The sequence below is a fragment of the Carassius auratus genome, chromosome 46 (genome assembly GCF_003368295.1).
Source record: "Carassius auratus strain Wakin chromosome 46, ASM336829v1, whole genome shotgun sequence".
Classification (NCBI taxonomy): Eukaryota; Metazoa; Chordata; class Actinopteri; order Cypriniformes; family Cyprinidae; genus Carassius; species Carassius auratus.
Genome location: NC_039288.1, coordinates 3726569 through 3870747, shown reverse-complemented (window position 1 = coordinate 3870747; position 144179 = coordinate 3726569). Strand labels below are relative to the sequence as shown.

At 38.9% G+C, this 144179-nt stretch overlaps 2 protein-coding genes across 9 annotated transcripts; both read left to right on the top strand.

Moving 5' to 3' along the window:
* Positions 1–42736: 42736 nt before the first annotated feature.
* Positions 42737–69346, top strand: LOC113063880 (cytoplasmic polyadenylation element-binding protein 4-like). Of its 7 annotated transcripts, XR_003278751.1 has the most exons (13): positions 42737–43166; positions 43823–44989; positions 53528–53618; positions 58473–58523; positions 59412–59435; positions 61854–62024; positions 62152–62241; positions 62931–63049; positions 63237–63351; positions 63618–63799; positions 65383–65615; positions 67718–67871; positions 67953–69346. XR_003278751.1 is itself a non-coding variant. In XM_026234285.1 (12 exons), the coding sequence occupies exons 2-11, from the start codon at positions 43877–43879 to the stop codon at positions 65608–65610; spliced, it is 2184 nt and encodes a 727-aa protein (XP_026090070.1). In that variant the 5' UTR covers positions 42737–43166; positions 43823–43876; the 3' UTR covers positions 65611–65615; positions 67718–69346. The 7 variants fall into 7 exon arrangements, 4 of the variants coding, with proteins under 4 accessions (XP_026090070.1, XP_026090069.1, XP_026090071.1 ...); XR_003278749.1 differs by having other exon boundaries at positions 65383–67595; positions 67718–69346; XR_003278750.1 differs by having other exon boundaries at positions 65383–67871.
* A 7663-nt stretch (positions 69347–77009) lies between these two features.
* On the top strand, positions 77010–120613 carry LOC113063879 (neuronal vesicle trafficking-associated protein 2-like). Of its 2 annotated transcripts, none has more exons than XM_026234282.1 (5): positions 77010–77308; positions 77743–77901; positions 80856–80975; positions 116576–116686; positions 119463–120613. In XM_026234282.1, the coding sequence occupies exons 2-5, from the start codon at positions 77773–77775 to the stop codon at positions 119652–119654; spliced, it is 552 nt and encodes a 183-aa protein (XP_026090067.1). In that variant the 5' UTR covers positions 77010–77308; positions 77743–77772; the 3' UTR covers positions 119655–120613. The 2 variants fall into 2 exon arrangements, with proteins under 2 accessions (XP_026090067.1, XP_026090068.1); XM_026234283.1 differs by lacking the exon at positions 77010–77308 and adding an exon at positions 77537–77603.
* The last annotated feature ends 23566 nt before the right edge of the window (positions 120614–144179 follow it).

The following is a 144179-nucleotide window of genomic DNA, read 5'->3' as shown; positions in this document are numbered from 1 at the left end:
AGCACACAGTTTATTAATACTCTGCTGAGAATTAGTAGACATGTAGGTGCAACATTACTTATTGTTAAAAGAACGGGGATTATAGATAGGGAATTCTTATCAAGAGTTGGGACCATCAAAATAAAGGAAGATCAGTTAAATCAAAGGGTCCCAATTCTTGATTGGGAAGATTGGGAATGCTTCTTTGGTGTGAAAGGTCTTTTCCATTTGCTATAAATAGACCTTCTTATATTAAAAACAATGAAGCCCTGCTCATATTTAAAAAGTAACGCGAAAGTTACTTAAAAGTAACATCATGCATTACTTTCCATAAAAAGTAACTAAGTAATGTAATTAGTTACTTTTTAAGGGAGTTACGCAATGTTGTAATGCATTACTTTTAAAAGTAACTTTCCCCAACCCTGGAAATTTCACTTTGAAAATGTTGTGAAATGTGGAATAAGCAACATAATATCATTTTGCAGAGATTTGCAATAATTTTCTCCTATTCAGATAATATATATATATATATATATAAACAAGTACACAGGATCTTGTAGACTACAGTTTGCAACTAGACGGATGTACTGTTACTTCCTACAGTCAGAAATCTGGGTGTTAAATTAGACTGCAGCTTGTCTTTTGAAAACCATATTTCCCAAGTTACTAAAAACGTATTCTTCCATCTTAGAAACATTGCCAAGCTACGAAACATGTTATCTGTTTCTGATGCAGAAAAGCTAGTTCATGCATTTATGACCTCTAGACTGGACTATTGTAATGCACTTCTAGGTGGTTGTCCTGCTTTGTCAATAAACAAGCTACAGGTAGTCCAAAATGCAGCAGCTAGAGTCCTTACCAGGTCAAGAAAATATGATCATATTACCCCAGTTTTACAGTCTCTGCACTGGCTACATATTCCGTATCAGTTACAAATTATCATTACTTACCTATAAGGCCCTAAATGGTTTAGCTCCAGCGTACCTAACTAGCCTTCTACCACGCTACAACCCATCACGCTCCCTAAGGTCACAAAACGCTGGACTTTTGGTCGTTCCTAGGATAGCAAAGTCCACTAAAGGAGGTAGAGCTTTCTCACATTTGGCTCCCAAACTCTGGAATAGCCTTCCTGATAATGTTCGGGGTTCAGACACACTCTCTCTGTTTAAATCTAGATTAAAAACACATCTCTTTCACCAAGCCTTCAAATAATGCGTCTCATAATTTGTAACTGCAGTTGTATCTGATGAAAAGCGCATTATTATTCTTTAGCTTGGTTTAAACTAATTAATTTTACTTTGTTGGAACAGCAGCTACGCTAATTATGTCTCTATTTGTTTCTCTGTTTTACGATTTACACAAGCTCCAGTCTGGATCCAGATTACCTGAGAAGAGAAGATGCTGACCCTCAGAGGACCTCAGATGATGCAAACCCTGAAACAACATACAGAACTAACAAATATTGCTAAATGTGTGATTGCATCATATAATAATGTGTACATTTTTCTGAAAATTTCTGTCATATGAACATAAACTGACAGTCACCACTTGTAAGCTACTACTAAATAATGTAGAAACTGAATTTTCTGTAAAGTTGCTTTGCAATGATTTGTATCGTTAAAAAGCGCTATGAGAATAAACTTGAATAGATGTCATAACAGAAACATTATTACAGTGAATCTGGACTGAAAATGTGGCATTGTGGTAACACAATGTAACAAAAAGACTTATTTTTTTTTTATGGTTCTTCTGTAATTCTGTAATGCTAATTATTATCATACTATTTATTTTCACATAGCATAAATACTTTGGTATATATTTAGGTCAGGTAAATTTAGGAACTTTTGAAATATTTTTGTAAAACAATGTTTGTATTAATTTTTGGATATTTTTCAATTGCAAGGACGCAAGGCTTATGGAAGTTTATATAACATTCTGTAATTGCTATTGCTTTTGGAGCAAATGGGAATGCAAAAATCTGTTCGCTACTACAGAAGTTTACCCATCTATGATAATTAGCAGGAGAAACATTTTCATGTTAGAAGGCCATTTATCAGACAGCTATTCTTAAATGCCCTTGGACACAATGAGTTATTCATTTTTAATTTAAATTTGTGCTAAATGTTAATGTTGAGTACACTAGACTCCACAAAGCCCCAGTTATGATGGGATATTAAATAGGATGTTGCCATGGTCACAGAATCCCGCCATCTCATCATTCACTACTGTGGCACACCAACCAATCTGCCCAGGAGCAATACACTGTGGACGATGTTCAAACCAACCAGACCTTGAATCAATTTGTGTGCGATTTACATTCTCTGCATGACTTTGACGCGCTAGATTGAATTCCGTCAGGGCTCTCTCCGTGCCTCTTGGCGATGTTTTCCATTTAGTTTTCTTATAAAGACACCACACCACTCTGCGTGAGATGTAGACGTGAAAGATAATCGCTCTTCAGCATCTCGAAGCATGGCTCAAGAGTCAAGAGGCATGGCGTTCCTTTCAGATAGAAATCACTCATAGGAATAAAGTCAGATATATGGAAAGAAGTTGTTTCTGGAATTCTGATTTGGGAAATGTAAGACAAGCAAAAGATAAAATCATCCTGTAGAGAAATGAAAAACATTTGGCTTTATGTCATGCTTTATTGTCAGACAAGCATGATTTAAACCTCTGATAATTAAAAAGTGCTGTAAAAAAGCCCCAGAGCTGCAGCCTAACCAGGGGATCAAGGGTTGCAGTGATCATACTTTTGTAGGACTTTCTGGAAGTTGGCATCACCCAGCTTTGACAGCCTAGTGGACTGATTCTTCCTGTTCGGCTTGATGATTTTTAATCAACAAACTCTTTAGCCACTTGCTATCAAACTGCCTTTTTCAAGACAAGAAAAATCTTTAAAAAAATCGCAAGGGAGTATTGATTGATGTTTTTATGTTGTAGAATAAAACATCAAAATATTCTGAGCTTCTTTTACTAGCCATTTACCCAAAACCCATTTAAAAATCACACTAACTTCAGAACGATTAGCATTTTGGCTTACAAAAAAACATCACCCCTACAGTCACCCAAGCAGTATGTGAAAACTGATTAGGTTCACACTGCACACAATTCCAGCTTGCTTTAGGACTGACTGTCCACACTGGCATATTATAAGTGATGAGATCCGAGCCATTTGTTCAGACAGCATCATCAATATCTGATGTAACCTATCCTTTGCCATAGCAATAACATGACACCAAGGAACTTCCTTCTGATATAATTTTGAATGCTAGAATACTCCTGAAATCAATGACTGAGGGATCAATCAATGAAAGAGATCATGGGAAAAAAGTTTTTTTTTTTTTTTGTTTGTTTACTGATGACATTAAGGCAAGAACCCACTTGAGGCATTGTGATTCACTGATGTTACAATTTTATAATAATATTAAAAATATTTCTTCTTCTAGTTTACTAGTTTATTATTCTAACGACTGTAGGGTGTTTAATTATGTGTTTATCACTATAGGCAGAATTGCAGGCAATGGCTGCACCAAAACACCTTTGGCCGGAGTCATGATCCCAACCACTAGAGGGCGTCTTTTCCTCTCATGTCAATGAGCCTTTTGGTCATCTAAGGGGAACATCCGTCTCTCAGGCCAGAAAGCAGCTTTCTTTACATATTCAAAGACGCGATTAGGCCTTAAAGGTGAAGCGATAAAGTTTGTGTTGACTGTATTAAGCAATTACAATCTTACAAGAATACCACGCTTTTGACATAATCTGTTGTATATATATATATATATATATATATATATATATATATATATATATATATATATATATATATATATATATATATATATATATACACACTCCTGAACAAAATCTTAAGACCAGGGGATGCTTGCAAATTTTACACATTTCACACTAGTGGATCATAAACGGGTTGTAAGTGGTGCTTCAAAATGCCAAAAGAAGAAACAGGAGCAAGAGACAAAAAATAGAGAGTAGGCAATTTTTTGAAAACTGCATTTAAAGTCAAACAGGCTGTTCATCAGCTGATCAAAAGTTTAAGACCATAACCATAAAAAGGTCAAATATGCACAAAAATATGGCTTTCATGTCATTGTTCTTCAAGCAGTCATACTGTCAAGATCTCCTGATGGCAAAGGCAAAAAAGCTTTCTCTCTTTGAACGTGGCAGGATTGTTGAGCTGCACAAGCAAGGTCTCACACAACGCGCCATCGCTGCCGAGGTTGGACGCAGTAAGACAGTCATTTTACATTTCTTAAAAAATCCTGAGAGTTATGGGACAAAAAAAGTCAAGTGGTAGACCCAAAAAGATTTCACCTGCACTGAGCCGCAAAATCCAATGGGTTGTCCTTGAAGACACAGGTCGATCCTGGACCCAAATTAAGGCCCTTACTGATGCTGACTGCAGCCCAATAACGATAAGACGTCATCTGCTAGAGAAGGGCTTCAAGAACAAAAAACGTCTTCAAAGGCCACGTCTCCTCCCACGACACAAACTTGCCCGTTCGGAATTTGCAAGGGAGCACCAAACATGGGACATTGAAAGGAGAAAGAAAGTTTTATTTATTATATTTATTATTCCCTTCAATGGGAAAATGGAGCTTCAGGTTGTGCAGGGGCGTCAAACGGTGACTGGCTATGTGGATCTGTTGCAGAGGCATCCCTCTTGACCGAGGGCCCCCGTCTGTGTGGTAATGACTGGGTCTTTAAACAGGACAACACTGCAATTCACAACGCCAGCCTGACGAAGGACTTCTTCCAGGAGAATAACGTTGCTCTTTTGGACCATCCTGCATGTTCCCCTGATCTAAATCCCATTGAGAACATTTGGGGATGGATGGCAAGGGAAGTTTACAAAAACGGACGTCAGTTCCAGACCGTAGATGCCCTTCGTGAAACAAGAACGGTGGGGCTACTCTCTACTGAGTCCTTTTTTGACACTTTTAGTTCTGTTGTGAGTTTATTTCTGGGATATGGTCTTAAACTTTTGATCAGCTGATGAACAGCCTGTTTGACTTTAAATGCAGTTTTCAATAAATTGCCTACTCTCTATTTTTTGTCTCTTGATCCTGTTTCTTCTTTTGGCATTTTGAAGCAACACTTACAACCTGGTTATGATCCACTAGTGTGAAATGTGTAAAACTTGCGATGCATCCCATGGTCTTAAGATTTTGTTCAGGAGTGTGTATATATATATATATATATATATATATATATATATATATATATATATACAGTACAAACCAAAAGTTTGGACACACCTTAATTCTCATTCAAAGAGTTTTCTTTATTTTCATGACTATGAAAATTGCAGAGTCACACTGAAGGCATCAAGGGCTATTTGAGCAAGAAGGAGAGTGATGGGATGGTGCGCCAGATGACCTGGCCTCCTTAGTCACCGGACCTGAACCCAATCGAGATGGTTTAGGGGTGAGCTGGACCGCAGACAGAAGGCAAAAGGGCCAACAAGTGCTAAGCATCTCTCGGGGAACTCCTTCAAGACTGTTGAAGACCATTTCAGGTGACTACCTCTTGAAGAGAAGGCCAAGAGTGTGCAAAGCAGTAATCAAAGCAAAGATGGCTACTTTGAAGAACCAAGAATATGACATATTTTCAGTTGTTTCACACTTTTTTGTTATGTGTATAATTCCATATATAATTCCACATGTGTTAATTCATAGTTTCAATGCCTTCAGTGTGACTCTATAATTTTCATAGTCATGAAAATAAAGAAAACTCTTTGAATGAGAAGGTGTGTCTAAATATTTGGTCTGTACTGTATATATATATATATATATATATATATATATATATATATATATATATATATATATATATATATATATATATAAATGTTTGTAAACCTTTGCAAATTATGCAGTATGCACTCTAATATAAAATGCAAAGAAAATATAATAGCTAAACTGAACCAGATCATTAAAAATATCATTAATGATCTCTTTCTCCTTTCGTCTATTAAGGTTTTATTTTGTACCTTATTCATGGTAAGAGCAAAACGTGCAGTGTTTCAGATGGATGATTTTGGAAATATTCCTCATGCTGTTCATCTCTCTTCTATTCTACTCTCTCCCTCCTCCATTTCCCGTCTCACCTCCTTTATATTCTTCTTTCACCTCTTTTCATGTGGTGTTGTGCCCATCAATCATATCCACATATTTCTCACCTTCTCTGTTTAACCTAGTTGTCAAGTTCTTACTCAGTGAGTTTCACCAATCTACCATTTTCAACCCCTCCCACTGCAGCTACTTTCTTCCCTCAGCACGCGGTGTGTGTGTGTGTGTGTGCTCTTTCAGATGGGAGTCTTTCTCTGCTCTTGGGAAGCTCTATAAATAGCGGGATGCAGGGATAAGCAAGAACAGTGCTGCATTATGAAGCATTACATCGGCCATTACAAACATGAAATTAGAAAACTCGCTCTGCTGCAATGCAGGGGATAAACTTGGATGTATGAATGAAACATTTAGTGCGCCCTTTTATCCTATTTTGCATGATTATTTTTGCACACATTTATGTGTAACACAGCCCTCATTCTGACTGCTCAGGCGCAGCATTCTGTGGTTAAACATTTCTTTATAATGACCGCTAAAGTATATCGAAAGATTACTGAACTGTATTTTTGTCTTGTTTTCTAGTACAACTATCTAAACATACGTATATCAACAGCAAAATGAAATAAGATATTCAGTCTTGTTTCTTAAAAACAAAAGTTTTGCTTGAAACAAGAAAAATAATGTTGCTTTACCTTTTGAAATCATTTTTATTTTTCTTGTTTTAAGTATGAATTTTTGATCAAAAGGCATTTTTGATTCTCAAGTAAATGTATCTTGATTTACAAATGCTTAAATCATGATTTTGAGATTATTTATAGTATGTTTTACAATAAATATTTGAGTCTTTACTTTAAAATGTAATGTTTATTGCAATGTGTTATTTGTAATTTCTTTGTAATTATTTGAGAAATGTACTTGCAATTTCTGAGTCCATTTTTTCCATCATCCACAGCTAATCTGCATTCATTTACTCATGTCTTGATGGTGTATGTGAGCATGAATAGTGTTTCTCTGGCACAGAAGCATATGGAGTGTGTGTGTGTGTGTAAGTGGAGCTCTCTGCTGAGACGCAGAACTCTGCATCATGAATCTTTAAACACGGGCTGGAGGCTCAGCTTTCTCACGCCACACACCACTGAAAGAGAAACGAGAGAGAGATTTGACAGCATTTCTTCATCCTACACCCACACACCCTCTCTGTCTCTCTTCATGAGGGTATTCCCTGACTCCTCACGCCTCCCGCACTACGTCACGCTCCCTCCCTCTCTCCGCCAACATCATCAGAGCAATTATTCACTCTCGGGAACGGGAAGTGTGAGCGTCTGCCTCTCTCTTCTTCCTTCTCCTGCTCTTTTGCAATAACAGCCCTTCCCTTTTCTCTCTGATATATCTATTACAGAAAAGAAAGCTGCTAAATCAAAGGAGGTGAGCGAGAGAGCAAGAGACCAACAGAATGAGATAAAGAAGAAGGTGGCAGAGATTGGCACGATATTATCCTCTGGATCCTTGAGGAAAATCCGAATGTGTGTGAGAGATGATGAAAATAGATTGAAAGAGATATATATCCCTAGAAGAAAAAAGATGATGTGCACGATACAGAACTAGCAAACTACTCTACTATTTCTGCAGTACACTAGATGTCTAATATATTACAAATTGATTTATGTATTGAGAAATATTTGCTCCAAATAGTTTTTCAAAACAATGAGGCAGTATAGGCATTATTTTTCAAACATTTTTTTTTTTTTTTTTTTAATTTATTCTTTTTTTTTTATATTCAGGAGAAAAGGCATCTCATCTTTTGGCTGTCCATTAAAAACAAAACTGTTTAAAATGACATATAATGTGATATTAAAATTTTCTTTGCACACAAATATTCATCCATACCAAGTGGCCAAGCTAAGTGCATTGCACTGTGAGAAACAATATTTTAGAGAATACTCTGTTGTATAATGTGCACTTTATTATTTATAACAGATTCAATGCATACAGTATATCATACAGTAACATATAGTATGAGCAGCTGATTTGTATTTAGTGCTAATATCATTTTCAGTATTTGACCCTACTGTGAAAAGTAATTTTTACAGAAACTTGGGATGGGAATGTAAAAGAGTCATATATATTTCCTGGACTTAAATAAATAATTAACATGGTGAGGTCATGTGACCTCAGTGTAGCATAATATTATCTGAATCGTTTATCATTTCATAATGTATGGAGCTTCACACACACACATGCCATGCATAAAAGATTTGTGGCCTGGTGTAACTTAATTAAAATGATGGATTAGTACAACATGACCGTGATTTAGGTACAACGAGGGAATGAATTAAGTCACCAAATTAATGTAGTAATTTAAGAATCAATTCTAAATGTCATATTGCACTAACTCATTCTTACATAGTGTTAAATAGTAGCCATGATTAACTTAATAAAAACAAGGAAACAAATAAATACACCATGGCCACAATTTAACTAAAAGAAGGAAGGGAATTAATAAAACATGGAGATGCACACATCTTAATTTGTGACCACAAAATAAATAAATAAATAAAATATCATAGTTGATAAATGCAATAGCCCTTTAAGGGTGATGTTACATGGGAAGGTGGATGTGTATCCAGGGTGCACCAGAGTGCAGGGTTGCAGGAGTGTAAGCAAGAGGTAGAAGGAAATATAACGAGGAACACGTTCGGTTAAATCCAGTCTGCATTGTGTCAGTTATTGACAAATCTACAGTACCCAGCGCAGTGTGTTCTGTTATATACTGTCCGTTTTAGCATATGTAGAAGATAATCTCTTATGCAAACAGAAAATTTACTTGCTGCACACATATTATTATGCATGTTGCATAAAAAACAGTTCTATGGTCAACACAGGGAGAAAAAAGTGTCATTGTTGCGATATTTCTGTAAAATGATATTAAATTGCTTCTTGCAAGTTTTGTGACACTATCAGTAAAGTAAAATTTCCAGAGAGTGGCATGAAAACAGAGTTCAGTTTTACAACACTGAATGTTGTTAAATCAACCATAGATTTTTAGCTTGCAATTTTAGCTTGCTAGTCTTTGAGCTCCTTTATTGTGACTCCAACCTGAGCGCTCTGCAGAGCTGTACCAGGTGAGCTACTGAGCAAGTTTACCAAATCAGAAAAGTCATGCATATGGAACTAGTTATTGTTATACGAACATCGATGTGTTAGTTTACAAATCACACACAATGTTAAACTGTTTTGAGGTCATAACATAGTATTGTGCAAGGATCTGTGCAAAATAAGTATAGTATGTTTTTGGAGTTTTGCAAAAATGTCAGTAAAGACATTTTCCATTGAGTATGGTCATATGCTATTCCAAACATAATAGGTAGGATACTGTCTACTATGTGACAAAGCCTGTTCATTTAAATGCGCATTCTACATTCGGTGGAAAAGTGCTGCCTGGAAAAAATAAATAAATAAATACTTGCTCTCCATAAATTCTGCTCTCCATCACTCAACTTCATTGAATCATATTTTCATATTTGCCCTATTCCTGCCTATTTCTATATTTCTGCCTGCTGCCCTCTTGTTATTTCATTTTTCTTTCTCTCTTGACTTTTCCATATTTCTGTGTCACTGTCAACCAATAGCAGAGCAGGAATGTATGCTGGCATCTCTCAGCATGAGAAAATCAATGACAAGTCTTTATTTGTTTGTGAGTAATGTGTTTTTATTTGTGCGTGTGCTTGAAGGCTAGTATACCATCTGTGAATAGTCTCTGACTTATTATAAGTGTGTGCATGGAAAGAGTCACAGCTGGAGAGCGAATCGAAAGTGGCTGTAAGTGATTGTCATAATGTGGATGGGACAGAGACGGGTAGAAACAGAGGTTGCACTTATTTTGATAATCCACTTTAAGTATTCTACTACCGAAGTAACTCTGCAACTACATGTCAACTAGCAGTCAGAATATTGGTAGACTCTGCTTAATATAACATTTTATTTTGTCATTCAACAGATATTCTACTGAGTATAGTATGACATCTTTCTACTAACCTAACAGTCTACAGATGTTTTAATGAGAGTTAACTGACATGTATTTGTGCATTTTCTTAGTTAGTAGAATGTTTCAAGTGGACCATCTAAATAAAGTATTTATTTCAGAGTGGAGTGTTAAATTAGACATGCAATATTAGGTTATTGTGTGTAGAAAATAATGTGGTAAGCATCCTTGTGTGAATAGTGTCAACATGAATGTAGATTAAATTGTGTGTGTGTGTGTGTGCAAATCAAAAAAAAAAAAAAAAAAAACTCTTAAAAATTATTTGGACAAAAAAAAACCTTCAGATCTATAGATGATGCATGAATTTATAACAAAATAAATTAATTAATAATAACATGCATCATCTAAAAATAGCTTGCATGGATCTAATGTAGTAGACTGAAGAGAAATAAAAATTATGGGGCTTTTAAAATATATATCCAGAATAGTGCTACATTCTGTGCTATGTTCATTTGTCTGACAGTCAGATTACATCCGCTTAGCAACCACCACTACACCAATACCCTAGTAACCACACACAATATGCAAAAAAAAAAAAAAAAAACAATACCTTTGCCATCAGTGCAATGCCGTGCAAATACTTTTCAATCCAGAAATGTGAACATTGAGTCATCTTTTATTTTTTTCAAAATAAGTTAATTATAATTCTGATTCTTTTTCCCACTTTAAATATAATTTTATTAAACGGGTCATATGATGTGATTTCAAGTTTTCCTTTCCCTTTTGAGTGTTACAAGCTGTTTTGTGTTTGCAAGAAGTTTCATAGACTAAAGTCTCAAACCGAAAGAGATATTCTTTATAAAAGTTAAGACTCTGCCACACCCTCCTAAAGTGGCTCACTTAAACACACCCCCACATGTCTACATCACTGTGTGGGAAGATTTGCATAACACCACCTAAATTTTCACACAAAGAAAGAAGCTGTAACCTTTGATTCTCTCTGTTGCAGCTGGCGCCATGTTGTGGAGACTAAACTACTTTGTTTGGTCTTACAAAAGAGGCGAAAAATAGAAATCAGTAGTTAAATTGTATTTACAACAATGTTCCAGAACCCAAATATTTAGATGTGTGCAATGCATTTTATGGAGGACTGTTTCCTGATCCTTGGAGAGAAGACTGGCGCTTCTGAATCACAGCCTGTAAGTATGTTTTCATATGTAAAGGATTTGCCGCTGATGATTCAAAAGTGAGTTTTCAGCAGTGTAGAGTAGATGCGCCAATAAACGCTGAAAATGAAGTGGATTTGCGCATCTTCTCTATTAGAGAACCGGCTTTACTGACGAGATGCGCATAACGATCGGCCGATCGTGATCGGAGCACCCCTAAATAAAAACACAGTAGAAGTCATTATAATCAGTAATTATGTCCCCACTGGATGCAACAAATGGCTCGCTTATAATGGGTTTTATTGTTTTTGTCTTGTCGCGCTGGACTGGGACACGCATCACAGTATGAAAAGGGGCGTAACATTTCCATCATACGCTTGAGGCATTTGGCCAATCACAAAGCACTGGATAGCTGGCCAATCAGAGCACACCTCGCTTTTCAGACTGATGAGCTTTGTATTAATGATGCGTTTCAGAAATGCGGGTCATTGAGGAGAAATAATAATGTACAGCATTTGTGAAATAATGTGTTTTTTAACCTTAATAAACACATTTCATTACACCAAATACACAAAATAATGTTCTTTTTAGCAACATCTTATAACCCCTTTAAATCATTATTTGGCCTGTTTTACAAATTGCCCTATATAAGGTTTTCTTTTATTTTTGAGAACATAATTATAAATGTGTCCCTTACAGGTATGGCAGAACAAGCACACACACAGGAGTTCATTCTCTCAGTTCTCTGGGTCTTTACACTCTCCCACACTTAATAAATGAACCCAGGACTAATTAAGATCTAAACTACTGCTCACAGTAGTTCAGGGACTGTGTCCCTGAAGGGAGGTCTCTAATGTGGGGTGTGTGTGTCTGTGTGGATCTTGGCATGGGCATGTTTTCGGGGTGTTTCTGTAATATTTAATATGCTGTAAGGCTGCTAGTGTGTCTATGTTTATACTTCTATAGACAGCCTGTTTGAAGTGTTCTGTTTGTGAACTCCAAGCTGTGCTAGCAGACACAGATGATGTACAGAAGAAGTACTGTGCCGGTGGCATGGCACACTTATGATTTCAAATGGTAATATATTCCAATGACACATTCCCTCGAAATAAATGATTATCAAATTATTGTACCATACCCTTGTTGCAATATATTCTCTATTCTATTCTACTCTATTCTATTCTATTCTATTCTGTTCTGTTCTTTAAAATGTTTGATCAGTCAAATGCATGAATGCTTTTTTTGTTAGTGAGTTTCAATTCTGTTAATTATTTGTCAAGAATTTGACACTAAACACAACATTTTTGTTATTGCTGTTATTATAATTTATTAGGTTTTTTGTTTGTCCTAAACATTTTACCACCCACATATTTAAATGTGTATGTGTACACTGTAGTATTTCTATTCTATTAAATTAAATTTTCAGCTTTTTTGTGATTTATGGAAAAATTAGGCATATTTAAGTATTTGTTGTTTTATTACATGATTTTAGTGCATGTTCTATCTTATTCTATTCTAGTCTTTTCTATTCTAAGTAGTTTAAATTCAAAATAATTTTTTTAAATTATATTCTACTGTATTTGTTTTTTGTTTAAAATATTTTTACCATCCAAATTAATATACAATTATTATATTCTAACTTGTATATTTTTTTATCTCATTGAAATTATTTTCAGTAAGATGTTTGAGTTCAAAAAATAAAATTGAAATTCTTGTTTTTCCATTCTATTTTTAAAATAGGTCTTTTACCACAATTATTCAAAGACAACTGTTTTTTAAAAAGTTCAAATTTCCATAAGCTCTCACCACACTTATTCTCCCACTGGCTCATTTATGACGCTCCTATTATTGTCATGGGCTGTATGTGAGAGCTGGCACTTTATCTTTGCAGAAACATGCTTCTCTTCACCCTCTATCTCTCACTCTCACACACCCTCGCACTGTCTTAAAACACGGGGATGGTGATTAGAGCAATATCTGTAACTTTCCTCTAGCTATACATCACAATCTCATTCACACACACACACACACACACACACACAAACACTTTTCATTTCACACCACTCATTCAGTTGCTTCACTGTGAACATTGCTTTTTCTGTTGAAAGCATGTGGGCTAGTTTAATAGCATTGGCTATGGGCAAACTCCACAGTTATACAGTCATAGATGCACAACTGAATGAGGACGCTCCTAAAGCTGGTATTTTAGTTTCCAACTTCCAACTATATTGTTCTAAGGTTAAAGTGATTACTGTGTGCATTTGTTTGTTTGTGCATGTGTGTGTGTATGTGGGAGAGTGAAGATTTAAAGCAGTATCTATTCCTTAAAATGACAACACTCCAGAAACTAACCTTTTAAACACACAAACACCCACACATAACGTTCACAGTAAGTTCCTTATGATCCAGCCTGTCTTTGTATACGTTAAAAGACTCTTGCAAGTGCCATCTCTGCTGTTGTTACAGGAATGCTGCTGTTTATGGCAGCCACATGTACCCATCAGGCCATGAACTGGCTGGCTGAATTCACTACAGTAACAGCCAAGCTGTAGTATTTGTTACAGCTTCAGAAAAAGCACAGACTTCTCCACACACTTCTCTGCAGTCTGCAGCCTGATTAAAACATTTTTTAAACCTCATATAAACAAAATCAGAGATTCATGTCATGTTGACTTCAAGTTCATGTTGGAAGGATTGTATTTATGAGATGACCATGCATGAAAGCCACTGCAATGTTACATTAGCATCTGCAACATTTTCTTTGAGCTCAAATTTTTTTGAGTTATTGGATTTTCTATCAAAATATAATGGTGGAATCAAGTTACAAAAAAATACTCATAGCCAGTTTATGAGGCTACAACACTGAATAATAAAAATACTATAAAAACTAAATATCTTGGACGATTTGAGGGCATTAGCTTAGAGGCTAACTGATTTGCTAGTGTACTTTAGTGTAATTAAAAGTTTGACGAAATATACCACATTAACGCATTTAAAAATAAATGTTTTTTATTTTTCTGGAAACTGAGTAAAACTATTGATGACTAATGTTGTAGGCAAGGGCAAAAACTTGGAAAAACTGATAATAATAATAATAAAATGCTGCCTTGAACGAGCATGTCCTAGACATTAGCTAATTAAAAAAAAAAAGTACAAGCCTTTCAATATGTCCCATCCCAACTTCCTGTTTCAATAGGAAAAATCTCAACAAAGCAGGGGCCTTTACACATGGGGTCTTTAGCTCTGTGCTGAGAGCTTATTCAAAGACCTTTGTATAATAGATCTAAGTGTGCTTTGTTCTGAGAGCATTAGAAGCTGTGGCTGAAGGGAAGCTCTTAAAAGGCTAATTCGACTTCAGTGGGAGAATCACATGTATAAAAAACATATCAGTATCATTCAGACTGTTCACATTGTTACATGTCTGTATGGATTTTAAACTGGAAGGTGGGGGTGGATTCCAGAAGCATGCTTTCACTGAACCAATCAGGCAGCCAGATCTGTGCTGGAAAATGTCAAGAAAGAAGAATCAGCATTTTAAGGGCAGAAAGAGAGAGAGAGCCAGGTGGGAGCAAGTGGTAAAAAAAAATGGCCAAATGGTGGGTCTACTTCGGGCTGTCTGTAATTGATCACTTTGTACACTGCTCCAGTAATTATGAACCAATCAGAGCACTGTCACTGTCTATGAATAACCAATCAGGGCACTGTTTACATCTACAGTATGATGCATCAATTGGAGCACTCTACTACTCTACTCTATCGAAGCTCTTTACCTGACCAATCAGAATATTGCAGAGAAGATATTGAGTAAATTTAACATCACTAATATTAATAACTAAGAAACTATGACTGCAATGGTTCGAGGACACACACAGTTATAGCTCTTAATATAAAGCAACATGTGTTTTATGTAGTCTTTGACCCATCCTTGACATAACCGAAGACACTACTATTTTTTGAAAACAAAGGCAACGTAACAAAAACCTCCAAATTCCAACATTACACAATAGAGGACACTTCTTCATACTTTTATTTTTTATTTTTATTTTTTTTACTTAAATGCTACATTTTAACACTTACTCTCTTCATACATTCCGTATAAACGCAGGAAATATCAGATTTCCGTCTTTTTAGATTCTGTAAAACTTGCTAATTTTCTTATATTTTGGTTAAAGCGGAAGAGGATTTAAATGGAATGAGTAATAGATGTAGTTCAATCAGGACACTCTCCATATCTGTAGCTGACCAGTCAATACACTGCACCTGTCTGTTATGAACCAATCAGAGCACTGTTACTGTCTATATCCAACCAATCAAAGCACTGTTATCTTCTAGAATGGATCAACAGGAGGACTCTCTATGACCAATCAGATCATTGGTATGGTTTAGAACTGATCAATCACGAACATTGTTACCATCTATATCTAACAAATAAGAGCACTGTTAAACTCTTAAACTGAGCAATCAGGGCACTGTTGCTATCTATAATGGACCAATCAGAGAATTGTTTCTGCCTACAACTATTCAATCAAAGCTCTGCCTCACCCCAGCACACTATTTACTTGTTGCCAGCTCTGGGAAAGGTGGTTTTAATCATTTGAATGACTGCAAGTGATCTGTCTCAATCAATCTGAGCTTACAAAGAGGCTTGTGTTAACCACTAGCCTGTCCACTTTCCCAAAACACACACACGCATTCACACACGCACACACACCCCTCCCCCTGGAGCACACACAGGTTTCAGCCAATCACAGATGCCAAACAGGAGGAGTGGATATTCACAGTCCTCTGAACTATTGGGCCTTGTTAGAGTAAACAGATTTCTTATTCACTGTTTTCTCTGTGTGTATGTGTGTGTGTGTGTGTGAGTCTGAGAGAGAAAGTTTGTCCTCACACACCTAATAACACAGTACATACCAGCTCAATGCTAATAACACCTACTTTTGTGGAAGTATCGCATACTTGGTTAGACTTTGCTTCACTGATATTCAACGAATGCTGTTTGCTCATGTGTACTCATAATAGTAGAGTTAAAGTTATACCGGTATATTCAATCCCCAACTACTGCTTATAGCACTCATAAAATCCAATGTACTGCTGTAAACATAGAGTTATGCTGCCATACGTCGAATATAATATTGAGAATAATGACACAAATAACAAAATTACGTTTTGAAGGGATAGTTCACCCAAGAATTACAATTGCTATCATTATTTACTTTTTGGAAGTTTCTCATCTCATTTTATCTATTAAGTATAGGTCAAGGAATGCCGGAAGAATTGGCAGAAATAATCACCAGGAGTGAGGTAAGCAGTTGTTTGTATATCCTAGAGTTCTGATTGGCTGGATAACACAAACATGCCCTTTTTGAACCTTCAAAATTCCATTCAAAGTAAAGATGTAACATTTTCCCAGAGTGTTGGTTTATTATTGTAATGTAGGAGTACAGCTAAGTGGGACAGGGCTTTACATTCACACAAACATCCAGCTGAAGGGTGTGATCCTAAATCATAGTTCCACGGCCATGTGAGAGGATGAAAGTATCACACATACTGATCATGTGATGAAGACTGGTATGATTATGCTCAGTGTGAGTTTACACACAGACACACACACACACACACACACATCTGACCCACTTCTCTCATATAAACAGACATAAGACACACACTTTTATTTAGATCACTAAACCTAATATTAATAAGGATTTGAAACAAGAAAACAAGTTTTAGTTTTAGATTTAGATTTTAAATCTTACTGCTGATAGCTGAGCGATGATCCCATAAATGTGTTAGAAAATGATGGGTTTATAAGCAAGCTCAAAAATGTACCTTTGCATTCTGAATTAAACACTGACTTGCTGTGATCCTATCCAATCACTGTCCAGAAACCTCTGAAACCTGATCCTGATCCATATGTAGTCCCACTAGCCACCCCCATGTGTTTGTATAAAGGGAAATACATCTTTAAACAGGTTCTGGTTTGTGACTTCATGGGTGTGGGATTCCATGATGGTGTGTGAACAGGTCTGACAGACGTGCTGAAGTCCATTGTCATAGTTTAACACCCAGGTGTGACTGATTGTGAGACATTCCAACTGCAAACTGAATTTAATCAGAAAAGGTTTTAAGTTGTGTTGTAGAAAAGCAGGCAGCATGTGAAGCCAAGGGCTGGTAATATTATGATGTGATGCAATAGAGTGAAATCATGAGTGTTGGATAAATTTCATTTTAAAATTCAGCTCACTTAGCTTTAAATTCTTTTGGTAATTCACAAAATTGTTTGTATGTGTTGTGATCTTTCAAATATTGGTGCTAGTTGTGTTGTATTGCTCATTAGCAAGATATATGTCAGGTCTTATTCAAATGTTGTTTCTAAACCTTGTGAGCGCCTATGTAGGTTACCTTTTAAAGGATCTTATGTGCACAAAATGGTAGGCAGCATAATTAAGATTGTCTTAATGCCATATTCTAAGGCAGCATTGCATACACTGGACTGCCCTCATGTATTGTGAGATCTGTTCAGGGTGGTGGATGAATTTAATTCAGTAAAAAAAAAAAAAAAAAAAAAAAGTATTCAGTCTTAAATTATAAAATGTTTGATTATTCAGTAAATAAAATATTTTACTTTTTACCTAACATTTGTGTAGGGTAATTTTATTTAATGCTTAGACCTAGAGCAACAGAGATAACATATCATCGGAAATTAGCATCACCCTAGTTCCCTCGACAAGAACACAACAGAATTTTTCTTTTGGCTTTTGGATCATTGCAGAAAACAAGTTCTGTGACCAACAAAATGTATGATTTTCTACACGTTTTGTTTGTTATGATAATCTTCATAAATGAACACAGCTTTTATGAAGCTGAATACAATATGCAAAAGCAAAAAGCTAAGGCTATGAACAAACGTTTCCATGGTTGCATCATTTTCACCAACTCCAGAGTAACGCTAAAAGTTTTTGACAGAACAAAACCATAATAATACCATAATATGTTTGCAGATGAAACATGTTTAGGTTACATATTTGTTTCTCTGAAAAACAATCCTACAGCCAGGTTTAATTTGAAATGTGCATTTCATGTTGGAATGTCTTTTTTTTTCATTATTTTGGTCTGTGTGATTATGGCCAATGCCAATTTACCCAACAGTAATCAACACCCTAGGTTGCCAGCTGAAAACAGCGTATTCATGGAAGCCAGCAAACAAACATTCTACCTGACATAAAAAGCCTTGACATCTATCTAGAAATTCTATGAAAAGTAGCATATTAAATGCTGATAAATCAACTCATCAACTAACAGTGTAAGTCTCATCTCCTTCCAAAGACAATTTTGCTCATTCCTGTTACGTGTCTTCAAAACTGGCAACCTGTGTGAGCATCGAGTCTGAGGAGGAGGAAGCAGGAGAAAGAATGAACAAACTATTCCATGGTTGCATCATCTTCACCAACTCCAGAGTAATGCTAAAACTAGCCTAACGTTAGTGTCATCTATTAAATACACACATCACAAACCCATCTTTAGGCAAGTACTAGACATTGGTTATGCCGTGATACAACTGAATTTGTATTTACCATGATCAAAATTTAAGAAAACATTGTAAGTTACTAATTATAATGCTTTCATTCCCATGGTTATTCAAACAACGATTCAGAAATTCAAACTAATTATATACAGAAAGCCAGCAAAGCACATTTATATTATCAAAGAACATTATCACTGACTTCAGTCTAGTGCTAGTTTAAGGACTCCCGTTATAAGCACTGAAGCTTTGTGGACTGTCGAATGAATTTCCTAGGTAAAGTCAGCGATCGTATGCACTGAACAAAGCTCTGCCACTGACTGGCCATTGCATTCATAAGAACAACAGTTCTACCAGAAAGACTCGGGAGATAGAAGGATGTACGAAGCATACATTTATTGACACCTCAGCGAGCACAATTATACATTTCTTTGGCGGAAGGCCCCGTCCATGGTTCGTAATCCGAGGGTAGTGAATCTGCATTTCCTGCCTGAAGACGAAGGCAGGGGCGCAGTCGACCCCCCTGGAAGGTAAGGACAGGACCATCCTGGTGGTGGTGGGGAGGGTGGAGGTTGTTGTCGCGTCGGCATCTGCGAACTCAAACATGTGTAAGTACGATCTTTTATACAGGAGTATAAAGACGTGATTGGATAATGATGAAGGTAATTAGTGACGAAGTGATTGAGTCTTCCTGGCAGAACTTAGGCTAAAGCTTCCATTGGGCGATTGGTTATAATGCTCAGCTATATAAAAGCGTGTAAAAATAAACATGATGCAATATGAGCAGATCTAAGTTTAATGCCACAATTCACTTTATTCATGACAGCCATAATAGATTTAGTTTAATGAATGTGTCCAATTTGGTAAGATTTTTATTTTAGACTCAAAATTGGTTGGTTCATGCTTGTTGACACAGGGGTACCCTGTCAACTGGAATACAGTCTTTGACTTGAATGACTTGAAAGATCAGATGATCATTCTTACCCTTCATTTTAAGCATGTAATAATTTGCAGTTCCCAATAAAGTTACCAACCAATTGGTTAGAAACTCATCAAAGACAAACCCAACACATTTGTATTAGATCTGGCACTTGCTGAGCATTTGCAAAATGCCTCATCACTTTCCAAAGTACTCACAATAACTCAGTATTTTTTAAGTTTTTGAAGGTGCCTTACATAACTCCACCATTAGTATTTCCACACCACCCAATTTTTTTCTATTTAATAAAACAGGCAGCCGGGAACACTGTGTTCCCTTATTGAGGTCAGCTGCTGTGATAGAACAGGCTACTGCTGCCCTCATATAATCCTTTCCTCTGCCTGGCATGGATGAACAAGCGAATTAGCAACTAACTGCGGCTCGTGTTGTGCAATCCTGGCACAGGAAAGAAACAGAGTGATGTGAAGTGTGGTTACTGGGTAGATAGTGAAATGCAGCTGAAAAGAAGGAATTAAATAAAGAAAAGAAGGAATATATCAACCTAATCTTATAATTAAACTTAACTTTTTCAAAAAAAAAAAAAAAAATTGTTGGCAGGTCTTGACTGCATTACATGCCCATCCATCACTTTGCCAAATTTTACTTTTTACTTTATTTCTAAGTCCTTACCATCTACTACAGCAAAATAACTAAAACCCACAGTGACACTGATCAAGCAAATTAATATAATAAACAATAGGATAAAAACAACAAATTATTTCCATGTTTTGGCCATAAAATTACATTTTATAAAGTACAGGAAGCACATTTCTTCAGGTAGTGCACACAGAAACATACATGTGTTGTCAACGCTGCTCTGATGATTTTAGCAGTGAAATATTTTTCACAACATTTCTCTTTAGCGTGGTAATAACAGTGCTGTTCCTGAAGCAGATGAATTTACAGTTTTGCTTTAAGTAGAGACACTGCTGCTTACAAGCTTAATGTCTCTCTCTCTCTCTCTCTCTCACACTCTCTCTTTCTCTGCATTAGTCTGCTATCAGTGGGTGAAGTCTCTGTTACAATCTATAAAGTTATATTTTTTAATTAGCAACAGAGGCATGTTATGAGATGCATGACTAATTAGTCCTAGACACAGAGGATTTTAAGGACAAAAACCTGAAGAATGACCTGAAATAACAACAACTGAACAATGTCTTGAGATGTGGTGACCGTAGTGTAAGCTGAATAATTCAACCGTCAATCTTAAATTATTCCTTAAGCCAAGTTCACACTACACAACTGTAAATGCTGACATATTTCTGTGCTGTTCAGACTACATGATTGGCTGTCTTTTCTTGGTGTTCACACTAAGTGATTCTTCATAAAGGAATTTCAACAGGGGTACACACCCCTCTGTCCCTCACTCTACAACTCTGTCACCCGGTGAGTATATCGTCACAAGTATATATTGTCACAAAAACACATGTGAGCTCCATTTCTTGTATCCAAACTTTTCTTAAAGCCATGTTGCTGCTGCTGCAGTTTTTTTTCCCATGCCTTGCCTCCTCACATACTGTAGCTCCTTGTGACACCTGACACCACTGAGCATCTTTGGCTGCATTTACACTTGGCATTAACATGCAACCTGTATCTGTAAATTATTTTGTCAAGTATATGTACCTGTAAAGATCTTCTTGATTGGATCACGGTGATCGCATGTTAGTGGCAAGAGTAAACGCAGCCTTTGATGCATCGTTGAGTAGTTTGCACATAAAGATTGCAGAGCACTGATCACCCGCTGATTTTCCCTGGCGACAAGCTAGTTGACTTGCAAATCGGGTTTAAATTGGGTTTACAAACCTGTAGTGTGAACTTCTGTTGAAGGCTCAGGACATAAAATGTTCACCCAGTCAGTGCATTTGCAAAGGTTGTTTGAAAACAAGCTTTATTTTTGTAGTTTGGCTATGATATTAGCACAGAATGGTCCAACTGTATGGAAGTTTTTGACTGTACATAACCATAATAATACCATGTTTGCAGATGAAACATGTTTAGTTCACATATTTGTTTCTCTGAAAAACAATCCTACAGCCAGGTTTAATTTGAAATGTGCATTCCGTGTTGGAATGTCTTTTTATTTTTATTTTGGTCTGTGTGATTATGGCCAATGCCAATTTATCCAACAGTAATTCAACACCCTAGGTTGCCAGCTGAAAACAGCGTATTCATGGAAGCCAGCAAACAAACTGGGTCAGAGATTGTACATTCTACCTGACATAAAAAGCCTTGACATCTATCTAGAAATTCTATAAAGAGAAGCATATAAAATTCTAATAAATCAACTCATCAACTTACAGTGTAAGTCTCATCTCCTTCCAAAGACAATTTTGCTCATTCCTGTTACGTGTCTTCAAAACTGGCAACCTGTGTGAGCATCGAGTCTGAGGAGGAGGAAGCAGGAGAAAGAGTGCTCTCCATTATTTTGAATTTGGACAGCAGTAACCATTTAAATTGCTAGTTGTCAATATTATATACTGAATCTTTAACTACTTTATGAAGTGGTGATTTCAAAAGAATTGGTAGGATATGTTTTTTAAAGCAAGAGGAACCCCACCCCTAAACTTAACCATCAGTGGGGTGTACGGTAAATATAACAAAAATGTACAAATTATATTGTATAAATTCAAATGAGCAGTTTGCCAAAATGTAAAATAGTTACAAATTGCCATGAAAGTGTGCATGTGTATTACTGGTCTCTTATGTGTGTCATGATGCAGACAGAGATTGAGAAAGACTTACATGGCCTGTGAGTATAGTCACATGGGTTTACCATGTGCAGCTGCTGAGTATGTGGGTTTAGCTGAGCCTCTTTACCTTACACATCCACAACCATGTGTTAAGGCCAGGAAAATAGCTACTGTAGGTAAAATACGTTGTAAAATACTAAAGACAGAAAGATATAGTTTATGGACATTTTGTGAAACAGGTTACAGATCTTAATGGTACTCTGCATCAGATGAGTAACATAGATTTTTACATTTTCTGAAGTAAATGTTGCTGTGCATGTTCTGAGTGGTTGCGAGGCAATTGCTAGTGTCTTTTGGTGGCTGCTTTCTGGTCTAATCTAAAAGAGTCCCAGTGTTTATATAGTGTTCAGATTCCTTGTGACAAGCCACATGACTATGAACATTCATGTCCACTTCAAACAGTGTGGGGTGAATTATGCTTTGCATCACCAATAATTTAAGATTAATAATTTGTTTAATATAACTATAATAACATAATACAAATACTGAAACCCAGCAAAACATTGAGTAAAATTGGAAAAAAATATACAGTATAGGTACAGAGTTTGAGGAAGAACATGCTCTTAGAGGCAATCAGCCTGCATGTTTCCTTTTGAGGGAAAAGGTGTTGGCTTTCTAAGTTACCTCTATTACCTCTGTGTGTGTGTGTGTGTGTGTACAAATAAATGCAAGGCGGATACTGTGGAAGGGAAAATAAACACCATAGGTGACTAACATGGGCATCTGTCAAAGGGCTTTTCTCTAAGCACTGAGATCTGGATGCTGTAATGTTGTTTTTCTTGGGGAGGTGTGTTCTCTTACTTACAAAACCTGTACTGATCAGTCATACGGATACACTTTAATTCACTCTAAAATCCAGATCCTGTTACGACTGTATGCGTGTTCATGTGTATATTCTCGCATGTGTTTGTATTGTATTGTTGCGACTAAAAAGTATTTAGAAAGTTAAAAATTGTAACACACCTCTCTCTAATTAACTGCATGATTTTAAGTATCATTCATGATCTGTGGCGAGGGCTGAGTTACCTGTATAGCAAAATCTGTTAACACAGTATTGTTTTGCTCGACATGTCTCCTTGAACCATAATTGTACACTTTAAAAAAAAATAAAGGTTCTTTATTGACATCTATAATATCACAAACATCTTACAATAAAACTTATTCTTATTGCACAAATGGTTCTATGTAGAAAAAAAAATGTTTGTTATATTATTAAAATGTTTTTTACACTAAGAAATAAAATAAAAGTTCAGTGCTGTTTATTAAAGGGGGGGGGGGGGTGAAATGCTATTTCATGCATACTGAGTTTTTTACACTGTTAAAGAGTTGGATTCCCATGCTAAACATGGACAAAGTTTCAAAAATTAAGTTGTACGTTTGAAGGAGTATTTTTGTACCCAAAATACTCCTTCCGGTTTGTCACAAGTTTCGGAAAGTTTTTTTCGAGTATGGCTCTGTGTGATGTTAGATGGAGCGGAATTTCCTTATATGGGTCCTAGGGCACTTCTGCCGGAAGAGCGAGCGCTCCCGTATAGCGAGGCTGAGCAGCACAGACATTTCACTGATCAGAGCGAGAGCGTCGCGAAAAGTCACAAAAGAAGTGTGTTTTTGGTTGCCAGGGCAAGACAACCCTGCACAGATTACCAAAAAAAACCAGCATTAAGGGACCAGTGGATGGAGTTTATTTTTACAGAGCATCAACGGAGTTGTGCAAGTGTTTTTGTTCGTTCCCTGCATTTCGAAGATGCTTGTTTTACAAACAAGGCCCAGTTTGACGATGGATTTGCGTATCGTTTATTTCTTAAGGATGATGCAATCCCAACTGAAAAAGGGTCACGATCGTGTGTTGGAACTGCAGGTGGTGAGTAAAACTGCTTAAAATATCTCCGCCTCCTTGTTAGTGCATCCGCCTCCCATGCCGGAGACCTGGGTTCGAGCCCCGCTCGGAGCGAGTCGTTGCTGCTGCTGCTCTCGTTCAGTTTCAGCCTCGGGATCTGATTCTGGATCATAAATAAACGGCTGAATCTGACTGTAAGCCATGGTTTGTTTTGGATGATGGTTTTCCCTCACGGTAATGTCACAGTTTCCACATGCTCTCAACGCAAAAGCCTACTGGCGCTCGTGACTCTTTAGCTCCGCCCACACGTCACGCCTCCAGCCAGTCGTGTTGTTCCGGGAAAAATCGGTACAGTCTATCTTTCTCTTTATGAATATAATAAAACTAAAGACTTTTTGGAGTTATGAAGGATGCAGTACTACTCTATAGGTGCTCAAGATTAACAGGATATTGAGTGAAAACAAGCATTTCACCCCCCCTTTAAAAAGTTCTTTGGGGAAGTCAAAATGGTTCTTGCCATAGATGTAAAAACTCTCTTTTGGAACTTTTATTTTTAAGCGAATAGGATAAATATCAACTTTTGTGTGCATGTGTGTGGGAGCACTTGTAAGTGAAGCCTAAAGTGACAGGATCCATTCTGAAGTAATCCCAAGTTAAATAACCTTCATCTCAGTGAGATCAAATAAGTGTATGTTGTGCTAGAGGAGCCACAAAGTAACTATAATGAAGTTTTTCTGTTTTACCCAATACAGTGTACTTAGATACAAAAGAGTGAAAAACAAGGCAGGCCTGAAACAGAACCCTGTGGAACGCCCTGTGTGACCACGATGCTGAAACATGTACCTCAGGGGCAAGCGAGTGTGGCCTCTGTATGGAGCTCATTGTTCGTAATCCGGTCATGAGAGCTGCCGGATCACATGAAGCAGTAGGATTCTCACACAGACAGCGGCACACACACAACCCTAAACATTGTTTCCAGACTCTCTGATACACCATCGTTGCAGAAAAATTTAAGATGCACATGCTGAGGAAAATACATATTTTTAGGGTACAAACTGTATGTTTTAAAATCTGATCAGATTTTTAAAAAAAGAATGTATTGATATTAAAGGGTTAGTTCACCCAAAAATGAAAATTAAGTCATTAATGACTCACCCTCATGTTGTTCCAAACCCGTAAGACCTCAGTTCATCTTTGGAACACAGTTTAAGATATTTTAGAGTTAGTCTGAGAGCTTTCTGTCCCTCCATTGAAAATGTATGTATAGTATACTGTCCATGTCCAGGAAGGTTATAAAAACATTATCAAAGTAGTCCATGTGACATCAGAGGGTCAGTTAGAATTTGTTGAAGCATAGAAAATACATTTTGGTCCAAAAATGACTACTTTTTCAAAAGCTCGTTCACAACAGTGCGGTGATGCTGCTGACGTACGAAGCTGCTGATGTTTTATCTTTTTTTACTGGGCTCACCAGAAAACACGTCAGCAGCGTCATAAGTAAGCAGCGTCGTGAACGCACTCACAACAGACCCGGAAAAGAAGGCAATGCTGAATAAAGTAGTGATTTTTGTTATTTTTGATGCTTCAGCAAAGTCTAACTGACCCTCTGATGTCACATGAACTACTTTGAAGATGTTTTTAAAATTTCTTAAACTGTGTTCCGAAGATAAATGGAGGTCTTACGGGTTTGGAACGACATGAGGGTGAGTCATTAATGACATAATTTCGTTTTTGGGTGAACTACATGGCTATTTATGTTACAACCTTAGCAAAAATATAGATTGCTGTATTTAAGATACTTAGATTAAAATATCATGGTACTTTGACATATTTACAATATAAAATATGTACCAAGTTCATGTAAATGTAATTGTACTCCAAGGTATGATGAATGTTCAAAGACTTTCCAAGAATCATGTTTTGAAGTTAAAATCATATTTCACGGTAATGTTTTTAAATATTCTGTCTTATCCTGGACACTTTGTGGTCTCTAAGTACTAAAGTATAAATCTAATTCTAAAGTTACTGTTGTGCAGACAAAAAAAAAAACACTCAATACAATTTACTAAAAAATAAAACATAAAAATAATAAAATGAACCCACTTACCCTAGCTTTGTGGCAACATCTTTTGATTGTATAAGTATGCCTCACATTATCTGCAGAAAATTTATATATATAAAAAATGTTAATCAGGGGAACATTATGCAGAATAATAATGTTGTGGTATTACCACAGAAAACAATTGCCTGCACTGAACCCTCTCACATCCGACTCAGCGTAGGTCACTAGAAAGGTTCTGTCTCTGTCTCTGGCTCTGTCTCTTCATCCTCCCCCACTGCCAGATGTGACCTATCACATGCCCCATCTGCTCAGAAAATCTGCATCACTGCTACCTTCTCTACAGCACAATCCAGGATACTGCTCTCTGAAGGCATACACTTCAGAGAATACTGACACACATGCCCACCAATGTTTAAAGCTATTCTGATCTGCATATGTTTAAGAGACCTCTCTTTGGATTCAAATGTATCTGTTTTAAGACTCCTTTCTTTGATTTATCCATTGAACTGTAATGGGATGTTCCACACAGTACACAGACAATTATGCATATGCAAATGTACTATACATTTTGCAAAATAAATAAATAAAAAATACAATGAAGATTGTAATAAAAAGTTGTTTAAAACAGAACAGCTTAAAAGCCAGTTTACGCTAACACAAGTTCTATTTAATTGCTCACTTGAAACAAGGACATGCTGTGGAAATGGAAATTAATTTAAGTAACGTAAGTCAAGTTTTTGGTTATACTTAAAGAAGTGTCACTTGAGAACTATAGCTACCAAAACTCTGTAAGTTTACATGCTTGAGAAATCGGACATCATTATAGTCAACTGTTGTAATGCAAACCACAAGGCTCATTTTACTCTTAAATGAAATATAGCATTTATATGTATTTGTACAAATGTTCTCGTATTAACAACTGTACATTTGGTGCTGTAGTTATTAATGTGGCCTTTAGTGACCATCATGGATGAAACTGTTAGTTGTTCCAAACTTAGTCAAAGCTGTCATAAATTTTTTTCAAAGGAATATAGGAAGTACCTTGATGTTGATAATTAATTTACATTTTGGCAGATGTGTTTAAATGACTTACAGTACTGTGTATTCAAGCTAAACATTCTGGGAACTGAACCTGTGACCCGTGTTATCAGCGCCAAGCTTTACCATTTAATCTGACCGGAACTTGGTGCAGCCGACAAACTTTAAAAATACATTTTCCAAATTTTTAATATAGAACAACTCTTTATTTTCAGTATGTGTTGGCTGAACCTAACACAGGACATTTTCGATTGCATTAAATAACAAATGGTATCAGTACTACTAAAATCTTGGTAGAAGATATAACAGCCCTCAGCTGTAGTTTTAAAGGGAATGTCACATAAGAAGCTTATTGATGTTTCGTCTCTGTGCTTACATCTCGCCTTCCCGTGAAGCTTGTATGCTGGCTGCCATGGCACTGTTCACTGTTGCCATGGCAAGCAAATGGGGATGACACTCGAGCACACTCCCAATGATCTGACCTTGTGAGCGAGCATCCAGCTGTGGGACAATGTTTCTGAATGTGACGCCAATGGATGATGAATCACATTGAGGTCATCGCCATAAATACACCCTCTCCCACCAGGTTGTCATTGTAATTATTGCTTTAGTAGTAACCTTAAGCACAGCTAATGCATTATTGATGCATCAGAATGAAGGAAGTATGATCAATGGGTCAATGGTGTACAAGTGTGTTTTAAAAAAGGAAAAGGAAAAATCTTTTACAATCTAGTTTAAAACACAAGTGATAAGTTCCTAGAAATGTGTTCATGTTGGTTTCATGTGACTAGAAACATAAAAAAAAGAAAGAAAAAAAGACTCAAATAATGGCATGTGGTATAAAAGCTAAACCATTACTATTATTATTACAATTTATTTCTCAAGGTAAATGTCTATTATTATTATTTTAAATATCATATAGTACATTGTTAAATTCTACATTTTTATTAGATTTTTTGAATAGTCACACCACATACGGTCTGAAATAATCTTGTCATGTCATTCAGTAGATAACATTTCCTGTTAACGTTTTTTTAATATTATTATTATTATTTTTATTTTATTTTTTTACATCTGAATGTTGGTTGCACCAACTGTGATTTGGCGAAGAATTTGTAAAAAATATATATTTTTTTATTCTAGGAAATGATAAAATAAGATTATTCCAAGCTGCCTAATAAAGCTTTCCAATCAAACCATTTCTTTTAATTGGCTTATTTCTTCATTATGAAATAGCCAACAAGTTGAGCTGCTAATGCTAAGGTAGAGGACTTTTAAGAGGTAAAAAAAAATCCTATCCTCGTTGAAGGGTAATGTTCCCATAATCTTGACATATTACCCCAGCAGGGATGGTTGCTAAAGACAAAATTGGACTGGTGTTGAGGTTGACTGTTTGCAAACTGGGTTTCAAAAGGGTTGAGTTTACAGGTGTCTGAATTTTGTAGTTCTGTTATATTAAAACACGTGTTCAGGGCCTGTTGGGATCTAAACATTTGAAACATACCGTTCAGGAAAGAGATGCTATGAATTTATAAAATGTGAAGATTTCTCAGGGTTTCTAGGACAGAATTGGGGACAGGGTTTTAAGGATGATTACTTTTCCAAGAAGTGGCTGTAGGGACTTAACACTGTTCCTGCTGGATGGCTATTTAGGGCAGGCCCCCATAGTGCATCTTGGGTGATGACTTTCCCCTGGTGTGGCAGAAGAAGTCCATTTTCAAAGAACATACATTCACAATTCTTGTCTGAGACGCCAGTGATTGCAAAAGTATTGACTGTAATAGAGTGCCAGGGCAAATTTCCAGAAGTATGGAACAATTGAAAATCCTCAACATGGCCAATATCACAGTAAGAGTAAGAAAAAAAACTGTTCTATTCCATAAAACACTCCTTGACATCTTTGATATACTAGCATTTAGCATGCAATGCTAGCACCATTATAGTTGCATCCAAAATTGCATACTGTCTAGTACAGGGCTGGAAACTTACTTTGCTACTGTTCTGTATAGTATAAATATTAGTATCATGAAAGAAATTCACACATGCTACCTTCTCCATTTTGCTACTGTCAGTGTCAGCTGCCTCACCTCACTGATATTCACGAATCCTCACTGTGGCCTTAAGGGATAGTGAAGTATCCATCGGATGTGCACTTCAGAACCCTGTCAGAAGTAGTACTATAGGTTATTCAAATACTAAGACACTAGACATTATACTTGTCCAAGTAGGCATATTCAGGCACTGGTTATGTGAACAGTGATAAACTTTATCAAGTTTTTCTAATGCTGAGTTGACAAGCTCAGTATACTGATATTCCCTGTTTAATAATATAAGAATCAGAATGAGCTCTATTGCCAGGTATGTTTACACATAAGATGAATTTGTTTTCGTGATAGAATTAAATGCATCTTAAACCATTTTAAAGTGGTTTGCTGGTTTTGCTGATCCAAAAAGTGGATTGGCTTGGTCTGTTTTGAGGGTTTCAGTTGGGTTTTGGGCATTGAACGCCAGAATGGCTATGTTAGGAGATGAGCCAAGTCAGGAAAACCATCTTAGGCTGGTTTAAGCAGGTTTTTCCGGATGCATTCAAATTAGCTTGGTGTTACTATATGACAACATGAATACAAGAGCAAAACCTATATTTTAATGATGGACAGCTGGTCTTTGATCATTTGGATTTTGATGATTGACGAGGGGTTTTGAGAACATTTCAGCTAGTTAGGATGGGAAACCAAATGGCCGGCAGACTAGCAAATCCTTAGACTGATTTAAGCTGTGTTTATTTTCTCCTCTTAAAATCAGAAGGATATAGCATAAATAACACTCCTCTTGCCTGCTAAATGCCTCTGCAGTCACACTGCACAGTGATTATAACAGTAGTCGACTCTTTAGAAACTCTTTCATGACCTGATATAGCTCTTGCTTAGCTTTGGCTCTGTTTCCCATTGTTCTTGTAGTTCTTCTTGGCACTGAAGCACCACTTAGCACTTCGCTTGTATTTTTAGCTACCTGTTCTGGTAATTGCCACTTACACAATATGTGTGAAGCCGCTTTGGTTAAAAAGCATCTTCTGAGAACATAAATGACTTCGGCAAGTCCTTTAGCCAAACCTTTTAGTACCAATGACACACTTAACAGAAGATTTGTTTGACCATATTCAGTGTCGCTATCATGCAGTGAACGGATGTGATATTATGAAATGACCTTAATGGTATAATTAACATTAAAATGGGCAGTGCTATTTCAAGGTAGCATAGAACAGAGCTGAACACAACACGTTTTTGTAGATGTGGCATTGAGCAGCATTAGCCATGTTACCATAACATAGGAGAACAATGTGGAGGCCTTATTTCACCATAGCTGGACTGGCAGTGTGCAGTCGGCCGCTGCTTTGAGCACAGGAGCAGAACTAATTACCCTCTGTCAGGAATTTGATTACGGTGCATTTGCCGGGCACCCGTTTGACATGATAAGAGCCGTACTTGGAAAGATCCAGTAACCCTTGGTAACGCAAGCCTTGTGTCACAGAAATGGATCCCTGTATCTCACATTTCTCCTCTGTGATGTCAGTGAGGACCATTATATAATGTATAAAAGGTCACAGGATATAGATTATGTTTAAATAACATATTTTAGGATGTACCTAAAAATGATTCAGCTCTGCACATCCTGCCTTTTGTAACTTCTTTTTAATCAGGTGTTTGGTGTAACATTATAATTTACTTCACAGAACACAACTGGGTCATTCTTGTCTTGCAGTGACTTTTATAACTTACTTGAAAAAAAAAAAAAAAAAAAAAAAAAAAATTTCTATAATATCTACACAAGACTTTCAGAAATATTATCTTGTCTACCGCATTTTTATTTACACAATGGGTGAAAATCTAAAGATATGTCAGCCTTTGCTCAGATGGAATGAGAGTTAAAGGTTATCGAGATAAATGGGTATTTTTTAATCCATTGAAATTTTGATATTATCACACTGATTGATGGAATTTTTTTCATGCAGAATGGAATGATTTAGAGTCAGACAAACCAATTAACAACACGAAACATCACAGACTTCATAAATCCCATTGCTGTTAGTTTTAGATTTTTTATTATTATTATTATTTTATACTACAGGGCTATTGAATGCTTGATTCCGATTGGTTAACGAATGTTATTCTCAGGGAAAAGCACAGTTACAGTAGCTCCAGACAGGTCTTGACCACTTTACAGCTTCATATCACTTCGCCAAATGATTTTAGGTTGAGTCCGAAAGCTTTGGCTGTTGACTTGTTGCCTTGCTGCGTGATCAGGCAATGACTTTGCAGGCAGTGTTTGTGCATGAAAGCACTTCATGAAAATGATTTCGGAAAGGTTCCTGAGGTAGTGTAGCAGTTTAATGATTTACAACAAAACAGAGTGAGCTTTGGTGAAAACTTAGCAAATATTTAATTACTATAATACTGATTTCTCACTACAAGGAACATCAAAATTGCTTCAGAAACATATATTTACACACAAACTGTCCACCAAATGCAACTTTCAGATTCTATCTTTGTTTATTTTAGCTCAGCTGTCACAGAATGGAATGCACAGGATTGTGGAATATCAAAGGCAAAAGCAGACACATGCCTTTTTAAATTCCTGTCTATCTAGTCTAGGAGAAATGAATTTAAGCTGACATTGGATTTTGAATGTGCCTTGATGCTTTCCTTGGAATATATCCTCAGAAGACAGCATTTTTACCAATGTACTGATGCATAGTACTGTTCTGGGTACAATACTGTTCACTTGGACCAAGCTAGGTCGTACTAAAAAAGTAGGTACCAAGTGGAAAACCCCCCAAAAGTGAATCGTACTGTGACGTATCATTCCGTAGAAAAGCGCCATAATAACTGCATTAGTCTGCTATTGGTACGGTTTGGAATTAGCAACTGAGGCTTGAGATGAGATGCGTACGAAATGATTCCTATTACACAAGACTATTTTATATACACATACAGTACTGACAAACGTCTTGAAATAATACATCTGAAAAATGTCTTGAGGCTGTAACTGTTTTATAAACAGAATAACACGGCTGTTGAATTATTAGAAAATAATGCACACCTGAGGTGGTGATGAGGCCACGACAAGAAGCAGCTCTGCATTATTTTCTAATAATTCAATGCCCTGTCGTCAATTATTTCTTAATGTACTGAAAATATAGAATTGATTGGGTTTAAATCTAAAGGTGCAGAGTGGAAATGGATACATGGAACATACTCTATATGACATAGCAGTGGCAAAAATACTCTTTTCTACAAAGGTGCATATGCCATAATTATCTAGATCACATTGAGTCACTGAATCAATCATCCACAACCAGTCCAGCGGCCCTTATTTTGGATCAGCGTCATGTCTGTCTGTAGATGGCCCAGGGGATGAGGCTGTGTGTTGGTTCTGTGGCTGCCCCGCTGAATGCATCAATGCCTCTAACTGTGATGCTCTCGCTCTGTTCGAGTGAACGCTGCCCACGCAGCCCCGGCAGCCGCCGCATGCCGCCCCACACAGGGACAGCGGACCTTAACACCGTGCATCACTGCATCCCACTCCTCACTCCCACTGCAGCCCAGGAGACAGCATGCTTAACCAACACAGTAATTTGTCACTAGATAGTCATTCTCTTATTTTGAATGGAATGCACTTGCATATTAATAAAAACGATAGAGAAGCTACATTTTAGGCATACTAATGAAATAATTCTTTATACGGCAGTGTATGGCCATTGTAATATGGAAATGTCACTGCTTTACTCTGGTGCTGTACTGTGGGTTGTAATGTATTCAGCTAATTAATGTTTAAAACATGAAAGCAGGGTGCAGATGGTTTTACTACCTTTGAAAGCAAATAATGAATCTTTATGTATTGGCTGATATTTGGAAAATGTGAGATTACTGAGAGCTTACTTGAAAATGTAAATAAAATATATTTTAAATACTGATGTCATGGCCACTTAATGAAAAATAAATTAAAATAAATTAAATAGAAAAAAAAACAGCATTAGAAAAATGTAAACTAAAATTAACATGTAAATTAAAAAGAAAAGAAAAGCTAATTCCAAGTGTTAATAAACATCAATAGTATATAATAGCAATATATACTAATTGCATATATATAATACAACATATATATAATAAATGTATAAATAAATGTATGAATCTAATATGTAATTTATATGTGTGTCCAAATAATTAATAATTTTCAGACTTATTATTATTATTTTTATTATTATTATAAAGAAAGATTTTTTCAAATACTTAAATACAACTGATTATTAAAAAAATACAGTGCAAGATTATGCAGCCTATTCAACAATCAGAACAGAGGATTATTGGGTCAGTTGATTTCAATAAATGACACCAAATGGAGCTTTTTTGTTTCTCTTAGCATTAGAAAAACCTTGACAAGCACAGCCCAACGGTATTGATTCGGTATTGACAGCCAATCTATTGACATGTGGCTATATGTATTAATTTGATTGGACCATGTGTCGGTCTATTGCTAGATGGCCTCTGAATGACCCATTCAGGACAGCTCCCACATGGGGGAGTCTTGAAACACTGCACCACTGAGCTTCCTGGGAGCTTTTTCAGGAGCACAGAGTGGGCATGAAAGCTGGGGGAAGGGAAAATCCACATAAATCCAGAGCTAAGTGAGAAGAGGACTGGAATAGACGGTGCACTTCACTAGGATAGTGTGTGTTTGCGTGTGTGTTCTGCAGAAAGGGAGGTGAAATGTGTAAATGTTTGATGGCAGTGCAGATTGCTGCTCTGATATATGGCATCACATCATCTGTCTCTGATCACCATGTTGAGAACACCATGATGTCAAGTGATCAACCAAGTGATTGGGTGGAAAACTCTGTCTCAGCTGACTTTAGTGTTATACGTTCTTCAGCAAAATAAGTCCTTTCAAAAAGTGGAGCAAGAAAAATCACTTTAATCCCACAGTAGCATGAATTCTGAGTAATGGGCTATAGAGTAATTTATTTCAGAGAATTAAAGGTCATTTTTCTTTATGTAAAAATAAAATAAAAATGTCCAACAAGGCAGCATTACAAAAATCTATTTTCATGGAAAAGCCTCCAAATGTGAGCCTTTTTGAGAAGGATGGCAAGAGTTCTTTGTGCATGTTTGTCTAAAAGAAATATTATGTCACTGAATGCACTAATAAAGCTGATTCATGACCTATGTCCCATACAGTGTTAATTTCGTTGACTAAATATTTTCGTCATTATTTTCGTCACGAATATATTTTTGCTGACGAAAACGAAACGAAAACTAAAATAGAAGGCACTGATGGAGACTAAAACTATGACTAAATTGATTGACATTATCGTCAACGAATAAAGGACGAGACGAAAATAGACTGTGACGAAAATCAAATCAGCAGACGGGAGAGATGCGAGGAATGAGCAAAAGAACCGGCAAAACAGAACAGACTGCATGAGAGAAGAGAACCAATCAGAGCCTGACTTATTGAGACGTGAAGCGAAGGTTTTCAGTTTTTATGAGCTCCCGGGAAGTCGGCATTCGAAGAGGTGATAGGGACTTTAAGCAACAGCCTCTGGTGGAACGGCAACGCCATTCTGGCGTTGTATTGCGCCTGCGCGAATTTAACTGCTACTTTGTGACGTTCTAATTTAACGGTCTACTACGGGAGAACAGCTGATTTGCCAGAGTCGCTACAACGTGAGAGGTTAGGTAAATAAATGTTATGTTTTTAGACTTATTTACATCATACAATATTAAAAACTCCTCTTCTGACAAAAGATTGTCATTTAACGCCAAAAGCAATCCTTCTCTTGCTTTTTTAAATTATATATTTTTTTGGATCTCAATAAATGAATTAATGCTGCGTTGCGCTGTTCTGTTTTACCGTTGCTTAGTGACTTTTACGTTCTTGGCTACAGCGGTGTGACGGCAAACTTCCGGTCGCCGTAGCCGTTCCATTCGCAGCTGTTGCTTAAAGTCCCTACTGTCTAAAAGAGCGACAAAATGTCCACAGCTCACTTCACGTTTGACGACGAACAAAACAAAACAAAGTGTAAAGCACGCAGAGCGCTCATTCGTGGCAAGAACACAACCAATTTGAAAAGACATTTACAGACGAGCCACTCGGACATTTTCTCAAATGTAATTTCACAACGATGTTCTTTTGTTTATTGAGCTAAGCAAAATTGGAATAGTGCAGTGCGTAGATGTTGTAGCATTAAATATTACGAACTGAAAAGTACTGTAAAATAGCCCCTTCTTCAAATTAGATGCGAGCACAATACTAATACGTAATATCATGATAAATACATTTGATTAATACTAATGTTTAGTATATTTTATAATGTTCTACTTGTTGACAATATCACAAATATTTCTATATTAGTCATGTGAAACATGAATGTTCACATCCTATCATTATACATACAAATCTAGCAATATTGTAGTATTTAAAACATACAATATTGCTAGACAAATGAATACCTTATAAAATCTTGTTACTTTTTTTATCCACCTAGCTGCCAACTTATTAAATATTTACTTTAAATGTATGCACTTATTGTTCAGCTCAGCTGTAAACTTTAAGGTCCTGGACCTAACTTTATTTTTCTTTTATTGATGGTCAATTGGCAGCTAGTTATTGTTTACATTATCATGACAGTGTTTGCTGCTGCATAAAAGCTTTTGAATCGAAATAAAGACACAGTTGTGTTGAAATAAAGTTGAATTTGTGTTTTATATATTTTGGTTAAGTTTGTTTCCTATACCAGTTGTAAAAAATTGTCTAGTAAATCTGTTATTGATTTTAGTCTTATTTTAGTCGACTAAAATACCAAGCAATTTTAGTCGACTAAAATACCAAGCAATTTTAGTCGACTAAAATAAGACTAAAATTAAAACAAATCAGATGACTAAAACTTGACTAAAACTAAAAAGAATTATAGTCAAAAGACTAAGACTAAAACTAAATTAAAATTTCGTGTCAAAATTAACACTGGTCCCATATCTTAGCCAATCCAGTTAACCACCGGGCATCCTTATTCTGAGCCCTGTGAACTGAGGCCAATGAACATAGCTGGGTCGAAAATCAATCTCTTTACCCCAGACCTGATAACAATGAAAAGGTCACACTCTATAATCAATCAATTGGAACTGGGATATGAAAAATACATTATGCAGAATTAAGAATTTTTATGTTATAGCAGCATGGACTGTGAGTTTGGGGTCAGTTAGATTTTATTTTCATTTGTGAAATAAATTTGTTTTATTAATTAACTTTTACTTTTACACACACACACACACACACACACACACACACACACACACACACACACACACACACACACACACACACAGTACAGTTACTGTTTTATTGTATTTTTGAGCAAATAAATGGAGCCTTGGTGAGCATAATTAATATACTTCTTTTGTATATATACTGCACATATTTACACATTTATATTTCATAAAAGATGATTACACAATAGGTAGGGGATGGATAAAATATGACCTTTAAAAAAACACAATAGTTGACTAAGTAAACATCCCTTTCCATGTCTATAACGGTTATACTGTAGATAATGACTTCATTCTGTGGTCACAGGCTGCCACCGGTGAGTGCTAACATTTAAAAAATGTTTTGTATGTGAACTTCTCACCATCTTTTTGAAATTTAACACTTTTATTTCATTCAGAACATACAGAGTTAGGAAGACCCATGTTTCAGTAGAGCAGCAACAAACGTGAAGAAAATTAGGCTGTATGAAGCCCAGGGAAACCATCCTGTTTTGCAGCTTTTTATACAGAAAATTCGAGCAGCTTATGAAGGATGGGAACATCTAGAACAATATTCATTTTCATGGTAGGAGTTTCTCATGCATATTTTGAAACTGAATAACAGTTTTTATTACTCCAATCCACAAATGCCCAGGGCTATCCCAGTTACCAACAGCACATTGTGCACCAGCCTTCTGTTATAATTATTTCACCCCTCGCTGACACCTGACTGATACTGAAGCTACTGCAGTAGGTGATGAGATGCTCTTTAGAAGCTTCACGACTCAGAAGCAGAGACCTGAACCCTGGCTACGGCTCTCGCTGAGGGAACGTTTCATTATTGATGAGGCCACATTCCGAGCATCTCTGCTGTGGAGGAGGATGGTGCAGCCCAGCTGACTCAGCGTTTTTTCATCCGCCACTCAGAATGATCAGCCGTGTCAGCGTTTCATGGGTTTGGGAGCAATTCGGAGAGAGAGAAAGAATGAGTTATTTCAGTTTGGAGGCCAGCACCTATAATTATGATTGTGTTTTGATTCACAAACATATGCGTGCTGATATAATTTTGATGTTGAACGCTCTTATTAAAGTATTAGATCACACGGAAACATTTTGAAGATTGTACTGGTCACTCTTTTCCATTATACAGAAAGAGAATGGGGATTTTTAAGTCCGGACAGGACTCAAAAGCATCATAAAAGTATTATATGTTGTATCTAAGAAGCCGTACGATACCAGCTGAAATATGTCAACTGCCTTAGCTGCCCTTGGCAAATGAGCCTTCATAAAAGCAAGGATATTAGCATTAACTAAAATGATAAAAAATTATGAATTACTTGAAACAAAATTAACATGAAATGAGATATATTTAAAAACCTTAAACTTATTTTATTTTAGCTGGTTGTGAAGTCAGCTTTTCTCATTTTTGTTTGATTTAGATAACATTATAATTGCATGACAATGCATACATACAAACCGTCAGTCAATGCACACTTTCTGTCTCTTTCTCATACATATGCAGACACAAATAGGCAAACATTCTGCTGAGCTGCTTGTCTATAATTTACACCTCTCAGGACCCAGAGGACTAATGAAATTGAAATGCCTTTCTGACGTGAAAGGCCGCCTAGTCGAATTCCTTCCCACAAGCAGGGCAGATGTGCTACTGACTGCTCGGTCCCTTCAGCTTAATTAGGATTTGATCCCTCAGGGATCCCAGCAAGAACAAATAGACGGTGACCAGTATGCACAGGCTTTGGCCCAATGCAAAGAACGCTACTGCAGACTGATAAATCTTGTAGCATTTGCATGCTGAGCTCTTATAGCAGGGTATCCAGAGAATATATAATGTCTAAACTACATCTAGGTGTGGGTGATTGAATGAAGTGACAATACAAAATGACTGTACAAATTGCTTGAGTATATGAATGTCAAGCATTCTATTCAGTGCAGCCATTTTGGCCCATCCTTTTCAGAAACATGCTCAAGCACTCAAAAAACATAAAGTTAAAGTGAGACAAACTACAATACAGAACATCATCAGAATCTCCAACTCTATGGATAATACTTTCTCATCAAAATATTTGACTTTCTGCAGGATGATTTAATTTAGGAAATGACTTCTGTTTATTAAAAGGATATTACAAATTAATAATAGAATGCAAAGTGATATTGAGAACAAGGGGAAAAAATAAACTATAAGTTGATGATATATAATATATGATATACCCACAACATATTTTTTATTTTAATCATTTAAAATATTTAAATAAATCAATAAATATAATTATTTTTAATAAATTACTTGTTTTTTTTTCCCATTTCAGATGTATAGTGTACATTACAGTACAGTATAGGATATGGCAAATTATTTAGCATTTTACAATAATGAAAAATTGTTTCATAAATTGTGATATTTGTAAAAAAAAAAAAAAAAAAAAGGAAAATACAATATGACTTCCATCTTGTATGTTTAAAGCACATGATGGGACTATGAAAATATACTGCAAACCAAGAATGATCCAGTTGCTTGCTGCTGCAACTGAGAATACGATCCCCGTTGCGTGTACACTAGCTGAATATTTAATTGCACACAAAATAAGCAGTCATTACACAACACAATGCATCTTCATTACAATTTCATCCTCTTCTTTTGAGGAAAGTATTGTGCCATAATTATGCCTCATGTAGGGGTGATTAATTTTTCAGTGGATTCAATGTTTTATTCATAGTCTTGCTGGCTCTTTGGCGAATGAAACCGGAGACTGAACCAGGGTCGCCTCTGCAGTGGCTGAATCTTTCCAGCGAGACGCAAGTGCACATCTGCTTGTTCAAACGCACCAACCTCATTCAAATTGCCTTAATGCATGTAAATGTGGTTGACTGACCGAATAATTTTGCATGGAGGTTATTTGAGCTGTGCTGCAAAGGTGTGTTGCCTTTAAAGCCAGTCTGAAATATTTTGTCTTTGCTTTTTAAAATCCCTTTACCAACAGTGTGGCACCAATTTTCAATTTTCAGAGAGAAGTGTAAATGTCAAACAGTCTTCAGACTAGATTACACTGAACACCGGTGACTGAATGGTTAGGCATACAGTGACAACTTTAATAGCCAGTTTCATTGGGGTTGCTATTAAACTTTCCTAATTAATGTTAAATGAGTTTTAATAAAGGAGTTTAATGAAGAGAATTGGCTACTGGTATTTGATTAGATGCCAATCCAAGTACTTTGGTTGCTGTTTGACCTAGGTAAATATGAGGTGAAGAAACGATCTGGAAGAAATAATCTAAAGGTTTATGTCTTTTATTTAAAAAAAAAAAAAACAGACTGGCAAAGCAAATACTATAAATAGATTTACAGTAGTCAGTGGTGCAGTGATTGAGGTCATTTTGTAGAGGCCAACCCTAAAGTTAGCATCACCCTGGTTCCCTAGTCAAAAACCCAATATGAATTTTTTTCATTGTCTTGGATTATCGCAGAAAATAAGATCTGACTGTAACCAACAAAAGTTTATAATTCAGGTTTTGTTTATCACAATAATCTTCACAAATGAACACAACTTGTATGAATTCTGAAACTTAAAGGGGTCATATGATGCAATTTCAAGTTTTCCTTTCTCTTTGGAGCGTTACAAGCTCTTGGTGCATAAAGAAGGTCTGTAAAGTTGCAATGTCTCAAACTCAAAGAGATATTCTTTATAAAAGTTATAAAGAATCGTCAACACCATCCTAAAGCGATTCGTTCTAACACGCCCCTACATCTCTACGTCACTATGTGGGAAGATTTGCATAACACCATCCAAATGTTCACACAAAGAAAGAAAGCTTTGATTCTTGCTGATGCAGCTGGTGCCATGTTGTGGAGACGCTGTTTCGTTATGATAGTGAAAATACTTTGTTTGATCTTCCAAAAAAGTACACAACTAGAAATCAGTGGTTAAATTGTATTTACAACACTGTTCAACCCAAATATTTGTGTGTGTGCAGTGCATTTGATCCTGGGAGAGAATACTACAATGCCGGCTGTTCAACAGCCTGTAAGTACGTTTGCCATAAGTTCCAAAGATTTTTATTAATAGTAATATAATTTAAATTTGGATCAGAAGGATGTGGGTAATGCCACAACCGTGTACAGATCACCTTTTCTCCTGACAAAATCAGTGTGATGGCAATATTTCCATCCCCTGATTTTAAGCTTTTCCATATTCCAAGCTTTCCTGATGCCCTGATGACTTCATCTGCTTGAGCGAGTTGTGAAAAAAACAAACAAAACAATAAAAAAAAAAACATTCTAGGGAATTACAGGATTGTTGGATTTCAAATCAGTCGGGGTTGAGACATCAAACATATCTAAGTAACTAGCTGTTTTATGGATGGTAACTGTAACATTAAGCTATTACTGACATCTTATTAGTAGTTAGTTACACTACTAGTAATATTATTACAGTAACAACTAGTTACTACCCAACACTGGTGGCTGATACCTCTTTTTAAAATCTCTAAAGGGAAATATTAATGGGAAAAATACTTCCCGAGTCAGATCATATTGGAAAAAGCCTACAGGCTGTGTTTGAAATTGGATACTCTCTTACTTTTTTATAATAAATAATAAGTACTTCACAACCACATAAAGAGTAGAATGTAATGAATGAATGTAATCTTGATGTCCTGTATTCGCCATGTTGTCATTATCATGTGACCTTCCAGCGTCAGTGGCGTTGCATCATTGCATTCATAAATCCTCTTCCATGGCCTCTTGAGATGATAATGTGTCCATCGTTTGCACACTTTAGAATCAAACTAAAAAAGGAGTACAGGTCATCTGGGTACTTTTTGCCTACTTTCATGAGTACTGTGAATTCAGACATACTTATTTTACCACACACTGTTTTTCACGTATTATATAATAGGGAAGTATGTGATTTCAGACGGAGACACATACTGTTGTGCAGCAGGATTTTGAACTAGTTCGATTTTAGTGTGGGCGGGGGCTAGTGTGGCTCAACACACTGTACATTTGCTAATTTCCTGTGATAGCTGGTTAAGGCAAAAAACATGTTGCTTTGTTATGATTGTGGTCAAGTACTTCAGTAACTTTTGCTATTTACTGGCAGTCACCTCTATTACTGTATTCTCTGGATAATTCGGACTGATTGGTAAAATATTTTAGTATAATGACTGCTTTCCTTTCTTTTCTACTCCATTGTCTCTTTTACATATAACATAATAAAATAATTTTAGTTCATACAACAATAGGTTATGCTTATTTTTGATGTATTTGTAGTTGTGTTATGATCATACTGTATATAAAACATGTTGTCTTGTACCTAAAATGTGCTATGAGTCCAAATGATGATAGTGGAGGAGCTCCATTATGGAGTGAAAGCAGCAGTAATGTCAGCAGCAGGCCTTAATGAGACCTCTGTGTAGTGGCACAGCTGTCATATTCAGAGCCACTCTCCTCCCTGCGCTCTGACCCATTCGTTTGCAGGAACACTGGTAATGAGACTGATCTGGGTCGCTTAAAACAGGGGAGAAGGGCACAAACAAGTGTCATTGCAACTGAGAAAAACCAACCCCTGCTTAGTATATATATATATATAATGCAATTTAAATTAAATTAATTAATTTAAATAAAATCATTTATAAATAATTTAGCTATTTATTAAATCTTTATTTATATATATTACATTTCATATTTAAATAAACTTCAAACATTATGCTTTTTTTTTTACAATTATTGTTATACTAAAAAAACTACTAAATATTTTGAAGACTTGACCTTACAAGGAGGAGATTTCAAGACTTAAAGGGAAAATGCGGAAGCTCGTTACTCAAATGACCTTAAAGGGCAGACACATATAAATAAGAATCGCATCCAAATTAGGAAAAAGCGGGCGGGAACACCCTGCTCTCTGACCAATTAAAGCCCGTGTCCTCAACCAGCGTGGGAGGAACAGATGCCTAGTGAGGTTCCCGTGGGCGTGGTCTGACGCGGCGGAGGCGGAGCTTTAGCCGGAAGTGTGTGTGGACTGGGTCTCCTTGTCATTTGCCTTCAGTAGATTGTGCCGTGGAGAGTGTAGTGAAGGGAGCAGCAGTGCGCTGGTGAAAACAAGAAAAAAAAAGAAAAAGAACAAAAAAGAAAATCTAACAATGAAATGGACGCATGAACGCATTGCAGTTCACTAACGTTAGTCTTTTTATATTGAAGTCAATGACGTAAAATCGTCTAAGCAAGTGATTTAAAGGTTAGCAGCTGGCTAAAGCGAGACAGGGCTGTGTCATTGAGAAGGCAGGACACGTCAAGACGAGGAAGGGAGAAAAAATAGACACTCCCGTCGGATTAAAGATCCCCACTTTATAGTGTCAGATCACCAGTTTATTGGAGCTTCTGCGTTAGTTTGCATTGTGATAATATCTGGAACGAGTGTCTGTCCTCTCAGTCATCGCTTGGATCAGCCTCTAAGGTGAAAAGTACATTTATTTATTGATTTTTGCGAACGTATTTATGAAAAATCCACAATATTAGATGTGTATTGTGCGTTTATGTGTGTTAAATAATGCGTTATTGTGAATATTGTAGCGCAAGAGCAGAATACGTCATCATTTTTTCAGCTCGAGCAATCGTTTGTTGAAAAGGAAAGGGGATACTAAGGATTTTATTTTATTTTATTTATTTTTTTACTTTGGATGATATCTAAATTATAAACTTTATCGTGTTAGCAATCTGATTGTATTATTCCTGCGTCAGATAAAACACGGTCGAGTCGGCCTTTAGGCTGATATGAAGCCTTTTAGCAGTTCCTGTTGAATAAGCCGGTAGCCTGTTAGCTGCTAGCTGAAGAGACGTCACGAATCTATAATTAGTGCCTGAATGTCCTTTATAACTTGTGTTATTATTGCCAATATGGTATAATACTTGACAACACAAACATGTCATATCATACATGTCCTGGCAAAGTCGATGCCATTTATCTCTCCTGTCAGTATTTGTGACGTCTGGTGGCGTAGTGCCACATAGTCTCTCACCAAAGGGTGTCCTCAGTGTTTCCAGTGTGTCATGAATTATGTTGTGCGACTGCGTCATGGAGTATTTTAACCGTGGATTTGCATTCTTTTTCAGGGTTTAGGAAGCAAGAACAACTGTGTCGGAGCCAGGTTGAACTGGAGAACATAAATGGGGGATTACGGGTTTGGAGTCTTAGTGCAGAACAACACTGGCAACAAGTCTGCTTTCCCAGTACGAATCCACCCTCACCTGCAAGCGCCACACCACCACCAGAGTGCGACCGCCAGCCCCGCCCCTTTCATAAACAGCACCCCGGCTGGAAATGGCGGCAGCAGTGGTTCGACCTGGCTGTTCCCGGCGGCCGGCGCTCACAGCAACATGCAAGATGAAATTCTAGGCTCAGAAAAGCCCAAAGCCCAGCAGCAGGAGCTGCAAGAGACCCAAGAGAAGCAGCAGCAACAGCAGCTCTCCCCCGGACACCAGGAGAGTGCCATCATCTCTGAGCTGGAAAAGGCTCGTGCAGAAGAGAGTAAAGTGGAGACCGGGTCATCCGACGGGACCAGTGGCAAGGAGAAACTGCGTTTGGAGTCCCCCGTGCTGACGCCCTTTGACTATCAGGAGCCCTCGGGACTGGGCTCAGTTGCCCAGTCCAGCACCTCCTCCTCCCTGACCAGCTTCAACAACTGGTCGGCTGCTATCCCCGCCACCCCCTCCACCATCATCAACGAGGACATCAGCTTCTTCAACCCGGCCGCCTCGGCCAACAACGCCCCTCTGCTGTTCCAGAATTTCTCTCACCACGTCAGCCCAGGCTTCGGGGGTAACTTCTCCCCTCAGATCGCTCCCATTTCCCAACACCACCCACCTCACCCCCACTTCCAGCACCCCCACAGTCAGCACCAGCAGCATCGTCGTTCTCCAGCCAGTCCCCATCCGCCACCGTTCCCTCACCGCAGCGCCCCCTTCGGCCAGCTGCCGCACCTCTCCAACAACCTGAGCAAGCCTCCCTCACCCTGGGGCAGCTACCAGAGCCCCTCGCCCTCTCCTTCTTCCACTTCGTGGAGCCCAGGTGGGGGTTACGGCGGTTGGGGTGGCTCCCAGGGCCGTGAGTACCGCCGTGGTTTGAATGGCGGCATGACTCCTCTCAACTCCATTTCCCCACTAAAGAAGACCTTCCCCAACAACCACATGCCCCAGCAGAAGTATTCCCGAGCAAGCCCCGGCTTCAACCCGAAGTCCTGGATGGATGACAGCAGGAGCGAGAACATCTTCCCTTTCCAGGTGTGTATATTTACTGACACAATGATCTGCTTCAGAAATAGGTAACAATAATTTTGGCCAATAAAGGCCCATTCACACCAAAGACGATAACTGGCGATATGAGCTTTTAATACAACTTGGCTGGTCGTGCAGTAGAAATGTCTTTTTTTTTTTTCGGGGGTACATGATTAGAGAAAAAGGGCTATGCTATTCTTTTGCCAAAAAGGTAGGAAAACCTCAACACACATAATGCACTGTGCCCAATCTTTTTGTGACTGAGGATACAATAATGCGTGAGTATGATATGTTGTTCTCACAAAATCCTTGGAGCTGTGTAATGGTGAAATCTTTGTTCAGGCAACATGAAAGACTACACATCATTAATTTATACTAATTTCAGCTAAATTTTGTGTGAAAGCAGGCTATGAGCAAAATCTGGGAATGACTGGATTTAGCAAAAAATAAAAAAAGAGGAACATTAAAAACTCAATAAGGGTGCCCAGCTATTGTAACCAGAAATAAGAAGAAAGAAAGGTTGCCACACAAAATGACAAACATTTTATCATGCATTTTTGGAGCTATGCCAACCTTTCTTTCTTCTCAATGACTGGATTTCACACACAAAATCCACACTACAACTGTAACGGTAATGAGGAACAATGTATTTGGAATCACTTTAAGAAAGCTAACAATTTATGAACAAACCAGTCAGAATCCACCCGTCTTTAAAGAGCTTGAGCATTTAAAGCAGCAGACGACAGAACTGCGGTGCTAATAATCAACAGAGCATTATCGATTGTTAATATTGTTATCATTATGTTCATATCGTTCTTGGTCTGAACAGGCTTTAGCTGTTCCAAAATCTACTAAAGGCTTTATAAAATAAAATTTTTAATCTTAGTTAGTTAAAGAATATGAATAACATGGTGACAGTAAGAGTTTAATCTAAAGAAAATTCAGCAGTGGAAGACTTTTTTTGGGCTTCCTTTAATTATATCAGCTTAATTACAGCTATGCATATAAATAGATAATGCACTGGTCCCCCGCTATCACATCGTTAACAGTATCTTTAAGGCTACTGTGATCAGAAACTGGCAGTTTACATTTAAATGAATGATTCCCGGTTGCTTCTATGCTGCAGTTGCTGTCGTGTGAACCCCGTAACATGTGGATCATTGTTTTGTGCATTTGCACAGCTTTAATTTGCCTGTGTTTGCACATTCTGACAAATTCATCTTGAGTTGGGCCCAAAGCAACATGTGCCAGACTCCAGAGGCTTGGATGACTAACTCGGCCCTGCCTGTTTTGTTTTCCAAACAGCTCTGTGAGATTTTAGGAGCTGACAGTTGCCTACCATGACGCTGTCTGGGACGGTTTGATGCTAATCTTACAAAGCGAATAATTGTAATGTCGACATTGTCTTTTTGACCCATTTCATGACATTCACATAAGCCATGCATTAATCATGGTAGCACAGGTTTTAAAATGTCGGCCAACCTGTTTTATTTCTGGTAGTATACTTTTGGCCTTGTCATAACTGGAGCTAGATGGATTAATGGGTTCTTTAGATCTGTGGTCTACAATACATAAATATAAAATTCAATTAATTTATGCTGCAGCAGCAGTAGTATGAAATGGTCTTAAGTGTTTATTAGCTGTACTAGAACTGCTTGTTTGTTTGCAGTCTGTGTACGTGTGACGGAGGGGTGGAGTGATGATGGTGAAAAGATAGGGCATAGAGTCCTGGAGAATTTGTCAATATATTAGGTGTTATTTTCTATATATGAAGTGTTTATTTCTATAATAAAAATATATTGTACTTCACTAATAAGGGATGGGCCCATGCTATATTGTGAATGTAAAAGGTAACAACAAAATTAAATTATTAAGCACATGATGTATAAATGCAATTTTTCTTTTTCAAAAACATAATTTTATCAAGCAGATTTACTGAGTGCCATCATTCCCCCCAAAAATATAGACCCTGTCAGAGACCATGTTCACCTCTTTTCTTGTCACTTTTGCTATGTAAAAAAGTGCTATGTGTACTTAAATTTATTTTTTATTTTTAATGTAATTTAATACTTTAATACTATGATATGCTTACTGCCAAAATATGGTTATGGTTTAATAACACATACATATACATGGATACTGTAATCAATCTGTTAAATTTTTACAAATTTTGGAAGTAAAAAAAGTCCTCATAATATTTAATATAATTTACAGTAAAAAAACAAACAAAAATAACTAATATTCTCATAATTTCGTATGGTATTTTGTTTAAAGTTGTTTCATATTAGATTTTTGTTCTCTGTCATCTTATGTTCTTTAATATTTATTGAACTATTTATGAGTCATTTTTGTGCACCCTATAAATATATATTAGGGGTGTATCGGTACCTTGATTTTGGGGTCATGGTTTGAAATGACTAAGGTACAACAGGAAATGTACTTTTTGTTTATTTTCAACAGACAGTAGTGCTACATACATGTAACATGAGCAGTTGTTTTTGATTTGTATAATTTCAAGATTTAAAGGGCAAACAGAATTATCTGAATTTAGATTTGTGAAATGATGCTACATAAGAAACCTGCACAAAGCAAAAACAGCAGACGGACTGAATGAAAATGCACATTTATTCTCTGACAGCAGGTGGCGCTTGTGGAACAACAGTGATATATAGTTTCCTCGGTTACCACTGTAAACAAAACAGCTGTGCTTATAAACACCACTTTAATATGCAATTTATTGACATAAGCAGAAAATAAAATGCCATCGAAACATTTCTAAAGATGGTCAGTTCCTCTCAGAGAAAAATTTATATAAACCTCCACGTATTTGTCTTCATTTATTTTGAGCGTCACGAACATTGAGCTTGATTTGCCTGGTACAGTATTTTCTCATATTTACAGACTTCATACAAATTCCACACAAATTACATTTTGGGAATTTAAAATTCGTCCAAAATGAAACTGAAAAAGCAGTGCCAGTTTATGGCTGGTCGACCGGAGCATCTCTAGAAACTTTCCCACACACGCATGCATGCATACATAGGCACACATCATGGAAACTTGTGATGAACACATCCATCAATTTGAGCTCAGTCCTATAAAACTAAAATATTGCTACTGTATATTATATAGTACACATTCTGGGAAGTGGGAACTGCAGCTGCCTTTTTTTTTACTGTAATTTAGATAATACAGATAATTTTATTTTGGTGAACAGGTGTTTAGTGTAACTGTATCTGTTACTATATTTAGGATTTTTGCACCAGGATTCTGTATTTTAGCTGAGAAAGGCCAAAGAACGTTATCTATTGAAAAAAGCAGCAAGATTTTTAACTCTACCTTAATGAATAAAGAATGAGCATCAGATGTGCTTTTTCTTTTTTTATGGTTTTATTAAGTTTATGAAGGTGCTGTAAATTCAATTGTTATATCTTAATAATATAAAACTATTGTATTGCATATGATGTAATTTGCCTAGGTTTATTGTAAATCTAATAATAATAATTTAATTTTAACATCTACCGTCAGTGAAGAAACTGCATCTTTGTGTCTTCCATTTCGTTTTTTAATTGACCTACTCAGAAAGTTCACATAATCCTGCATTCTTTCTGACATGGGTTGAACGCACCATTTCCTCTCAAGGTTTTGTCAATAAGTTAATAATGCTATTTTCGTCCTTTTTGTTTTTTAGAAGAAACAAATATTTGTTGGTACTTTCTGGAATTGAATTGCTCTGTTAGCTTTAAATTTGGCGTTACAGAAAGCAGTGTCAATTCTGTGGGCCATCAGCCCTCATTTGTGTCAGTGTATCTCTCTTTCAGCTTGATTCCAGGGAACAGGTGCTTTCCAGATCCTCTTATCAAGCCGTTTGCGCACAGAGGTCATCATCTGGTATCGGAACTTGTAGTTTTGTGATCTAGATGTGTTCTGTTCTTTGTAAATCAACAAACTAAAGGTATTTGATAGCACTTGGAACCTGTGGCTTCCACCACTGAGAACAGGCAGCTCTTATGCGCAGCTATTCGCTCCAGCTGGTTGAATACGTGATGTGATTCCCAGCACTGCATAATGTCGCTGGAAGTTTCCACAGGCTCTGTGTACTCTCAGCCAAGAATATCTGATGTTTGGTGTGAAAGCAAAGGCTGTCTCCGGAGGGGGGGGACAGGACACACACGTATACACACACACACACATTGACAGACTCTCACATGAACAGGCACTTCCGAGATGTGTAATTAAGCAGTTTGCTCAGAGAGAAAGTGAGAAATGGGACACGCAATTCATGATGGTGAAGAGGGTTGTCGTTACAAGGTTAGATGATTAGAGACACTGTAAAGAAAACAGAAAAACAAATATGGCTTTTGGGAAGTGTTTTTTTTTTTTAATTAATTTTTTTATACCCAATTGGTCTGTTATATGCCCAAGGCTCAATTAGCAATCAAGCTGGAGACGATTTAAAGCTGTTTGTTTATTTTCAAATCCAGCTTTTGTTTGGCTGTCGTCACAGGGTGCAGGTGCCCATGGCAAATAGTCATCTGTTGCTCGGATTTATCGTAAAGAACAGAGGGTTAGCCAAAGCACTGTGCATTCTCACTCTCACTCCTTTTTTTTTTTATTCTGGTTGATTCCTCTCTAGATTCACGCTGTAATATAAGATACGCACTTTTGTTATTGTAATGCGTATGCTCTCGGTCAGCCAGGTCTTTTGCTTTGTAAATTCTAGCCATCATCTTAACCTTCTGTAATCTTCTTTAAAGTCTCCTGTGATTGCGTGGACTTCAGGCTTCCTCAGCGCAGACATTCACCGCACAGTGCATTACACTGCCTCTATTGTTGGGGATCTTTGTGGTTTGATAAAAAATAAATTGGTGTTAGACTCTAGAATATGAAAATGATAACTCAGTCATCTTTTAGAGGCCATTCGTGTAGAATGTGTTTTTCATTTCACTGTGTTGCTTTTCCTTTGATTTTTTATGTATGTTTATTTTACAGTGTGGATGCCTTTGACCATTGGGGTTGAATTTGGTATCTTTTGCAGAGGAGATGATTTTACAAAAGGAGATGTATACAAGTTGGTTGTTTTTCATAAAAAAATAAATTGGGATGGACACTATGAATCTTAGAATTGTAAAAGAAAATCTATAAATGCATATTGAGCTATATTTTCTGGTCGCTGTATGTGACCATTGACCATCATGACATTTATTCTTTGTAGTCATATGGGTTATAATAATAACGTGCAAAGAAATACTCTGTCTGCCTTCCAGCCATTTGCTTATTACATTTTATTTTGGACTCCGTTTCAAATAGTACACTTAGCTCAGGTATCTTGATTCGGTGCTGTCTGGAGGTAAGTAGACCCTTCAATGCCCTTCAGTTGTCGGTTGGAAACCATGTACCTTTCCAGTGTAATTTTGTCATACACGCATGGTTCTTCGATAAGAAAAGGTCTATGATAGAGGCATGACCAAGATGGTGATGGTTATTTTATGCCATCTGTCTGGCTGAGAGCTCTTTCTACACATTAATTACTTCATCAGCAGAGTCAGTTGCGCTCCCCTGTGGAAAGTTTCCATACCCCCTGCCTCTCCAACCGTGTGGAAAGGCCAGATTAACAGGCTTTAGAGTGATTTGATGTGGAAGGCTTTGAAATACCTTGTGTTGCGACAAAAAACACAATGTCAAGCCTCTGCCTCCCATTCTCCCCCCCGTCCCTCTTTTCATTAGTTTTAACCATGACATTTCAGATTAATGTCGTTCCTGAAACGCCCGTAACATGCCACACTTAATCACTCACATCAGGGTGTTCCATCAAGGTCCTTTTTTGATAGCTCACAGCAGACTTTTTCCATATCGCTTGAACTATGATGACCTGAAAACATGCCCCTGGTGGATAAAGGCCTTTCAGTCAGCAAGCCCTGCGCACAGGCCAATTATTGTTTTCACGTTAAGGAGCGGGAAATGCTTACTAACACTTTTTTAACAAGACTTGTGTATAGAATGCATCTTGTTGGGTTTTTGTCAATGATGGCTTCAGTTCCTTATGGAGTTGGTCCTTAATCAAAGGGCTCTCAGTGGAGTGTACTGTGCAGTAATTCTGAAGACGGCCTTTGGCCTGCTTTCGTGTTCTGATTCAGCGAGCCAGCCCTGTGCTGTGGCATAAGTGCCCTGCATGAGCACATGGCCTCTCTAAGCTGAGGGGGATGAGTGGTGCTCTGAAGAGCAGATGCCAGATCGTGACGGAGCACGAGCAGATTGTACCGTTAATCATGGCACCATCCACTTCAGAGGGAAGCTGTGTTATGTTGGAGCTCAGGTACACCACGTTAGTTAGGTATATAAATAGCCAGATGCACCCGGCTGCGTCATGTATGTAGCAGTGAGCAGGTTGCTTCTCTAAAGCCCCTTTCACACTGCACGTCGGACCCGCAATATTTCCGGAACATTGCCGGGTCGCCTTCTGTATGAAAGCAACCACGTCTCAGGATTGATTACCGAATTGAACCCGGGTTGGCGACCTAGTAACATTGCGGGATTCGACCCGGGACGAGCGCTGTGTGAACAAAAGCCAGATCTAATTCCGTGTCGAAGTGATGACGCACGTTTTCGCGCGACTCTTTTACCGGCTGTTTTGAAGGAAGATCAACGTTCGCGACGAAAACCTATGTACAAACTGTAATGAAGCAGAGATCAGTTAGTTCATCACTTTCCGCGCTGACGCTGAGATCGTTTGCTTGCTTCAGTGAAAGTATAACGTGCTTAGCGTTTTCGACTCGTACATTGCACGTCACGCACTGATGTCACGTGTCGTTACGGGATCTTCAAGGGTTGTGTGTGAAAGCATGCACATATACCGGGTCATCACTAGCAGTGTGAAAGTGCAAAATCTAGCGACCCGGGAACAATTGCAGGAACACTTTACCTGTGTATTTGCCGGAATGGAAGTGTGAAAGTGGCTTAACTTTGTGGGTGTGTTATTCTATTGGGAGACCTTTTGTTTAAAACATTCATATTTGGTGTTAATGCCAACAGTAGTTTTGAAAAACCTGATCGGTCTAAATTAAGATCGACTGGGCTAACTGAATTGGCATTAAAATTCACACACAATTCTGGCATGAAATGTGTACGAATGCAATGCATAACACATTCTCAGCGGTGTTAAAAGGACTGCTGTACTGGAAGTGGAATGTTTTTCTACATAAACATGTACTGGATGGACATGCTTGATTGTTGTGCCCTAACAGCATTCTAATGACTCAAGACCGTGCGGTTTTTCCATTCCACTGCCCTGCCTCTTACATTCTATGTGAACACTTCTCATTTAAGGTGATAGTTCACACAAAAATGAAGTTTCTGTTATCATTTACATGTTTGGACCCAATTACACCCAACTGACTTTGATTTAAATGACAAAATCTGTTCTTCAAAGAATACTTTTTGCAAATGTTCTTCAATATCTTTTTAGTTTCACAGAAGGAAATGAGTCACAAAGAATTAGAACAACACAAGGAAGAGGATCTTTGTTTTGTAGTGAACTATCCCTTTATTGGCGCAGACATTTGACGGTAACTCTGTCACCCCGTTAAGTTGCTGAGGTTTGTTACCATTATTGTAACGCAAGAGCATACACCAAGTATGTTCGATAGGATTGCACTCTTGTAATGCTTTGGTCAGGCATTTGCGTCTGTGTTGATGCCTACTTGCATAGAACGTGTTTCTGACCTTCAAAAAACAGGTAGACCTAGATTCTGTTATTGTTTGTTGGACAATCGAATGAAGAGTCTTGAGCCTTAGGTGTGCGTTTAATGCAAGTCTCAGGTTTGAGTTCAGATGACCTTTAATACAGTTTAAACACATGATTGTGCTGAATCATCAGGTAAAAGGGGAATGTCCTAATCCATGCCTTGTTCATTCAACTGTTATCTGTTGCAGTCTATATATATATATATATATATATATATATATATATATATATATATATATATATATATATATATATATATATATATATATATATATATATATATATATATATATATATATATATGAGTTACATTTGCAGGTATCACATTAAATAAAGTAAAATTCAGGCATTATCTCTTTGTTAAATATGAGTTTTCAGCCTTAAAAAAAGAAAAAAAAAAATGAAAAATTGACAGAAACCCTTCATTGTTGCACATGGTTTGTAATTGTCAAGTTGAATCTGCATTGCAAGCCTTTGTGCTTTCTCTGCCAGTTTTTTAGCCTTCATGTTTATAAGTTATGTCAATCATTAGACCTGTCACATTACACATTAGCTTCATGATCCAAAGGTCAAGTCAGTAGCGAGCACCAAAATAACATTTATATTTTGGTCTAGAGCCTCTGTTGAGCCTTTCATTTGTGGCTTCCTTTCAACAGGATATATATTTTTGAGGAACAAAAGCACAACAGCTTGAACTCTATTGTAGATGAAAGGGATACTCCCGCAAAGTCGAGGGATGTGAGAAATGCCATAACAGTTGTTTTTTTCTTGATACCTATTCTCCTTTTCTTTCACCACAGGATCGTCCTCGTTCATTTGATGGCTTCAACATGCATTCTCTGGAGAACTCTCTGATTGACATCATGAGGGCTGAGCAAGACACTCTGAAAGGTAAGATAACAGTCCACGAAAGTAGATTGTGTCAAAGTAACATATTGATGGCCAAAAACCTTTGCCCTGTCAGCAGTTAGATTCATGCGGTCGCTCACATGGTTTAAGTTGCATTGCTCTTTCTGTAATCAAATGAAAGCTGTAGCTGGTTTGTACTCTAGTAAGGGGTTATTCACACAGAACATGCTTTTTCATTCTACTGCACTGCTTTTGAATGGGTATTTTATGTAAACAATGGAGCTCCTTTTCTTTCTCCAGTGTCCCATTAATTAATTAATTAACTTTCTTTGAAAGGTGGATGGTTATTGCATCACTTTTATATGCCTCTTTTACGGCAGCTGACAAGGCACAGTCCTGGAGGCCTCAACTTTGATAGCAGTTGTAAATGCATGCAAATGACGATGAATGAGCCCGTGACATTATTCCGTGCATTTATTAGAGCATGTTCTGGAGCAGACAGTAGATCTAATCTTTTTTTTATGGTCGCTGCTGCTGGCCACAGCCGCCTGTTATTTCTCAGAACAGAATTATATATTTAAAAATGTGATCAGGCATTAAAACATTTCATTTTTGTCTTTGTGCTCTCCAGTGGCATTATACATCATGTTTTTCCCTTGAATGTTTCGGTAGATTTCTTGAACATCAGATATGGTGTTACATTTTTGGTGTGAGAGTGAGCAGCTGTAAAATGCTGCTCATTAGTGCTGAATCATTGAACACACACACACACACACACACACACACACACAAAGAGCAAGAAGAGAGAAAAAGCTCTGTGTTGACCTACAAATAGTTGTGTCTGTGCAGCAGAGCTTACCAGATCTACTTCCACAGCAGTAACTCTGAAGCTACACTAGACTTTACGAATGCATCAGCCTGGTTTTGTGAGATTGTTGACTTTCATTATGTGAGCTCTCTCAAATTTGTAATCTGTGGCTTATATTAATATGTGACCCAGGACCACAAAATCAGTCTTAAGTGTAAATTGTTCGAATAAATAAGCTTTCCATTGATGTATGGCTTATTAGGTTTGGACAATATTTGTCTGAGATACAACTATTTGAAAATCTGGAATCTGAGGGTGCAAAAAAATCTAAATATTGAGAAAATCCCCTTTAAAATTGTCCAAATGAATTCTAAGCAATGCATATTACTAATCAAAAATTAAGTTTTGATATATTTACAGTAGGAATTTTACAAAATACCCTAATGGAACATGATCTTTAATATCCTAATGATATTTGGCAAAAAAAAGAAAAATAAGTTATTTTGACCCATACAATGTTTTTTTGGCTATTGCTAAAAAATATACCCCAGCGACTTAAAACTGGTCCAGTGTCACATATGTTTCAGAAAAAGAAAAAAAGTTCCATTGTGGTATATTATTATTATTTATTTGCTTTTTTTTATTTTTATAAATGGTAATAAGAACTCCTGCCACTTGAAACATTAAATCAAAATTGACCCTGTTTTCTTTCTTAATTAAAGGGTTTCTAAACCCCAAAATGAAAATTTTGTCATTAATCTTTTACCACCATGTTGTTCCAAACTCATAAAAGCTTTGTTTGTATTCAGAACACAACTGAAGATATTTTGGATGAAAACCGGGAGGCTTGTGACTGTCCCATAAACTGTCAAGTAAATTACACTGTCAAGGTCCAGAAAAGTATTAAAAGAGTTATCAGAATAGTCCATCTACCATCAGTGATTCAACCGTAACGTCATGAAGCGACGAGAATACTTTTTGTATGAGAAGAAAATAAAAATACCGACTTCATACAACAATCAGTCTCCTCTGTTTCTCTCCACATCAGCGTAGCACCATTTTGGAGAATATGAGCTGAACGCAGGCAGCGTACGCTCTTCTGGGTCAGCCACCCACTTCGTGTACAAAAATTATTCTCATTGTTTCATAATGTTACAGTTGAATCACTGATGGCAGATGGACTATTCTGAGGATGTCTGTCATACTGTTCTGGACCCTGATAGTATAACTTACTTGACAGTTTATGGGACAGTCACAAGCCTCACGGTTTTCATCCAAAATATCTTAAATTGTGTTCTGAAGATGAACAAAGCTTTTACAGGTTAAGAACAACATGATGGTAAGTGATTAATGACAAATTTTTATTTTGTGTTGGAGAAACCCTTTAACATTCCTGGTTTTATTATCAATGATTTATCTTATCTTTAACTTCACATTGTCATATGAACAGTCAGTACTGATTTAAGTTTCACAAACCTTGAAACCTTACATTTTGAGATGGACAGCACTGACAGTTCAGATGTGAGTCAGATGTGTATTCAGTAACTGCTTTGACCGATTCAGTGAGTTCATTCAATGAACAGTTTGTCTGATTTAAACCAGTAACTCATGAGTTTGTGGGTGCCTTTGGATGATTTCCCCATAAAACCGGCTCATAAAATTCATTTGTTTTGGGAATCAGAGTGTACTGTTCTCCCTGCAAGATAACTCGGTTCACTTGTTTTCTTGCCATTTTGTAAATTTTCACATTAATTTCAGGCTGTAAACTCACAGCTTGGATAAAATATATATATTTTTTTTCCAAAGCACTACATATTAATTTATTTGATTTTTACTTTTAACAGAAGCATCGGTCAATTTACATGTTTTAGATTTCCACACATTTGCACCTGATTAATGCAACCCCAAAATGCAGTCAACTTAATGTTGATTTTTAATAAGGCACACAATGAAATCTCTGTTGGGTGGTTTCTTGAATCAAAGCTGTTCATCCCCATATACATTAAAATCGTTTAAGAACCAAATTAGATCAACCCTCAGTCAGCTTCTCTCTAGCAGAGAAAAACTTAAGCAGCAGAACCAGAAGGGCAGCCTTGCAGGGCAGACACCAGCCCAGTGTGGCAGAGATGACCAAACAAGCGACTGGGGAAGAGAAGTTATCCAGTGATGCTTTGAATAGCTTCCAGCATTGTCATTTGCCTGTAAAAGACCTCTCTGTTCTTGCTAAAGCAACAAAATGGTGTGCTGGCCCTGGCCCCCAGACTGCTCTCGGAGTGAACAGTAGAAGGAGGGGGCTGCCAGAGCCATGTTAACACTACACGAGAAACAATCCATACCAGGCGTGCTGGATGTACTTGAGGTTTCCTCTCATTCTTCTACTAGATGCAGAAATAGGCTGAGTTGAGCATGAGAATGAAAGTGATCTGTTTCCGGGAGAGTACATGAGTGGTCATCAAAAAACAGATGTTTAAAGGTCCCGTTCTTCATGATCCCTTGTTTTAAACATTAGTTAGTGTGTAATGTTGTTGTTAGAGTATAAATAATATATCTGTAAAATTCTAAAGCTCAAAGTTCAATGCCAAGCGAGATATTTTATTTAACAGAATTCGCCTACAACGAACGACCCGTTTGGACTACATCCCTCTAGTTCCTGCAGTAATGACGTCACTAAAACAGTTTTTTGACTAACCTCCGCCTACATGAGTACACAAAAAAGGGGGCGTGGTCTTGTTGTGCTCCAATGGAGAAGAGCTGCGTTTTTCGACGTATGTTATGATGAAAATAAGTGTTTCGGAGTCCAATCACCTTTGTTTGGGCTTCCCAGGGATGCTGTACTTAGAGATCAATGGTTACAATTTGTTTAGCTTGGTTCCCGAAAATTATAATCCACATGTAAAACTATGTGCAGCACATTTTGCTGAGGACAGCTTCCTCAATCTCAATTAATTTAATGACGGATTCGCACAAAGATTATTCTTGAAAGATGGAGCAGTTGCCTCTTTGTTTGGAGAAGGTGTTGTTTATGGACCACAAGTAAGTGTATTTATTATTTAAGTTGGTGCGTTTAACAGTTTCTGTAACTTATTACACAAAGGGCAACGCTGTTTAGCTTTGTTAACTAGATAGTAGGGATGTGCAAAAAAATCGAATGCGATTTTCATGCGCATATTGTCAGTAAAGGCATTCTGTGATTTAGAAGTACATCTCCAGCACGTGCGTTCCGATCAGGATTGCCAGGTTTTCAAAACAAATCCTGCCCACTTGCTTCTCAAAACTAGTCCAATCACGTTTCACAAATCACAACACCGGAACCGCGGGCACAATCAGAACTCGTAACGTATTTCTGAAGGAGGGACTTTATAGAACAAGGAAGACTTAACCCCTTTTTTTATGACAGTTTAAACAGCGGTATACAGATAAGTGAATTGTGTAAAAAATACTGTGTTTTTTTACACACGAAACATGAACACGTTATATTGCACACTGTAAACGCAATCAAATCTTGATTTATAAAAAAAAGAAAAAAAAAAGAAAAACGGGACCTTTAAAACCCAAAGCCCTATAAACACAAATTTCTAATGACTGATTTGTCATCAGCCAGTCCTTGAAAGAGTAGCATGGCATTTTGAAGTACACACAACAGCGAACATGGCACAAGTCTGATGGCTATGTCCATGAACAAATCATTATTGTGAACCAGCCGATATCAAACAACCTCAAACCTGCTCTTGAGTTAAAGATTTGAATCAGACTGTCTCCATCAGTGAGTCGTTACTGAGTTCACAACTGACTCCCTCGCTGAACCCTGTGGTGTTTTTGAAATGATCCAGGAACTGTGTTGAGGATTGTAGACTTGCATCCATCTGTTTGTTAGTGCATGACAGATGTTGACACTTTTGGCTTCTTTGAGTGATTCTGTAATTTTTCATCTAGAAAACTGAACCTACAGTGTACATTTAAGAGGCTGCATAATCTTGAAAACCAGAGACCTGTTACTCTAATGTGTATTAACACAAACCACATGTGGATACAAATGTGCTGTATGTCGTTCTAACCATCCAGCTGATTTATACCATCCTCTCTCAAAGGTCGCCTCGGATTCACCCATACAGGAGGAGACAGCCCCTTGCCCATAAATGGTACGCACATGCATTTTATTGGTTTAATGTGCTAGTGGCTCAAGCAGAAAGAACGAGCTGTGTGTTGAAGTAGTCAGTAAGATGAACGTTTAGGGCAATTTGTCTCACTGGCTCTCTTAGCTGTTACATTCTGTTTGAATGGATTTGAAACATGAGGTAAAGCAAAGATATATAAATCTATAAACGTTTGAATGCAATGAAAAGCAGTGCTCCGTTTATTCAATTAAGTCAAAGCCTTTTGGAAAAATCTATGTATGGGAGAAACTATGTATATATCATATAGTAATAAACAGCACTATCTAGCACAATATAGGCTATTTCTACAAAAACAAAAAATGCCACACTGAGTTTTGTTTAATCCGATAGCTTGAATGGTCTCATTCGCCAAATTTAGCAAAAAAAATTCCTCCTCCTGGGTAAATCAGAAATGCTATTACACACGATAATGACTACTTTTTATCATTATAGCAATGGAAAATATATCTTTAAAAATGTATTTTAGTTTGTGAGGTATCATGTTTCCAGTGAGTAGACATTTGATAATCGGCAATGGTTGTTAATGAATGTGCTCAGAATTAAAACATGTGGCCATGTAGGTCGTTGAGCCAAGAAACTCAGTTTAGTTGCACAGTTTAGTTTGAGCCTTGAAATTGTTTGAGCACTTGACCAACAAACCCAGATAATTGGCTACTTGCAAGATTTTAATTATAATCATATGGCTCTGAAATGCCACACACTTACAGCACATTTGTTTAAAATGTACAATTGCAGTCAGGTTTGGCATAAAAAGCTTAGTTCCACTATTCATTTATAAAGTTTAGTAAGAGAATTCAAATTTTCATTGGGGATGTGTTACTTTACTATGTGATCGTCTTATTTTACATGCAGCAAGGAATTATGGGAGGCGACGAGGTAATGAAAACTTCTAACAAATCCAAATGAGAAAAATGAAAGGCTTTAAACTATCATAATGATGGGTAGAATAATCCAGCATCTGCATGATATATTTTGGGGCATTGTTAATTGTTTGCATGTACACAAGGAGCCTTCATTTCCATTTGTGTATCGATTGTGTGCCTCTTTCCTGCTGTACTCCAGAGATTTGTGTTTTGTAATTTTTGGTGAAGAGTGAATTTGATTGGGGCTTTTCTGTGGTTGAGGCAACCATACGCAAACATATCCAGGCCACGGTTGTGAGTGACTAACTCCCTTACATAAAGTCTTGTAAAGCAGCTCAGGCCTGTATTCTGTCACGTCAGGAGGAAATTTGCTGGAGTGGCTTGAGCTAAAGAACTAATATTATTACTGAAGCTTTAGTGCAGAGCTACATGACCTTATGACATTAATGGCCATTTTGACCAAATATTCTCTTATATAACCTAATTGTAGAAGTTAGTTTTATAGGCACAGATGCAAAGGAGAGTGCATAAAACCCCATTAAATTCTGCAACCCACAGCTTATCGCTTTAGTATAAATTTGGCCATCAAACATTCCATCATACATTCACACAAATTATAAAGATGGTAAGAGTTTTTAGTTTAGGATTAAAAAAATATAGTCTGAATATTTAATCTAATGTGATTTTGTGTATTTCACAACAATGGAGTTATGAAGTAAATTAGGGATGCACCGATGTATCGGCGGCCGATATTTATCAGCTGATTTTTCCTCACTTTACAGCAACCGACATTACGGTTATATAAGGGGAAAGGCCAAGATAACAAACCAATGGTTTATTTATTAACTGAGTGAAGATACTGTGCTGTATAATGCCTGTTGCATAATCCTAGCCATGCTGTTTGCACTTGAATGCTAATCAAATAACAAAATACAAATGACTGTTCTTGACTAAATAACTTTCGTAATTTTCATAATTGTGGCGGACCTCATCTGAATGAAGACCAAAACTTTACTGATGTTTTAAGTTTATTGCGTTCTTTTTCACTCCCAAAAAATTCCAAACAAAGCAAGAGAAGTGCACATTTAACTTTCTCTCTCATTTGCATTATCATCATTATTACAATTACACAAAACACTTATTGCAACTAACCGTAAACTTTTTGGGGGATGCCTAAATAAACTGAAAAACTTTCAATCCGAAGAACTACATGCTTCCATAAATGCGTCCATATAGCTCCGTAGACCAGAAAACCAGTCCAAATAAGAGTCCCGCCTCTCATACATATTTAGACGTACAATTTTTAAAAAAAATTTATACAAAAACTAATTAGAAGATTGATCATAAAAAAGTCTGTTACAATACAAAATGATGAACATGTATTTAATGTATACAGTGAAGTGTTATTTTACATTAATTTTGTTGACTTCATTTCTGTACCTAAAGAACTGTAAACCTATCTAAAAAGCACTGTTTATTTAATATGTATCTTTGTTTTGTTGTTTTTATGTAGGCCTGCTGAATGTTAAATGGATCCAATCCATATTCATTAGAAATAATTTGATGAAGCAGGAATAAAACTGCTAGTATAATGTAATGCAGGTGTTTTTGAACTTTGCTGATTTAACACATGATCAAATATCCGTAAAGGAATCGGCCGTAAGTGTTTGTTAAAATCGGTATTGGCCCCAAAACAATTCCTATCGGTGCACCCCTAAAGTAAATATAAACTACTGTTCGGAAGGTTTATTTAGCATGTAAGCAATAAAAAGTGTAAAAAAACATTTATTATTTTTCAAATAAATTCTGTTCTTTTACATGTTCTATTCATCATAGAATCCTAAACAAAACGTCACAGTTTTCACAAAAATATTAAGCATCCCGGTTGTTTTCAGCATTGAATAATAATCAGAAATGTTTTTAGAGCACAAAAATCTGCATACAATGATTTCTGAAAGATAATGTGACACTGAAGACTAGAGTAATGATGCTGAAAAGTCAGATTTGAATCACTACAATAAATAACGTTAAAACATGAAGAGTATTAAAATAAAAAAATTACTTCAAATTGTAGTCATTCTTCACATCAAATACATGCATCCTTGGTGAGCTCTTTTTCAAAAACGCGATCATTTGAGCGGTAGTGTACACATCCATGCTTTAACACAACTCTGTAGAGAATATAAAAATGAACTGCTTTATCATTGGACCAAAACTGTGGGCTATAATTTGTTTTATACCACAGAAGTCATAATTCAGAAATCCCTATGCTTTCAAAATTGCACAACCAAGAAGATGCAATTGTCTGTTGTAGTATTTCTTGGGCTCTGAATAATCCATCAGTGTAATTGATTTTACTCTGTGGTGCAGGAATATAGCTTAAACAGAGAAAGGCACCGATAATAATTCCTGCCTTCTCCCCATTCCTCAGGACACTCATCCCTATTCCCGATGGAAGATGGCTTCCCAGACGAGGAGAGAGGCGATCAGAGCCTGCCTGGCCTTGGTTCCTCCCACTGCTTCCCTCACCAGAACGGAGAGAGGGTGGAGCGCTATTCTCGCAAAGTTTTTGTGGGTGGCCTCCCCCCTGATATTGACGAAGGTATTACACGCGTTTAGGGTGACCTCTGCACTGCTGTTCCTAAAAACAAGTGTCAAGGTTCATTGTTGGTTTTGGAACTGTTTCCACGAAAGCCGCTTACACTTATCTGCAATACTGTCTTGCCTAGATGAGATAACCGCTAGTTTTCGCCGCTTCGGGCACCTGTTTGTGGACTGGCCTCACAAAGCAGAGAGCAAGTCATACTTCCCCCCGAAAGGTGAGCTAAGATATTAAAGTATTAGTTGAATGCCATTTGTCAACCATAATCTTCATAACAGGCACATACTAATATGTTAGTTGTGGCTGACATGATAACCATGATAGCCTTAGAGTACTCAATTAAAGGGATAGTTCATCCAAAAAGGACAATTCTGCCATCATTTACTCACCCTCATATCAGTCCAAACCCACAAGACTTTTGTTGAGAGATTCTTCCCTCCTTTGGAAGTCCGTTCCTCTTGCAAAAGTAATCCATATGTATCGAGCGATGAAATCTAATGGGACACCATCACTTTATATGGGTTATGCTTGCAAAGCGAATGAATTAGATGTGAATAAAAGCCTAATATAAAACAATCTCTGTCTCTTCAGTAGACTTGGATTGAACTACTCGCTTCATATGGATTAGTTTTTGAGGCTTTTGGTGGAATGGACTTTCAATGGGACAGAAATCTCTTATGTTTCATTAAATATATTTATATTTTAGTTTCGAATGGAAGTGTTGTGGGTTTAGAATGACTTTAAGGGTGAGAAAAAAAAATCATTTTTGGGAAAACGATCCCATTTGGTTTAAACACAGGATTTGTTTTGTTAATGGTGTGCATTTCTTATTTATAATTTTAATGTAAAAATTACGACTTCTGCCATTCCCACTGCTTACGAACTCTCGAATTCTCTTTTCTGAAGGTTACGCTTTCCTCTTGTTTCAAGATGAGAGCTCTGTTCAAGCCCTTATCGATGCCTGCATCGAGGAGGATGGAAAGCTCTATTTATGTGTTTCCAGCCCAACCATTAAAGACAAACCTGTAAGGATGAATAACACTACCGCACTTCCGTTTTTATAGTGAATTTATTTTTTCTCTTAAATAGCTGCATTGTCAAATCAAGCATTATTTTGTCCTTATTTGATCTGTGAAGTCCTGCTATTGCTTTATTTGTCAGTGGGTTTGAAAACTTTTTCATTTATTTTGTTGATGTGTGGTTTTGTAACAGGTCCAGATTCGCCCTTGGAATCTTAATGATAGTGATTTTGTGATGGATGGATCACAGCCCCTGGACCCGAGGAAGACCATATTTGTGGGAGGAGTGCCACGCCCACTTCGTGCAGGTATAGAGTTGTTTTTTGTTTTTGTTTTTTTTCTGTTAACAGCTTGTAGTATAGCTTCTTTATCAGAAGAGTAGTAAAAGTGTAGCTTTCTAATAGTTTGTAGCTTGACAAACTATTTTCAAAGTAGTTTCTCAAGGCAAAACTTCTAAAATATATTGGGAGTTGCCTTTTTATTTTAGTATGAAAGAGGTAAAAATAATTATGCAGTTTAATTTGTATGTTTTTTTTTTTACTTTTAAGCATTAAATATGTTGTCTTTCTGACAGTGGAGCTGGCGATGATTATGGACAGGCTGTATGGTGGCGTGTGCTATGCAGGCATCGACACAGACCCAGAGCTGAAGTACCCCAAGGGAGCAGGGCGGGTCGCCTTCTCTAATCAGCAGAGCTACATTGCTGCTATCAGTGCTCGTTTTGTACAACTGCAGCATGGAGAAATCGATAAACGGGTCAGTGCTGACTTCCAAAAAAATGCATAAGCACAATTCCCTTCCATGCAATGGCATTGATCCAGCAAGCCTCAAAAACACTCAAAGTAGTGTTTTGGACTATGCTCTAACCCTAGTTGTGACATTACAACATGTTTTTTTTTTTGTTGAACAAATGCATGTTTTACACAGCCTAGGTTACAATTGAAATGCTTTTTTTAATGCAGGACTTATAAAAAAAAAGAAAGATGGGGTTTTGGAGGCCAACATATTCAGGTTATGGTAAAATCCCATTAAACCTGCCAAAAACATTACACATTGACACAAAAATCTATTTTGCATTTTGGTATTATTTTCATGGCAATGTTTTGCACTAATTCTCAATACTATTTGTTTATGGTGAAGTATTTATACATTGTGGTAGTATTTGCTACTATTTTTTTTTTAAGCAATATCTTTGTTTTTGTTTTCTCTGATATCACAAAACAAAATAAATGACAAAAAAAAATGATCGAAGAAAAGATTTACTTAAACATTACAGAGCAAAGAACATACAAAATAGGACATAAAGTGACAATTGGGGCAAAATGGATTCGCTTATATTTAAAAAAAGGGGTCATATGATGCGATTTCTCTTTGGAGTGTTACAAGCTCTTAGTGCATCTGTAAAGCTGCAAAGACTAAAGTCTCAAATCCAAAGAGATATTCTTTATAAAAGTTAAGTAAACCACACCCTTCTAAAACAGCTCATTCGAACACGCCCCCACAAGGCTAGATTCTCGCTGTGGAAAGATTTGCATAACACCGCCCAATTGTTCATGCAAATAAAGAAGGCATAACTTTTATTCTTGCTGTTTCCGACGGTGTCATATTGTGAAGACATTATATGTTTTGTTGTGAAAGCGAAACTACATTGTTTGGTCTTCCAAAAGAAGTATTTACAACACTGTTCCAAAACAGTTCAACCCAAATATTCAGAAGTGTGCAACGCATTTTAGAGACTGGGACTGTTTCCTGAACCAGTAGCCTACAATGCTTCTGTGAACGAAGACGAGATCACTGTACAGTGAGGGGCGTAAACTTTCCGTCACATGCTTGAGGCATTCAGTCAATCACAATCTAAAATAGTCCGAATATAAACACTTATAATAGGTGCACCCTAGTGATTCAGGACAAGCCAAAAACACTGTTTGGAAAATGGATTCATGGTGTACTCGCTAATTATATACATTTTTCTACATTTTGAACACAAACAAAGTTACGGACCGCAGCTCTGATTGGTTATTTTTTACCGGGAGCGATGGAGTTTCTGCAAATGGCAATAGGAGCACTGGGAGGAGCCAGAGGAGCTTGATTTTTTTCACAGATTATCTGTCTCATATTCTACTGTCAGGACATAATGACAGGTTTAATAAATATGTAAAAAATATATTTTTTACAAAAGTTCCCTACAGCACCTTTAAACCGAATAAAAACATTGCATTACACCAAATACACAAAATAATGTTCTTTTTAGCAACGTCATATGACCCCTTTAAGTAGAAAAAATAATGTCACCATGCAAAAACACACACGTAACAATCTGCTGATCTTTCTCGGTCCAGGTGGAAGTGAAGCCATACGTCTTGGATGACCAGCTGTGTGATGAATGTCAGGGGACTCGCTGTGGAGGGAAGTTTGCTCCTTTCTTCTGCGCTAACGTGACGTGTCTCCAGTATTACTGTGAATACTGCTGGGCGGCCATCCACTCACGCGCCGGCCGCGAGTTCCACAAGCCTCTGGTCAAGGAAGGTGGCGACAGACCTCGCCACATCTCCTTCCGCTGGAACTAAAGCTGGTAGGAACAGGAGAAGACCGAGAGAGAGAGAGAGAGGAGAGGGGGAGAGTAGGCTAGGAGGAGTCGCAAAATCATCATCTAAATAAATGCACTTTTCTGTTGCTGGTTCCTTTTTAGTTTAATTTTAAAAAGACAGACAAAAAATATGATTTTAATTTGTCATTTAATATAATATTAAAAACATGGATGTGAATCCAAAAAAAGATTCAGGAAGAAAAAGAAAATGTCTAATCCATCTCTCTATTTTTTTATAACTCCATTATATTTCATTTTCAAGTGCACAGAGATGTGAATATATTGAGTATTAGTATAATTTGTCAGTAAGTATCTGCATGACTTTTAGAATTGGCTTTTTCTTAACGTTGCGATTGGAAGTATTAAGTCCTATTTTAATGTAATTGAAAAGGCAAAGGAGCAAATGTGAAAAGAAAAGGTGTGGGAAGAGTGCATTTGTTTCTTTGCTACCCAGAGTGCAGATGTGTGGTCTAAGATCTCAGTTGTTAACCAAAGCTTGGGATTTGAGAACAGAAGTGAATTCTCTCAACACTGTTTTTTTTTTTTCTTTTTTTTTTTTTATATATATACTTTAAGACCATGCTAATCTTCAATGTTTCTTGATGACAACAACTGATTCCACAACAGCTGTCTGGATTTGATCTACATTGTGACATGCAAGAAAACTAATACCTCAAGCTTAGCTGCTAGTTTAAGTCGAACATATATATATATATATATTACAAAAAAAAAAAAAAACTGGTCTCACCCTTTCCCCCAGGACCATAGAAAAAGGAAATGACATCAGCATACAGCACATTGAGAAAATCTGCTCTGTCACTTCCTGATTTGAATTGGAGATTCAGCATCCTAGTGGGGAATGTATGTTGTTAAAGTTGCAGTAGTCGGCCTGCAAGCTGGTTCAAATGCAAGGAACTTGATTTCGTTTCTGGTCCAGCTTAGCAAGAAGCAGCCGTCGATCTCTCAGGCTGTTAGCGGCAAGCCTTCGTTTTCATTTTTAACTTGCGATATGTGTCTCCTAAGCCTTTCCCCAGCACCCCCCCCACCCCAAGCCCAAAACCTAGAAGTGTACGTACAAGCAGAACCGCAGTGAAAGCAACTTAGAAGGGAGGAAGAATGATCGAACAATGTACCTCCTGTCCTGTAGCAGCCTGAGTGTGAAGCATAACTGAAGTTAGTCCATGCATCTCTCCACTCGCTCGGCCCTTCCCCCAATGCTCACCTGAAACTTAAGAGGTTTTACTTTCAGACATTAGGGAACCAAAGATGGCTGTGTAGTGTCTAGCGAATCCATGAACGTTTCCTTTCTTTTACCCAGCAGATTTCATTTTGGCTGATTATTTCTGCCCCAAACCCAATCCTGTCCTCATCCCATTCAATATAAAGACCAGATGGGCTCCAGCAAACCAAAGATTGGCTTTGAATTGATCAGCATGCAGTTATTAGTGAAAACCACTGAACCTTTTTTCGCAAGTCTACCCTCTTTCCAAAGGTCAACCGAAAGAGATGCATGTAGTTCGGTGGTCGGGTATTGTTGAGGAGTTTACGCCAGGCATCAGAATATCCAATTCGGTAGATTTGTCGGCATTCAAATCGACTAGCGCAAAAGTCAGGGAGTTAGTGATCAATTAAGACTTTTATTTATCCTCGTGTCGGCTTGACGGTGTTCTCGTCGTCACTTGAGCTGGTGGTTGAACGTTTTTGAAGTTAAACACTTTTTGAAGAATTTGCCGTTAATGAGATGGCAAAAAAAATAAAAAAGAAAAAAAAAGTTTATTTTATACACGGCCTGCTGATTTTTGGTACAGTGTTTTCTAGCTAAATTATTTTGTCATGCACATATAAACATTTATTATGCACTACTTTTCTAAATACTTTTTTTTTTTCAACAGTCATTTTAGGCACATTTTTCACGAAATGGAAAAACTCCTTTTTGCAATACCTCAATTTTTCACATTGTGAAAGGTAGCTTTTGTACTTTTGTTACTGAGAGATCTGCATATATGGAAATTTTCATTTTAAGAGAAAAAAAAAGTTTAGTGAATTTAGAATATATTATTTTCAATTATGCTTTTTATACATTTCAGTGCTGAGGACTCTTTACAACTAAGGACGCACTTGCTTGTGTTGACGCGACAAATCTGCAGAGGAGAGATCAAAGTGTATCGCTTAAGTTCTTGGCTCTTGTACACTAGATTTTAATGGCAGCCCTAGATTCAGAAATGATCTGACAGCAGCATGGTAAGAACACGTTGTCGTTCATGTTAATATTGCGCAAAATGGCTAAAAGATAACCTTGTCTCTTTGGTTTCCTCTCCATAGCTGGAATATAAACTTATAAGGAGAATGCTAAATCTGGTTCATGTTTAGGCTGATCCTCGTATCACAATGGATGTTTGATGTTTAGGTATTTTAACATTTGAAAATATATATTCTTGAACTGCCAACTAGTTCCTATTGTAATCCTTAGCATGCATGACGAGAAAGGAAAAAAAAAAAACGTACATGAATTAGCTAATAATTGTTGTGGTTGTGCACCAGATGTTTCTAAACCTTTCGTTTAAGGCCACCACACACCCTGCACCCTTCCCATGTTATTCTCGAAACCTTCCCCATAATCCAGTATCAATAGGATGCACAGAGGAAAAAAATATATATACACACACGCGTAAAAAAAGATAACTCTAAATGTCATTGGATGAATTAGCAGTGCAGGACGAAAGCATCTTCTTTAGTACGCTGTTAAAAAGACTTGAGAACTTTATCCCCACTGTCTGTTTGAAGTAAATCAAAACCCGTTTGGAGAAAGGGGAACTTAAGACTTGAATGTGGTAAATGTTGCAAGTTAACTTCGAGTTGTTATGTGCAATACTTTTTTTTGTTTTGTTTTTGTTTTTTTAACTTTTTCCAGATAAAGACTCTTTGCAATGTAATTCTTTAATGCCATTTTTAATTGCCGACATTTAAAGAAGATGTTAATATGTTTTTCACAGTCATTTTCTACTGTTATTGTAATCCTTTTCATGCTGGTGTTTGTAAAAAAGAAAAGAAATCAAACTATTTGTACTAATATAAATAATTGAAGTTATTTTTAAAACATTAAAGGTTTTGTGCTCATTTGCTTATTTTGTTTATTTCAAGCTACTGTGATTGATTGCATTGTAATTATTAGGTCAACAATGTATTTAGCTGTTTATTGGTATATTTTTGATTGGAATGTATAATTAATTTTTATAATTTTGATCAGATTTTTGTTATATTTTTGAGGTGAAGCTTTTAATATGTTAAAGTGTCTAGTTTTTACTAATTGCTATATTGTGCTCCACAATATATGGTTCACATTTTCTGAAGGAAAATAAATATTTAAATATCTGTCTGTTAACGATGTTACTTAATGGCAAAATTTCAATAGTTTTTAACTGTGTATGGGAAGGTTGTTGTATTTATTAATAGCATTTTTTTTACTTAAGATATCACCTTAATTTTTATTGTCATTTCACTTTATAAGTTCCTATTTTTGTATTTTTTTCTTTCTAATTAAGTTATGTTATACGAAATGTCCATATTCTAGGAGTTGGTCTGTAAGTGCTAGTGAAACAAAAAGAAAAATCTAATGCTATTTAATTGTTTGCAGCCAACTATTTATAACAATATGCATAATTTTTAAATATTTGTAATGTGAAATGTTGAATGAATAAAACTTAACTGTGACAAGATACTGCCTCTCTTATATTTCTTGCATTATGTTTTAGAAATGCATTATTAGTGATTGATACTCAGTCTAGTTCTCTAGATCACTTGTTAATTCTGGCAGAGCTACTCTGAATTCACTTGATTAAAAAAAAAAAAAAAGGATAATAATAAATTATATGTGGTGCACAGCTCAAATGAAGCAGAATAACCACTCAAATGTTAGATTTTTAAAAAATAAACCTTTTATAGATGAACCTTGCTTTAGAAAACTGAGTGTAGTTCTAAATGCATCAGAAGCTATTGCTTTTGTTTTTCTATCGTTAGGTTTTATGTTCTAATTTATTGTTCTCAGTGGCACCATCTGCTGTCTCTGAATGGTTCTATTGGAAATTTAGTTCTTTGTTACTTGATCTTGTAAGCATTTTATCTGTCCGATAGTTTAAATATCTTTGTCAAAGTCCATTTTCTTAACACTTCTGTTCATATTCACATAAACCATGTTTAACACTCGAGTAGATTTGCCATTTTCAGTGGCTTGCTTACTCACTGTCTTCAGTTGTCAATATTCTCAAAACGGAGCATCATCTAAATGAGAAAAGGCAAAAACAAAATAGATGGTTAAATCAAAAAGCAGATGTCAGATTGGGGAAATATAAATGCTTGATAGCACAATCTTTCAATTCACAAACTCTGCTGCCAGCAAACCTGATTTTATCATTAACCACTTATTCAGTTCTTAGTTTCTTCCACAGGTGCAATTTCTTTGCTTTATACTTTTACAGTTTTTATGAACCGTAATAGATCAGTGTGGCACCGTTTCAGTGAAACCTCTTTGTCTAGATTTCACAGTGGTCGATGCCATCTTGCTGAGGTAATGAAGATGATCCACCCTAATATAACAGTGAACATGCCTCAGTTGTTCCCTTATATCTCTCTCCAGCTACAGGATCTGTAGAATAATAGAAGAGTGGGATGAGATCATCCTCATCTCTGACTGTGGAAACAAAGGTTGAGTACTGTGTATAGTCAGGTCACAGACTAATTATTTATTTCCCATGAGGCTGTGGGACAGGAAATGTAGATCACTGTGGTTCAATGGTGAGAGGTTTCAGTCACAGATTGATTATCAGCTGAAGCTGTGCATGACATGTGACATCAATGCCACACCCTTCAGCAGGAATTTCACGAGGCATGCATATTTTTGCTGGCATCCCAAAGAAGCACATATCAGCATGCTTTTAAAAAAAGAGAATGTATTGGTATGGAAATGAAATATTTTGATGAAGATATCTTCTGAATTTAATGGTTTTGGACCCTTTATTGCATGTTATTTGCATTTAAATGCAATTAGCTGAACTTATTATTATTTTTTTTTTTCAACCCACTAAATACGTACATAATTTCAGTATTTTGTCTTTGGAATATGGTTAACGTACTGTTAAGTATTTATGGTTAACTAAAAAATATATCATGTCAGTTGAAACTTGAACTTCATGCACTTCAATGTATTTGTAATTACACATTTGTAATGTAGTAGCTATTTAGTAGGCTACATATAAAAATGTTAAATGTGATATATATGCATATTTCATTTGTAATACACTTAAGTGCATACGATTTAAACAAGATCATTCAATAGTTAAGTGCAATAGCAATTTTTTATTTTTCACAAGGGATTGTGTGTTTGTATAGTTCATAAAAACGTGTGTGTAAAATGAATGCTGGTGTATTAGCCTAGACCCCATCATCCTTAAATCGAGATGGATGTTCACGCCCTCTCGTGGCTGGAGATGAAATTGACAGGGTGTATATGCAAATTACTTAAAGAAGTGCTGAAACCCCTGTAGTAAGCTATCCATCACTATTCCAATAACGGTAATGTTGCTTTGTTGGTGCATTGTTATAATTATAAATTTGTAATTGTTTATGCTATAACTATAAATAAGTTTTAATTGGTGGGCTTGCACCACATATATTGTGAGCAGATGCTATTCTAACAGTTATGTTTCTGTCTGGTTTGTATGATTACATTTACACATTTAGCTGAGGCTTTGGATAAAAGCGACTTACAGTGCATTCAGGCTATACATTTGTGTGTATGTGTGTTTCCTGGGAATTGAACCCACAACCTTTTGCACTGCTAACACAATGCTCTACAACAGAGCCACAGGAACACATCAATTTAATTTTGTATTAACACACCATTTTTGCCTGGCAACAGCAAAAAACTTATAGGCTAACTAGGCTATATTACTTGATAGATTCATTTATTGTTGTTAAGACATGCAATTGTTTAATTAGCATTGGTGTCTTTTACTGTAATGTAAACAATACATTACATAATAATAATAATAATAATAATAATAATAATAATAATAATAATAATAATAATAATAATAATAATAATTATAGAGAATAAAGAGGTAAAATAGATGAGGATAAAGAATATATTCAAAATAAAAATGAGATTCAATGAGCCATTCATAAAGACAACTTGCTGCCACCTACTGGCGGATTTCTTTCATATTTAAAAGTATATTGTTGATTTTTTTCCCCCAAACATTTCATATACAGGCGCTTCTCAATGAATTAGAATGTCAAGGAAAAGTTCATTTCAGTAATTCAACTCAAATTGTGAAACTCATTTATTAAATACATTCAGTGCACACAGACTGAAGTAGTCTAAAGTCTTTCGTTCTTTTAATTGTTATGATTTTGGCTCAACTTTAACAGAAACCCACCAATTCATGATCTCAACGAATTAGAATATGATGACATGCCTATCAGCTAGTCTCTGACAATCATTGACTCCCTTCACAAGGAGCGTAAGACACAAAAAATGTATTGCCAAAGAAGCTGGCTGTTCACAGAGTGCTGTATCCAAGCATGTTAACAGAAAGTTGAGTGGAAGGAAAAAGTGTGGAAGAAAAAGATGCACAACCAACCAAGAGAACCGCAGCCTTATGAGGATTGTCAAGCGAAATCGATTCAAGAATTTGAATGAACTTCAAAAGGAATGCACTGAGGCTGGGGTCAAGGCATAAAGAGCCACCACACACAGACGTGTCAAGGAATTTGGCTACAGTTGTTGTATTCCTTTTGTTAAGCCACAGAAAACATCAGTGGCATTTTACGTGGGTTAAGGAGAAGAAGAACTGGACAGTTGCCCAGTGGACCAAAATCCTTTTTTCAGATGAGAGCAAGTTCTGTATTTCATTTGGAAACCAATAACCTAGAGTCTGGAAGAAGGGTGGAGAAGCTCATAGCCCAAGTTGCTTGAAGGCCAGTGTTAAGTTTCCACAGTCTTTGATGATAAGGGGTGCAATGTCATCTGCTGGTGTTGGTCCATTGTGTTTTTTGAAAACCAAAGTCACTGCACCCATTTACCAATAAATCTTGGAGCACTTCATGCTTCCTTCTGCTGACCAGCTTTTTGAAGATGCTGATTTCATTTTCCAGCAGGATTTGGCACCTACCCACACTGTGTTGGTGTGCTTAACTGCCAGCAAACTCACCAGACCTGAACCCCATAGAGAATCTATGGGCTATTGTCAAGAAGAAAATAACAAACAAGAGACCAAAAAAATGCAGATGAGCTGAAGGCCACTGTCAAAGAAACCTGGGCTTCCATACCACCTCAGCAGAGTCACAAACTGATCACCTCCATGCCACGCTGAATTGAGGCAGTAATTAAAGCAAAATGAGCCCCTACCAAGTATTGAGTACATGTACAGCAAATTAACATACTTTCCAGAAGACCAAAAATTCACTAAAATGTTTTAATTTTTATTTTTTTATTGGTTTTATGAAGTATTCTTATATGTTGAGATGAATTGGTGTGTTTTTGTTAAATGTGAGCCAAAATCATCACAATTAAAAGAACCAAAGACTTCAGCTACTTCAGTCTGTGTGCATTGAATCTATTTATTACACGAGTTTCACAATTTGAATTGAATTACTGAAATAAATGAACTTTTCATTGACATTCTAATTTATTGAGAAGCACCTGTATACAAATACAAGAGTGGGGTGATTTGAGCCCAGTGGCGTAGCCAGGGGAGGGGCCATGGGGGCACTGGCCCCTCCTGAAAACTGATTGGCCCCCCAGTGTGCCCCCACATTTCTACTTGTCTGTCACTCACAAATTCAAATTATAATCTTTCAGTTTAGTAAATAACTCATGATTGAGTCGCGATGCTTCTCAACGAGGACTAAGAATAGCGAGCTGCTGTTTTCCAAAAAAAAAAGCACCTATTTTAAATAGCTGATGTTTTTCGATTAGCGAGTTGTTGCAGTGCAAGAAGTGTTTGGTACTAACGTTAACGTCTTTCGGTGTTAGACAGACCAGGTTCGATGACGATGTTATCTCCTAGCAGACCAAGATGCTAATCATTATATTTACTATGCTCCTCTGATGCTGAATTTAAAAGGGGTTTACTGCGTTACGATTTCGGCCGAACGAGCCGATAAAGGCAACAACGCAATTTAAAGCAATGGTTTTAAAAAAACTATAATAGCAATTCTAATAAAGTCATTATTGAATCATGCAGTCGATTTTTCACTCAAGTGAGGTGACGAAACAAATCGTGTAATGTTTATCTAACGCTCCACACTTAAGACTTTTTTTTTTTAAAGTCTATATGGGTGAGACACATGCAGAGGTGGGTAGTAACATTTACTTCGTTACATTTACTTGAGTAATTTTTCGGGGTAACTAATACTTTTCGGAGTATATTTAAAAATGGGTACTTTATACTCTTACTTGAGTAAATTTTTTGGGAAAAATCTGTACTTTTACTTCGTTACTGTGAGCGACGCACCTCTCGTTACTTTATCTTAATGCAATAAATGTTATAAATGCTTCAGTTTATTCCAAACGCGCCGTCTATTTTTCTCTGGGCAATGAGCGATGCCCATTCGCGAATGATTCATTCTTTTGAGTCAATTCTGTTCAAAGGCTTGATCAAACCAATTGGCAAACAAGTGAATTGGTTCATGAATCAGTTTGAAGGAGTCGTTTAGTTCCCTGAAGCAACGCGCTGAGCGTCTGAAGCGGTTCACTCAGAGTTGTAACGTTTATCATCAGCAGCGTTGAAAACGTGGCTATGGAACTGCACTGAATTGAAAGCAAATCTGCAAAGGCTATTATTTGCTTGCGATGGAGATCCTTATTAGATGAACGTGTGTGCTGTCTACTGTTTAACAGGTAATAACTTGGGCTACATTCGATTACAGTACACGATACCACTATGACAGTAGTTTGTTGTACGTGTGTGGCTTATAACAGAGGGGAGTCAAGTTGAATGCAGCTTCCAAAAGACAAAAAATAGCCGATTAAGATTTTATTAATTTTAATACAATCACACCGGTGCGAGTACGTTCAGCAAGTCATATCATCAGCTGCTAAATTCAGATCTGTGATCGCTTGCTGGCGCTGAGCCAGAGATAGACGTGTTTTTACAGCGCTGCGCATTATAACCAATCACACACGATTCTTTTGAATGCAATGGCCAATCAGAGGTGTTCCGATGAGTCATCGCTGAAATGCCGGTGCTTCCTTCACTCGCTCACTGACTGAATACCTCTTTCTGGCGAATCCTCTCGTCAGAAACAACAAAGTGCAGATGTGTGTACGAATCTATAATTAAGATATTGATTTCACAGTGTTAACAGTTTCAGTGATTTTAATGGGAGTTTCTGAGAGTGATTGCAATCTAGACTGTCAGTGAAAATTATCTTTAATAATGTAAATGTTATTTGCTCTCTTTCTGAACAATGAAAGATTAGTAGCAATATTTATATCACATTATATTAAATGTGAATTTAACATTGAAAGTTAAAGTCAGTCGTATTAAAAATATGTTATGGCATGAAACCTATATCTGTTACTTAAGTAAACAGACAGGGTTTTATAATAAATTGGAGTAAAGGCTGATGAAATATATACATTTACACACGCACACATACATTACATACATTTATCTATATATCTAAATAAAAATAGGCTCCGTATATATGACCTAAAGTAACTAGTAACTAACTACTTGAGTAGATTTTTTTATCCGATACTCTTTTACTCTTACTCAAGTAACTATTCAAGACTAGTACTTTTACTTTTACTTGAGTAAATATTTCTAGAATTACTTTTACTTTTACTTGAGTAAAGTTTTTGGGTACTCTACCCACCTCTGGACACATGCAAAAACATCGGTTTTTTTACTGGTCAATTTTGAGATTTTGGCCTGTTTGTCTTCAGTAACATGTCTTCTTTCAGACTTGTGGTGAAAAAAAAAAAAGTCCAAAATACACATATAGGTCTTTATTTTTCTACACCTTTAGTCTATTTGCGTCTGTAGATTCCTAATAAATTCAGTTGGCGTTCTAAATCACCATGGTGCTCCGCGATTGCTGTCTGCCCCTGCAAAGCTCTCTCTCCCTCCCTTCACAGAAGTTTTTGACAAAACGTCATTTGATGACACCCAGAAACATTCTCAAAAAAATCATACATAATTATTTAATGCATGATTAAATAGCAAAATAAATAACTAATACTAAAACAACACTGGACTAATTAAGCTATTCTAAACTGTTTTATAGGATCCACATATTTTACATGTTAAATTAAAGCTACCTTTTTGAACAAGTAGCTTTCTAACATAGTATGGATATATGATATTTTTAAATCAATATGCTCAAGATTAATTAGCCTTGACATAAGTAGATTTTGTTTATTCATCAATGCAAATTTACTGCAACTGCTGCTATGCAAATTGAATGGGATGTGGATAATAAACAAAAACATTATGAAATTATATTAAATTTATATTAGTTATATTAATTAATTAATTGTGTATTTATTTCTATGAATTATTAATGTTATTCTGCATTTATATAAAGAAGGCTATTATATATATATATTATATAAGGCTATTATAAATAAATTATATTATTATTATTTGTGAGTTGTACACTATTCATACATTGGATTATTTTATTTATTACAGTTTTTCTTTCACTTTTGTAAAGTGAAAAGTTAATACAAATTGTATTTGATTTTTTTTTTATTTAGAGCAGTGAATAACTGCTATTAAAATATTATAGGGTATCACTGTTTATTACTGATTTTAAAGGTTACTGAACTCTTGAAATGATTTGGATATACAGTTCAAACAACACAAGATTGGCCCCTCTGTATTAATCGCGTCCCCTCTTGTGCCCCCCAGTTGAAAAAATCCTAGAATCGCCCCTGTTTGAGCCTGTGGGGATTTCTAGACAACCTTTAACAAAATTGGTGACATGACCACACATATCTAAAGATTAAAGCATTTTACTCACCCTGTGATGGAGAGCCAAAAAAATCACACGTGTTTGTGCTTTTGGAGGTTATAATACAAGGCTATGAGGTCAAATGTTAGCTCTACATTTATGGAAAATACAACCATAGTTTAACCATGCTATTTGTAGCAAAACTGTGGTTATACAAATGGTAATCAATTCGCCAAAAAAAATATATATATATATATTATCCTCTAAGCTGTTTGTGGCGAATTAACAAGGTTCTTTGCTAATTAGACTAGACTGTTCTAGTCATAATATTTTATTTGACAAATAAAATTTTGATATACCCTAAAGGACAATGCTACTGCACTTCTCTCAGTTTTTCACTAGATGGCAAACAAGTCAGCTAGCGCTAGTGGTATATTGCGCTTCAGGGTTGGTAAAGGTCGGGCAAAACAAATGTAGGGTTTCTTTTAGATCCCCCCAGTGGCTTGAGTGTAGGTGAGGGTTTGGATGCTGCATGAGGCCGCCAGTATCTGCATTTCTCGCAGCAGCGCCACGCATACATACACACTCACTCACTTGCACACACACACACACACGCACACATACAGCATCTCCATCTCGACGCTCCACCTGCCCTCATCAACAAGCCGAATTTAAACTGTCTTTGAGGCCGTTTAAAGCGTGAAAATTGACCGCGTTCGGTAAGCAGGTGTTTAAAAACATCGTTTCGTCTTTGGCGTTTTGTGTTTGGGTGGGAGATAAATTGTTGTGACTGGTAATCCAGCCATAAAAGGGGCGCGGATGCTTTATGCTCTGTGACTGATGTTTCAGCACCTGGATTTTACACAATACAGTTAAATGGTGCAGCGTGTTTTCCTCTTTCATCTTAAAGATCAGTGCATAATCTTTTACTTTTATTTACAAGCGCAGCGTTTGTATCTTTCAAAGCATTCGTGTTCGGGTTGACATCACACAGAGACGCGTTTGATTTATAAGGTGTGAAGTGGCTTTGCATGGTTTATTGATGTGTCAGATGTGTATAGATTTTTGTTTTATTATTAAATGTGATCAATATTTGACTTGGAGCCAGGCTGGAATATTTTTTAACTATTTATAAAATCCTGTAAATTTATAGGCTGGTGAAAAGTGAAATAATCCTTTAAAGATGGTTAAACTGGGGAGTAATCTACAAGACAAAGGAGCAAAAGCTGTGAGCATAGAGGATGGCTTTCAGAACGTCCCTCTCATCACGCCCTTGGATGTTACTAATCTTCAGCACCAAGCCCCAGACAAGGTAAGGAACATTTTTATTTTGATATTATATAACAGGACATTACCATGCCACTTGTCAGGTCAGAAAAAAATATAACCTTCATCTATTGTCACATAGCAAAATTTCAAACAGTACTTATGCCTAGAAAGCACAATGATGGATTGACCCTGTGTGTTTAAATTGTTAGGCTGTTTTTTTTTTTTTTTTGCATTATCCTTTGATTTTATATCTTTAGCATGTAAATAAATATACAACAATTTTATGTATAAGTGCTTGTTATATTTATTATAATAAGATTTCACAGTTTTCTCCAAACATATGCCGGTACATTCCTCGGCTTTTAAGGTTGGGTTGCCAACCAGAGTGCAAGGGTGCAAGCTGTGACACTTTCTGTGAGTGGTGCTTCAGCCCTCATTTGGGATTCTGCTGAGGGAGGTGCAATCATTCTTTGCACCTGCTAACTGAAGTGGTGTGTTACTCTGCCCAAACCTGTGCACAAGCCAGCCACTAATGCGAACAGCGTCATATTTTAAGGAGCACACAAACCCTCCCCCGGTACTTTGGGACTCTGAGGCTTTTATTGGCCTGCATGACAAAGAGAAAAAGAAATTTTATCTTTTATCTCAGATGTCATATGGAGGCTTCATGCTCTGTTTAATGCCAGCTCAGAGGTGAAGAGGATGTGTTGGATTATTAACATGTCTATATCACCTGGTGAGCCTTTTTTCTTCTTGTGAGAAAGCTAGTGGCTCTCAGAGACTATACATTAATAAACAGGCAATAATAAATAATATTAGTGGTTTTATGTATATATGATCACTGTTGTGGTCAAAAAAATGTAATGTGCAGTGAACATGTTGTAAATATAATATTTATATTATCTCACTGTTTTGTTTTTTAGCTTCAATTGTGAGTGGTAGGCAATAATTACTATATGAAGAGGATTAAAGCAAAAAAATACTGGTTTGAATTATTATTATTATTATTTTTCCCTAAACGCCAATATATTTAAAGGCTGTGGAAGAGATCTTGGATAAGGTCACTTAATGTTTCTTTCCAGATCTCTATAGGGCCTTGCAGGACAATGATCATGCCCTGCTTACTCAATGTAATACTTTAATATAATTCTTATATAATTAACAAAAATTATATGGTAATTGTGAAATTTTCTTATAAATCATATGAAAGACACGAGTAATTTAACAGAATAATAGTCCTGAGCCTCAGTTGAAAAGATGACCGAAATTTGTCCATTTTGTTCAATCTAATGTGCCCAATTATATTTTGAAAAGAAGATCACTAATCATAGCTTCTGTAAAAAGTCAGTAGTTCAGTAGTATACAGATGCAAAGGCTGTTGATAAATCTAATGATATATATATATATATATATATATATATATATATATATATATATATAACTAATTACTAATGCTGAAGCCAGTGGTTTTTAAATGACGAATGTAATGCTTTTGAGATTTAAGAATCAAAAGTGCCACCTCGACCAACTTATGCTGACACTGAAATTTTTAAGCAGGACAAGGATCGGCCCTGGGGGAAATCATTATCTTTCTCTAGAGGTCTGCAGATAGCAATCAGGCAGTAATGACTGTGAATTATTTGAAAGCTGTCTTAGCATTATTTATTTTACACAAGCCAACTTAAGAACAAAGAACACCGTTAATTTACTGTAATGAGGTGTGTAAATTCATTAAATGGATAGAATAATTAATTTTTGTCAGTTATTTTGACACCATAACTGAAGAACATTTTTAATATTTGAGATATATTGTTGCAAGGATGCGTTTAGTTTTGGGACCACCACAGATGCTCTTTTTTTTCAGCTTTTAAAACAGTTTCCCAAGGGGACTTGCTTAGGGAAACATTTGGCAAAATTGTCTTGTTGTTTTCCAGAATCTCGAAACCATTCCATTATCATCAGACTACCAAATTCATCATATGCTAATTGCATGAAAATAACAAGCTGCATCTCATGACAATCTCATCATTATTCAGAGCATTTTACACTCAAATACGTTGTGATATTAGCATATCAGTACAACACTTATATTGTATAGAATCAATCCAGTCCAATCCACAGTAGTCCCTGGTGTTGACACGATGGCTTGAATCAGCAGCAAAAAAGACAATGCTCAACCTTGCCTGGAGGCAGAGGTTGCATTCTGGGTGAGTGCAAAAACTGAATAAAAATCCCAGGAATACCAGAGTGCCTCTTTTAGAAGGAGAGAGAAATGGAAGCAGACAAGATGGTTATTCAGGGGGAAAATGAAATGTCAGAGGGTTTAGGAAGGAGACAGATAAGCAGTAATTGCAGAGTTCATGCCTTGAAGTGGTTGAGCTTCATCCAGTGGTCTACAGGGCACTAGAACTGATCAATCTCAGGGTTTGTAGAAATCAAGGAAGCAAGAACCAAGGTCAACACTGAGATGTAATCATCTAGAGGTGTCATCCCTCCATCTGTCAACACACATCTCACCTTCAGCGAGTGTTGGGAATAATTCACATTTGCTCCCTATGAGATCATTTAATATTTAATTGAATGACAGGATAAGGAATTCACTAAATGGCAATTCAAACTCTTGAAAATCTTTTTTTTTTTTTTAATCTAAACCACATTCTCATGAGAATTTTGTTGATCAGTTAGTATTGGTGTTTTTTTATTTTATTTTATTTTTTACATTTGGCACGTAGTTTGATTTACCCAGTCTGATTTTTCATGACTGAATGCTTTTGTGGGACTACGCTATGATTTTGGTAAGGCCAATTATGATAATGTTACAGGAAGTCCTGGCTATCTCAGAGTGTCTGTGAGTTCAGTGGTTTTGAGCAATTTAAGAACCAGCATGAAGTGGCATTATGGTCATTATCGATCGGAAATTACTGGCATTATAGTAGAGTTATCACTGTTTATATTAAGCCAAACTATTATTTTGATGGAGAAACTCTCTCTTTGCAGGTGGTGGTGAAGACACGAACTGAGTATCAGACAGATCAAAAGAACAAGGCCAAGATGAAGGTTCCAAAGGTGGAGGAGTTCACCATAAGTGTGACTGATGGAGTTTCTGAGAGACTGAAGGTATGGCTGGGCTTCCTTTGGTGTGAATTCAGAGAAAGAAATTGAATGTTGAACAATCGGTGTGCAATGATATAGTTGCCATCAGCTCTGTCAATATTTAAATTGGCTTTGGTGGCTTTGCTCTCCATTCACTTGTAGAAGAAACATCATGGCTGGTCTGCAAATGTTATGGTGCCAGTCTCCAGAATGGGATATATTGAAAAACCGGATTCACCAGTAAGACTGGTGAACCTGTAAAAAAAAAAAAAAAAAAAAAAAACAGTCCAAAAAACAGCTTGTAAAATCATGGATATTCTTGCTGGTCTAAGAATTTTTTCCAGGTTGTATTCCATATTTTTTATTTTTTTTTCCAGAACTAGAAGGGGATGATAATACAATAATGTTCTAAATCTATTCTTTTCAAGTGGCACTAGCGCTCTCTCTCTCTCTCTCTGTCTCTCTCTCTCTCTCTCTCTCTCTCCCTCACACACACACACACACACACACATACACACACACATACACACAAATAAACATGTAGCCTTTGTTTCAACACTCTTTGCTTCTGCTACTTGGATTGAATCCTGGAAGCAGTACTAGAGACAGTTCAGTTGATAGCATTGATGGCAGCGTGAACTGTTTTCATTAATGCAGAGTTGGAGAATCTGGATCGACATTTTAGCATAGCAGTCATTGAAGGTCATTGGAGAGGCAGGTGAAGAAGACAGCAAACATTGGTATAAAGATTGACTTGCTTCTAAAATGAAACTGAATGAACCTGTCAGCTGCCTCAGAACCACAAGGCACTATGAAAACAATAACTTTGACATACACTGAATATTTTCCACAGACACAATCAAGATGTTCTAGTCTGAGATCATTCTTCAACTTTTTGCTTGTTATTTTTAAGCTACCTAAGGAAACATACCGGAGCATTCTTGTAAGAGCTTGTTGTAGGAAACTCTTTTTGAGGTTGTTGTCTAGAACAAGTCATTCGGAGTACAGAAAGCTAAGTGCAGGGTTATCTCTGCTGTGTGAAGACTTGCAGTTGGATTTTTATCCTATTCCCCTGCTGCACTCCACCAGCTAGTAAAGAAGGAATGTTCCCCATTATTAAATGTTTAAAACAAAAGAGAGTTGTGGTCTCTTGGTGTCTTATGCAGCCAAGTGGAACATATGAAAATAAATGTGCTATTAAGACAACTTAGTTATGAAAAGAGGAGGTATTATGATTTCTCACTGATATTAGTGGAGTTGACTGGGAAGTTTGGCAGTGAAAATGTGGGGAAAATTATGAGTTTGGCTCTGATCTCCCAACTATACGAAGTGTCACACATATTTACTAAATACATTAATATGTTTTTTATTGTTATTAAAATATTAACATAACTACTAATCTTAGTTTTGTTACACTGTTAGCTTTACATTATATTTGTGGTGCATAGCAAAAATAAGTATTCAGTGGGGGAAAAAATGTAGGATTTCAGTGGAGTTTAACATTTTAAAGGGGTCCTCTTATGCTCTTTTACAAAGTCTTGATTTTGTTTTGGGAGTGTACTAAAACAGGCTCTCATACGAGGTTGTTAAAAAAAAAAACATATTATTTTTGACATATTTTACATTATTACACATCTTTTCCCAGTCTGGCATGAACAACTCAAATAGTTCCTTTGTCAAATGAAAGCCCACTTTCTGAAATACAAAATGTGCTGTGATTGGTTAGCTGGGCCAGTGTGTGTTGTCAAGTCAAGTCAAGTCACCATTATTTATTTAGTGCTTTAAACAAAAAAGATTGTGTCAAAGCAACTGAACAACATTAATTAGGAAAACAGTTTGTCAATAATGCAAAATGACAGTTAAAGGCAGTTCATCATTGAATTCAGTGATGTCATCATCTCAGTTCAGTTTAAATAGTATCTGTGAAATAATTTGCTATCAAGTCAATGATATTGCTGTAGATGAAGTGACCCCAACTAAGCAAGCCAGAGGCGACTGCAGCAAGGAACCAAAACTCCATTGGTGACAGAATGGAGAAAAAACCTAGGGAGAAACCAGGCTCAGTCAGGGGGCCAGTTTTCCTCTGACCAGACGAAACCAGCAGTTAAATTCCAGGCTGCAGCAAAGTCAGATTGTGCAGAAGAATAATCTGTTTCCTGTGGTCTTGTCCTGGTGGTCCTCTGAGACAAGGTCTTTAGAGGGGATCTCTATCTTGGGAGAAACAGACTAATATTACCGTAGATGCCATTCTTCTAATGATGTAGCAAGTACATTGCGTGTAATGGGAAGTGTTTTCGGTTTACCTTATTAATGCAGCCTAAAAATCCTTCAATGGTTTTGGATATTAGAAGTGTATAAGTGTGTTATGTGTAAGCCAGGTTAAAGAGATGGGTCTTTAATCTAGATTTAAACTGCAAGAGTGTGTCTGCCTCCCAAACAATATTAGGTAAGTTATATTCCAGAGTTTAGGTGCTAAACAGGAAAAGGATCTGCCACCCGTTGATTTTGATATTCTAGGTATTAGCAAATTGCCTGAGTTTTGTGAATGCAGCGGACGTGGAGGATTATAATGTAACAAGAGCTTGTTCAAATACTGAGGTGCTAAACCATTCAGGCAGGGGCGTTGCCATCTTTTCAGAAGTGAGGGCGACAGAAATCACACACACAGACACACACTGACACTCACACACACACACACACACATATATACATATATATATATATATATATATATATATATATATATATATATATATATACATTTTTATTTTTTTTACTCGCCAGTGTATGTGTTCGAGGCTATTATAAGATTAGCACATTTTCACTTGCTGAACACTGACTGCGCACTTCAGAGTTCTCTCTCCATCAGGCGATCTGTACTTTTCAGTTAATGTCAATGGACGCACAGCGCACCTGTAATTCTATTACTATTATTTAGTAGAATGTATGTGATACTGCTACTAATTTTGAAAAAAATTATAAAACTTTATTTTTTAAAGAAATTAATCACACAATATTTCTTCCGTTTTAATTTTAATAGCAAATCCCCTTTATTTACAAAAAATAAAATGTGTTTAAATTTTATTAATTAAAAGACAAATTCAATTTGGGTGGAACTTGTTTACTGTTTTTCACAATTATATTACTTGTAGAAACACTTTAAACACAAATGTTAATAAGAATAAAGAATGGAATTGGTTTTATTTTAAGATTTATTTGTATTTTTTATTAGTATATTATTGTGTTTTGTTTTGATAACGAAACTGGTACCAAGAACCGTGGATTTTCAGTGGTATTGTTTACCGAATACTGAAATTGTGGTATCGTGACAACACTAGTGTTGACAAAACCGGGCTAACATGGTCATACTTCATGGTTCTAATAAGAACTCTAACTGGAGTTTGTTTACCAACCGTGCAGAACAACCACCCAATAAAACATTACAATAATCTAACCTTGTGGTCATAAATGTATTACCATTTCTGCACTTAATGTTGAGAGCATAGGCTGTAGTTTAGATGTATGTTTGAGATGGAAAAATGCAGTTTTACAAGTGCTAGAAACATGGCTTTATAAGGAAAGATTGCTATCAAATAGCACACCTAGGTTTCTAACTGATGACAAAGAATTGACAGAGCAGACATCAAGTCACAATTTCTAGGTTATTACATGCAGAGTTTTTAGGTCCTATAATTAACACCTCAGTTTTTTTTTCAGAATTTAGCAGCAAGAAATAACTCGTCATCCAGTTTTTTATATTGACTATGCATTCCATTAATTTTTCAAATTGGTGTGTTTCACCGGGCTGCGGAGAAATATAGAGCTGAGTATCATCAGCATAACAGTGAAAGCTAACACTGTGTTTCCTGATGATATCTCCCAAGAGTAACATGTAAAGTGTGAAGAGTAACGTCCCTAGTACTGAGCCTTGACGTACTCCATATTGCACTTGTGATCGATATGATACCTCTTCATTCACTGCTACGAATTGATGGCAGTCATATAAGTATGATTTAAGCCATGCTAATGCACTTCCATTAATACCAAGTGTTCGTGTCTATGGAAAAGAATGTTGTGGTCAATAGTATTGAATGCAGCACTAAGATCCAATATAACTAATAGAGAGATACAACCATGATCAGATGATAAGAGCAGGTCATTTGTAACTCTTAAGGAGAACAGTCTCAGTACTATGATACGGTCTAAATCCTGACTGGAAATCCTCACATATACCATTGTTCTCTAAGAAGGAATATAATTGTGAGGTTACTACCTTTTCTAGTATCTTGGACAGAAAAGGGAGATTCGAGTGTGATTGGCTCCACTCGGCAGCAGGTTGTAAAGTTGCATAGTGGCCTGCTGCGATCTTCAGTGTAAATATTGTCAAAATCAAAGAAATTTGAGCACGATTTAGATGATTGTAACACATCTTTTTTGGCTGCCTTGGGAAAGTTAGCGTGTCTCTGGCATAGTGATAACACTCATTGCCTTTTCTAGTGTAGCTCAACCAGGTCTAGTCTCATTCGTCAATCGTTGTGATATCACAAATCCCAGAAAATATGCGTTGTAGTCCTAACTGTCACGGTTTTACGCTGCCTGAAGGAATACGGAGTCGAGGATAAACGGAATTAGGCTTTTAATATATCCAACACAGGGGATATCCAACATGGAGCACAGAGGTAGACACACGTAAGTAGCAAGTGAAGACCCGACAAACCAGAACAGAAAGGACAAGGCTTAAGTAAGGATAATGGGGAAACACAGGTGGATGGAATAACTAAATTAACAGGGACATGGAACACATGAGGAATAGAATAGACACACCTGGGAACTAATTAAACTAAACACGGAAGACAGAAACTGGGTCACTGGGGCAAAAACACTAAATGAGTCCAGGTGTGTGACAGTACTCCCCCCTCCCGGTAGGTGCGTCCTCGCACCGTAGAAACAACAGGGGGAGGCGTGGGTGGGAACTTGGGAGGAGGTTCCGGTGGAGGACGGACTCCCAGGAGGGGGCCAGCAGACAGGGACCACAGAAGGAGGAGCCAGGGAGGAGACGGAGGAAGGAGCCAGGGAGGAGACAGGAGCAGGAGGAGCCAGATGGTCCACCAGAGACCAGCCAGGACTGAGATCCAAGGTGGAGTCGACGGCGGGAGGAGCCATGGTGAAGGAAGGGTCGACGACACCAGGGGGCCGACAGGCGGAGACTGCACCGGTGGGTGAGGAGCCCAAGATGGAGCAGCACAGCCGCAGACCCAGGGTGACGACGAGGATCCGGAGGGCCTAGGTGGAGCTGAAGGCTCAGGCGACCAAGGTGGAGGCGGGGTCCTGGCAGACCGCTGTGGAGCCGGAGTGACCGAGGATGGAGGTGGAACCGGAGGGAAGGAGGAGCTTGACAGAGCCGGAGGGATGGAAAGACGAGGTGGAACCGGAGGAGTAGAGTCCCGAGGCGGCGGATGGTCGACGACTGACCAAGGTGGAGCCGGAGGGACGAGGGAGCCCGGTGGAGCAGGTGGGATGACAGGCCACGGTGGAGACGAGGGAGCTAAGAGCCAAGGCGGAGCCGCTGGGTCGAAGGACCGAGGAGGAGTCCAGGGCTCGGAGGCTGGAGGCGGAGACAGGGCCTTAACACGCCAAGGCGGAGCTGGAGACTGGCAGTCCAGCGGCGAACCACCGCGCCCCGATGGCGCGGACTGAGGGTGAGCTGCAGGACTGACTGGCACCAGCAGGGATGACGAGGAACTGGCTGGTCTAGGAGGAGGAGAGAGGAGAAGGATGGGAGGAAGGACAGGAGGATCAGGACTGGACGGAACCAGCGAAAGAGGAGTAGAGGGACCAGCAGGTTTGGGAGGAGGCGGGAGAGGGAGGCTGGGAGGGAATACAGGAGACACAGAAGATTCAGGGCTGGGTGGAACCAGCAGAGACACAGATGATTCAGGGCTGGGCGGAACCAGCGGAGACACAGAAAATTCAGAGCTGGGCGGAACCAGCGGAGACACAGAAGATTCAGAGCTGGGCGGAACCAGCGGAGACACAGAAGATTCAGAGCTGGGCGGAACCAGCGGAGACACAGAAGATTCAGAGCTGGGCGGAACCAGCGGAGAAACAGGAAACTCAGGGCTGGGCGGAACCAGCGGAGACACAGAAAACTCAGGGCTGGGCGGAACCAGCGGAGACACAGGAAACTCAGGGCTGGGCGGAACCAGCGGAGAAACAGAAAACTCAGGGCTGGGCGGAACCAGCGGAGAAACAGAAAACTCAGGGCTGGGCGGAACCAGCGGGGAAACAGGAAAATTAGGGATTACCTCCATAGACCAGTCCATCAGATCCAGAACTTGCTCCATACAATCTTCAGAGACTGCAAACAGCTCACCCTCAGTTGCAGGAGTGTGGGCAGGGCTTTCCTCCACGCCCTCGATCTCCACGAGGACTCCCACGATGCACGGTGTTGCCGGCTCACACACCTGGTCAGTCGCGCTCTCGAGATCCTGTTCCCTGTCAGTGGATGGCTCGGGCTCTGCGGCTGCGGTGGGCTCTGGCTCCGTGCGGCGTGATGGTGGCTGGCTGGTCTCTGGGTCGGGAGTGGGACTGGCGAGATCCTCTATCGGGCAGACGGTGAAAGGTGAGCCATTTCTCGCCAGAGTCCACTCCACGAATGTGGCGAAATCCTCCCGAGGACCATCTTCGGGCGACAACGCTCTGCACTTGGAGTTCAGGCTGGTGTTGTAGAAGGTGCAGAGCGCGTCGTCCGGGTAGCTGGTGGCATTAGCTAGTAGAATAAACTGTCTGGTATGGTCCTCGAGAGAACGTCCTTCCTGCTTCAGCAGAAGGATGAGGAATTCGGGACGATAGAGGGGATCCATAGAAACACTACAAAACAAAAAGACTGAGAAAAAACGAAAGCAAAACGGAGGGAAAGACGCAGTTTTCTACTTTCTCTTTTGAAGGTCGGGTCTTCTGTCACGGTTTTACGCTGCCTGAAGGAATACGGAGTCGAGGATAAACGGAATTAGGCTTTTAATATATCCAACACAGGGGATATCCAACATGGAGCACAGAGGTAGACACACGTAAGTAGCAAGTGAAGACCCGACAAACCAGAACAGAAAGGACAAGGCTTAAGTACAAAGGATAATGGGGAAACACAGGTGGATGGAATAACTAAATTAACAGGGACATGGAACACATGAGGAATAGAATAGACACACCTGGGAACTAATTAAACTAAACACGGAAGACAGAAACTGGGTCACTGGGGCAAAAACACTAAATGAGTCCAGGTGTGTGACACTAACGAGTCGTTCGTTGTATTTTTTGAAAAGTGATTTCTGTTAGATAAAAATATCTCCTTTTGAAGTGGACTTTGAGCTTTGTAACTTTGCAGATTTTTTTATCCTCAAACAGCAACATTACAGACTAACTAAAGTTGAAAAAGTGAAAAAGCATAATGGCACTTTAACACAGCAAAACTGCCAAAAATACCATAGAGCCATTATATTCACCATACATCTATACTGACTCACACTATACTTTCTTTTTGTGAATTTACTTGGCTCTTTTGGCTTAGGGCAATAGGCAACCACCTAGGCTCCTAACAACTGAATTGCAACATGCTAACAACAACAGACACAAGCTAGCAACAACATAGCAACAAAAATCTTACTGGTTAGTATTATATTAGCTTTAACATTCAGTTTTACATTTAAATTTTAACTCCAGGAACACAACCCTGCCGAACAGTCAGACAGTGTTACAAACCAATTAATAATCTGTCTGAAAATAATAAAGCTTCTTGGAGAGTGTCTGCACACACAAAGACAAATTCTCAAGCACAGTGCAAAACAGATATCCAGCTTATCCTTAGACATGGCTGCACAATCCTCAGTTCAGACACACATCCGATAGCTGAATAGATGTCAATCCGATAACAGACATGAGGGACAGGAAGAGAGGATAGAAAAAATAGAGGACATTGAGCTGAAGTGCTGCCCTGTCAGTCTTGGCATCTCTGGGTGAGAAGCAGAATAAGAATGAAGGAGAGGGGTTGGGTGAGCGGGAGACATGTTAGCTTGAAGGACCACTCACATCCTGGCATACCTACACCACTGCACTGCCTAGACCCTTTGGCTGTTGTTTAGCCTACCATTTTACCATCTCCAGAGAGAAAATGGGAGGGAACAAGAAATAAAAAAGAGGGTGATAAAGACTGCTTCACTGGAGGCAGCTAGTAGGATTTACATGGCAATACCATGATGCAATGTCCAAAAAACATGGTGGGAAGACAATTGCTTGCCATTTTCATATCCATGAAATTCGCATGGAACTCCAAGATAATTCAAATAATACTACCGTTACCATAATACATACCCAAAAGTCCATGGTAATGACATGGTACTTTTTGTTACCTTTTGGTTAGTGTGAAGCCAGTTGATTGCCATATTTATGTACCATTGTACTCCAATAACGCCATGGTGGTACATTTACAACAAGGTAATATTTACTGGAATATTTATTCAGTTCAGTGCTTTCATTAAAGAACATGTAGCAAATGTATTCTGTCCCTTTAAATAACTTTTTTTTTTAATGTGAAATTCTATAAGTGTTCAAGCTGGAATGCCTTTGTTGGTGCAGCGAAACTCATCTTGTCATTGACAGAAAGGAGACTGCCATGCAGAGAGATGCATTTGAGGGCACACAGTCCACTTTTGTATAACGCTGCCAATCCATTCTCCCTAGTCATGCAGTAATTTGTCACTGGCCATTCGCTCGATAACAAAGTACCCAATAATGTGAGAGTGCCAGGAGACATAGACGATCGACACCCACCCTGAATTCAGGAGACCATGCTATGCTCAGTTATGCTGAATTGCTTGTATTGTCCCCCTACAGATGATGGCCATTCATTGAATTTGACAAATAGTTTGCTTGGGCAAAACCATATGTTGTCAAGCAGCGACCCAGGGTAATGCAGAGGGCAGTCACTGTCAAAGTGATTGATCATGTGGAGTGATGGTGATTGTAGTCTACAAAGGCAAGCTGGAAACACTAAACCCAATTATGAATTACAATTATGAATACCACAATTATGTAATCATTCAAATTGGCAATTAATCGTTCAAAGTCCATTTATGTTATTCTGCATGCTTAAGATGCATTTTATTTCTTTCTACATGTTATCTTAAGGGTTTTTCCTATTATTTTACATTTAGTTTCAGTATAACATTATAATACCATTCATATTTCTACTTTTTTATAATATAAAGAAAAAGAAAAAAATCCGATGTATAGTTGACATTTGAGGCTTAAAGGGTTAGTTCACCCAAAATCGAAAATTATGTCATTAATAACTCACCCTCATGTCGTTCCAAACCCTTAAGACCTCTGTTCATCTTCGGAAAACACAGTTTAAGATATTTTAGATTTAGTCTGAGTGCTTTCTGTCCCTCCATTTAAAATCTATGTACGGTATACTGTCCATGTCCAGATAGATAATAAAAACATCATCAAAGTAGTCCATGTGACATCAGAGGGTCAGTTCGAATTTTTTGAAGCATCGAAAATACATTTTGGTCCAAAAATAGCAAAAACAATAACTTTATTCAGCATTGGCTTCTCTTGCGCGTCTGTTGTGAGAGAGTTCAAAACAAAGCAGTTTAGGATATCCGGTTCGCGAATTAATCATTCGATGTAACTGGATCTTCTTGAACCAGTTCACCAAATTGAACTGAATCGTTTGAAACGGTCCGCATCTCAAATAAGAATTAATCCAAAAATGACTTTAGCTGTTAACTTTTTAATGTGGCTGACACTCCCTCTGAGTTAAAACAAACCAATATCCTGGAGTAATTAATTTACTCAAACAGTACACTGACTGAACTGCTGTGAAGAGAGTACTGAAGATGAACACCGAGCCAAGCCAGATAATGAACAAAAGATTGACTCGTTCTTGAGTCAAGAACCGTTTCTTACGGACGTATCTGATTCGAGAGCCGAGAGCTGATAATACTGCGCATTTGTGATTCAGCATGAAGCAGACTGAAGGGGCGGTCACACTAGACTTTAAACGTGCAAAATTATTTCGGGCGCCGATGCGAATATGGGTGGGAGCAAGATAAAACGGTCTCTCCTCAGTTATCACAACATGGATTAATATGTGCTTGTACTGTGTCTTTTGCGACGGCGTCGAAAGTGTCTTATTATATTGCACTCTCTGTATCTCTCTCTATATAAATATATACGCCCTAAGCAATAAAAAATTATAAAACGTCCTCATTCAAATGTACCATCTGTTCCTGTTTCCACTGACACTGCAAACCATGCAGCTTCTTTTTTTATTTTATTTATATAATCTTTTAAATATGTATTACATAAAAAAGGACGCCTTCATTTCTGTACAGTGAGGCCACTCAGTGACGTATCGATCTTCTACTGGTCCCACAGAATTCGCAGGTCAGAGTTCACCAAACTTGAACTTTGGAACATAGCGAAATGCAAAATTTTTCGCGTGAACTTGCGTTCGCATGCGAATGAATGGAAGTCAATGGAGATAAAAGTGCAGTGTGACCGCCCCATGAAACACAGAGCGTCTGAACCAATCTGGTTCTTTTGGTTATTGATTCTGAACTGATTCTGTGCTAATGTTATGACCGAAGGCTTGAATCAAGGGCAATCATCGCCAATGATGTCATTATGTTGAGAACAAAAGAACCGGTGAACCATTTCCTTCAACCGGTTTATTTAATCGAACTGTCCGAAAGAACCGATTCGCGGAAAAGATCCGGTGATCGGGTGATCCGAAAACCGCTGCAACCAGTTCTTGACTCGAGAACGAGTCAATCTTTTGTTCGTTATCTGGCTCAGCTCGGCGTTCATCTTCAGTTCTCTCTTCACAGCAGTTCAGTCAGTGTACTGTTTGAGTAAATGAATTACAAAAGTTAAAAGCTTAAGTCATTTGTGGATTAATGCTTATTGGAGACGTAAAATGTTTCAAACGATTCAGATCAATTTGGTGAACTGGTTCAAGAAGAACCGGTTAAAGAGCCACACAGATGTGAAATCAAAAATTACCTGTATTGCAGTGTATGATGTAGCTGTCCATCTGTGTAAACAATGTGCAAATAAGTAAACCAAAAAGTACACAATTTATAAAGTTATTGGCTTCTAAAGTAAGGAGTCGACTCTGAATCGCTGAAACGAGTCGTTATAGATTTCAAATCTTTTGCCCATCTCTATGTACGTCACTAGGAGAACTTTGCATAATAATCTCCGTCTACTGTGTTGGGAGAAACGGAACTCTGACCTGCCCCACCCCCCCACACAGACGCTCTGATTGGTGTGAGAGCATCATGTCGAGAAGACCGTTTGTTTTATTTTCAATGCCAAAGAATGAAGATCAGAAGAACCAATGGCTAAAATTCATTTTCACCACAATACCAGAGCAGTACAACAAATCCCTTTTGTTGTGTTCACAACATTTCACTGATGACTGCTTTTCTAATCTCGGTGAGTACAGCGGGATTTTCAAAGCGTTTGGCCATAAAAGAGGGTTCATTACAAACTTTATTTAGAACAACGAGCATCTCCGAATCACAACGCGAAGTATGATTATGAAGTTATGTGTCTGTTTTCTCCCCAGCGTCTTATCAATATGTGTGCTGTCTGCAGCCTTTGTTTGTGCTGATCGTCATGTACAAACACGTCATTAAAATGAAGTATAACTCCGTGAATACTCAACGAAGAGACATAAGAGAGATATCTATAGAAAGCTTGACATGTCTACTTTAAAACTAAACAAGTGCTGCTAAAGCTGATAAAGTAATCCATATGAAAACAACGCGATGTCTGTTTTTCATGTCTCCCTTCGTTATATCCAATGTGACCACGCCCCCGCGCTATTCAGATTCAAACTGAAGCACGCGGCTTGAATACACCCACACAGAAGAAAAAGCAGCGAGGCTGTTTAAGTTTTGTATTTTACTGTTTGCTTTGCGATGAGAGGAATAAGACATAATTCACCCCAAACAGATGCTAACGCATAGTTTACCGTGGAGGTGTGTGTGGAACAACCAATCCAAACTGGTTATGTTAGTTGACCAATCAGAACACAGTATGCTACCGAAAGGTGGGGTTTAAGGAAACTGAATCTTTTGAACAGCTTTGCGCGGACCGTTTGGGGATCTCTTAGAATTGAGGTAATTTTAAAATGATATTTTGACAAAATTACAATGTTTTTTAACCTTGGATGGATTTAAACCTAATGTACAGGACTTATAAACAGTGATAGGAATCTTACTGGCTCTTTAAATCAAATGATTCATTCGCGAACTGGATATGCAGTGCTGTGAATGTGCTCACAACAGACCCGGAAGAGAAGACAATGCTGAATAAAGTCCCGTTGGAACGACATGAGGGTGAGTCATTAATGACATAATTTTCCTTCTTGGGTGAACTAACCTTTTAATACTATAGAAAAGCACTAAAGGTTGTTTTCAGCTTGTTTATTTTCCTAAAAATATTTTTTTTTATTTACCTTTATTTTACCAGGAAATAATCCCATTGAGATTCAGAATCTCTTTTTCAAGGGAATCCTGGCCAAGACGGCAGAATAATAGTTCCATTTTAAAAATACATATACAAACATTTATCAGAAAAATACATTTTGGCAATTTAAACATCATCTCAACATATTCACCAGCAGCACTCAGTAACAGCACATGTGCATTTGGTACTCAAATAGTTCTTTATCCTCATTTTAAAATGTGTCATTGTTGGTAAATAGTCCAATTTTAGCTTATTCTGCAATTTATACCAAGAAAAAGGTGCAAAAACTTTAAAAGCACTTTCACCTAAGACAGTTCGCGTTGGTGGGATATCATACATGATTTGGCCATATGATCTAAGATTACACTTCCTGGTAGTGACTTTTGGAGTCAGAAGAGAACATAAGTAAGGAGGCAGTTTACCAAGTATGGCCTTAAAAAAAAATAAAAAAAAAATAAAAAAAATAATTGATATTAAACATATTGATTTTGGACACTTTCTCTAGAATTCTCTGCATCAACCAGTTAATGTCATAAAATAGCCACTATTACATCACACATACCTTGTATCTGCTGTTGTCATATTCTGTGAAGTCAGAAACGTCGTTAGCATTGAATTAAAAGCTTTATGGAGTCATTTTTCATGTTAAAATGTGACAGTGTATTTGAACTCCTGCGGGATGCACTGTTCTCTGTTCACAACGACAGAGATGATTTATGACACCAGATGGCTTTTCCTCTGTTTGAACTCTGATTAATCTCACCTTCCAGCACTGCTGTAGAATCACATTCATCTCTTATTTTTTTCTATAGCTTTGCAGATAGAAATATCACCCACTTATTGGCGTAGACAGTTGGCATGTTTACATGCTTGGCCTAATAACTCAGCATTGTGCAAGTCCACATGTGTCTTTTTCACAAATTTTAATGGTTACAGACTATAAGGTTATAAATGTGTACACTGTTTGGAACACCTAGAGTTTTGTCCATTACCATGACTTTTCTCTGCATATAAAGATCTTTTTCTGGGTGCTGATGGATTTTTCAGTGTGTGCATGTTGGGATGTAAACTGTGGAAAAATCTTTTATATCTTGACTCAGTTTTGCAAAGCATTTTTCAGGTTTTTAGAATAATATGTATTTGGCAGTCGGCAGTGTGTTGTTTTGCATGAGAGCTGTAAGAAATGTTTTTTTTGGCCCATGGTGCCTGGTGTCTGAGTTGTGGTTAAGGTTGGGTAAGATGCTCCGCCCAATAGGAATTTAGTAAAATTGAATTATAAAATTAGTAAGCAGTTCCAGTGTCTTCATGCCTGTCAATGTAAAAAAAAAAAAAAAAAAATTATATATATATATATATATATATATATATATATATATATATATATATATATATATATATATATATATATATATATATATATATATATATCAACTTATATTATAAGTTATAAGTTAAATATTATATTTTTAATATTATATATTTTTTATTACTTAATAATTTCAGTGACATCTGTTTTGTTATAATATAAGTTGTTGTTGTAGACATGAAAATTATGAAATGTACCACCACTTTTTGCAATGGCAAATGGTCTTCACATTATGAAAATCTTTTGTTCATATCAAGACAACAGGGATATATTCAAGATGAACTGTAGAGTAGAATTACACACACACACACACACACACACACTTCAGCTCACACACACACGCACGCACACACACAAGCACGCACACACACTTCAGCAACAGAGTTTTACTCACTAGATGAGCAAGTTCAGCTTTTTTCAGCTTAGTTAATTAATAGACGGGAGAGTGAATCTTGCCTAAACAGTCAAGAAAATGTCCTTGTCAAATTTCACTCTAAAATCACAAGGAAGTTTTGATTAAAAAAAAAAAAAAGACTATATTCTCTGAAGCCATATACATTATACATTTTGCCTTCATTTATTTTCTGTTATGATACAAATTTACAGGACATGTCCAGAAAATTTGCCAACACTGTATATGACTACATAGCAAAATGAGTTCACGTTATTCTATGACACTGCTGCCTCTCTTGAGCAAAAGCCTCTTACCTATGCACCTATAGGGTGCTTAGGGAGCAATTAGTAGTGTGGCACAGCTCTCCCTACTGCAAATTTCCTCTCTCTTTCTCTGTCTTTCAGCTCACACTGTTAGCAGGGCTAATGGCCAAAATGCCCACAGGCTCACTGGTGTGAGATACATGGCCCTAGAGAGGCAGTCTTGTTATTCTGCCATATTGTTGATTACCCCCTACAGAAGCCTTCTAGCACTATGGTAGATCTGAGAAGCAGTTAGCACATCGCAAGTAGACTACACTTGAGAGGAAGATTTAGATTAACACTTCAGTACTACTGACAAATACAACTTACCTGTTAAAAAAAGATGCATAGGGCATACTTTTTTGATTTTGTGTTCTCTCTGCAAATTGAACCATGACTTTAAAACTGAGGCACATATCGATCAGTCATTTGCTAAACCCCTAATCATAAATAGATTTGTATGTCTTGCTACGAGTTGAAAACCTAGTGAAGCTGGTTCAGGATTCAAAATGAAAATCAGTGATCTGAAAAGAGCTTTGAAAGACCAAATACGTTTTGTAGTTTTTTGGTAGAGCTGTTTCCTCTGTTTCAGTTAAACCAAAAATATCTTTAGAATTCTAAAATAAAAGAGTACTTCAAAATAGTTTTTTTTTTCTTCTCTCAGCAGCTCTTTTTTCTTTTGCCTTAAACATTCTGATGGCTTCTCCGATTAAATAGTGTTTGTCTTTTAGATTGTTCTTTGTCCCCTTCAATTTGGGTATCTCCGAAGAGACCCAGCCTAATTGGCACATAGTAAGATACAGTAATTGGAGCTGAACATGGCATTTCTGTCCTACCCCGAGGAGAATTATTTAATTTGTGTCACTTCTCCTTTAATGAAATGGAAAGAGATTTCTAGCCGTCTAGAGAGCCACATTGCCAAACAGTGTTTCTGTGTTAATAGTTGTCGAGATTTTTTTTTGCCATTTTCAAGAACATTTGTTATGAATATTAATTATTCAGGTCAATCAGGCCATAATTAGATTGAACAATTAGCTTCATGGACCAAAGCAGAGTTTTGATTTGGGAAAAAAAAAGTAGGAAATATGACAATATTTTATCATTTAATAAATTATTTTAATATGTGAATTAATCTGCATAAATATATTGGTCAACCACTTGTAAACAGTTTTACAACACTTGCCCCGCCCCTTTGCTCCTACTTATTGGTCAAGGCACAATATTTTTTATTATGTTCTAGTAAGTGAGAAATAATTGCATAAATTTGGTCAGCCACTGTAGAGCTAGCATCATTATAACGTCAGAAATGGTGAATGTGTTTTACAGGATTCATATGTTTTTCGGAGAAGCCCAAGTTGCTTGAAGTCCAGTGTTAATTTCCCACAGTCTGTGATGATTTTGGGTGCAATGTCATCTGCTGGTGTTGGTTCATTGTAGGGCTGCAACTAACGATTATTTTAATAATCGATTAATCGGTCGATTCTTTTTACGATTAATCAGCTTCTGTACTTATATTTTAGTTTTGCCAATTTTTTTCTCCAAGTAAATTATTAACAAAGGGTCTTTATCATTCAACAGAGACTTTTTGGAGATTTCATATCCTCATCAAAAGCTTACCTGGAGTTGTGTTTTATTATGTGTTAGTAATCCTTTGTCGAACTCTTCTGCAATCAAAACACTGACCCATACGTACTCTAGCAAATTTCACAAGGAGATTTCAAATAATGTTTTCACCATGGCAGTCTTTAGGGCTCTTAAAGAAGTTTAACATCCCGAACAAAGCTTATTAAGGAATCTTTCAGAACATATTTTCACGAAGAATAAGAATAAAACAGAATAAAACTGAAGTAAATTGCATTTTTTTTTTCTGTAAACACACAGCTTATACATGGGAAACAGCTTTATAGCTTTTGCTGTGAAATTGTAAACAATCCTTCGAATAAAGTGCCAATTGCATGAAACCTGAATGGAACTCACATTTTGAAGTAAAATCCATCACAAGGTTGTCCAAAAAAAAAAAAAAAAAAAAAAAAAAAAAATGGACAATCAAAAAACCTGCTGTGTGAAAAAGAGCAGTGAATTCTTAGAAAAAAAGTGCATTTCAAATAGATTTAAACATTTACCTCTCTCATTCAGTCATAATTAGGTTGCAAGACTGAATTATGAACTGGTAAACGACAAACTGATCACAGAACGTGTTTGTAAAGCTTTAAATGTTTATTGTTAAAAAACAATGTAATCAGCTTTTATGACTAAACATTTGCAAACAAAAGTACACGAAAAGCCATTTCCTCTGAAATATTGTTCACAAATCTGTCTAAATCTGTGTTTATAAGCAATTCTCCTTTGCGAGATAATCCATCCACCATCCACCAATTTTTGGGTTCTGGGGGGGTCCGAAAACCAGACAGTATTAGGTGTGACCACCATTTGCCTCACGCAGTGCAACACATCTCCTTCACATAGAGTTGATCAGGTTGTCGATTGTGGCCTGTGGATTGTTTGTCCACTCCTCTTCAATGGCTGTGCAAAGTTGCTGGATATTGTCAGGAACTGGAACACGCTGTCGTATACACTGATACAGAGCATCCCAAACATGCTCAATGGGTGACATGTCTGGTTAGAATGCTGGCCATGCAAGAACTGTTCAGCTTCTAGGAATTGTGTACAGGTCTTTGCAACATGGGGCTGTGCATTATCATGCTGCAACATGAGGTGATGGTCGTGGATGAATGGCACAACAATGGGTCTCAGGATCTCATCACGGTATCTCTGTACATTTAAAATGCCATCAATAAAATGCACCTGTGTTCGTTGTCCATAACAAACGCCTTGTCATACTATAACCCCACCGCCACCACGGGCCACTCGATCCACAACACTGACATCAGCAAACCGCTCACCCACATGATGCCATACATGTTTTATATAACGTTGTTTGTTTGACTGACTCTATATTATTCTGATAGGTGCGTGAGGCACCTTCGTAATTTTTCATCATACAGATCATTTGAAACTGAAGTGTGTTGACTTATTTTAGAATGAGCATTTGTCATCTTGGTTTTGTTTCTGTGAAATATTTGTAGAGCACTGCACCACACATAAATTAAACTCGATAGCATATACTCAGTCTTTCCCTCTTGTTTTGTTAATCTTTTAATTAAGTTAAATATATTTTGCGTATTCATTCTTTTTATATATCGACTGACTATAATTTAATAAAAAAACAAACAGCTTTTCTTAATTTTAGTTAAACTTCATTTCTGTTGCTTGTCCGCATTTGTATGCCACATTCGTTCTCTCCTCTGACCTTGAAGCTCCCGCGGTTAGTGTTTATGGCACCAGTCCCGGTGTTTTTCTTCAGTTACTCATGCTATTTCTTGATGTTGAGAGTTCAGTGTCACACAAAGATTGCACTTGACCATGCCTTCTTGTCATTTTCTCTGCTGAATTGAAAATAACAGGATTGTGTCCATGTCACTGATGTAAAATATGTCTGTGCAGTTATATCAACCATGGAATTCCAGCAGCAGGAAATAGACAAACTATTTTACTCAGGGATTTATTTCTCTGGTGCCGTTTGGTAAATTCACCTATTAATTTTGATTTAAAATGTTGTTGTAAAGTGCGTTATTGAGATTGTAACGAGTATTATATTCCCCAATTTGTATTAGTAATGTGTTATATTACTGCGTTAAATGAAAAAGTAATATACTACTGTAATGTGGTTACTTTTGCAATGCATTACTCCAAACACTGATAGTGAGAGAGAGAGAGAGCGACAGATAGATAGATAGATAGATAGATAGATAGATAGATAGATTTTTAATTACATAGATCAGTTTTTATTGTTAACTTTCAGAATTGAATATATACAGTATACTTTTTACCTGTCCGCCATCTTGTATTTAATTTATGCACTGGCATTCTGGCTTGCCTTCTCTGTGAAGGATATGTGATTTTTCCTTTACATTTCTAAAACAAGCTATCTGCTGTCTAGCTTATGGAACGACATTCGCATTCAGGTATCCTTAAGTTCCCTTTCAGTCGGTCACTCTCGACGCCACGTCGGATGACCGACGAATATGGGATATCGCTTCGATAGACCAATCTACTTCGAGTGTAAACTAAACGAGCCAATGCACATTGGCATGCAATTATTGCATCCAGCTGCCGCTGATCACTGCGTGAGTATAAGAGGGCAGCAGGTGCAATGCATACCAGCTTTTCGCTTCGGAGCCGAGCGTTAGTATCGCTCTGCTCAACTGTGTCTGCTGTGAACTACGAGTTCAGCACGCTCTCGGAAGCTTCGTGTGTTGGCGAGACGGCGCTTCAGCGGCGGTCGTTCCTGTGTCGAGTGGATTGCACACTTCAGGTTGCACTACCCCTGTCGTGTTGCAAGCGGCCAATTCCCCTGTGCGCCTCAGCACTAAAAGAGCATTTCCTAAAAGAGCAAATTTCTCTAAAAGAGCTTCACGGGTGCGTCTTTATAAAGACGACGGATCGTCCTTATAAGGATGCCGTTTCACCCGTGCGTTTCTGGGTGCGGTCGTTACCTGGCAACGGGTGATGGTCACGATCGCTGCCTCACGTGTCTGGGCATCGAGCACGCTGAGGTGGCTTTCGTGGATGAGTCATGTTCTCACTGCGGGAATATGACCATCTCGGAGCTGCAAACCAGGCTCCGCTACCTTCAGGGGCTACCTTGCCGCGGCCGCGATCTGGGACTCGTTCTGGCGGCCGACAGACGAGAACCACTTCCGGCAGTAGCGCGAGTGGTTTGAGGGTCACAGTGGTGGCAAACCCCGCAGGGAACCAACCCTCTGGGGACCACCACTCCTCTAGCACCTCCGATCCAGTGGAGCAACCCACGGAACGCACTGGGCCCTCTTCAAGGAGCGTACCAGCGGTATCCAGTGGGACTCCCCCCGACCAGATGTCGATCTCAGCATCGGAGGGAGAGCTGTCGGATCACGGTTCGGCTGCGCTACAGTCCTCTGGGATGGTGACAAAGCCTGATTCGGATTCCGAAGTGGCAGCTATGCTTTCCCGGGCCGCCGAGAGGGTAGGGCTCGAGTGGAATCCCCCACCGCGTCCCGAGCCCTCACGGCTGGATGATTGGTTTCTCGGGGTGGTGCGCGCTGGTTCTCAGCGCCCCACCCCAGTGCCTTTCTTTCCGGAAGTGCATGACGAGCTCACCAAGTCATGGATGGCACCTTTTACTGCCAGAAACCAGCCGGTGGGCTCCTCCTCCCTCACCACCCTCGAGGGCGGTGCAGTGAAGGGGTATTCAGGAATCCCGTCGGTGGAGCGGGCGGTAGCGATGCAATTGTGTCCTAAGTCCGCCGCCTCCTGGCGTGGAGACCCGGTGCTCCCTTCCCGGGCCTGTAGGCACTTGTCTGGTCTGATGTGGCTTGCGGGGAAGCTGCTTCCTCCTTACACGCTATGGCGTTACTGCAGGTGCACAAGGCTAAGGCACTGAAAGACCTGCATGAGGGTGGTCACGATCCAGCGCTTCTGGAAGAGCTCCGAACCGCCACTGACCTTGCGCTTCGAGCGACGAAGGTCACCGCGCGTTCGCTGGGTCGTGCGATGTCCACATTAGTGGTCCAGGAGCGCCATCTGTGGCTGGGTCTGGCAGACATGAGGGACACTGACAAGGTTCAGTTTCTCAATGCCATTGTGTCCCAGACCGGCCTCTTCGGCGACGCAGTCGAGATCTTGGCCCAGCAAGTCTCGGCTGCCCAGAAGCAGACTGAGGCGATCCGACACATCCTGCCCCGGCGGGCAGCTGCTGCTATTTCCACCCACCCGCCGGCTGCAGTGCCCAGCCTGCTCGTCGCCGAGGGCAGCCCCCTGCATCCGCCCCTGTTTACGCGTCGCATCTGCAGCAGCCTCCAAGTGGTGCCATTGAGCTGGGCGTAGGCAGGCTGCCCCTCCCGTCCTGGCCCCCGTCAAACTTGGCGGTGAGCAGAAGAGCAAGAGGCCCTGGGACGGGTGACCCAGAGAGAGGTAGCTGCTTTCTGGGGGATGGTGAAGGCACCTCTCCCTCCCCTGGAGGAGGGCCAGGCGGAGAATCTGGAAATCTCGACAGGAGAGTAGTTTCCTCCCTCTCTGGGTCCCAGGAGGGCATGGAGAGTTGCGGACGGCCAAGCACCGGACCTCACTCATCCTCCTCCTTCGCCAGATGGCAGCAGATGGCGGTTCGAGAGCGTCAACAAAGGCCCTACTCACGCACCCTCTGCCAACCTGTGGAACCAGGTGAGCCCTGCACCCCACACTCGCACCACACTCCGGCCTGCTCACAAGCCGCCCGAGTTGGGTCCCTGTGTTCCACCACGCTGTCCCACTGCGGGTATGGCTGTGGTTCCGCTGGTCCCGCTTGTACGGTTCTTAGGCGCCTGGTCAGCGCTACCCATCCCGTCTTGCTGGCTTCTGCGAACCATCAGCCTCGGCTATGCGATTCAGATCGCCCGGCTTCCCCCCAAGCTCTGTGGTGTCCGCTACACTACAGTGAAAGCGTCCGATGCCCCTGTCTTGCGGAAGGAGATTGCAGTCCTACTGGCGAAGGCCGCGATAGAGCCGGTCCCTCCAGCCGATATGAGGATGGGGCTCTACAGCCCGTACCTCATTGTACCCAAGAAAAGCGGTGGGTTACGACCGATCTTGGTTCTGCGAGTTTTGAATCAGGCCCTCCATCGGCTACAGTTCAAAATGTTGACACAGAAACGCATTTTCAGGTGCGTCCGTCCCCAAGATTGGTTTGCAGCGATCGACCTGAAGGACGTGTACTTTCATGTGTCCATACTTCCGCGCCACAGACCTTTTCTGCGGTTTGCGTTCGAAGGACTAGCATATCAGTACAAGGTCCTGCCCTTCCGGCTGTCCCAGTCTCCCTGTGTCTTCACGGAAGTCACGGAGGCAGCTCTTGTTCCTCTCAGAGAGCAGAGTGTTCGCATTTTCAACTACTTAGACGATTGGCTGATACTAGCACAGTCTCGAGATCAGTTGTGCGAGCACAGGGATGTGGTGCTCTGGCACCTGAGCCTTTTGGGCCTTCAGGTCAGCTGGGAAGAGAGCAAACTCTCACCATTGCAGAGGATCTCTTTTCTCGGTATGGAGTTGGATTCGGTCGAACAGACAGCACGCCTCACAGAGGAACGTGCGCGGTCGGTGCTAGCCTGCTTGAATACGTTCAAGAGCAGGACAGCGGTCCCACTGAAACTCTTTCAGAGGCTCCTGGGGCATATGGTGGCCACAGCGGCACTTACACCACTCGGCCTATTACATATGAGACCGCTCCAGCACTGGCTTTATGGCCGAGTCCTGAGGTGGGCGTGGAAGCGCGGCACTCACCGGGTCCAAGTTACACCGGCCTGTCGCCAAACCCTCACTCTGTGGTCAGATCTGACATTCCTTTGGGCAGGGGTGCCCCTAGAGCAGATCTCCAGGCATGCTGTGGTTTACACGCATGCCTCCACCACTGCCGGGGGGGCCACGTACAACGGGCATGCAGTCTCAGGGGTTTGGACGGGCCCGAAGCTGCAGTGGCACATCAATTGCCTTGAGTTGTTAGCAACGCACCTTGCCTTGAACCGTCTCAAAGGTTTCTTACGAGGCAAGCCGGTGCTGGTCCGATTGGACAACACTGCGACTGTTGCGTACATCAACCGCCAAGGTGGTCTGCGCTCTCGTCGCATCTCGCAACTCGCCCGCCACCTCCTCCTTTGGAGTCAGAAGGCTCTGAGGTCACTTCGTGCCGTTCACATTCCAGGCCTGCTCAGTCGTACAGCCGACGAGCTGTCTTGAGCAATGCTCCCGGGAGAATGGCGACTCCATCCCCTGACGGTCCAGCTGATTTGGAGGCAGTTCAGAGCCACTCAGGTAGACCTGTTTGCTGCTCCAGAGACCTCTCACTGCCAGGTTTTCTACTCCCTGACCGAGGGAACTCTCGGCACGGACGCACTGGCACACAGCTGGTCGCGGGGCCTACGCAGGTATGCGTTTCCCCCAGTGAGCCTTCTCGCACAGACATTGTGCAAAGTCCGGGAGGACGAGGAGCAAGTCTTGCTAGTAGTGCCATATTGGCCTACTCGGACCTGGTTCCCCAAACTAGTGCTCCTCTTGACAGCCCCTCCTTGGCCAGTTCCTCTGAGGAGGGATTTACTGACTCAGAGATGGGGCACCATTTGGCACCCCCGTCCAGACCTTTGGAAACTCCATGTTTGGTCCCTGGACGGGATGCGGAGGTTCTAGGTGACCTACCCCAAGAGGTAGTTAACACCATCACTTCGGCAAGAGCACCGTCTACGAGACACGCCTATGCCTTGAAGTGGAACCTGTTCGTTGAGTGGTGTTCTTCTCGCCGAGAAGACCCCCGAAGATGCCCGATTGCGGTCGTGCTATCCTTTCTGCAGCAAGGGTTGGAGCGAAGGCTGTCTCCCTCCACCCTCAAAGTCCAGGTTGCCGATATTGCTGCGTACCATGACCCTGTGAATGGGAAGTCTTGGGTAAACATGACCTCATCATCAGGTTCCTTAGAGGGACCAGGAGGTTAAATCCATCCCGGCCCCCCTGTATACCCTCTTGGGACCTGTCTCTAGTGCTTAAATCACTACAGCAGGCCCCATTCGAGCCTTTGCATTCAGTTGAGCTAAAGTTTCTTTCATTGAAAACTGTGCTCCTGCTTGCACTGGCCTCCATCAAGAGGGTAGGGGACCTTCATGCATTCTCGGTCGACGATTCGTGCCTAGAGTTCGGGCCGGCTGACTCCCAGGTAATCCTGAGGCCCCGGCCTGGCTACGTGCCCAAGGTTCCCACTACACCCTTCAAAGACCAAGTGGTGAACCTGCAAGCGCTGCCCCTGGAGGAGGCAGACCCAGCCCTGGCTTTGCTTTGTCCTGTTCGAGCATTAAGGTGCTACGTGGACCGGACGCAAAGCTTCAGGACCTCAGACCAGCTCTTTGTCTGTTACGGAGGCCGGCAGAAGGGGAATGCCGTCTCTAAGCAGAGGATGGCCCACTGGATTGCGGATGCCATAACCCTGGCTTATCAGGCTCAGGATGTGCCCTGCCCGTTTAGGTTGCGAGCTCACTCAACTAGAGGTGTTGCATCCTCCTGGGCGCTGGCTCGTGTCGCCTCGCTGACAGATATTTGTAGAGCTGCGGGCTGGGCGACCCCTAACACGTTCGCTAGGTTCTATAGCCTTCGTGTAGAGCCGGTATCCTCCTGTGTTCTCACCTCAAACGGGTAGTGGCACTGAGAGGCCCCGGTTAGTGTCGGCTTGCTAAAACTGCTCCAGAGTGTCCGTACTGTAGACCATGTTGAGATCCTCCATCCCCTAGGCAGCTGGACGCAGCGGAACGTCCGGCGCCAGGCCTTCATAATGAATCCGTGAGAACCATGGAAGGCTGGGCTCCATATTGAGACCTAAGCGGTACTCGTATGTGTATAGTCCACGGTATAGCCTTAGAGCCCGTGTTTCCCCGGCAGACTTCTGCCTTCCCAAGAGGGTTTTAATCACCTCAGATTTCTCCGTATACTCCTAAACGGATGCTATATGTGTATTGGCCTCCGAGACCTCCTTCGGGAAGGATGGGGCTTCCGCAGCGTCCCGGCTCCAGGCGGACCGGGTACGTTTTCCCAGTGTTATCCAATCTCACCCAGTGAGGTAGTGCTTTGACAATGGTGAGTGGAGCTACTTGTTCTGAGCCCCGGCCTACACCTAATAGGGGCGCAGGCGGCTCGCACAGGGCACTGGAAGGGATAGGGATCCCATATTCGTCGGTCATCCGACGTGGCGTCGAGAGTGACCGACTGAAAGGGAACGTCTCGGTTACGTATGGTAACCCTGTTCCCTGAAGGAGGGAACGGAGACGCCACGTCCCGTCGCCATGGTTGCTGTACCGCCACTGAGCTGCCGGGTTCCCGGCTCGGCTCCTCAGCGAAAAACTGGTATGCATTGCACCTGCTGCCCTCTTATACTCACGCAGTGATCAGCGGCAGCTGGATGCAATAATTGCATGCCAATGTGCATTGGCTCGTTTAGTTTACACTCGAAGTAGATTGGTCTATCGAAGCGATATCCCATATTCGTCGGTCATCCGACGTGGCGTCTCCGTTCCCTCCTTCAGGGAACGAGGGTTACCATACGTAACCGAGACGATGCTGCCTTAGGAAATGAACTGAGTGAGGCCATATTAACTTATGAGGGAACAGACTGGCATTGACACTTAACAAATACTAAATAAACACCCTTGTCTTTTCTGTTCCTTTGTCTAATGTGGTACTGTGATTTCCCTCAGCCTCTCCTCAGTGTTTCACCACTGTATGTCTGTAGTAAGTGTGTCTGTAGTAAGTGCTTAGGAACAGATGAAGCTTAAGATTACAAATCCCACAAGGTTTTTTCAGTTAATCTTAGACACTCTGAAATTCTGGGCGGGAGGAGAGGGTCATTTGGAAAACAGATGTCTGAGATATTATTTATCTATTAAAAATAAAAGCTAGATATCTTTTTCTAATGGTCTGTGGTTAGTCTTGGCACTCATCTCATAACAAAGTTGCTCTGAGAAAATGAGTCTTCCGCCATCTGAAGCTCAGGGATGCATTGATTTACTTATTGACTGACATCACACTGCTTTGTGAGAACCATTGTTATGCAGCAAGAGTAGATGAAACTGAGAATCTCAGAACCCCTGAAGAAACTGTGACGGATGGGCTGCTCACACATATGGAGTGGAAAGTGGTCTGGCTGTGTTTGTAGCCAATTGTTGCAGTTGCGGAGGCAGCAAGACAATGCTAGGGACACAGCAGTCTCATTGGACCACAGTATTACAGAATACTCATAATGAAAGCACAGGGATGCTAAGATAGATTCCTTTTATGTTGTTTTGTTTTTATGCAAAAAAAAAAAAAGACAATTGAGAATTTTATTTATACTAAACTGCATCGACATTGGGGAAAAAGTGGCATTGTCCAGCTCAAGTCTTATAGTCTTTAGATTTTGACCTTGGTCACATATTGAAAGTGCCTTTTAACGCCACTCACTGGACATTTTAGTTTGAAACTGCCGTGATTTGCGCAGTAAGATATTAGGCAATATTAGTGTTGCAGAAACATAGCCCCAGGCACATATTTCCAAAGAGCTGAGATTTATTGTCACTATATGGTTAGAAAAGGTGAATTTAATTTAAAGGATTCATAGGTTATATCCCCTAAAATAGGTGTCCTTAATTGTATTTAATAAGTGTAGTGTACGCAAAATGTTTTAAAAGTATATTTTTAAAAAAAGTCTTAGGGTTATGTAAATAATCCGGTTCCTTGAGATGGGAATGAGTCACGGGTGGCCAACATAGGTCCTGGAAAGCCACAGAGTTCAGCTCCAACTCAATAAAATGCACATGAACAAGCTAATCAAGGTCTAAGGATTCCTAGAAAGCTACAGGACTGTGGCTCTCCAGGACATGTATTTGAATGTACATTGCGCTCAATCCATTTATTTTTGAGCCTTTCTTGCGGTCGCTTGCCAGGTGGGCTGAGGCGGGAGGCAGTCTTGGCTACCGAGTCATCATGGCTCCGCATGACAAGCGCTGTCAGCCCGTGTTTTAAATAATTTGAACGTTATGGAGTCATTATGTGAGCTGAATACAGGTTCCTCTATTACCTTGACACCTTGATGTAAAGATTTGGGAAGAGCGGAATGACTCACTGGAGGGGTGTTATGACCCATGATTATTCGTCCATTGAGTGTTCCCAAAGCGAACTTGCGGTTTCTCACATGACCAAGCTAAACTCAGTGTGGATTTGGCACAATTCATAACCTCCTCGTATGCATGGCTGACCAAGGAAGCAAATTGATATTTTCATATTTTCATGTCACACCCTCCCAATAGATATAGATCTTCAGAGCACAACACAGCTCTTCAGAGCTAGACGCAGCCAGCACCATGTAATTCCCATGATCGAAGCAGCCATGTTGCCTCTGCGGACACACAGTCTGAATATGTGGGGTGCAGATGTTTGACCACTGTCTCTCAAGAAGAGGGCCAAGTGGGAATGGAGATTCTTCACTGCAAACTTGTCACAGATCGTGTGCATCATCCATACACAGTATCACAACTCCCTCGAAACATAACTGTACTTGGAAATGATATAATATTCATTAAATAAATAGGTTACTTGAAGGGATAGTTCACCCAGTGTGGTGGACCTTGATATGGTGGACCTCAATGACCGGAAGTACCTGGTAGTAAGGTTCACTTGAGAAAAAAGTAAAATTTGTGGTATCCAAGAGGAGACCAATTTGTTCATTCAGCATAAAACTGGTATGCATTGCACCTGCTGCCCTCTTATACTCACGCAGTGATCAGCGGCAGCTGGATGCAATAATTGCATGCCAATGTGCATTGGCTCGTTTAGTTTACACTCGAAGTAGATTGGTCTATCGAAGCGATATCCCATATTCGTCGGTCATCCGACGTGGCGTCTCCGTTCCCTCCTTCAGGGAACGAGGGTTACCATACGTAACCGAGACGATGCTGCCTTAGGAAATGAAGTGAGTGAGGCCATATTAACTTATGAGGGAACAGACTGGCATTGACACTTAACAAATACTAAATAAACACCCTTGTCTTTTCTGTTCCTTTGTCTAATGTGTTACTGTGATTTCCCTCAGCCTCTCCTCAGTGTTTCACCACTGTATGTCTGTAGTAAGTGTGTCTGTAGTAAGTGCTTAGGAACAGATGAAGCTTAAGATTACAAATCCCACAAGGTTTTTTTCAGTTAATCTTAGACACTCTGAAATTCTGGGCGGGAGGAGAGGGTCATTTGGAAAACAGATGTCTGAGATATTATTTATCTATTAAAAATAAAAGCTAGATATCTTTTTTTAATGGTCTGTGGTTAGTCTTGGCACTCATCTCATAACAAAGTTGCTCTGAGAAAATGAGTCTTCCGCCATCTGAAGCTCAGGGATGCATTGATTTACTTATTGACTGACATCACACTGCTTTGTGAGAACCATTGTTATGCAGCAAGAGTAGATGAAACTGAGAATCTCAGAACCCCTGAGGAAACTGTGACGGATGGGCTGCTCACACATATGGAGTGGAAAGTGGTCTGGCTGTGTTTGTAGCCAATTGTTGCAGTTGCGGAGGCAGCAGGACAATGCTAGGGACACAGCAGTCTCATTGGACCACAGTATTACAGAATACTCATAATGAAAGCACAGGGATGCTAAGATAGATTCCTTTTATGTTGTTTTGTTTTTATGCAAAAAAAAAAAAAAAGACAATTGAGAATTTTATTTATACTAAACTGCATCGACATTGGGGAAAAAGTGGCATTGTCCAGCTCAAGTCTTATAGTCTTTAGATTTTGACCTTGGTCACATATTGAAAGTGCCTTTTAACGCCACTCACTGGACATTTTAGTTTGAAACTGCCGTGATTTGCGCAGTAAGATATTAGGCAATATTAGTGTTGCAGAAACATAGCCCCAGGCACATACAGTATTGTTCAAAATAATAGCAGTACAATGTGACTAACCAGAATAATCAAGGTTTTTCGTATTTTTTTTATTGCTACGTGGCAAACAAGTTACCAGTAGGTTCAGTAGATTGTCAGAAAACAAATGAGACCCAGCATTCATGATATGCACGCTCTTAAGGCTGTGCAATTGGGCAATTAGTTGAATTAGTTGAAAGGGGTGTGTTCAAAAAAATAGCAGTGTGGCATTCAACCACTGAGGTCATCAATTTTGTGAAGAAACAGGTGTGAATCAGGTGGCCCCTATTTAAGGATGAAGCCAACACTTGTTGAACATGCATTTGAAAGCTGAGGAAAATGGGTCGTTCAAGACATTGTTCAGAAGAACAGCGTACTTTGATTAAAAAGTTGATTAGAGAGGGGAAAACCTATAAAGAGGTGCAAAAAATGATAGGCTGTTCAGCTAAAATGATCTCCAATGCCTTAAAATGGAGAGCAAAACCAGAGAGACGTGGAAGAAAACGGAAGACAACCATCAAAATGGATAGAAGAATAACCAGAATGGCAAAGGCTCAGCCAATGATCACCTCCAGGATGACCAAAGACAGTCTGGAGTTACCTGTAAGTACTGTGACAGTTAGAAGACGTCTGTGTGAAGCTAATCTATTTTCAAGAAACCCCCGCAAAGTCCCTCTGTTAAAAAAAAGGCATGTGCAGAAGAGGTTACAATTTGCCAAAGAACACATCAACTGGCCTAAAGAGAAATGGAGGAACATTTTGTGGACTGATGAGAGTAAAATTGTTCTTTTTGGGTCCAAGGGCCACAGGCAGTTTGTGAGACGACCCCCAAACTCTGAATTCAAGCCACAGTACACAGTGAAGACAGTGAAGCATGGAGGTGCAAGCATCATGATATGGGCATGTTTCTCCTACTATGGTGTTGGGCCTATTTATCGCATACCAGGGATCATGGATCAGTTTGCATATGTTAAAATACTTGAAGAGGTCATGTTGCCCTATGCTGAAGAGGACATGCCCTTGAAATGGTTGTTTCAACAAGACAATGACCCAAAACACACTAGTAAACGGGCAAAGTCTTGGTTCCAAACCAACAAAATTAATGTTATGGAGTGGCCAGCCCAATCTCCAGACCTTAATCCAATTGAGAACTTGTGGGGTGATATCAAAAATGCTGTTTCTGAAGCAAAACCAAGAAATGTGAATGAATTGTGGAATGTTGTTAAAGAATCATGGAGTGGAATAACAGCTGAGAGGTGCCACAAGTTGGTTGACTCCATGCCACACAGATGTCAAGCAGTTTTAAAAAACTGTGGTCATACAACTAAATATTAGTTTAGTGATTCACAGGATTGCTAAATCCCAGAAAAAAAAAATGTTTGTACAAAATAGTTTTGAGTTTGTACAATCAAAGGTAGACACTGCTATTTTTTTGAACACACCCCTTTCAACTAATTGCCCAACTGCACAGCCTTAAGAGCGTGCATATCATGAATGCTGGGTCTTGTTTGTTTTCTGACAATCTACTGAACCTACTGGTAACTTGTTTGCCACGTAGCAATAAAAAATATACTAAAAACCTTGATTATTCTGGTTAGTCACATTGTACTGCTATTATTTTGAACAATACTGTATTTCCAAAGAGCTGAGATTTATTGTCACTATATGGTTAGAAAAGGTGAATTTAATTTAAAGGATTCATAGGTTATATCCCCTAAAATAGGTGTCCTTAATTGTATTTAATAAGTGTAGTGTACGCAAAATGTTTTAAAAGTATATTTTTAAAAAAAGTCTTAGGGTTATGTAAATAATCCGGTTCCTTGAGATGGGAATGAGTCACGGGTGGCCAACATAGGTCCTGGAAAGCCACAGAGTTCAGCTCCAACTCAATAAAATGCACATGAACAAGCTAATCAAGGTCTAAGGATTCCTAGAAAGCTACAGGACTGTGGCTCTCCAGGACATGTATTTGAATGGACATTGCGCTCAATCCATTTATTTTTGAGCCTTTCTTGCGGTCGCTTGCCAGGTGGGCTGAGGCGGGAGGCAGTCTTGGCTACCGAGTCATCATGGCTCCGCATGACAAGCGCTGTCAGCCCGTGTTTTAAATAATTTGAACGTTATGGAGTCATTATGTGAGCTGAATACAGGTTCCTCTATTACCTTGACACCTTGATGTAAAGATTTGGGAAGAGCGGAATGACTCACTGGAGGGGTGTTATGACCCATGATGATTCGTCCATTGAGTGTTCCCAAAGCGAACTTGCGGTTTCTCACATGACCAAGCTAAACTCAGTGTGGATTTGGCACAATTCATAACCTCCTCGTATGCATGGCTGACCAAGGAAGCAAATTGATATTTTCATATTTTCATGTCACACCCTCCCAATAGATATAGATCTTCAGAGCACAACACAGCTCTTCAGAGCTAGACGCAGCCAGCACCATGTAATTCCCATGATCGAAGCAGCCATGTTGCCTCTGCGGACACACAGTCTGAATATGTGGGGTGCAGATGTTTGACCACTGTCTCTCAAGAAGAGGGCCAAGTGGGAATGGAGATTCTTCACTGCAAACTTGTCACAGATCGTGTGCATCATCCATACACAGTATCACAACTCCCTCGAAACATAACTGTACTTGGAAATGATATAATATTCATTAAATAAATAGGTTACTTGAAGGGATAGTTCACCCAGTGTGGTGGACCTTGATATGGTGGACTTCAATGACCGGAAGTACCTGGTAGTAAGGTTCACTTGAGAAAAAAGTAAAATTTGTGGTATCCAAGAGGAGACCAATTTGTTCATTCAGCATAATGTGGTTGCATTAAAAAACATGTTCCAGATCTGTCTCTTCCATTTAAATAAAATAAAATGAATTTTTAACTAAGAAAGTTGAGCAGGAGTTTAAAAGCCTGGATATACCGGGGGTACACACACACACACACACACACACACACACATATATATAGTAGGAGTTCACTTGAGTTCATCTGAACTCTTTCAGCTCTGCAATAAACATGTCTTTTATGACATTATTTATTTAATCTCTTTATATACAGCCATGCTTTATTTAGTTAGCAAAGCTGGGAAACAAGTACCAGACATATTATAATCTGAAAAAAAGAAAAAATTCTGTCCTGGTCCTGCGTATCGGAATACAGTGCCTGATAGACAAGAAGTAAATTAAATTAAATTATGGTTATTATAAATGCATCTTTGGGGAACAATCAAAAGCGTTACCAAGGTTCTAACTAGGAGAGACACTTTCAAACATGGAGTCTAAGAAGATGGCACATGGTGACCTGAACTGCAGAACATTCAGGTGGGAGAAAGCCATGCAGTATTTATAAAAAATCAGTGGAGAGGCATGGGGAATGTTATATAAGCATGATGAGAAAACAATAGAGTGGAGAAACAGGAGTATGAAAGTGGACAGACTCAACTGAAAAAAAAAAAAAAATTAAAATGCAACAGCACATCTTTGTAGTGTTCTTGATGTCTGGAGAGAAAAAAGACATCTCTTTTTTTTTTTTTTTTTTTTGACGGTGCATGATATCAGGTTTTTGGGGCATGTAACATGGTGCTATCGCAGCATGCTTCAAAGTTAATTGGATTATAGTGTATACCATAGGAACATCAACCAACATGGTATTTTTAAAGTGTGTGGTTTCTGTGTCATTATAGTATGAACTAAGTTAAATTAAGTAAGCAATTTTTTCCTCCCTGAAACTCTCTCTTTTTCCGGGCGTTAGTCCCGCAGTGCAGGTTCTGGCAATTGGCACAATATTCGCCACTTGGTTTGGTCTGAGGCATCGTCGGGGACAATGCCGCAGGTCCACATGTTTGCATGTCATTCCGAATGTGCTTCATCCATTTCTTTTTGGGCCTTCCTTGCGGTCGCTTGCCTGGCGGGCTGAGGCAGGAAGCAGTCTTGGCCACCGAGTCATCATGGCTCCACATGACATGGCTGTACCATCACAGGTGCTCTGTAATTGGGTATGCTCTGTAATTGGGGCGATGCCAATGGCCTGTCTGAATTCCTCGTTCTGCACATGGTCGAGCAGGGTCAAGCCGAACGCCCATCGCTATGGCGTGCATAGTGTTTTCGTGCTTTGCTGTAGCAGGCCAGCATGCAATGGGGCACATGACCATTTTGTATATCTTCGACTTCAGGTGGATCGGCATCTTCCTTTCTCAAAGCAAACCCATCACTCGCCGCCGTTTGAGCCACACAGCATTCACCTGTGCTCGTGCATCAGGCAGTGAGTCGCAATCTGTGAAGATCATCGAGCCGAGATATTTAAATTTATGCACTTTTCTTCAGGGTGTGGCTATTAATAGCGATGGATCCATCTGTCTGCACACCAGCTTCCGAGTACTTGGTCTTGGTGATGATGACCAGCATGCCGTTCACATCGAGTCGGTCTGACCATTGCTGCGTTTAATGTTGGAGCTGCTGGCGGGCCTCGTATGCAAGACAGACATCGTTAGCGAACAACTATGTCCAAGGGTGTGGTTGTTGGATCAGGCCTGCAGTCACTGTGTCCATACATGATGAATAGCAGGGGTGAGAGGGCAGATCCCTGGTGGATGCCGACGGAGATATCGAATCACCCAGTCGATGTAGGCCTTGGGGACACCATGAGACAGTGAGTGGCAGATCAGGTCATGTGGGATACGATCGAATGCCTTCTCCAGATCAAGGAAGGCAAGGTGGACAGTCTTGTTCTTTTCACAATGTTGCTTCATGAGAAGATGTGGTGCATAGATGGTGTCCATCGCAGATTGTGATAATGTCTCGTAGGCGCTGATCGATGACACGCTCATCTTCATTGCGTTGCCGAGGAGGCAAATTGGCTGTTAGTTGGTGCACTCAGCGACGTCGCCCTTGCCTTTCCAGATGGGCACTGTGGTGCTTGTCCTCCAGCCTTTGGGAATGGCACCGTCACGATGCCACTTTTGAAAAAGTCAGCAAGCAGTTCCACGCCTCAACTGGAATATCATCGGGGCCTGATGCATTTCTGTTCTTCATTTTCTCAATCGCTCTCGCCATCGGCAATGGGGCTGTGAAATGGTTCCACGCTTGGTATGGGTGGGTGCGGAAATTCGACATTGCTGATATCGCTAAAGTACGCGCTCCAGTGATAGAGCATGGCGAGTGGATCGCAGAGGACCTGATGGTTGGCATCCCTGATTTGGATGACCTGGCCGATATCTTGGGTGGCTCGGTGGTGTGTGTATGCAGACGATAGATATTGTTGGTGCCTCCAGAGGTGTCCAACTTTTTGTATAACTGCACATAGTAAGCGGCCCGCTTGGCCATGGATTTCCGCATTTGATATTCACGTCGGTCGGCATCATGCGTGGTCACCCGCTATTGCTTTTAAGCATGCTTCTTCTTGGAAATTGTCTCCCTAAAACTCTCTGTCTGCTATTAATTGTCAAACTCAAATAACTGGTTAAATACCAATGTCATTGTGTCATCTTGTTGTTTTTTCTTATAGATATTTCTAGATATTAAGATACATTTGACTAACATTTAGCTTATTCAGGTCAAGACCCATTTTTACATAATTTGTATTATTTCATTACACTATTTTATTAATTATTACATTATTTTATTTAACTAATGGCTTTTTTTCTGATGAAATGTATTTACATAATATCACATTTGTTCTTGTGAATGATTGTACAGAAAACACTGAAGAATAATGAAAGATAAGTCTAGACAATGTTATCAGAATTTTTGTCCATGCAGCAGTAATAAATACAGACTTTTACTCAGTCATAATTTTTATAGAAAACAAAGTGGAATATAGACTTTTGCTTGTGAATGTCTAACTTGGTATTTGAAGTGCTTTACACAAAGCATAGAATGTATTTTAATTAATTTGACCAGGTAAACTCTAGTGAAACCTGGAATTATTTCATCCATTATATAATATTAACCTGATACAGTTCTGAATCTTGTTTTTAGGCAAATTTATTTTAAAATCTAGTGTATCCCCACCCCCACCCCCAACCCCAACCCCCCCTCCCACCAAAAAAAAAAAAATGTATAGTCAGCCAACTAGACTGGAGCTTGCCAGATTCAGTGGAGTGAGACAAAGATGGAAAATGGAAAAGTATTTTAGTATTTTATTTTATTTTATCTATTGGTGTAATATTTTTTTTCCATCTGTACATCCATCTCTACATCTTTGGATGCTATGATTTTATTTATAATAAACGTCTATAGTCTCTATACATGCAGAATCAGCATACAGCATTAATACTCCAAGCACTCCAAAGAAGATGAGCCTATTGAATAAATCCACCCTGGGGATTATGGTTTTCTGAACATAGATTAATCTGACCACAAAAAAAGCAACACTGGGGACCTAGAAAAACTTTGTGGAGGTGACAAACAGGAAAACAGCTGGTGGTATGTCTTGTGTGACACAAAAACATTGACATTGGAGTATGAAAATAACCTAATTTTATTTCAATTTTGTCCTCTGGGCTTTCTTTTATTGTGGATGGGGATGAATTTTTATTTTTTTATTTTTTTTATTACAGACTATTTTAATGGAGACAGATTAATAATAGCATTAATGACAGTATTAAAAATTATTAATGAATAATTATTATTTTATTTGTCCTGCAAACAACAGCAGGTGCTCAGAGTGAAATGAAAGAGTTATATTTAAATACTTTTCACATGAAACCATAGCCAAATTTCATGAAAAATAAAATAAATAAAAAACCTTGAAAATGTCCCATTGGGGCATGGCTTAAAACACTAAAGTGGTTCAAATCTAGATGCTACTCAGAGCGTGAAAGGCACCCAGCCATTTTGGCTCTTGTCCCACCGCTTAGCAACATGCTACAAATGGGGCCAATTTTGGCCAAGGACATCAGACTGTACACTTGTTTAATCTGTGATAAGAGAATGAATAAATGGAGAGAGAGAAAAACAGATAACAGTTGTATGATTCTAAAATTAATCTAGTTGATATTGTGATATTTTGCATTTTACCTCACTTTTCGTTTCCATCAGTCATCTCTAGTAATGTTGTTCTTAACTAGTGATCTGCTTAACTGTGTGCTTCCATATCCTAAAAAGAAATAGATCCTCACAAGTAACAGATCTGAAATGCTCTTATAGCCACCCTGTGAAGTGCATGTACAGTTGATTTCCATAGGGTTTGACATTAGCATGATGATAAGCTAACAACATGAAAATCTAATAATGTGACAATACAAATATATAACACATATACACTCACCTAAAGGATTATTAGGAACACCTGTTCAATTTCTCATTAATGCAATTATCTAATCAACTAATCACACTGCAGTTGCTTCAGTGCATTTAGGGTGTGGTCCTGGTCCTGGTCAAGGAACGAATGGAAAGCTAATGGAATTATATATATATATATATATATATATATATATATATATATATATATAATCTTGACTATTTGCTAGAAGGGCACAGTAATGAACTTTGTCTTTTTTTCTATACATATACAGGTGACCATCCTCATCATACTGGCCCTGGCCTTCCTGGCCTGTATAGTGTTTCTGGTAGTGTACAAAGCCTTTACCTATGACCACACCTGCCCTGATGGCTTTGTGTATAAGGTGAGTAGATGAACACAACATTTCTTCAGTTTCTTCATTTATTAACCTGTTAACTGTCACTCAGATGTTTAAAAGTCCATGATCCAAACCTATTTCTTTATAATTCATGACTTAAAACATATTGTAACATGACTTTGATGTACCATTTACATGTTAATGCAGTGTTTGATTTTAAAATGGGTTTTTAAAGGATGAATTTTGAGATTTTAAGTTTTCAAGTGATATATAATTTCTGATTTCTAAAGTGTTATAGAGAAAAAGGCAACAAAGACTTTTTTTTGACATAGGTCAGAACTCCTGTTATGATGTAGGTTTTTGAGGTGCACTCTTGACATAAATTAATCTATTACTTTCCCTGCATAATTTGTAACAGAAAAAAAGATTCGTAGACCTTTCCAACGATATATACTTTGTCATGATAAGATAAGGATTTAATTGTAATAGGGGTGTGCAGTGCAAGTTCACAATAAAACCTAATTTGTTCACTTTCTGTAATTCTCCACGGCATATTTGAAGTTGTATGCAAGCAAAATATAACTAATGAATGAATATGGGGCCGTTCACATATCGTTCCTAAAAACGCGAGGAAAACGCTAGGCGCGCCGCTTTCTCATTCTTTCCAAAGCGCTGGGGCAGAAGTGCTCTTGAGGCGTCTGCCGTTGCTAAGCAATAATGACGTGCTCTCTCCATGAAGACGCTGAAATTTCAGCAAAGGATAAATGGATTTGCAGCACTAAAAATCGCTTGCAGTAGCTCTGCTACTAAATTTATATCAAAATGGCAATCCATATACAGCTATGATCAGCTGTTCCTTCATCTTGGCTGAGCTTTCAACGTTGTAACGGGAAAGGATGAAGCTGAATGTTTAGTTCTTGTGACATGACCTGCGGTGCGCTTGCGGAATTATGAAAAGTTGAAATGTTTTTAACTCGATGCGGTGCGGACGTGCCTGGAAAAAACGGGCGTGTCGTACCCACTGATATATAGATCAGTGGTCGCACCGCGTCGCTTCCATTATGGACGCGCATACCGCGCGCTTACATTGGAAATAACGAACTTGACTACGCAAAAGATGCAATATGTGAACGGCCCCTAAGAACTGCAATCTTCTACAGTACTTCAAATATGCCGAGGAGAATCACAGAAAGTGACCGAATTCAAGAACATTGTTGCGGCATCTCTCAAGCAACGAATAAACACCGCTAACTTGGAGAATGCAGTGAAAACTCCTCTTCTCGCGTCTGCCCTAGACCCTTGGTACAAGCATCTCAGATTTCTCGATTAAAAACATGAGAGAAGTAAGAAAAAAAAAACTTTTTTGAACATTATCAGAACATTTTCCTTGATGCTAGTGGTGCGGATGCACGATGAAGAGGATACAATGCCCACTCGTCGGAAAAGGCTGAGCCAGTTCTTCAGCGATGATTACAGAGCGTGGGAACAGTTCTTGCTGGAGCCATGTATTCCACCAGATGAGGATCCCATCCAGTGGTGAAACGAAAACACGAAGCGCTTCACAAAACATATTCGCTTAGCACACCGTTATTTGTGAGTCCCGCCAACGTCTGTGCGTTTTCTCCGCGACCTTATTATTATTATTATTATTATTATTATTATTATTAACCGACTAAGGAGCCGACTTTCCTGATCATGTTTACATGTCCATATTTCTTAACAAGAACATGTAAAACAATAAAAAAAAAAAAAAAAAATTTGATCACAGTTTAAAAGTTTAAAAGTTAAGTGTAGGCTACGTTCTACAATAGCCTAATTGCTGCAGGCTGCTTTATGTTTTTTCTTTGTTCATTTTATATATATATTTTGCTTTTAATCTGTAATTTTGTTTGTTTGCACGTATTGTTAAAGGTTTTTAGCTACAAAACACAATGTGTAATGTTCAAGCTTATTGTTCAAAATGACGGAAACAATAAATGTTTCTGAAAAATAACTGTCTGTCTCATTAAACTTAATTTAAATAAACGAATATTTGAATATTCATTTATTTATAGATAAATACTGCATACATACACTGATGATAAATTCATATAATTGTTACAAAAACTGTAGTACAAATGCTTACTTTGTTTTCAGACTAAATTAAAGGCCAAAAAGTCCAAATTTAAGGCCACAATGTACACTTTCATGACTACAGGTACACAGAGTGTCATTCAACTGTCATTTATTATTATTGACACACTGTTTTCCTAATGAATGTTGTTCAGTTGCTTTGACGCAATGTATTTTGTTTAATGCGCTATATAAATAAAGGTGACTTGACTTGACTATAGTACACTTTTTAAAAGTGTGCATTGTCAAATTAAAATTTTTACTTTTAATAATTTAAAATAATTTTTCATTAATCATCATTCTTGAATATAGTTTTAACTGTAGTAGGTTACTCGATGTTGCTTTTATAGTTAATATTTTCAAATGTACTAAATTGTAACTTCCTCATTACAGATGTATAATTACAGTACAATTTCAGTAGAAAAAACTCTTACGTATATTTTAGTTTACCATAAATATAGTGCATTTTAACCATATTTCAAACACATCTGAAGTAATTATGAGATTACATATAAAGATAATTTGTATATCTGCTTAAATAATTACTACATTAATGTATAAAGAATAATAGAGATGTGTGTGACGCACATTTGCCACGTTGAAGCATTGAAATAATGCAACTGAATTAATAATACTGTTCATATGCTGACATCAAATTTTGAGTAACATTCATAGCTCTAATATTACATATTCCCGACTTTTCCTACAGCACAAGCGCTGCATCCCTGCCTCACTGGAGGCCTACTACACTGCCCAGGACACCAACAGCCGTGGCCGCTTTTACACCATCATCAGCCACTACAGCATGGCCAAGCAGACCACCTCCCGCTCCGTTTCTCCATGGCTTCCCGCTGGAAGTTCCCAGCATGATGTCAAGCCTCCCAACACAGACAGCCAATGAGATTCCCCACACTGCTTTTTAAAGAGTTGTTATTATGTTCACCTGCATCATGCAATTCCCTAATTACCCAATATTTCCACCAGCTCATTTGTTTCTTTTATGACCTGTGTTTAATTTTTAACTGCATAGTTTCAATCTTATATTCATTAATTTGTATTTATTATTATTTAATTTTGTTGTAAATTTTTTTGTTTTTAATACTTAACTATTGTTTGTACAAAGGCATGACTCTGGAATGTTGTCGAGCAGTTTTACCACAATGTCTGTAAGTGTCAATGATCCATTTTGAAAACAGAATACCCATAAGCCCCTTATGTAGTTAGGTAACAGCAATTTTGAAAGGCATGATAAAACAGGGAGTTTTGTGCTTTTATTTCTGAAATGGCAGAAAATATACATACATGCTCACATTAGATTATGAAAACAGACACCCTACTTGTTAGACTCATTTTTATGTACAACCTATTACAACATGTTAATGAAATATTGATATAGGCCATCAATAAAATGGCAAAAGAACAAATTGTACTGTACAGAATGTTATGGTTCCTACTTTGAACCTCGATGTAAATAACTCCTGAGAGCAATTACCCATGATGTGTATGTTCGTCAGACACATTGTAATATTCTCACGGTTTCTCAATGGATGAAGGTGTTTAGAGCTTTGCGACTTGCTTTAGATGGTGTCTATGCTTGCATTTAACCAGAGGCGAAACCTTGGACTCCTGAGATGATTTGGTGAAATGTCTCATCTGAATTTCTGCCAAAGCTTGATTTTCTGCTATGTTTGGCCACAAGTGTGCCCTTTTTCCATTTTTATATTTGTTGTCAGAAAAAAAAAAAAAAAGATTTTTGAAATCTTGTGCTGTTGTTAGTTGAAATGTAGCAAAGCCTTGAGTATTTTTGATTGTGTATCCTTTAGGTTCAAACTAATAAAGATATACACGGTGTCCAATTGTTGAATCGTTTGGCTCTTATTGCATTTTTTGGTTCTTTTTGAATAGTAGATTAGCACTGTGTGTGTATATAATAAAAACAAGGTTCAATGTAGTATTTATTGTCTTCCTTAGGAGAAATTAGTTTTGGATAAGAGAACTGCTGCAACATACACACACGACATTAACAACCATTCTATTTCTATAATCCTACATCATAAAAACAATACCATTTAAATAAATTAAGTAGGTTAAAAAACACACAAACATTCAGCAAACTTTATTTAAAATACATTAAACTGTAAAACATTTTATTTAGTTGCATTTAATTAACATTTTGTGTCCAAAATCAGTTAGTATAGAGTACTTTTTTCACTAGGACAAGTCATCAAATAAATTTAAAGAAAAACACAGACATCTTATAACAAATAATAAAAGACTATAATTTGCTGTCATAATGACTTTATTTGGTATGGTCTGTTTGATTTCACACATCACATACTACAGCGCTCCAAAAGTGCACTACTGTTATGCTATTTGTTTTTTCTGAGATAGTCCTATATTCTGTTCAGTTTTACTGTATATAAAGGAACAACATGGATATTTAGCTAATTATCTCCTTTTTTGTCGCACAGACAAAAAATATAAATAAATAAATAAATTGTAAGGTTTCAAAACAACGTCTTTAACTCGTCTGAGCTTTAAAAGAGCAATATAATTTTTCTCTAACTGATACCTTAGTAATTCATTAATCATAATAGCAATACAGCAATAGCCCTGTAAACTACGTATCAGAATACGACATTTAACTGCTGAAAACAATGTGACTTGACAAATCTATCAGAAGTTATTCCACTGACTCAAGATCCTAACAATTTCTCTCCTGGGTGGGTTGGAGTCTCATATGAGGGAAGCACAGCAGTCGCACATTAGACTGACAGCTGGTTTATTTCTGCTTGGCTAATTAGCAGCCCTGTTCATCTTGTCTGTTCATAGCTCTCCTTCACCTCACATTCTGTCGTGCTGAGAAGACTGAGCCACATCCTGAATGTCAAGATAAAGATCGAAAAACAGATGCCAAAGATGCACCCAATCTGTTATTAATTGACTATAGATACTAAATGAGTATAAAATTAGATTTTTTTTTTTTTTTACCTCCTAGACAGCAACGATATTAAAACGAACAATTGAATACTTCTGCATAAATTAAACATGAAATAAATTAAATTCCTTTGTGAAATGCAGTTCTGGGTCAAACATGATATTCAATAAAAAAAAAAAAAAAAAAATAGATTAATAAGAATGCACACTGAAAAAACTAACATGTAGAATTTACTTAATAAAATCCTCGTAACAATTTGCACTAACACTTTTTAAGTAAAATTTACTGCTTCAATTTTAAGTAAAATACACTTAACAAAATCAAGTAAAATCTATGTATTAATTGACTTGACATTTGTTAAAATATTAAGTAAATATTACTAAATTATATTTAATGTAGGATTTATATTTATTCTAAGCATTTAGATAAAGTCTATATATTTTTTTTAAATACAAACACACAGATGAGCTTAAAATATTAAGTAAATTTTATTTACTGTTATAAGGTAGGTTTTATTTAATATTTCAATTAATTTATTAAATGTATGTAATTAAATATTACTAAAAAATATAGTAATTTTGTCTGCATTTTAATAAACCACACAGCATAGATGCAATAAACATTTATTTTGTTCCAACATTAAACAATGACTCAGTCAAAATGTAACCTTTTGAAGTTACATAAAGCAAAACCTAAGTTTTAAATAACAACTGTTTCCTTAGGGATTTGAGTCCTGAAAACAATTTAATTTGTCAAGATCATAAAGTGTTTTAACCCCAAGAGGTATACAAAAACATGGGATGAGGTTTAAACCTCATGGATATAATGCATGGATACAACATTACTATTTCAATAAAAGTAACAATCCTCTCAAACAGTGCAGTTTCAACATTCAACATAGCACTCTGTACTTACGCTCTAAACATTACAGCATTAAATGCATAAAAACATTTTGTTTAACAGTTAAAGATGTCAATATTTCATTTTCTATATAAAACAATTTTGCTAAATAATGTCAAAAATAATTTCTTAAAAGAGACTGCATCCTACTGATAATGAGTAGTGCTTTTACGAATTCTGTTAAATTTTAAAAAAGTGAATCAAGGTTGAGGGCATAAATGAGTCCCATAAGCAGGGCACAAGCTTTAGCAGTATTTTGGCATCCCGGCAATATCTCCTTGCCTTCAAGAATAATGGATACATCCACTGGATCCTTTCCATCAGCTCCATGTACAACCAGAATCTTGAGGGTGTGTTGCGCTGTGTCACTGTGGTTGTCCTCCTGCACAATTTAGACAAACTAAATAAACTGAATTTTACTGAAAAAGCTACACTAAAGTAATACAGTATATATTACGCTAAACTGAGTCAAGCCTATTTTACAGCGAGCCAGGTTTAGTAAAACATTAGTCAAACATAACATAAGAGCCACTACAGCCAAATAATGTTACCCTGAGCCATAAATTTACTACTGGACTGTGGCTCTTTTGGTCTTAAAGGGCAACACTCCTGCAGAGTTTGTCTCCAACCCAAATCAAACACGCCTAATTCTGCTCATTAATATTCTACTAGACGGACTAGAAACTTTTAGGCAAGTGCGTTGAGGCCAGTTAGAGCTAAATTCTGCACAACAGTGACCCCCCAGAACAGAATTTGGACACCTCTGCTTTAAGATTAACCTGTACATAAGGGGTGTGAACCCTGGTCCTGGAGTCAATGTCCTGCAGAGTTTAGCCCCAACCAGCTCCAACAAACATACTTTGAAGTCTCTAGTAGACCTGGATTTCCTGGATCAGTTGTATTTGATTAAAGAAACACTCCACATTTTTTGGAAATAGGCTCATTCTCCAACTCCCCCAGAGTTAAAAAAGTTGAGTCTTATCGTTTTTGAATCCAATCAGCCGACCTCTGGGTCTGTTGATAGCACTTTTTAGCATAGCTTAATATAGATCATTGAATCCGATTAGACCAGAAGCATCTCGCTCAATTTAAAACGTGACTCTTCTGTAGTGACATCGTGTACTAAGACCGGCGGAAAATGAAAAGTTCAGATTTTCTAGGCCAAAATGACTAGGATCTATACTCTCATTCCGGCGTAATAATCAAGGAACTGTTCAGCTGTAACATGAACGCAGCAGGTACAGTGATATCATGCAGCACCTGAAACCAGCCAGACCCTCTTCCTTGCACAGGGAGCATGTCTTGCTAGCTGGGAACTATTTCCACAGTTGCTTTCATTTATCAATGCGCCTGCTATGTTCACGTTACAGCTGAACAGTTCCTTGATTATTACGCCGGAATGAGAGTATAGTTCCTAATCATATCGGTCTAGAAAATCACAGCTTTTCATTTTCCGCTGGTCTTAGTAAACTATATAACTACAGAAGAGTCAAGTTTTAAATTGGAAAAATATCAAAACTCTTTGGTCATTTCTGAGCAAGATGTTTCTGGTTTAATCGGATTTAATGATCTATGCTAAGCTATGCTAAAAGTGCTAGCGCCAGACCTAAATGGATTTGAAAATGGGAAAACTCAACTGTTTAACTCTGGGGGAGTTGGAGAATGAGAATGTTCCTTCAAGGTTGGATCTAATCTCAGCAGGACACAGGCTGTCCAGGAGCATATCCCACCCCTGGTGTACGTTACGGTAATACAATTGTAACATTTTTAACATGACATTGAACAAAAAATGCTTTACCTGGCAATCTTCAAACAGTTCCTCTTCTTTCTCGCCAATGTACAGTATGAGGCTCTGGATAACAGCTTCATGCCTCATCTCAATGTTTTGGTTCTGTGAATAGATAATTATTTTCAACACATAACCAATATCCATAGAAAACAAACTACCAAGTGATAATACAATGGCATACACATGCAAAGAGCAGTGATTTGAAAGAAGACTACAAGAGAAAAGCCTGGAAAGATGGAGTCTGTCTGGTGGTTGCTTTTGTAGTCTGTTAAGCTTTTTTTCAAAATATTAACTTTGTTGCCATTCTTTGTCGTTTAAACTGCTAAATATATCTACACTACATATATTACAGGTCGCCGGGATTTTGCCAAGTAAGACATGTTCCTGGATCAACATCTTTTGTTGATCCTGGATCAACATTATGTCCAAAAATATAGACTTAACCCTATCTCTACCCCTAAACCTTCCCATAATTTATTCCTAAAATCAGTGGGAAATGATACCTGATTTACAAGGATGTAGAAGTATCTAACCCTGATCATAAGGCTAAAACAAATATTTCCTGAAAAGTTATATCTCAATTCTGATTGGTTGATTGGAATGTTGTGGTTGATTAGAATGTTGTTCCAGGATCAACAAGGATGTTGATTCAGGAACATGTTGTACTTGGTGAAATCACACTCACCTATATTACACATTATGTAGCAATTAAGATATGTCTGGATATTTCACATCACTAGGTTTAAATCTTAGACTTAAACAGTGTTTTCAGTGTTTACACATCTAAAGGTAATTGGTGCCAACATTTAAAGTTGCCTTTAACTGTTTCGCTCTCTTATCTTTAGGTTTAACCCAAGGTTTCTGATCTAGTCAGTCTGATCAAGTCTGGATCTAGGCCCAATTTTTGACTGCTGATGATATTTTGCAGACAGCCTTTAGAAGACCTAATAAATGACCTCTACAATCATTTACCACCTCATCTGTGCTGTGTAAAGTACTATATAAATAAAAGTGGTTAAAACTGACTATTGAGTGAGGACTGATACTGTATGAGTGTGTAGTGTGTGAGAAACAGATCACATTCCTCAAAAGAGTGAACAAGCACAATTTTTAACAAACACACCTGACTCAGTATGTCCATGTACGGCCTCAGCTTGGTGCCCACAACACCTCCCTTGAGCTTCATTAGGGTAATCATTTTTGGCGTGTAGGCGTCAAGCCTGTTCATGAAGCTCTGTTCCAAGGAAATTGTAGTTAGTCTCCAAAATTCTTCTTGTATCTGAAATGACAAGAGATCGATATTTAAATAATACTTTTAAATTGTTTCTGGCCAAACAAGAGGGCTTAATAAAGGGAATACATTTACATACCTCAGCTTCACAAAATAAGGCAGGCCATCTCTCCTTGAAGTCTTCAGCAGCTGGACTACCACTCACAACCTCCAGCCTTCGATAGGAGAATGTTTTTGCCATTTTTTCTTTTATCACTTTATGGTTGTTCTTTTTTTTTTACCTCTTCGAGAAGCTCCTGCCTCACCATTTCAAGGCTATCAACATTTTCTCCATTTGGATGTGGAGGTAGGAAGTTGACTTCCGCTCTCTTTGAGACATAAGATAAAAATTTATTGTTTATCTTTGATGACACACCAGGGTTGAAAACCATGCGTCTGAGAGATTTCCTAAATGCAGTCAAGCTGTAAATGAACAAACACAATTATATTAAAACAACAGAATTAATGAAAATAAATTATATTTAAGGTACAAAATTACATGAGAACTAATCAATAAACAGAAGCTGAAATACAAGCAGGAGTTGTATTCTGACGTGATGCTGGTTAATAATCATAATGTCTAGGTAACAATTAAATAAGTTCATTTAAACACATAAGTCAATGTCAGAGCTTTTCAGACACTTTCTGGACTGAAAAAAATTATCACCCTATTGCAATAGTTCATGATAGAGTACAAAAAAAGTTTAATCTCCAGTTTCTAAATCTTAGATGGCTTATTATGGGTAAAATGATGCTGCTAAATTTCGAAATATTTGTTCTACACTATTAGTATTTGTAATGATATAACCAATATTTTTTAACATTGTTTAACCAAATCTTTTGTCTTTTTTATTCTCAGTTTTGTAATGTATCTGAGAAGAAACGCTTGTGTAATCCACAAAGATTAATGTAAACGGTAGAAGGTATGAACGTTATTGTGCTTTTCATCCAGAAATAAAACGCAGCTCCTTGTAAAATTATGCCTTCAGGGCAATTTTGGTTGGTCCAATAATTTCAAGGCAAATCTTGCTGTAGTCACGAAATTTATAGTTTATTGATTCGTTTTCACACATTTTTTTTTTCATGTCACTCAGCACGATTTATTTCATGTAACGTTAATGTTTTGAAAGTTGTGGTTAAATGTAACCTGATCGCAGTTAAATGAGGAGGGTGGCAAATTAGGACTGAACTTTTCCTAATGCAAAATTCGAATCGGCGTGTTTTAACATAAATTCACTGACTAACACAAATTTCTCTGGTTTTAAACTGACTTCTGTATGAGACTACTGCTGCTTCACGGACTGCAGTGGAAAATGCAGGCCTAGGTTAATGTAACATCGAGTTAACGTTACCAGAGTTACACAACAAAGTCAATCGGACTTTCAAAATTCTCATGCACCTATACATTGTCATAAATTACTACAAAAAGGCAATAACTTACCGTACACATTAACTTTGCATCCACTTGTGACAATCCCAATCGCACGTGTGGCAATCGCAACCGTCTGTCTCGGATCCAAAACGCGGGCATGTGATTCGGTCACGCGGATGTGAACGTACTAAGATTTTAGATTAAAATTTACTCAGTATTTTTAGATTTATGTGCAATGACTTTAAAACAGTTAAATAATATGAGAAAATATATAATAAAATTTACTATTCCCATACAGTACATTTTATACATGAATTAATTGTGTATTTATTTAAAAAATTACTTAGAAATTCTAGTTCTCAATGAATTGTAATATTACAATGTAAAAATTATGAAAGTAAATCTAGTATATTTTACTATACCTCAAAGTTTGTTTTTTCAGTGCAGGGTGGCTGTTGATCCAATAAAAAATTAATAAAAAAAGAAAACAGAAAGAAAAAAAGAGACCTTGAATCTTTACATCAGTTCCCCTAAAGGTGTTTTCAGAGAGAGATAGAGAGAGAATCAAATTAGATAGAAGTTCAAACATACTGTATGTGAGAGCTCTACATCTGAGCAATGAAAGAGCAACATATGAGCAATAACATTTTCTGGGATCAACCTTACGGAGTATTAATTCAAAAGCCTACAGTGAACCAGTATTTGACAAGAACAAGATCTGTGAGAATGTTGTTAAAGATCCTTTGAAATTGTTTTATCATTGATTGAATCCGACACTTAAGGACATTTTCAAATCCTTCTGAGGTTTTAGATTTAAGAGAATTTTCTCAGAGTATAAATTAGATTAAACCATATCTGGGCTGGTGGAAAAAGACAGTTAACCCATTTAATCCCAAATTTTTCCCAGACATGAAACTGACATGTGAAATTAGTAACCATTTGAAATAATCAATAATTATTATTTTTTAATTATTTTGGAAAAGTGTGTGAAAAAATGTGTTTTAAGTTCGGTCACAATTTTGACCGGTGGAATAATGTGTGTACTGAAATAACACATTTCTGCAGTCATAAAAATGGTTAGATATCTTAACCCAGCTATTTTAAACTGTTTGATCACATTCTAGGGTAACTATTATGCATAAAAAGCTTATGCAACATTGATAGAAACACTGATATGAAAAAAAATAAATAAAATAAAATTAAAATGTTTACTTTTTTTGTAAAATATATATATTTTTATATTAATGCTTAGAGTATTACAACATCATTATTGTACATTTTTTATAACATTTGGATTTTTTATTTAGTGCAATATTTTGTCACTGAAACATTTTATTGTCATTTTCACTAGTGACTGCAATTAGATTTATATTGTATATCTAAGTTCACTGTTATCCCACTGGTCACTATTGTGGACCATCAGCATGTTTACTCATTCTATGTCCACACTCAACAAAACTAAATATATGTGAATGCATATATTTATACTAGACACCCTAAAGATCACGTGTACGAAACATCTTTGTCACATATTTATGTTAAGACACTTTACTAGATGCAGCCATCATCTTCTCTAGGTGCAAACAGGAAGTAAACTGCTCTGGTCATGTGACAATTTGCACTAATCACATTGCCAATTCTATTGACCAGCATTTTTGGTAAACTAAATATACATTGATGTTATTGAAACTTGTATGTCATTTATTTAAATATATTTATAATTACAGATTTGTAATGAAGTTGTGCATGTGATGAAATCTAAATATATTTATTTTAAATGTAATATTGAATAATACATGTAAATTAAAATTTAAAGTTACTTACTTTACATGCTTTAGTACATGAAGTCATAAGTACTTCTTAAGAAAACATACAAACTTATGGTATCAAAGTGCACTTTTTAAAAGTATTCTTAAAAAGTTTTACTTCATTAATATTATATGATCTGCAATTACAGTCCTTTTAAATAAACTTTTAAGATTTGAGTACAATACAAGTGCACATTCAGTACAATTGAGTGCACTTCTTTTTCACAAAGGACAACCTAAATAATTATGTTTTAGCAGATAACTAATGAAAATATAACAAACTTATAAAAATATGCACACTACTGCATTTCCAGACACTTAAACAAAATAATCACATTCACGGAAAACACGAGAGCATGGAAGTGCCTGGGAGAAAAAAGACCAGTTAAATTAAGGTTTAGCAAACTGTGATGTTTCACTGTCACTATGGAGGCAGCTAAAGCATCAAGCTTTTGTGTCTCACCACAACCTGTGGCAATGCACTCGTGACGTATGTGCTGAAAAGCACAGTGGAAAACAGCACATCCGTGTTTATAAGTATTTATTTGAACACTGCGTGATGAAGCAAAATATATTTAAGTACATCAGTGTAATCAGTCTAATGGCATCACAGTAATAGCATTATAGAACTGAGATATGTCTTTATCAGAGATTCTCTGGCTTCCACAAAAAGCCCAAGATGCGTGCGTAAATATCATTTCTCATTGGTGCTTGTAATTTACAAAAAGAAAGACCATTGCTGCCCCTTTGGTTTTCATGAATACATAAGTACTACGACAGATCCAGTTGGACTTATTAAATCTTTTTTTAGTCAGATTGAGCCTTGCAAACAAGCTTGTCATGATAAAAGTCTCTTTCATCAGTTTAAGAAGATGAATCTGACATAGGACTGCAGAGCCTATGGCTTAAGAATGGATTTGCTCCCTCAAGAGGTTACAGAAAATTTCTATCTGTGTGTGTGTGTGTGTGTGTGTGTGTGTGTTAGTGTGTGTGTCCTGCTGTGCTCTTGTCACCCAAAAGCTGTTGCCTGGCCACAAGGAGGGGGTGGCAGGCCACCCGCCATGACTAAGTAAAGCAAGCAAGGTTAAAACAAAATCACAGAACACCACAAATTTAATGGAAGTGAAGGTCCACAACACCTCGTTTTGTTTTATGACTCATCTCAACAGGAAGCTCTCTCGCTGTGCTGATGCTGACGCCCTCTAACACGGTCCCAACAGATTTCTGATTGTGACATCTGTCACCTCATTTTAGGCGAGAGCGTAGTTTGGTGCTCAAACGTAGCACAAGCTGTTTCATTTTACATAGTCAGAACTTGACAAATGCTACTGCCATTTCACGTACATACTAAAGTCTACATAAAATAACATATTTACAGTGACACTTCCCTTGTGTATATTTAAAAAAAAAGAAGAAAAAAAAGTAATGACACATTAAGTTTTCAATCATAACTTTTTTTTTTTATATAATCTTTTTGTTATTCTTTAAAGAAGTACACTTATTTTGATGTTTTGGCTAACATATCATAGCACATATAAAGCAGTTGATAATAATATGAACTAGTGTGTTATTTGATTATATTTGAAGTTGATATACTATAACTAAATTGCAGCTTCATTATTTCAAATGTACGGAGGCATGTAGGAAAAAAGTAAGCTAAATCGTGTACACAATTTACTATTTCGTTCCTTCGATTTATAAATTGTCCACACAATTTACAATTGTTCTAATGGTCTATTTCCGCTCTGCCAAAGACCTCCCATATCTTCTGAACCGTCTGCGGGTGGAGTCTCCACTCTTCTGAGGAGACTCCGCTTCTTGACAGCATATCCGCGCCCTTGTTCAGCTTGCCCGGAAGATGCACTGCTCTCAGGGACCCCAAATTGCTTTGGGCCCATTCCAGCAGTCGCGACGTCAGTCTGAAGAGACGCGTCGATGACAGCCCACCTTGGTGATTTATATAAGAGACCACCGTCATGCTGTCCGATCTGACCAGCACGTGGTGACTCTTTAGGTCTGACAGGAAGCTCTGGCAGGCTCGTTGAACTGCAATCATCTCGAGGCAGTTGATGTGAAGCCTGCTCTCCTCTTTCGACCATTGGCCGAAAGCGGGTTTCCCTTCGCACAGCGCGCCCCAACCCTTGTTGGACGCGTCTGTGGAGATCACTTTCCTTCTGCAAACCATACCAAGTGGAGCACCCCGTTCCATCCATTGCATGTCCCTCCAAGGGGTCAGGGCCGAAATACAGTCCTGACTCACCTTGATATTCAAGCGTCCGTGACGCCATGCATGAGGTGGAACACGTGGTTTCAGCCAATATTGGAGGGGGCGCATACGAAGCAGCCCGAGCTCCAGCACCGGCGATGCCGCCGCCATAAGACCCAGCAGCTTCTGGAATGTCTTTAGGGGTCGAGAAGCACCTATTTTGAAAGAGGCCGCAAGTCGCTGTAGAGCCGCAGCGCGCTCCTTCACCATTGTTGCCCTCATCGTCACTGAGTCTAACACTGTTCCCAGAAACGATATCTGTCGGCTGGGGGACAGTGAGCTCTTGACAAAGTTCACCCTGAGCCCCAGGCATTCCAGATGGCTGAGGAGCACAGTTCTGTAACCCAATGCCTCCCCCTCTGACTGAGCTAGAACTAGCCAGTCGTCGAGGTAATTGAGAATGCGGATGCCCTTCTGCCTGAGAGGGGAGAGAGCCGCATCCATGCACTTTGTGAACGTGCGAGGCGCCAGAGACAGCCCAAAGGGGAGGACCTTGTATTGGTAAGCCACGCCCTCGAAGGCAAATCTCAAAAACGGCCTGTGACGGGGGGCTATCTGGATGTGAAAGTAAGCGTCTTTCAGATCCAGCGAAAAGAACCAATCCCCTGAGCGTATTTGCGAGAGGATTTGTTTCAATGTGATCATTCTGAAGCGCCGTCTCATGAGGGCACGGTTCAGATGTCTTAAATCGAGGATGGGGCGCAGCCCACCATCCTTCTTGGGAACCAGGAAGTAACGGCTGTAAAACCCTGAGTCGCGGTGTGCTGGGGGAACGATTTCTATAGCTCCCTTCACCAGCAGATTTTTCACTTCGGCATGAAGAACGTGAGCGTTCTCGTTGTGCACTGAAGTGGTGACCACCCCGTGAAAGTGTGGTGGCCGTCGTGCGAACTGAAGGGAATAGCCGTGTTTTATTACTCCCATGACCCAATCTGATACCCCGGGAATGGCTTGCCATTGTGAGGCCCGGATGGACAGAGGTTGTATTAACTCGAGTGATTGACCGCCGTGGGGGGACATAGCACTCGTGAGTGTTGTGTGAGGAAAACTGCTCTTTTTGTGAAGGAGTGTGTTTTTTATTTTTTGCACTATAACAGCGCTTTGCTGTCTGGGCGCTAACAAGGGCCCATTGTTTGCAGCAGGAACAACTTCGTCGACATCTGTAGATGGACGGCAGAACACACGGGGCAGTTTGGGGGGTGGTCCGGCTGTGGCGAGACTTAGCCCCCTCCTCTTTCTTTCCTGTTGATCAGGATGACGGCGGCGGCGCAGGGTCCAGCACTATCTTGGGCCGGGGTCCCATGCGCTTGGGATACTGATACCGTCTGGTGGCCGAGCGAGAACGGTGTCGAGGCTCGGGTTTCACCGGCTGGGCTGCGGTGGTAGCAGCTGGCGCTTGCTTAGGAGGCTGACGAATCGGCACCTGTTTGGGGCGACTGGCAGCAGATGAAGCGCGCTTCGGCAGGAAGTGTCGCATTGCCTGGGACGACTTCTGCGCCTCTGTGAAACGCTCGGCGAATCCCTCTATCGCCGGGCCAAAGAGGCCGCTGGGGGAGATCGGTGCGTCTAGGAACTGGGCTCTGTCAGCATCCTTGATCTCCGTAAGGTTGAGCCATAAGTGGCGCTCCAAGACGACCAGGTTAGCCATCGAGCGCCCAATGGCCTGGGCGGTGCTCTTGGTAGCACGCAGCGCCAAGTCTGTTGCACTTCTCAGCTCCCTGAGCGTGGCGACATCTGGGCCAGACTCGTCGGTGGCGGCGAGAAGTTTGGTCTGGAAGACTTGAAGCACCGCCATAGAGTGGAGCGCCGCGGCTGCTTGCCCTGCCGATGAGTAGGCACGCCCGGCGAGCGCCGACGTCGTACGGCAGGGTTTGGATGGATGGTTGGCCTTGGCTTTCCATCCAATAGCTGCTGGCGGGCAGAGATGCACGGCCACAGACTCGTCCAGCGGCGGCAGCCGTTCGTATCCTCTTTCATCAGCGCCGTCAATTGAGGTGAGGGCGGATGAAGATGAAGTACGCAGGCGCGCTGAGTAGGGGGCGCGCCACGATTTAGTGAGCTCGTCGTGGACCTCCGGGAAGAACGGAGCAGTTCGCTGACGAGGGGCTTGCTGGCGCCCCGGCAGAAACCATTCATCCAGACGGCTACGGGCTGGTTCCTCTGGAGGAGACCAATCCAGACCCAGCTCATCCACTGCCCTGGAGAGAACGCGGATAAGCTCGGCGTCCATCCCGAGTTTCGAGCGGTTTGGTTCAGATGACATCGAGGGGGCGGGGTCCGGCGAGCCCGACAGCTCCTCAGCATCTGAAGTGGCTAGAGACATGCTGTCCTCTAGCAGTTCCTCCTCAGTCCCTCCAAACAAAACCAGATCACTCGCGGCAGCAGAGGGACACTGGTCTGGCTGTACAAAGAGGACTGGGGAATCCCCCCTGGGCGGAGAAAACGAGGCACGCGGGGGCTGAGCCGGCGTGAGCTCGCTTTCATCCTGCTGCTTTAATCCTCTGCCCCGCCTTTTCTTCCTCGCCGGCTCGCGGGATGAAGAAAAAGGGAGGGCGCGAGGAGCGAGATCGCTCTCTGAAAAGAAAGCGATTCGCGAGCGCAGAGAGGCGATATTCATGTTCTCGCAATGAGAACATGAATTCCCCGCGAGTGCTGTGTCAGCGTGGGGTTTCCCCAAGCACGCGACACACTCGCTGTGCCCGTCATCAGCGTGCAGAGGGGCTCTGCACGAGCTGCAATGACGAGACGGCATTTGCAACAACGCCGTAGAAAAAGGCTCTTTTAGAGAAATTTGCTCTTTTCAATATATCTCACCGGATGGCCGCAGGGAAGCGATGAATCTGCGGTGGGGACCGGCAGTCGCGTTCCAGTGCGAGGCGTGTCAACGGCGAGCAGTTCAGCGGAGATCAGCGAAGCGATGTGACGTCGTCGCTGAAGGAGAAATAATCTGAATTCCTGTGGCGAAGCGGGCAATATATAGCCAGATGCCCCGCCCATATTGGCGGGCTTTGGCGGGCTTCTCTGCCATAGGTTCGTGCAGCACCGCTGCCAAGCCATTGGTTTGTTTTAATAGCACTGCACGATCCAATGGCTGTGCAGTTTCACTGCGTGATTGAATAAGGCTTCAGTTCAGGAGAAAAAAGGGGTTTTTCCCCATATGCGTCTTCGACGCAGTACGAGTGAAGTATTGAAAGGGAACCCATGATGTTGTTAAGCCTTCTAAATGCCTATTCACAACAATTATACCTATGAAGTTGTAATAATCATTTTAATACATTGACAATAGGGAAATAACTTTTAAACACCATACCACAACATAACTTTAACAATAATGCTGGAATGTTGGAATCACTTCCAGAATATTTTTTTTCCAGTTAATGATTGCTAAAAACAATCTCATAAGTAAGAATCCATCTGACTTAAAAGAGTGTGAGCATTTAAAGTGGCAGATGATGTGTGTGTGTGCAAAATAAACAGAATGTTATGTGTGGTAGCGTGGATGCTAATACAGCTATTATATCTTTATATCTGTAAGCATTGTTCTTGGTGTAAATGTGCCTTAAAGCTCTGTTTAAAAAATTACAAAAAAATTAGTAAAAATTAAAATACAAAAAAATGAGCCAAAATAGACATAATGCTTTTTAATGCATATGTATAGCGATTTATGTCACACAGTTTTAATGGCATTTTGTTGCTAATGTGTGAATGGTATTGTTCAACAACATAAAGCCACTCCATGTGTGAATAGCAAATGTGGTGCATTTCCTGCAAAACTCCATTTTGTTGCATTTTAGCAGGTTTAATGTGAAAGTGTCTCATGTACATAGCAGACAGCAATGCAGCTCAGTAGGCTTTATACTTTTCCAACCTCTATTGCCTTATCAGAGCCTAGCAGGGTTATTAAACCAAATCTAGTGGGGAAACAATCACTACTACAGCTCTTTTACACTGAATCTATTCTGAGACACTGGTTCCTCTCAGTGTCTGAACTGCAGTAGTTGTCTTTGTGTCAGCTCTTAACAGTCCTGCTCCATTCTTATTAATTAGAACAGTCGATTAGCAATTAAAACAACTGCTAATGAGACCTTTTCCTTTTCTCTCACATCTGGGTGTATCAAGTCTGAGTTAGGAGAACTACAACATTCCTGACAAATTCAGTAGAGATGGTGGAAAGTAACCCATAAAGCACTCTTTCATTGAGATGGGAACAAAGAACCATGTAAATTGGCAAGCTTATTGTCTGTATGCATCAGCATTGTATATTACAGACTTTTAAATATGAAATCTCAGTCTCAAATGTGAATAGAATATATATATATATATATATATATATATATATATATATATATATATATATATATATATATATATATATATATATGTACATATTACATATGTAACACTTGTTCCCTGAAGGAGGGAACAGAGGTGACCGACGAATTGGGATCTCGCTTCAAGAGACCAATCTACTTTGAGTGTAAACTAAACGAGCCAATGCACATTGCATGCGATTATTGCATCCAGCTGCTTCTGATAACTAGTGGTGGAAAGAGTACTGAGAATTTGTACTTAAGTAAAAGTACTTCTACTTAAGGAATAATTTACTTACAAGTAACAGTACTGAAAAATAATATGACTCAAGTAAAAGTAAAAAAAAAGAGTAAAGAAAGAGTAAAAAGTTTGGCTGAAAAACTACTCAAGTTACTGCATTACAAAGTAATTTAGCATTATTTTTCTATTTCTACCCAAAATTAGACGATGTAAGCATTATGGAGCAGGGGTTAACCCTAATCCTAAAACCCATGTACTTTAATGTCTGTTTCACAGGTGAGACCCAGGAAATCCCTTATGGACAAATGCATGATAATTGACATAACTTGTATCACAGTAAAGATTATTATAAATAATATTTTCTGTCCCTCTGTGATAAGAAGCAACATGGAACCACAGAAAGTAACTGTTTTAAACACGACTGATGTTATTAAGTGATTTGGAGCAAAACATGATATCAGTCTCATATATTGTAAAGTTTGATGCTATGTTAAGCAAACATACTACCAGAAGCAACTGTTTTATTACTAATTTTGATTAGTAATAATTTGTAATTTTTAAAGTACACATATAATATAATTTGGTTGTTTTTAAGAAGGGCAAGACCAAAGAAGGGTATAAGTGAGAGTAAAAAAAAAACAGAAAGGGTTTAAAATGGTGTGAATGGAAATGTGCCATTGAAAAAGAACGTGGTGTATGGGTACGGTTGGTATCGTTTGAATTTTTACGATTCCAATTCTTGTCAATTCCTATTTTTGATTCCAATTATGTAATAATAATAATAATAATAATAATAATAATAATAGTAATAAAAATAATCTTAGATATAATTCACATTTATTCTAACTTTTATTGCGAAATATTTCCTTGTTAGCTGAATACTATGAATAAAAACCAAAAGACTAAAGAACACTTTGGCCATGTCCACACGTACATGGGTATTTTTTATAAACATTTCCCTTTCGAAAGGGAACTCCACGTTGCATTCTCTAGAGGGCACTAGTGGAATGCCTCCAGCGTGTCCATTGTCTGAAGTGTGAATTAAAAAACGACAATGAACTAGACATTGGCAGGTGTAGCCCATGATGTAATCAATAACGCGACTGTGGGTATAAAAGGGCACCTATGGAATACAACATCCTTTTCTTTGCCTTTAGGAGATCTGTTTGTTTGAAGCATGAGTAAAAGGTGATATGGAACATTAGAAAGTGTGTTCCCCATGTCCACGTTTTGTGACACCTGATGATTCACACGATATGTAAATTTTTTTGTCTTGGAGAGGATCATGCACATTCTGTTCTTGAGGGAGCAAAATGCGCAGCTTGCAAAGCTCTATTCATGCTTGTCCCTTTTCTTGAGGGAATTAGGACAGGTGTCAGCGCCCCGTGGTTCAGGACGTGCTCCAGCCGAGGCACATCAGAGACTGAGATCATGGGACTTACAGGTTGAGCTGGCGGAGGATTTTGAATGAAGTATTTCTCTTTCTCATTTTTCTGCCAACGATGAGGATGATCTGCTGGATGTGGATATTCTTTAGGATCATCTGATCCAGCAGAAAGTGCTCTGGTAAATGCAAGCCTAGAATAGCAGGATGTGGTTGATGAAGAATGAGGAAGAAAATTAAGCATTGGAACCCTCTCAGCCTGCCTGCCCCACATACTTAACATTGGTTAAGTGAATTGTTAGGTTATGTTAGAGGGCGACCTTGATAGACAGTCTTTATGTTGAGTAGGTCTAGCCTTGATAGACAGTCTTTATGTTAAGTAGGTTTGGCCTCCTCTCACTTAAGAAAGTAATTCTGCTGAGGCCTCTGCTCATCAGAGCTCTAGTTAGACAGTGTATTCAAGTGTTTTCAAGGCCACCTTGATAAACAGCTACAAGGACTGAGCGTTGTTAGGCTTCCTCTCATTCAAGAGGGTTATTCTGCTGAAGCCTTCACTCTCCAGAGCTCTGCGTAGGCAGCATTAAGGTGTCATTTTTTTTTTCTTTTGAGCCTCACTAACTGTTTAGTGTTGAGTATAGCCAAGTCTCCTCTTATTCTGAGAATCGTTTGCTAGACCTTCACTCTAGAGCTCCAGACTTTGGTGGGTGACCTAGGCTATGACGTCTGCAAGTTTTTAACTTGCCTGTAGGAGGTTCCGCCTCGTGCTCTGGCCACAGTGAATTTGTTGGGACAGTGATGATGTTCCTTTAAGTCTTGACTTAAGTCTTGAGTGAATCCAGATGTTTGGGCACTCATCCCTATGCATGGTGCCCTAGCACCTCTAGAGAATGGAACGTGCAGTTCCCTTTCAAAAGGGAATGTCTCAGGTTATGCATAACACAGTCGTGTTATTGATTACATCATGGGCTACACCTGACAATATTAAGTTCATTGTCGTTTTTTAATTCATGCTTCAGACAGCAAACACGCTAGAGGTGTTCCCCTAGAACCCTCTAGAGGACGCAGTGTCTCATTTCCTATTCTCAGGGAACCATGGTTCCCTATCTGTTGGTCACCACGAGTTATGTCGAACGACATATGGGGTCTCACTTGGGAGGCCAATCATCTCTAATTTTAAGAGAAAACGCCAATGAAAATTGGCTAGTGGATTTAACATACCTGAGCCACTCCCCTTGCCAATTGGTATTAATAGGGCGGCAGGTGCATCCACTCATTAGATTTTTGCTTCAGAGCCGAGTAGTTGCTCCTCTCTCACCACAGACCATTTCTGAGGTTTGCATTTGAGGGTCAGGCATGGCAGTACAAGGTTCTCCCCTTTCGGGCTCTCCCTGTCCCCCCATGTCTCCACAAAGGTCACGGAGGGCGCCCTTGCCCCACTCTGGGAAGTGGGCATCAGGATCCTCAACTATCTCGACGACTGGCTCATTATGGCCCGGTCCTGAGAGCAGTTGTGCGATCACAGGGACTTGGTGCTCTGGTACCTCAGTCAGATGGGGTTTCAGGTCAACCGAGAAAAGAGCAAGCTCTCCCCTGTGTAGAGAATCTCTTATCTCGGTATGGAGTTAGACTCAGTGAGTATGACGACACTGCTCACCAGCGAGCGTGCCCAGTCAGTGCTGAACTGCCTGAACTCTTTCAGAGGCAGGACAGTGGTACCACTGAAACACTTTCAGAGGCTTCTGGGGCATATGGCATCCGCAGCCGCAGTCACACTGATGTGTCGCCGCCAATTCAGCCCCTGGTCGGACCTTGCCTTTCTACGGGCCGGCGTGCCCTTAGAACAAGTGTCCCGGCATGTTGTTGTCACATTAGGTGCCTCAATAATGGGCTGGGGCGCGACATGCAACAGGAAGGCAGCTTCAGGGTCCTGGACAGGACCTCGACTGCTTTAACACATCAACTGTCTGGAGTTGCTGGTATGGCAACTTGCCTTATGGCGGTTTCCGCCGCTGTTGCTAGACAGGCACGTGTTGGTCAACATCAACTGACAGGGCAGTCTATGATCACGTCGCATGTCTCAACTCACCTGCCATCTCCTCCTCTGGAGACAGACGCAGCTCAAGTCGCTGCGCGCTATCCACATCCCATGCAATCGTGCAGCCGACGTGCTCTCATGACAGCTCACCTTTCACGGGGAATGGCGACTCCATCCCCATATGGTCCAGCTGATCTGGAGTCAATTCGGGGAAGCCCAGGTAGACCTGTTTGCTTCCCACGAGTTCTCCCACTGCCAGCTGTACTATTCCCTGTCCCTGGCCCCCCTGGGGATGGATGCACTGTCACACAGCTGGCCTCGGGCTCTACACAAGTATGCATTTCCCCCAGTGAGCCTGCTCGCAAAGATGCTGTGCAAGCTCCTCGTGTCAGCCCCTCCCTGTCGCATCCCCCTGAGGAGGGACCTCCTCTCTCAGGGGCTTGGTACCATTTGGCACCCACGTCCAGATCTATGGAACCTCCATGTGTGGCTTCTAGACGGGACACGGCAGACCTAGGTGATCTGTCCCCAGTGGTGGTAGACACTATTACTTGAGCTAGAGCCCCCTCTATGACGCAGGCCTATGCTCTGAAGTGGAGTCTGTTCACGAATTTGTGTTCTTCTCACTGAGAAGACCCCCAGAGATGCCCTGTCAGAGTCATGCTTTCTTTCCTGCAAGAAAGGTTGGAGCGTGGGCTGTCACCCTCCACCCTGAAAGTGTATGTGGCTGCCATTGCAGCCCATCACAATGCAGTGGACAGCCGGTAACTGGGGAGGCATGACCTGATCGTTAGGTTCCTGAGGGGTGCCAGAAGGTTACATCCTCCTAGGACACCCCTGATTCCCTCCTGGGACCTCTCTATTGTCCTGGCGCGACTTCATAGTGGTCCCTTTCAGCCACTGGATTCAGTAGAGCTTAAGTTCCTGTGTCTCAAGACAGCGCTCATGGTCGTGCTCACTTCCATCAAAAGGGTCGGGGACCTCCTAGCATTTTCGGTAAGTGAAGAGTGCCTTGTGTTCGGGCCGGCCTACTCTCACGTTGTCCTGAGACCCCGGCCGGGATACATGCCCAAGACCAGGTGGTGAACCTGCAAGCGCTGCCCCTGGAGGAGGCAGATCCAGCCTTGGCGTTGCTGTGTCCTGTAAGAGCGCATTGCATATACGTGTACCGCACCCAGAGCTTCAGAAGATCTGAGCAGCTCCTGGTCTGCTTTGGAGGTCAGCAGAAGGGGAAGGTTGTCTCCAAGCAGGGGTTGGCCAACTGGATAGTGGATGCCATTGCCTTGGCGAACCATTCCCAAGGTGAGCCGTGCCCCCCGGGGGTGAGGGCCCACTCCACACGGAGTGTGGACTCCTCCTATGCGCTGACGCACGGCGCCTCTCTGGCAGACATCTGTCGAGCCATGCTACTGCCTGAAGTAGCCCCCACCTAACTGTCACCATGACGAGAACTAGATCGAGGCAGAGGCAACGAAGCTCTGCCCCTTTGAGTAAACAGAGCTTGGCTCATGACTACAAGATGATCATCTTCCCACAATGAGAACATGATTCATCCATAAAGATGTCTTTAAAGAGATGCACCTTTAAAGGCTCTTTTAGTCTTTTAGAGCAAAAGCTGAAATGCTGAAGTGCACCGTGGAGATGGCCACCTGCAACACAAACAGGGGATAGTGTAGCCTGACCCACTCTACACGGGAAACCATCACCTCAGAAGCATCGTACCACCAACACAAAGAGCTCTCAAAGAAATTCATTCAGACTTCTTCTCTCAGTAGAGAAGTCAAGAGAAGAATGTGATCGCTCAGCTCCAAAGTGAAAAGCTGGTATGCATTGCTCCTGCTACCTTTTTATGCTTATGCTGTGATCAGCTGCAGCTGGATGCAATAATCACATGCCAATATGCATTGGCTCATTTAGTTTACACTCGAAGTAGATCGGTCTCTCATAGCAAAATCCAAATTTGCCGGTCACTGTCACGGGTTCAGGGCTATATTTTAAATGTTCAGCTGGGTCCGGGTTGGGTCCCAATCTATTACTTCAGGTCCCAGGTCTGTTTAACAATGTGTGTAATACCAGAGTCGATCGGACTTAGAGAACACCCGGCAGTTATTTGAATCAACCAGCACTGTGTTGTTTAATAACTTTCAACTTGTAAAGTTAGGATGAGAAAAGTGTGAGTCAGTCATTTGAAATAAGGTAGAAAACAACAACAAAAAAACAATGCAATGACTTTAAAAAATATATTTAGAATGCGGGACTTATTCTGCCATACCGTGCTTTGCAGTTTCTCCAATTTTTATAATAATATTATTAAAAAAACATATTTTTGTTATATCTAAACGTTTTGCTCAGTCTCAGCTCAGAGAGCACTGAGATGATAGAAAATATGTAAAGCTAACGTCAGCAGACATGGCACTGGACGAGAAGTCGTTATTATAATCCATGGGCAAACAGTCAAAATTATTATCCAAGTTGACTAGAGTTCAGATCCAACTTTCATATTAATAGACGGCTGCTTTAAGGCCCACCCTGGGTATACTTCAAATTTCGCGTTTTGTTCCGTCTCACATGCAGCCTCGTTGTCACAGCTTTCAAAAGGCGGACGAGCTCGACAAGCAGTACCACTTCTGTCTTCATTCACCTCGTGCATGCGCTGTGGACTGCCGTGCACCCCGTCCACATGCAGGCACTTTTTGAGACCGCGTGGACGGATGCGCGGCTGTCCGCGAGCCCTCTTGATGACGAAAATTACATCATGCGGATGGTGCGCCGATGCGAATGGTCAAATTATACTATATGGCGCACGAGATGCGATGACAATATTAAAGTGTCATTGCATTAGAATGTTTTTGTTCATATATACAGTTGAAGCTAATAGATGCAGCGCTGCTGCAATGTTCAATTAAAATATTGTGGAAAAAGAGAATGTGGAGAAGATCTTGTTTATGTAAAAAAATGAAACCAAGCTATTCACACAGAACGCATATTTCACCCATTTTCTAGAGAGGGACATCTTCTATTACCGTTGGACTCGCGTTTCACACAATAGAGCTGCATGTTTAGGAAGCCATGTAAAATTAAGATGGATTCAGTTTATGGTGGGTTTTCCCCATCCCACTGCATCTCATGTTTAAATGAAAAAATGTACTCTGCGTGATTGGCTTTCACCCCTTTGTATTAAACTATGCATGTACACATGATGCTGTTTTGTTTATAGTTCTCTAAGCTACTTAATTTTAACTAGTTTATTAAAATTATTTTAAATATTGTGCACTTTTTTCACAGTCATATTTTCTTATGCTTTGAGTAAACGTGTATTATTTATATTTTGCCCAATGCACCCTCTTGTGGACTCAAAAGTTTTTCTTCACCCTAACTGAAATTATGCATTTTAAATTAAAATATAATTGAAATTTTGATAATATTTAATTGGAAATTCAGATTTAGTTTTTCAGCCATTTTGAAAGCCCTAGTCTGGAGTCTATGTTTCAGGGGGGCAGGGTTTCATATTTTTTTTGAAGCATCCCGGGCGCCGCCATTGGCTACTGGACCCCCACCTGCTGTTAGCATTCCATTGACTCCCATTCATTTTGGCATCACTTTGACAGCGAATAACTTTACATCTTAGGCGTTTAAAGACTCAATTTGTCCATTCATTATTTCTAAAGAAACACGAAAATGTATAAAAGGCCCCATTACCTTGTACCTTACGATGTGGCCCCACAGAAGCAGTTATTGTAAAAATAAACAAATGATTGCGTCATAACCTGCGACTCTCTGTCGCACAGTAGAGAAATTACCGTATGGGCAGGAGGAGAAGCTGTCTAAGAGGCATGTGGAGGCATAAAGTCAAGGGAGAAGCCCATAGAAAGTCCATAAAAACAACGGGACAAAATTATTCAACAACGTCTGCAAGATTCGGTGGGAGATTGAGATTTCTCTTGGCACAGTGATTAGAAGACTTACAGGTTGCTCACGTAACATTTACATCATCAAGCTCAGTTTGAGTCTGCGCAGTATGCTCGACCCCAAGGAAGTGAGCTCTTCTAACTGACTTAACTTGTCTTCTTTGAATCCAATGGGGTCGCTTTGTCCATTTCTTTTACTGTCTATGGTATGTTTGTGCACGAAGCGTAGGTATCAATCCCTCTTTCAGAAGGAATCTTTGCACAGCTCCAGCACTGAACTGACCCCTCGTTTCATTGTGAGGCAGTCTGGCATAAAATGTTAGCACAAAAGTATAGGACTTTTCAAAGTTTTTTTTGAGACATTTCCTTCAAAAATGAAATTTGTCCACTGTGTCTTCAGTAGTCTTTGGAGACTCATGTTCATCCGTGCATCCCAACACACAACACTTTTAATGGCTCCTTGGTGCTGACGTTGAATCTTAAGAAGCTACAGCAAGAAAACAGTAATGGCGGACCGCTGTTTCTCACTCAGGGCTGTGTACTGTATATGCTAGGGCTTTTCGTACCGCTTTAGTTCCAGAAATATATGTACAGTACTAAAGTACTGGTATGATTTTGCGCAAACTTTTTTCCAGAACAATTTAATGTGTTGCACTCGCATCAACCATGTGTACTAGAACATAAGCCGGTCGACAGGAATGTAATTTGTGCTTTGCATTCAACAACATTAACAAAGAAGAATAACATTAACAAAAGGAGGATGGAGGATGCTGTGTTATTGTTGTGTCTCGTGGGTTTCACAATAATGGAGATGAAATGTTGACGTATACGAAAAACGTTTGAAAGAATGGAAAGAAGGATTAAAAATCTTCAACAACAACTGGCAGTGGTACAAATCATGGTGGGTGAGGGCGTTTTTGAACACATCTGGCCAATCAATGTCTACTTACTGTATTTTTAATACATCACCAGTTAGTACCAGTTGTGTTGGTTAGACCCTCCTCCAGAGTAAGAGCTAATTTGGTTCTTGAAAAAGGCAGTCCGGTACTAAAACCTAGTTCCTACTGTGCGAAAACGCCCAAAAGTGGGTAGTTCCACAATTAGGTCTGCTACTATGAAAAGGTTCCTGCAGTGCAAAAGGCCCTTATGATGTCATAGTAGTGAGACTTCTGGAACTGCTAGTGTGGAGAGACTGGTTATGATTT

What these genes read in the sequence shown, in the direction of transcription:
- LOC113063880 (XM_026234285.1), top strand. Translation starts at nt 43,877, where the DNA reads ATGGGGGATTACGGGTTTGGAGTCTTAGTGCAGAACAACACTGGCAAC. An exon ending in GCCACGCCCACTTCGTGCAG is followed by an intron (nt 63,352 to 63,617) that starts GTATAGAGTTGT and finishes TCTTTCTGACAG; the next exon opens with TGGAGCTGGCGATGATTATG. An exon ending in ATGGAGAAATCGATAAACGG is followed by an intron (nt 63,800 to 65,382) that starts GTCAGTGCTGAC and finishes TTCTCGGTCCAG; the next exon opens with GTGGAAGTGAAGCCATACGT.
- LOC113063879 (XM_026234282.1), top strand. Translation starts at nt 77,773, where the DNA reads ATGGTTAAACTGGGGAGTAATCTACAAGACAAAGGAGCAAAAGCTGTG. An exon ending in AGCACCAAGCCCCAGACAAG is followed by an intron (nt 77,902 to 80,855) that starts GTAAGGAACATT and finishes CTCTCTTTGCAG; the next exon opens with GTGGTGGTGAAGACACGAAC. An exon ending in CTGATGGCTTTGTGTATAAG is followed by an intron (nt 116,687 to 119,462) that starts GTGAGTAGATGA and finishes CTTTTCCTACAG; the next exon opens with CACAAGCGCTGCATCCCTGC.